General features: G+C 43.8%; 3 protein-coding genes across 14 annotated transcripts; all 3 read right to left on the reverse strand.

Moving 5' to 3' along the window:
• Window positions 1–228: 228 nt before the first annotated feature.
• On the reverse strand, window positions 229–37,491 carry UBAP1L (ubiquitin associated protein 1 like). Of its 3 annotated transcripts, XM_063448794.1 has the most exons (6): window positions 37,368–37,491; window positions 33,771–33,929; window positions 25,578–26,318; window positions 18,730–18,912; window positions 7,983–8,084; window positions 229–2,061 (listed from the first exon to the last, which is right to left on the reverse strand). In XM_063448794.1, exons 2-6 carry the CDS (start codon window positions 33,900–33,902, stop codon window positions 1,927–1,929), a joined length of 1,293 nt encoding a protein of 430 aa, XP_063304864.1. In that variant the 5' UTR covers window positions 33,903–33,929; window positions 37,368–37,491; the 3' UTR covers window positions 229–1,926. The 3 variants fall into 3 exon arrangements, with proteins under 3 accessions (XP_063304864.1, XP_063304865.1, XP_063304866.1); XM_063448795.1 differs by lacking the exon at window positions 33,771–33,929; XM_063448796.1 differs by lacking the exons at window positions 33,771–33,929; window positions 37,368–37,491 and adding an exon at window positions 26,963–27,435.
• Window positions 37,492–41,169: 3,678 nt separating this feature from the next.
• PDCD7 (programmed cell death 7) lies at window positions 41,170–49,567 on the reverse strand. Of its 9 annotated transcripts, none has more exons than XM_063448806.1 (6): window positions 49,223–49,567; window positions 47,270–49,102; window positions 46,925–47,063; window positions 44,787–45,023; window positions 42,720–42,807; window positions 41,170–41,886 (listed from the first exon to the last, which is right to left on the reverse strand). In XM_063448806.1, exons 1-6 carry the CDS (start codon window positions 49,553–49,555, stop codon window positions 41,760–41,762), a joined length of 2,757 nt encoding a protein of 918 aa, XP_063304876.1. In that variant the 5' UTR covers window positions 49,556–49,567; the 3' UTR covers window positions 41,170–41,759. The 9 variants fall into 9 exon arrangements, with proteins under 9 accessions (XP_063304876.1, XP_063304873.1, XP_063304874.1 ...); XM_063448803.1 differs by having other exon boundaries at window positions 47,270–49,042; window positions 49,142–49,567; XM_063448804.1 differs by having other exon boundaries at window positions 47,270–48,922; window positions 49,043–49,567.
• Window positions 49,568–61,919: 12,352 nt separating this feature from the next.
• On the reverse strand, window positions 61,920–106,186 carry CLPX (caseinolytic mitochondrial matrix peptidase chaperone subunit X). Of its 2 annotated transcripts, XM_063448807.1 has the most exons (14): window positions 105,982–106,186; window positions 86,220–86,380; window positions 83,291–83,405; window positions 83,022–83,176; window positions 81,368–81,527; window positions 77,226–77,267; window positions 71,706–71,882; window positions 68,022–68,186; window positions 67,545–67,633; window positions 66,548–66,712; window positions 65,469–65,768; window positions 65,032–65,124; window positions 63,962–64,068; window positions 61,920–63,286 (listed from the first exon to the last, which is right to left on the reverse strand). In XM_063448807.1, the coding sequence occupies exons 1-14, from the start codon at window positions 106,037–106,039 to the stop codon at window positions 63,196–63,198; spliced, it is 1,878 nt and encodes a 625-aa protein (XP_063304877.1). In that variant the 5' UTR covers window positions 106,040–106,186; the 3' UTR covers window positions 61,920–63,195. The 2 variants fall into 2 exon arrangements, with proteins under 2 accessions (XP_063304877.1, XP_063304878.1); XM_063448808.1 differs by lacking the exon at window positions 77,226–77,267.
• Window positions 106,187–144,179: the final 37,993 nt, after the last annotated feature.

The following is a 144,179-nucleotide window of genomic DNA, read 5'->3' on the forward strand; positions in this document are numbered from 1 at the left end:
CTGAAAGATTACCTGGATAGTTTAACATTTAAAACAGTTTGACTACATAAAACAAGGGGCTCCTGCCTTCCTAACCACGACAATAAGCTGTGGTGGTTATGGTGCTTTGAGTGTTTCTTCAATACTGTTTGTGGTAAAGCTCCAATACTCGACCAGAGTATCTCCACCTTTTCTTGCCGAGTGATCCGTGATTCAGCCGCCTACCCAAACATCAGCTGAAACTTGATGAAGGGTGAAAACAGGACTACTTTATTGGTCACAGTACAAACATTTATACACAGACCACCAGCAGGGGGTCATTAAATAAAACAATACAGGTCCCACCCAGGCGCTTCAGTATCTGGTAGATAACTAGATTGAGAACTGGTAATCTAATTAACCTCCAGATATCAGGGCACCTAAACAAAATACCCCAAAACATTCATTTCTCCACCAGTAAACCCCACTTATCGGTTATCCACGGATAGCTCAACCCACCCGCTGTATACAGTTCAAACAGCGCCCTGATTCTATGCATGATGTAGGATCACCAAGCTGTTAAAGGTTTGAACGGCGGTGTCCGAGCCAATGACTAGTTCCATACAGCTGGCCTGAGTTGGTGGGTTCCTCCGGAGGACCTAGGCTAGATAGGTTACCGGGTGGTCGGATTTCAGGCACTACTTCTAGCACTACTGTACTGTGATTTCTTTAATAGGAGTGCTTACATTAAGGAGTCAACCACACATTTAATTATGTTATATTTAAGATGTCTCTTATCATTAAGATTCAACAATAAAATTGTATGGAAAACTGAATCCTGGACCACACACATGTAATCCTCAATATATCTCTAATTCTGAAAAGATGAAATAGCTCTTTCACAGATGAGTAGTACATACTTAGCCTCTAGACGTCAATAGCAGGTACTCTCTTATACAACTCTATCTCTTTATTAGCTTTGTTTACTTTGCTTTCATGTATTCACAAAATTTGAAAATATAGATTGCAAAAAAATAAAACTAATAAGGTAATTTGGAAGTGTGTTGGCTGATCAGTCAAGCAAGCTGTTTAAAAAGTATGAAATAGTTTTTTTCATGATTTCATTTTGTAACTAAGCTGAAGTCTGATGTACATTTCGATAGGAAGCAAAGCAGTGTTAATGCTGCTTTTTTTTTTTTAGAGTGTTTGAAAAGATGTCGCCTTATATTATGTAACACAGATGGCTGTGTTGCATAATAAAAACATGAAATGAATTCCTTTCTGCGTGCACAATAATGAAGTTGATATGAATAGGCAGTATATAACCTGTTGTAACTAACAGTGTGCTCAGACATATCATAATGAGGAGATGAAGGATTGTTTATGAATATGTATTGCCATATCATACTTGTTTGTTTAAGCGCAAGACTTAAAATTTCAAGTCCAGGCCTTAAAAGAAACTCGCCGCTGCAAGCTTGGAGGGTCATTGGCACACTCACAAGGCACAATTGCCTAGAGCAGAGATAGGCAACCTTCAGCACTCCAGATGTTGTGGACTACATCTCCCATGATACTTTGTCAGCATTGTGGGAAATGTAGTCAACAACATCTGGCGTGTTGAAGGTTGCCTGCCCCAGGTAGTGAGCCCATGATGTAATGATCAGGAGTGAATTTTCACTTGCCAGTGGTTACTAAAATGTTTGAGCCCTGCTTAAGCCTATTTTGTTATGTCTCTAGGACCACTATCACAACTTTCCTAACGTTTTAGTCTTTGGTTTCAGTAGGAAATATCAAAATCATGAAGCTTTATTTTTGGTAATATTACCATTAACTTAAAGGTATACAACAGAAGAACACAGTTAAGCCCTGTGCAGTTGTTTGCTATACAGTTATATTCTTTTGACTCCGTAAACTGTTGTATGCTTGTCTGAGTAGTGCCTTCATGCAAAGACTGAGGAGTTATGGTGCTTATTGAGCTCTCATCATGAGCTCCTCCAAAGAGCGGTCTCTGTGATTGTCATAGATCAGAAGAACTTCTTTGATGTCATCTTGCTGGAAGCCCATGTCATTAAACTGAAGTAAGAGACGCAGGAACTCTGCCGCCTGGAAGTAGCAAAAGCATTGTCCAGTTACTAAGCCATTAAAACTATTCTGCAGATGCAAAACACAGTGCACAACAATACTATGACTGTTCCAAAGTCAACAGAACGTAGGAGGTTATAGAAATTAGGGCCAATGGAGATGGTGACAGCAAGAATATGCAAGTAGATACAGTATATCTTTATCAACAACATACTGTACTAATTAACTTATATAACATACCATTACCACTAATAGGTGTTAGTATACCTAGTATAATGGTTAATAAGTGAGCAGAAAAAGGAACTTATCATCTCCAAAACATTACCTGCTTCTCAATTCTAAACAAAAAGCAAGCCCGTTCTAGTTTCAAACTACAAACTGGCATGCTGACCTATTCAAAGTGTTAAATGCAATAAAGATGTGTTCAGTTCAAAGCTTCACGTCTTGCATTTCCTCTCACCACAGAACAGTTCTCTGTACCGTATGATTTCCATCTTCCTCAGAACAATACTCGTTATAGAATTTGGATACAAACCAATTGCTCCCCCCCCCTCCTCCCCCCTTACCCCGCCGTCCCGCTTCTCAGATACTATTTTAAGTTATCCTACAAAAGCTTGGTCTGGAAGGATTTCACTTCAGAGAGATTATCCGCTTTATTGTGTAACTTATTAAATCAAGATGAGGATTCATAGCAGTCCAATTTGGAACTATTGTGACTTTCAGGCTCCTTCTTACTGAAATTAACACATGAGTGACTAAAAGGTCCTGCAGTTCTCTATCTAGTACTGCAGAGGAGATTAGGGCACATGAAAAGGAATGCTAGGTCTTTGAGAAGATCCATCAATACCGCTCTCCCTTCACTTCATTACTGAGTGGGAGCAGGTTCTGCGCTGGCCAAACGCCCTGGAGTCTGGGTCTAATGATTTTCCTGATTGATAGTCTCTTCATAATAAGTTAAGTCCGCTTCTAATAACAGCACTAAGCAAAGGATACTTAAATCGTGAGTCATCGTGCGTGTCTTACTCTTAACCTTCTCACTGCTGGTAGCTGGTAACATACAGGAGCCCTATTGCATCCTTATTTAGTGATGTGAAAAACCGTAGCCAATATTTACATACTTCTTCATGATTAAGGGTGATTTTTATGAGAGATGTACTCATATATAATATATAAAATCGATGCATGTGTATATATATATATATATATATATATATATATATATATATTGACATGTTATATATAACGTATACACAAACACTGAGCCTACAGCATTGTGCTTTGCTTCTTGGAAGTCCAAGCCCACTATGATGTTTGCCACTGTACGACAATGCTGCTTTTCAAATGTTTATGCCAGAACTTGTCCATCTGATCCTCAAATCCTAGATGTAATTATGTTGAGTGGAAGCATAGCCAACACAGTAATGTATTATTAAATTAAGGTCTGACTTTCCAATTGACCAGATGAACACTTTTAGCAAGGCCTTTTCAGGTCTTTATGTTCCCGTTTTTGGAGACATGGTGGCTGTGGCACTGTTTCTATTATTCACATTTTACATAAAAAAACAACAACAAAAAAATCACAAAAAGAGCAGTGCCATTGTACAAAGTGTATATTCACACTGCACGCCACGTACTCTGCTGCCTGGTGTCTCTAGATTTCCTGCCGTGTTTTTTTTCAATTTTTTATTAAAAATCAAAAAGTCATTACAAGTGAAAAAAGTACATCACACTGAAACAATGACACATAATAGGTTCCGGAATAGTAGTGGTTGTACAGCAAAAACATATGTTCATGCGTCGTTACATATGAGAAGGTATACATCCACGTACACAAGGTAAGCATCCATACATAAGCATTATACAAAAAGTATAATTTGGAGTTGGAGTTAAGGTGCTATAACCCCTGATCATTATGAGTTGAGGGTCTGGTGTTGGTATTGGGAGTGGTGGGGTGGAGCGTGGTAATATTCTTCACCCAGCTAAGTTTGGTACAAGGGGTTTACTGGGGGTCCCTTCACCCTGCCTTGGACGGTCCTGGGTTGTGGAGGAAGGGGGACAGCTCCGTACCATTGCCCTAGAGTGGATTACCATATTTTGATCAGCTGCACATCTTACAATCAGTAGTAAATATGAAGACATTTTAAACAATAAGGCGTCATCTGGTATATACCCTAGGATTTAAAAACTTCAGAGAGTAATTATATAAATTTCGGTTAGTGATTGGAAACAGAGGTGATCATCTAGCATCAAAATCCGTTTTACCCCTATACAGGGTCGCCTCTTGTGGGGATGTGTAGGAAGGAGAGCTATGTTTGGGGAAGGAGAAGTTCAAACTGGGATATCCCCGAGGTATTTACACCAGGGGGCCCACGTGAGGGTATTATAGTGGTACTGATTCGAAATGGAGTAGCACGTGTCCTCTAGGATTCTGGTGGTTTCTACTTTCTGAATCCAGTCCCTTAGGGATGGGGGTTTTGGTTTCTTCCAAAACATTGGAATCAGTTGGTTTGCTCTTTCTGCTGTGTTTTATGATAACTGCAAAGCCAATTTCTCTTTATCAACACGCACCTAAAAAACCTTATATGAAAAAATAAGCACACCGCATCCTTCAGTTCTCCAAATTTACAAATGCTTCCCCTAAAATGCCATATTCTCAAACAATGCTTAGAAATCAGAATTTGAGGGATCTGATTTCTATAAAAAAAAAAAATGCTCTCTTTTTTTCGCTTTCTTGCTACTTTAATCATGTGGGATGCATGTTGCATGCTGTCATATCAGACTTAAATATGAGTGTTTGCAGTCCTTAGAATATAGTTTGATAAGCTGTTGAGGGCTCTCTCACAATGTCTACATTTCCAGCCTGGACATGACCTTTCATTTGTGTCTCATGCAAACAGGAAATGAACATTTTTCCCAGACATGTCAGCACATAGAGTCATTATAGAGGACTGGTTCAGCACATGATGGTTACACCAGGGACTGAGAAAGAAAAATAAAACCATTCCTATTCTCACAATGCACCAAACAGAGCATTTGTTTTACATACAATGTATAGAATAGCCTCCTTTATATGCATATGAAGCCAAGTTGAGTTGTTCATTGAAGAAATGTACAGCTCTGGGTGGTAAGGCAGGGTTTATGTTTGTCAGGAATGCGTGGAAACATATATTTGTTGATGGAATTGTGTTGTTCCTTCACTCACGTTACACCTGAATGTGGGTTTTCTGTTGTCTTTTAGGGAAGCATTCACACCCTGCTGTACTATTGTGACATCTGCATCTTTCAGACATTTCTGGAGCTCTGCCCTTGCATCTACTGTCTGTTCCACTGCGAACAGGGAAAGACACAAATACATAGTTTTACTTGGTACACTACCTGGACTTCCACTGTCAAGCACTAAACATAGTGGTTGAACAGAGAGAAAGCATGTGAGGGGTCTGACAATGGCACAACATGTTGTTGAGTGTTTCTTAAACATCAAATAAACCAAAAGCCCCATTGCAGCATCACTGAGCTCAGGGGCATTGCTACGATTAAAAAGTAACAGGGCTTGAGCCCAGAGAAATAAACTGATGATCCCTCCCCAAAGATATCTCAAAACGCATATTCCAATACACACATGGGTAGAATCACACATTCTATCTAGGCAACCCCCTTATCATATTTTCTGGAGTCGCAGAGATGATGTGGACAATAAGAATATAGGTAAGCCTATATAAAGTTTATTTGGGCCCTTATTCAGACTAGTGGTTAAATGGTGTGAACTGTACTTTAATATACATGTGGTATTATCCCATACAAGGGCTCCTCATCCTTCAGTATGTGTCTCATTCAGGCTCCCCTCTTCATCCACAGCCACTCATTTTTATCCACAGTAAGTGACTCTTGCTTATGTGGAAGCCACAGATATCATGTTTTGATTTAAAGGGACACTGTAGGCAGCCAGACCACCTAATTTCAATGAAATGGACAGTGTGCCATCTGCCATGTCCCTCTCGTTTTAACTCTTCAAACTAAAAACAATAATGATTACATTGCAAGGTTTACAGGCCTCAAGTGACTGTAATACAGACAACCATTTGAGGCACTTGCATGGATATAGCCAAGTGAAACTCGACTATTTCAATCAGATGGCTTCATAGAGACCATATTATTGGGCAGTGTTTTGCTGCACATTTGCACTACCCTCCCGATGCTTTCCTATGGGAGAACATTTGATTGACTGAGAACATCAAGATTGATGATCTCAGCCAAGGAGACGGGGCCAGCCGCTGAGGGAGCAGCGTGGCATAGGAGGAAATGTAAATAAAATACCTTTAGAACCCTTGCTTTGGGGATTTTTGTATTCTTAGCTCTAGTGTTCCTTTGGCTGAAAAATGGGGCCACATCTTGGAGCTCTACTAACAACTGCTGCTGTCTGACTGGTATACATTTTTTTATAGAGCTGCCTCCAATTACAACTACACTTGGAAAGCAATTGTGTAATATAGCAGATATATGCCGAGAGATATGGGTACTGTACAGGGCTCCAGCTGCAGTTTTTTATGTTAACTATTGTTTTTATTTAGTTTAGTTTAAGGTCTGTGTAAAGGAAAGAATATATAACATATCAAATAAAGGAACAATTATCTCGGGGGGGCGGGGCTTGACCTGCAAACTGAATGGACGCATGTTGAAGGGGCTCTCGCAGCCCACGCTGATATGCTCGAAATACTCACCAACTCGATGCCTGCACAGATGCTGGGGTACGCTCCTCACGTTCAGGGCACCCTGGCGAATAACCCGATACCTGACACAAGTATTTCCCGCAAACGAAAACCCGAGATGGCAAGCTGCGGCCTACGGCGGATGGGGCTGGGGGGAGGCGGCCGCTCTCCTTGCCCCTATGCCGGGGGTACAGAGCCACTGAATGCCCGCTCCCCCCCCTCAGGACCGGTGGAGGTAATCCTGGTCCAACCCCTCCAAGCAGCCTGGCCACAATGGACACAGACTGTGAAACCACAGGAGCAGTCTCCAGCAACAATGGCGGACACTGCGTGCAACAATACCTGCCTCAAAGAACGGCCCAATATCCTGAACAGGCTTAATGCCATATTCAACGCCTTTTGGGCAAAACTGGAGACAACATGCCTGAAAATCACCCACACAGAGAAAAGCCCGCACGCCCCAGCGGCAGTCCTGCAGGCCTCCATCTGAACAGGGCCTCAAGATGGCGCCGGAGAGGGAGATCTCTCCCCCCAGCCCGCAAACCGACACGAAAGAACAGAGCAGCAGCTCAAAGGAGGCCACAGACACCCTCTAACACCAGCAAGAAGCAGCAATCTGCTAAATACCTGCAGAGAAGCAGACCACACTCACAACATCAGACAAATCCACGGAGATCCCGGGAACCACCAACGACGACACCACCTCCCAAAGCCACAAACATAAGCCACCAAGCCGCTGAGCGGATGGACCTGAAGCTGGGACTCAAGCAGTTGGACTTTGGGATGCTGCAACTATCCATGCCAGATACACCCGAAAACCGGAATCTGCCGCACCTCAGCAAGCGGGCACACAAAAACACCAGACTGGACCAAAGAAGGGACTATCTGTACCTGCACACTAGCGGCATTGGGTGAAGGGTTGCAGCCGCGGGGACTCTATCTGCTGAGGATGGGTTACGGTTCTTACTCAATACAGTTATTTTTCACTCATTAAAAAAAAAAAAAAAAAAAAAAATTATCTCAAATCAGAATGCACCCGTCATGGTTGATTATATATTTCTCACCTGTTCTACATTTTGTATATATTGTGTATTAATATTGTTTTTGTGTTTTATTGTACCCTATTGTATCAATGCAATGTTTTGTGGACCCAGGACATACTTGAAAACGAGAGAAAAAATCTCAATGTATCCTTCCTGGTAAAATATTTTATAAATAAATAAAAGCTACATGTACCTTTATCTCTGAGTTCTGGAACATTTCCATGGCCTCTTCCACTAGTGCCTCCTCGTATCCAAGCTTACAAAGACGGTCCGTGGCTCCTAGGTACCCTAGGACCTGAAAATACAATTAGATGGATATGTAAATTATAATCAGAAGACTTTCTCTAAGTTACAGTTGCACAACCTTATTGCTCACAGGCCAACTACAAGAAGAGTTCCAAGGATATGTTTGTTTTTTTTAGCTCACATGTGTCAGTCATAGGCTCCCATAGTGACAGGTTTAATAGCAACTTGTTGTTAGTTTCCATAGCCAAGGTTTAGCAAGAACAAGGCAGAACAGAAAGCCAGCCATTCATATTCGGTAATGGCGTTTGCAAGAGATACAGGAGCCCTTGATAGAAATTTAAAGACACAAGGAATTTTGATAGCCAGACAAATCTCAACAGTTAGCCATGAACTATTTTAGTTCTAAGGCAAATTGCTGTTTAAATAACTTTCCAGCAATGAAACGGATAATTCAACTCATATTTTACCAGGCCATTAAAAAAAAAAACCAAAAAAACCCTTTAAGAATATAGGACATTTAGAGTTCCTCAAATCAATGTTGTTGGGGAGAACAAACATGTAAGAAAGTGATACCGGAGAAACTGACGGAAGCCAAGCACAGAGAGATGGACACAGGTTTCTTCAGGAAGGAAGAGATTCTTTATTGGATCACCGATCGGGACTCAGAGGGACTAGCGTCACCAAAATACCACAAGTTCTGAGCCCCGGACAATAGTGCAGGCTCCTTATATAGGCATATAACTCCTCCCATATTAAGCTCCACCCGCACATTCTCTTAACCAATCAACACAAATAAGAATTAACTTCCTGTTTGACCGCATGGCTTGTCCAGCACAATGGAGGAGGGGAATACTATATCCTGTATTCTTGCACATGCTCCGTACACTACTGATCGTATCTTGCCTCGTGCAACCAACTGATCGATACGTCAGCATATGCACGTACACATGCCACGTGGTAATCTCGGCCTACTAAATTTATTTTTACCGAGATTCCACCACATTCCCCCCTTTGATGCCTCTTGATATTTTACAATTACTTGAGGCATCACATAACCTTAGTTTTGCTTACACCGCAAGTTACCTTGAACCAGACCAGACTTATCTTATGATGTGAATCTTCAACATTCATCTTCCTGCATTGGTTCTCCTTGATCTAGAGCCTTATACTTATATATCGCCATTATCTGTGCAGCAGCCTTCCTCTCTGCTATATTTTCTATCAGGCTTTGCACAGACCTAACTACTAAGGGTATAAGACACGGTAGGAGTAGACACAACAGTAAAATCAGTAGGACTCCACCTACCACTGCCTTAAGCCCTCCAAACCACTCATACCAGCTACCAAACCAACTACTTGGATTGTACCCTTTCCATACCTGAGTAGGCACATGCGCTAGTTTAACCATATGGCTAGTAAGCTCAGCTATTGCTTGCCCTTCGTCATCTATTTGAAGACAGCAATTGCTTAGGTTAAACTTCCCACATACACCTCCCTCTACTGCCAAAAGGTAATCCAAGGCTAATCTATTCTGATATACTGCTGTCCTCATCCTGGTATTATGTTTCACTAGGAGATTGAGCGCTTGTGATGTTTCGTTAGTGATAATCTCAACCACCGCCTGTAATCTTATAATGCGGTTGAGCATATAAATAGGGGTTCTATAACCAAAGGTACCATCTTCTGCCCACGTGGCTGGCCCATAATAATCTATGATACGCTGGGGAGGCCATTCATTATCTTCCCAGGTGCCTATCTCTAAGGGTCCCCTTTTCTTCCTATGATTCACATCATACACTTTAACACCTAAAGTCTCACCTGTTTCAATCGGTAACAAGAAGAAGGATGGTTTGAGCATACCCAACACACATGCCCCTTCCCAGTCCTGTGGCAGCTCCGAATAGGCTTTCTTACCACAGATCCAGTACAAATTTGCTGGGGCTCTCCAGGTAGATATGATGGATAAATCAAACCACACATCCTTTAAATTGGCGTATCTAGCAAACGGGTTAGATGGTTCTGAGACATTTGAAGCCGACCACCAAGTTGTATTTTTAGTATCATCATCATAAGCTTTTTGCCTTAGACAAGTTAATTCTCCTACAGAAGTATTATACATTATTCCTTTCCTTGCTATGCAAACATAACCTATGATGGAGGTCTTTAATCTCCACTCAGATTTACCTCTAACACTCATATGATAATCGGCTTGTGTAGATATTAGTTGGTCAACTGCCTCAGAACCGGACATTACCTCCTTGGCTTCCCAAGGCCATTGGTCTCCCATGTTAGTACCTCCACACACATAGCAGTTGGTAACATTAAGACTACCGGCAATACTCTCGGCTAAATCTATGAACAGGTTTTTAGCGTTATGGGGGATCTTATTATCTATACTCATCTCTTCATAAAAGGAATGGTATACTTGATGAGTCTGGGAGGATACCGTATCAGTCTCTATTCCTATAAACAATAATGTCCCAGGATCTAAACCCGTCCCGTATATCTGAAACCCAAATAAATTGCCATACTTATCTAAGAACTTGTCGGGGTTATTTATAAGTATATGGATGGGATTACATTCCATAGACTTACAATATGGGCTAGTCGGCAACTTAGTCACTATCATGTCTTTATCTACTGTCTGTCCCCAAGTCGCCCACCCCACACAAGACCAATATGGGCAAAAGTTATAGTCTTTATTTGGGCATCTAGGACTCACATATTTATTTTTACTACTGGGACAAATATATTTATCGTTAGATCCATACGTCCTCTCCCATCTAAGATCCCCACATACATTCCACGGCTTTCTACCACTTGATATCGCCTTACATGCATCAAATAGCAGAACACCCGAAGAATATACGGATTCTAACACCGTCTTATTAATTAGGGTCCCCTGAGGATCTCCATTCCTGAGAGTCAACCAAATTGTACGAGGTTGATACTCTGGACTGAAGCACTTAGGTTCTCCTACTCCTAAATGGCACACACTATAGTCTATATTTAGGTATCTACATCTCGATACATCTCCTTTACACTCGTATTGTGAATGCCAAATTAGGGTTTGGGAAATATGATTACCTGTTCTCGTAGTCTTAATGCATACCTCACAGCTAGGAGTGTCGGTACCTCTACCTTCCTGAATATAAAAACACATATAAATAAACACAATCAAAAGCACATCTTTCGCCGTCATCCTCAGTCTTCGTCCGTGCGAAGGCGCCTCAGCTTCCAGGATGTGAGGGCTGCAGGGAATGGAGTTCTGCTCGTCTTCACAGGTGTCCCTTCGAGACTTTCCTGGCTTATAAACTATGTGTTGGTAAGCGGACAGGCTTTATTATGGCCTTCTCACTCACACACCAAATCCCTGTAACAATAAAATTTGTAATCCACAATAATTCCTCGTTACTCCGACTGAGTAGTGCGTTTCAACCGGATTTTGCAGGGATTCTCTGGATCTGCTGTAACTTGCCAAGAATCGACTGCTGCTGGTTTAACCCTGGAGTGATGTATCCACGGAGTCACTTCGGCTACTTTTATCGCTGTAGGGGTAGACAAAAGAACAACATAAGGACCTCTCCACTTGGGCCCTAACGGTACATTATTCCACTCTTTAATCCACACTTGATCTCCTGGATGATAACTATGAACAGGGGGATAAATATTCACAGGTAATCTATCTTGTACCCATTTCTGTACCTCCTCCATAGTCTTACCCAACTCTACAACCTGCTGCCGGGTAATTCCTTCTCCCAACTGACTCAAATCCCCCCTTAAGTTACCAAGTACGGGAGGTGGTCGCCCATACATGATTTCAAAAGGAGAGAGGCCCATCCTTCTGGTAGGGGTACTGCGGATTCGCAATAGAGCTATGGGTAAGAGAACGTTCCACTTAAGTTGGGTTTCCTGACACATTTTAGCCAACTGGTTCTTAATAGTTCTATTCATTCTCTCTACCTTACCAGAACTCTGGGGTCTATATGCAGTATGAAGCCTCCACTTTATACCAAGCATATGAGTCAGTTGTTGTAGGCACTGATGAACAAAAGCTGGACCATTGTCCGATCCTATAGAACAGGGTAGTCCATATCGGGGTATTATTTCTCGTAGCAGGAATCTCACAACTTCTCCTGCTTTCTCTGTACGAGTAGGACATGCTTCTACCCAGCCTGAATAGGTGCACACAATTACCAACAGGTAACGATGTCCACCTGATTTAGGCATCACTGTAAAGTCTATTTGTAGATCGGACATGGGGAGTCCCCCCATAAACTGGACTCCTGGTGGCTTTACTGGTCCTTGTCTTGCATTATTTTTAGCACACGTTACACATCTTCGTACAATGGCCTGAGTCAAGTTGGACAATCTTGGTATGTAGAAATGTTTTCTGAGAGATTCTTCAGTACTGTCTCTCCCAGAATGTGTCCCGTTATGATAATTTTGGACAATTTCCACTGCTAGTGATGCTGGTATGACTATTCTTCCATCTTCTAGCTGATACCACTTGTTCTCCAAATACTTTCCCGGTTCAGTCTTTAACCACTCCTCTTCTTGAGTTGTATAAACTGGAGTCCATTGAGACAGTGGGGTTGGTATTAGAGCAGCTATATGCCCCACATACTCCTGTCTTCCTGATTCAGCAGCACGCTTAGCTGCACTATCTGCCATCCGATTTCCTTTGGTTACATCACCATCTCCTCTCAGATGCGCTCGACAATGTATAATACCGACTTCTTTCGGCTCCCATACTGCTTCCAATAGTTGTAGGATTTCAGCTGCGTACTTGATTTCTTTGCCTTCTGAATTCAGTAGTCCTCTTTCTTTATACAAAGCTCCGTGGGCATGAGTGGTTAAAAACGCATACTTAGAGTCCGTATAGATATTTACTCTTAAACCTTCAGCCAATTGTAACGCTCGTGTTAGTGCTATCAATTCTGCCTTTTGTGCTGATGTTCCTTTTGCCAGTGGCCGAGCTTCTATCACCTTGTCTATTGTTGTTACTGCATATCCTGCATAGCGGATCCCTTCTTTCACATAACTACTGCCGTCGGTGTAATATTGAACATCGGGGTTCTGGATGGGAAAATCACGAAGATCTGGTCTACTTGAAAATACTTCATCCATTACTTCCAAACAATCATGTTGACTTTCAGTAGGTTGTGGCAAAAGGGTAGCTGGATTTAAGGTGTTTACAGTCTCTAAATGCACTCTTGGGTTTTCACACAACATTGCTTGATACTTGGTCATACGGCTGTTACTAAACCAATGATTTCCTTTGTAATCCAACAACGTCTGTACTGCATGTGGGACTCGTACATAAAGTTCTTGACCCAGAGTGAGTTTATCGGCTTCAGCTACTAGCAGGGCGGCTGCAGCTACGGCTCTTAGACAAGGTGGAAGTCCGCTGGCCACTGCATCCAGTTGCTTAGACATGTAGGCAACAGGTCTTTGCCATGATCCCAAGTACTGTGTCAATACTCCCACAGCCATTCTTCTTTGCTCATGTACATATAGGTAGAATGGTCGTGTGTGATCAGGTAGACCTAATGCTGGGGCACTCATCAAAGCCTTCTTCACATCTTCAAATGCCGTTTGCTGTTCTTGAGTCCATAAGAAGGGGTCGTGCTCTGTACCTTTGATGGCTGCGTACAGAGGTTTTGCCAGTATCGCGTAACTGGGAATCCATATCCTACAGAAGCCTGCTGCCCCCAAGAATTCTCGCACTTGTCTTCTATTCTTGGGTATTGGTATTTGGCAGACAGCTTCTTTTCTCTCTGGCCCCATAATCCTTTGACCTTCAGAGATATGGAATCCCAGATACTTGACAGTTGGCAAACACAACTGAGCCTTCTTCCTGGACACCTTGTATCCTGCCTTCCAGAGAATGTGTAGTAGATCGTGCGTTGCTTGCTGACATTTTTCTTTTGTAACTGCTGCTATCAACAAGTCATCTACATACTGTAACAATACACACTCTCCTGGGATAGACTCGAAATCCAGTAGATCTTGACTTAGAGCTGAACCAAATAGGGTAGGTGAATTTTTAAACCCTTGGGGCAGTCTTGTCCAAGTCATTTGGCGTTTTGAGCCCGTTACAGCGTTCTCCCATTGGAAAGCGAAGATACATTGACTTTCTGCGGCAATTCGGAGGCAAAAGAAGGCATCTTTGAGATCTAAGACTGTGAAATAAGTAGCCCCGCCCGGAATTAAAGCAAGCAGGTTATATGGATTGGGCACGACTGGATGTATACTAACAACCGCATCATTGACTGCTCTCAAGTCCTGCACAGGTCGATACTCATCTGTACCGGGCTTTTGAACAGGCAGCAATGGGGTGTTCCAGGGGGAAGTACAGAATTTTAGGATACCATACCGTATGAACTTATCCAGATAAGATTGAATGTTCTTCTTAGCCTTCTGCGGGATGTGGTATTGTCTTAGGCTCACTGGATAAACCCCAAGTTTTAGTTCAATTTTTATAGGTGGAATATTGCGGGCCAGTCCTGGTGGGTTGTTCTCTGCCCAAACTCCTGGTATGTTGAATAATGTCTCATCACTCCTAGGGTTTTGGCTAGTCAACACTGTATAAAGTCGCCACTCTTCTTCCTTTGGTACAGATAAAGTCATAATACCTGAAGGTCCATTAAACTTTAAGGATGTTGTTCCATTTGGTAGGAACGTAATCTGCGCTTGTAATTTTGATAGCATATCACGTCCCAGCAATTGGACTGGACATTCAGGCATATAAAGGAATTGATGTTTTACTACGTGGCCTCCCAATGTACAGAGTCGACTTTTAAGAACCGGTTTTTCAGCACTTCTTCCAGTTGCTCCTATCACAGTAATAGTCCTTCCAGATGGAGGAGCAACTAGATTAGTCACCACTGAATGTTCAGCACCAGTGTCGATCATGAACGCACTCCTTTTTCCCCCTATTGATACATCGACCATAGGCTCCGCTCGACCAAGGGGGATGGAGCCCGGTCGGTATCAATAGTCCTCCATGACCGTGTCAGCCAATCCTACAAAGTCCCTACCTTCTCTATCGCGGGACCTTTGCGCTGCTGGAATATACCTGTCTTCCCTAACACTTCCTCTGTTCCCATTACTCCCTCTATAACCATTACTCCCTCCGGGGCCTCCTCTACCTCTCGCTCTGCCTCTAAAGTTTCCGTAACCTGACCTAGGTCTGTCTCTCTCAGACTGTTCTCTTCGCGGACACTCATTTCTCCAATGCCCTTCTTCCTTACAGTAAGCGCACTGATTTCTACTTAGAGGTTCCTCATTCCATCTACTATCGCCTCTATCCGGGCCCCGTCTATCTACGCCTGCGATCGCTACCGCTAGCATATCAGCCTTTTTACGCATCTTGCGCTCTTCCTCTTTCTTACTTTCTGTATCCCTGTTCATATAAACCTTATTTGCTACCTCCATTAGTTGGGTGATGGACATACCTGCAAACCCTTCTAACTTTTGTAGCTTGCGCTTAATATCTCCGTAAGCTTGGCTGACAAAGGCGGAGTTAACCATTCGGGAATTATCTGTGTCTTCCGGATTAAAGGGGGTATACAAGCGGTATGCCTCCAATAATCGGTCATAAAAGACACTGGGCGCTTCATCGCTTTTCTGGATCACCTCAACTGTCTTCGACATGTTAATAGCTTTCTTTCCTCCGGCTTTCATGCCAGCAATTATAGCGTCTCTATAGGCTCTGAGTTGAACCATATCAGCACCATTTACGTTCCAATCGGGATCAGTGTTGGGATAATGTGTTGCGGCCCATGCTGCTGGATTAGCTTGGTTCAAAGCACGGGCTTTATCTTCTAATGCTTTAATGGCTGCTTGATTTATTCTTGTCCTTTCCTCATTGTTAAATAAAGTCATTAGTAACTGCTGGCAATCAGCCCATGTCGGATTATGCGTCTGTACTATTGAGGTGAACAGATCAGTCATAGCTTGTGGTTTCTCAGTATACGAGGAATTATGGGTCTTCCAGTTTAAAAGATCGGTTGTGGTGAATGGGACATATACGAAGACTGGGTCAGCGTGTGCCATTTGACCTGCGGCATCGATATAAGCTGACCCGGGATTCAGACGAAGAGGCATCTGATAGTGCTTTAATTGTTGGGCACCAGTCAACTGTCGGGTTTGGATGGGGCTACGTAGAGGGGCGTCAGTCATGGGTTCCGGTCGGGGAGAGATAGGGTATGGGGATGTGGGAGGTTGGCTTTGGGAAAAGGTTGTAAATAAAACACTTCGAGTCGAGCTAGATGAAGCTTGACCGGAAGTCTGAAGTGGCGCCAAATCAGGATATTCGTTTCTAATGGGGGTTGGTTCTGATTCCGGAAGGGGAGATTTAGTACGAGGGGGGGTGGATCCTGTACTGGAGGAGGAAGCGGAAGTGGATGAGGGTAATGAGGGGAGGGGTGCAGGACTTCCTGCGTTTGCGTCACTTCCTCTTAACGGAAAGTAAGGGGGCGGCAAAGGGATCTCGGACTCAGGGGGCGTGTCCAAAATGGGCCTAACACCAGTCCTAGTGGACGAACAAGTCCTAGCTACCATGAGGCGACACTGCTCCTCGTGGCATGTCTGGAGCCATTTTGGCGAGTCATTTACGGCCTGTCTCCAACAGTCAATATAAGGAAACTGGCCGTAAAGTTCAGGCCTACCTGATACAGCCACGTGTAAGCGCTGCACCAGAGTTGGATCCAAACTGCCACGTGGCGGTCATGCCGCAACCAAAGTAGGCCACTCCCTAGTGCACAAAGTAACCAAACGTACAGGAGACATCTTAACCCCAAAATCACAAGTTTTGAATCCCTTTTTAAAATTCTTCACCATACAACCTAAGGGATCCGGAATCGTTGACTGCGACGCACCCATACTTAACAATGGAACGTCGTCGACAACGAATACTATACACGCGTACTATTCAACAGTCACACCCGTTTCCTCTGGCAACAGCACCACGTGGTACAGTTACCAAGTGAAACGTACACAATAACAATAAACACTCAGGGAATTCCCGTACACACACAGCTGTTACACCAGTCACTATATAATCAATATTATGCCCTTTGGCGTAACTATACAGTCACCCACGCTATAATTCTCTATATACGAATTACCCGTCTATAACACACCCCAGTAACATCGTCTTTTACAAATAGCGGTTACAGTACGGTTAGCATAGGTCAAAGCACAAGTTAAGGTCACAATACAATTATTAGTGGTTATGGTGTTAAAACATGCAATTGACGACAATGATTAGTACTTATATACAGTGTCAGTAAATATACAGGGTTATGGTACCGTGCACTATAATACAGCAACACACTATTAACACTCTCGCTAGACGGCTGAGCTCGCGCTATCTAACAAGTTATACACTTTACTAAAACAATCGTTAACACATTTACAATTCCCAACTAAACTATTGGCCAGTACCTTGAATGGACTACCTAAAAACAATCTACATACGTTTTGGTTAGCCACACTGCCCAATCACCACATATATAGCGAGCTAGAGGACCGAATTTACACAGACGCCTCTTAGTCGCACTATCAAAAGTCTAGTGGGTTCCAAATTTACACGCCTTCCCACTTAGCCCAGATAGGATGAGAGCTAGCGAACCGAATTTACACAGACGCCGCTTAGTCTCCCAGTCTCTCCGACCTAGCGAACAAAATGTACACCCTAGAACGCTAGTCTAGACAAGACACCGGTGTCCGGCTAGGGCTATTTACACCAGAGCCCCGCCTGACTAACAGAATCAAACGGTCTGACTAAAGAGCGTTCGATCGAGCGGTGCGCCTTCGCTCCTTCCCTCCGACAGAGGGGGCAGATACACAGATTCAAAACCCCTTTGGGCCTACCGCACAATCGGTATACCCCTAGTGGGTCCTGCCGTCTAAAACAGCAGTTGTCTTACCTCCTCGTTCCTGAACCTGAGTTCACACTCATCGACGGGGACACCCCAGCACTTCTCACGTAGAGGCCGATGATCTCCTGGACAACGGCCCAGTGGCGCCGAGACGAAGGGAGGTCCACGCAGAAGTTCAGGGGTGCAGCCGTAGAGAACGTGGGCAAAGATAGACCGTCTCACGCCTCTGCCTCTCAGCTACCGTTGAACGATGAGCTTCCCGGCCAATGCACCAAATGATACCGGAGAAACTGACGGAAGCCAAGCACAGAGAGATGGACACAGGTTTCTTCAGGAAGGAAGAGATTCTTTATTGGATCACCGATCGGGACTCAGAGGGACTAGCGTCACCAAAATACCACAAGTTCTGAGCCCCGGACAATAGTGCAGGCTCCTTATATAGGCATATAACTCCTCCCATATTAAGCTCCACCCGCACATTCTCTTAACCAATCAACACAAATAAGAATTAACTTCCTGTTTGACCGCATGGCTTGTCCAGCACAATGGAGGAGGGGAATACTATATCCTGTATTCTTGCACATGCTCCGTACACTACTGATCGTATCTTGCCTCGTGCAACCAACTGATCGATACGTCAGCATATGCACGTACACATGCCACGTGGTAATCTCGGCCTACTAAATTTATTTTTACCGAGATTCCACCACAAAAGCATATATTATACTTCTCAAGTCGAGTTGAGAGAACTCTGCACGTGATAGGAACAGGCTATGTGAAGCATAGTCATATCTTATCACTGACCTGCTCCAGGCTCTGGCCTCCCATTTTCTGCAATGCAATCATTGCTCTGCGCAGAGGATATCCCAATGATGTCACAGCCTTGATTACCTCACGTTCTTCTTGGCTTAGAGCTTGCAGAACATCACCAGTAGTGTCTTGACGGCTTTTTCTGGTAGGAGGTAGGCAGGAGTATGGATTTAGAGACTACAAAACATAAATTAGACATTATTAGTTACTACAATTGCCCTGTACTATTATGGAACCACTAAAGAACACGGGGAATGGAAACGTATTTCTGAAAAAGTGATAACACATGTGTACAAATACAATAATTTTGTATTTAATATGACATCCTCATCAGAGGCGGCTCTCTAATTAGGCGGTTTAGGCGGCCGCCTAAGGCCTCGCGCTGGCTGGGGCCTCGCGGCCGCCTAAACTGCCTGTTGGCAGAGTGTGTCAGGTCCTCGGTCAGTGACCGAGGACCTGACACCAGGAGGGGGCCCGGCGGCTTGCCCGTTATGCCGCCGGGTGCGAGGCCCCTCCTTGCTGCCAGGCCGGCCACCGCAGACACTGGTCTGCAGCTCCGCAGTGTGCAGAGCTGCAGACCATGTGACTCGCGAGAATTGGCCAATCAGAGCGTTGCCGCGGGTTACCACGGCAATGCTCTGAATCTCGCGAGATTACACGGTCTGCAGCTCTGTGGAGCTGCAGACCGGGAGCAGGGGCCACCGGACCACCATGGAGCCCACTGGACCACCAGGGAAAGGTAGGCTCTCCCTCCCCATCACCCCCCACCAAACTCAGGCTCACCCCCGACCACCATCACCACCCACCACCACCCTTAGCTTCACCCCCCACCACCATCACCCCCCACCACCCTCAGCCTCACCCCCACCACCATCACCCCCACCACCCTCAGCGTCACCCCCCACCACCATCAACCCCACCACCCTCAGCCTCACCCCCCACCCTCACCATCACCCCCCACCACCCTCAGCTTCACCCCCCATCACCCCCACCACCCTCAGCTTCAACCCCCACCACCATCACCCCCACCACCCTCAGCCTCACCCCCACCACCATCACCCCCACCACCCTCAGCCTCACCCCCACCACCATCACCCCCCACCACCCTCAGCTTCACCCCCCACCACCATCACCCCCCACCACCCTCAGCTTCACCCCCCACCACCCTCACCCCCACCACCCTCAGCCTCACCCCCACCACCATCACCCCCACCACCATCACCCCCACCACCCTCAGCTTCAACCCCCACCACCATCAACCCCACCACCCATCTGCCTCACCCCCCACCCTCACCATCACTCCCCACCACCCTCAGCCTCACCCCCCACCCTCACCATCACCCCCCACCACCCTCAGCCTCACCCCCCACCCTCACCATCACCCCCCACCACCCTCAGCCTCACCCCCACCACCATCACCCCCCACCACCCTCAGTTTCACCACCCACCACCATCACCCCCAGCACCCTCAGCCTCACCCCCACCACCCTCAGCCTCACCCCCCACCACCACCATCACCCCGCACCACCCTCCGCTTCACCCCCCACCACCATCACCCCCACCACCCTCAGCCTCACCCCCACCACCATCACCCCCACCCTCACCCCACCACCATCTCCCCACCCTCGGCCTCACCCCCCACCACCCTCAGCCTCACCCCCACCACCCTCAGCTACACCCACCACCACCATCAGCTTCACCCCCACCACCGTCACCATCACCCCCCACCAACCTCAGCCTCATTCCCCACCACCATCACCCACCATCACCACCCTCAGCCTCACCCCCCACCACCCTCAGCTTAACCCTCAGCTTAACCCCCCACCCCCATCACCCCCACCACCCTCAGCCTCACCCCACCACCATCACCCCACCCTCAGCCTCACCCCCACCACCATCTCCCCACCCTCAGCCTCACCCCCCACCACTCTCAGCCTCACCACCCACCACCCTCAGCCTCACCACCCACCACCATCACCCCCACCACCATCACCCCCACCACCCTCACCATCACCATCACCCCACCACCCTCAGCTACACCCACCACCACCATCAGCCTCACCCCCCACCCTCACCATCACCCCCCACCACCCTCAGCCTCACCCCCCACCCTCACCATCACCCCCCACCACCCTCAGCCTCACCCCCCACCCTCACCATCACCCCCCACCACCCTCAGCCTCACCCCCCACCACCCTCAGTTTCACCACCCACCACCATCACCCCCACCACCCTCAGCCTCACCCCCACCACCCTCAGCCTCACCCCCCACCACCACCATCACCCCGCACCACCCTCCGCTTCACCCCCCACCACCATCACCCCCACCACCCTCAGCCTCACCCCCACCACCATCACCCCCACCCTCACCCCACCACCATCTCCCCACCCTCGGCCTCACCCCCCACCACCCTCAGCCTCACCCCCACCACCCTCAGCTACACCCACCACCACCATCAGCTTCACCCCCCACCACCGTCACCATCACCCCCCACCAACCTCAGCCTCATTCCCCACCACCATCACCACCCTCAGCCTCACCCCCCACCACCACCATCACCCCGCACCACCCTCCGCTTCACCCCCCACCACCATCACCCCCACCACCCTCAGCCTCACCCCCACCACCATCACCCCCACCCTCACCCCACCACCATCTCCCCACCCTCGGCCTCACCCCCCACCACCCTCAGCCTCACCCCCACCACCCTCAGCTACACCCACCACCACCATCAGCTTCACCCCCACCACCGTCACCATCACCCCCCACCAACCTCAGCCTCATTCCCCACCACCATCACCCACCATCACCACCCTCAGCCTCACCCCCCACCACCCTCAGCTTAACCCTCAGCTTAACCCCCCACCCCCATCACCCCCACCACCCTCAGCCTCACCCCACCACCATCACCCCACCCTCAGCCTCACCCCCACCACCATCTCCCCACCCTCAGCCTCACCCCCCACCACTCTCAGCCTCACCACCCACCACCCTCAGCCTCACCACCCACCACCATCACCCCCACCACCATCACCCCCACCACCCTCACCATCACCATCACCCCACCACCCTCAGCTACACCCACCACCACCATCAGCCTCACCCCCCACCCTCACCATCACCCCCCACCACCCTCAGCCTCACCCCCCACCCTCACCATCACCCCCCACCACCCTCAGCCTCACCCCCCACCCTCACCATCACCCCCCACCACCCTCAGCCTCACCCCCCACCACCCTCAGTTTCACCACCCACCACCATCACCCCCACCACCCTCAGCCTCACCCCCACCACCCTCAGCCTCACCCCCCACCACCACCATCACCCCGCACCACCCTCCGCTTCACCCCCCACCACCATCACCCCCACCACCCTCAGCCTCACCCCCACCACCATCACCCCCACCCTCACCCCACCACCATCTCCCCACCCTCGGCCTCACCCCCCACCACCCTCAGCCTCACCCCCACCACCCTCAGCTACACCCACCACCACCATCAGCTTCACCCCCCACCACCGTCACCATCACCCCCCACCAACCTCAGCCTCATTCCCCACCACCATCACCACCCTCAGCCTCACCCCCCACCACCCTCAGCTTAACCCTCAGCTTAACCCCCCACCCCCACCACCCTCAGCCTCACCCCACCACCATCACCCCACCCTCAGCCTCACCCCCACCACCATCTCCCCACCCTCAGCCTCACCCCCCACCACCCTCAGCCTCACCACCCACCACCCTCAGCCTCACCACCCACCACCATCACCCCCACCACCATCACCCCCACCACCCTCACCATCACCCCACCACCCTCAGCTACACCCACCACCACCATCAGCTTCACCCCCCCACCACCGTCACCATCACCCCCCACCAACCTCAGCCTCATTCCCCACCACCATCACCCACCATCACCACCCTCAGCCTCACCCCCCACCACCCTCAGCTTAACCCCCACCACCATCACCCCCCACCACCATCACCCCTCCCCACCATCACCCCCACCACCCTCAGCCTCACCCCCACCACCCTCAGCCTCACCCCCACCACCCTCAGCTACACCCACCACCACCACCATCACCATCACCCCCCACCACCACCACCCCCCACCACCCTCAGCTTCACCCCTGCCCACCCTCAGCTTCACCCCTGCCCACCCTCAGCTTCACCCCTGCCAACCCTCAGCCTCACCCCCACCCCCACCACCCTCAGCCTCACCCCCCACCACCCTCAGCCTCACCCCCCACCACCCTCAGCCTCACCCCCACCACCCTCAGCCTCACCATCCCCCATAACCCCCCACCACCCTCAGCCTCACCCCACCCTCAGCTTCACCACCCCTCAGCATCACCCCCCACCACCCCCCTCAGCATCACCCCCCACCACCCTCAGCATCACCACCCTCAGCATAACCCTCCGTCACCAACCTCAGCTTCCCCCCACTCACCATCACCCCCCTCTCACTCTCACATTAGCCCCCCCACTCTCACATTACCCCCCCACTCTCACATTACCCCCTCTCACTCTCACATTACCCCCTCTCACTCTCACATTACCCCCTCTCACTCTCACATTACCCCCCTCTCACTCTCACATTACCCCCCTCTCACTCTCACATTACCCCCCTCTCACTCTCACATTACCCCCCTCTCACTCTCACATTACCCCCCTCTCACTCTCACATTACCCCCTCTCACTCTCACATTACCCCCCCTCACTCTCACATTACCCCCCCTCACTCTCACATTACCTCACTCTCACATTACCTCACTCTCACATTACCCCCCTCTCACTCTCACATTACCCCCCCTCTCACTCTCACATTACCCCCCTCTCACTCTCACATTACCCCCTCTCACTCACATTACCCCCTCTCACTCTCACATTAACCCCCCTCACTCTCACATTACCCCCTCTCACTCTCACATTAACCCCCTCACTCTCACATTAACCCCCTCACTCTCACATTAACCCCCTCACTCTCACATTACCCCCTCTCACTCTCACATTACCCCCTCTCACTCTCACATTACTATCACCCCCTGCTCCCTCTCACATTACCATCAACCCCCCGCTCCCTCTCACCATCACCGTCCACTCCCTCTCACCATCACACCCCCCGCTCCCTCTCACCATCAGCTACCCCATACACATAGGGTCTCAGACAAAAACATGCTCACAGAGACATACATTCGCACACACAAGGATACTCTCTGTCAGACACACTCTCAGGCACATACACAGGTAGACAGTGCGTCAATGTGTATATGTGACACTTTTTTGTTAGTGGGGCCTCATGTTTGCGTTTCGCCTAAGGCCTCATAAAGTCTAGAGCCGCCTCTGATCCTCATCATATTGTATGCATTACAGTCAGGGAGAACCTATAATATGACCACTGCATTGTCCCTTCTGTTCTGTCTGTTTAATTACTGAACTTTTAACATACCTCCAATCTACAGAAATAAATGTAACGCATGCTAAATATCTTTGAAACTAGAACTATAAAATATCTTTAAAATAAATACATTGACGGTCTATGGAAAGTAGCATTAATTGTTTATGGGAGTAGTTGAGCACCCCAGCAGATGGCAGTAGCATTCAAACACAATATAATAAACCAAAATTAAAAAATGAATAAAGGGTTTTGCTTGTTCATGGGCCCTTAGTAACAGTGGAAAATCCAAAGAATAGTTTCCTCTTTGTTACTCAGTGGAAAGCTAGCAGCAATCACCCTTTTGATTGACTGCTGGCAACACACTCTCTCTGGATCCGATGTGTTTATCAGTAACTGAGCGAGAGTTTGAAAAAATAAATGCAAATCCAAAATAGCTGCGTTCTCGATGAAACACTGACACAAGCTGTGCTAAATAAAGTTTTACCTATTATGGCTTGGTTAGATGAAAGTTAAATTGATCTTTTGAGATTATTATTATTAACTGAATTACGCACATACAAATATAGTAATTGTGCCACTTTCTTAAAAGGTGAGGACGATGTTCTGTTACAAACTAAAAAGCTAATTTTGCAGATTGGATACTGTCCCCTCTGTGCACTGTTTAGCAATTATATCCCTATGTATATTGGTACCACTGTCAATGTTATCCACTGAAACAAATATGACAAGCAGGAATATGAAATAATATGGCTCTCTAATGCATCATCTCAGAGGGTTTAATTGGTTCACACATGACCCTTTTCAAGTCCAAAGTGTAGTATGGAATTTATGCAATACTCTAGCTAAAAGATTGCAGGAGGTTATAACCACTGATGAGTTGGTGGCTTCACGCTGAGGATGCCCACTAAAAGTTGCTGTTTGGCATTCGGGCCCAGAGAGCAAAGCCTGATGGCCCAGCAAAGTACCAATATGGGAGGTGGGCACTCAGCAGGTATAGCTAGCTAAGTGATTTAATGGGACGTGCTCCTTAATTCATGTGTATAGACAGCTTTGTGATCCAATTCGCTTGTACAATATCTCTACTGCCTGGTCAATGCGATAACTAGGCCTATACGGGATTCAAAGGGATTGCTCACATTGCCCTGGTCAGGGCTCCCACCCGAAGACAATGTAGACCTGCACATTGTTTATTGCACTTGTCGGGATCATTTCTGTGTGCAAGTTATGTTTTTCATAGCTTGTGTTGTCGTTATAAAAATGTGAAACTCGTACTACCTCCCTATCTCCTTCGTAAATTAAATATAATTAATATGCTGCTAAATATTATATAATTGCCCAGCCCTGTATAAAGTGTATTGCTTTATTTAATGCGTAAGAGAAAAAAAAATAAAGCCTACTTTATCTACCAGCACGGTTTATGACTTCCAGCTATACTTAAGTCTTACCGTTGTGGTTGTTTTGTGACTGGGTATAGGTGGAATGGAACCTGCACTGTATGGTCGTTTGGAACAGTTGCAATGGGTAGGAGGAGGAGGTGGTGTTGGTTGGAAAGGTAGTACATAACGGTTGCTTCTAATGTGCTGGTTTTGGGCAGGTCCTCTTCCATCTGAGCTACCCTTGTGAGGGTGCACCAGAGCTGCAATTCTCTTGTTAGCTGCTTCAAGCTCACTCCTGGTACTGTTCAGAAGGGTTAATGACTTCCTTTTCTTCACATTGCAAGGTGGTGATCCTATATGTGCGCACTGACATCGGGATGGTGGGCTTGGCACAAAGGGTGAGGTACGTGGTCGTGGAGATCTTTGAGGCTGAGGACTTGACTTACAAGATCGAGCTCTGGCTTCTCTCTGACGAGTTTCCATTTCACTCTCCTCAGATGAAGAATACTCATCATCCTCAGAGTAGCCATCTTCCTCAAAGCATCCACTCTTTTCAAAGTTTGCTTGTGTCCCCGTCCCCCAGCTGTTCCATGTGCGGATGGGATTGATCTCAGCCGTGCTAAGACTCCTGCATTTGCGTGTAGGTAAAGTGACCCTTTGTTGAGAACTGCTGCGTCTGGTTGGTGAGTTATTTCTTCCATCTTGAAGCATCCAGTAAGGGGGAGCAGATGGCCTGACAGCAGTTTGAACATTTCGACCATACATTCCTGCCACCCAGTCCAACACCTTGCTCTCCATTGAGAAATCAGGCTGCAGAGAAGACATAATAGGAAATGTTACAGTAAGGAATGGAAAATAGAATTAAAATATCCAAGATTTACACTCTAAGTATCAAAACCACTCCATCTTAATGAACAAGCTTTGGGGATAGGACCCAGTCCCTTTTTTGAACTATGTAAAATATTGACATTTCTTAGAAATGGCAATGTGTACATTTGTCCAAAAATTCTTCTCCAGCGGCTGTCAAAACGACAGGCACTTTCTTCATCAAGATCTTTCATTTTTGAAGGTTTTCACATTTAGCATCGTCACTCACAGCATAATGACACAGAACACAGCTAATGCTTCTCATAAAGAAGCCATTGGTTTGTATTGCATTGGATTAAATTTGGCTACACAGAGGAGGAGTGCATCTTGACACTTAGATTATAGATTAACAAACAAAGGAATGGGACCGCGCCGGTGGGCAAAGTAAATGGAATTAAAAGTCCTGGTTATGGTAATAATATTGAAATAGAGTCCAGTATAATGGAACTTTGGTCCTATGTTGGTCTCTGAAGTTGTAGGGTATCGCTCCTTGCAGATATATGGAGGAGGGCGATGAATGATGAAGATAATAATGATAAAGGGTGATCCAAAAGGTATCCAAATAAAATAGGAGAGATAATACTCACTTTTTGTAGAGCTTAATCCAGCTCTGGTATGAATAGCTTGCAGCGGTATGATCCCCGCTTATGGGATATGCGGTGAGTATTCTCTTCGGTGTAGTGACAGACAGCCAGGGGGGGAGATAAAACAAAAAACAGTGATGGTGCAGTATATTCCAAAAGTGGATAAAAGTATTTAAATATAGTAGATCCACTCACATTTAAGAGAGCTTATACTAGCTCTAGTGTAGTAGGCATACAGCGGTATAATCCCCGCCTCTGGGATATGTGGTGAGCGATCTTGAAATGGTTCTTAAGATGGTAACAGGATCTCAGGGAGAAGATAATAAAACAGCAATAGTGCTCTCAGTAAAATAATGCAGGTATATAAAATATACTCACAATGTATAGGGCAGGCTAACTGCTCTATGATACAGGTACGGGTGGTATAATCCCCACCTAAGGATTCTTTGGAGTATAGGAGATAATCGGGTAAAAAGCCAGGTAGTTTAAAATAAATAATAAATCAAATAAAAAAGTAAATAAAAGATAATGGTACAAAAGAATAAAATGACCAAAATCTATTTATTAACAGTAATTTAAAAGCAGTACAATATCCAAACGCGTTTCACCAATTTAGGCTTTATCAATGGATTAAAATATCTTTCTGATATATTAGCGCTGACTCTATTCTCTGTTTTTTGTTAGATTATAGATTAGTTTAGTTGCTTTCTGTAACTTTTCTATTTTTTTTTTCTAAATCCATTAATTGCCTTGTTGAAGTCCATTCAAAAATAGTTTTTCATCTAGTCCTTCCCTTTAATGTATGAATTAAATAAAAGGATAACAAAAAATTAAAGAACATGACTGTAAAGTATGAAATTGAAAAGATGTGTACTTGATAGGACAAGTAAAGTCACACAGGCTTCATTTCAATGAAGTGGACCCGGTGCAGTGGTTCTTTAGTTTTAACCGTCTAATGTAAAATATTGCCGTTTTGTAAAAACGCTTACACTTACATTAAAGATTTAAGCGCTCCTCTATTGGCTGTCTTCACGAGATGCTTCCCTCTTGATAACAGAGTAAAATTTGGATAACAGCATTTGATTGGAGAACCAGTGTGACTTTCAATGCTTGCGTTCCCGTCCCCAATGCTTCTCTATGAGTAGCATTGGATTGGACCATAATCACAAGTGATGTCAGCCTCAATGCTGATATTGACAGAGAAAACCTAGGAGGGAACCTATAGTTCCAAAATACAATTGTTATTTTCAGGACTTTAGGTGTAACATTAGTAATAACACAGTTTTATCAGTCATTGCTCCAGATCAATCCTTTTCCAAGGCAACTGGGTGGGAAGGATAAGTTTGTGGAAGGATTAGAGCAATGGTAGATACTTGTGGAACCATTGTCAGGCTGAATATCATAGAAATATTGCTTGCAAGTGCCTAGGAGCCAAAACTGTAACGTTTTTAAATGATCCATGGGTAGCTGAGGCACTCATATACCATAATGTATCTTTCTATTGTATGCATAATAACACAAGAAGCGAGAGATCGAAATGCAAGTAGTTTGAAACAATTCAGAAAATATCCAAATATGGAGGTGTTGGTTTTTGTCCAGTTTATCAGCTAGATTGATCAAAAATGTTACAGTTTTCATGTTGAACTGTGCTTTAAGATAATTGCAATGTGTTTTTTTTTTTTGTGGTCTATATGCCCTGTATTTCATTTGGTCGTATGGTGCCACCTTCAGTTAAAATAGAAGGTTTGCAGCGCAAGCAGCTCTTCTGTTCCCATTGCCCTTCTCATTGGTATACAATGCCAAATTCACATATTTCCTCTATTTATATAGGAAGAACTAATTTAGCATTATACTGGGCCAAACATTAAACTGTGAGTTATGACAAAACATTTGAAATGTAGTTTGAAAATTAGTCTTGCAAGATATATATATATATTTTTTTTAATTCTTTATTTTTGTTATGCATGGATTACACATCTGCTCTTGCTATACCCCAACAGCGTAACAAGGATTCTGGCATACAGGCAAGGCAGAGTATAAGGCATATGACAATCGTGCAAATTTTTTAAATTTATCAATAAGGTAACAGGCTGGTCGTCCATGTCCTGATATAACGTTACGTGTGGCAGGTTGTGTTGCCTAAGTGGGTCGGTTGGACATGTGAGTGGTTCTATACAGGTATTGTTTCAAGCTGGAATTTCAAGTATAAGATCAAAACAGTAAAATTAAACATTAAACAAGAAAAGTCATGAGTAAACCGTTGTTTGTTGGGTTAGTTGGCAGTGCGGTGTGATGTAGGTGGGCTATAAGGCATCTGGATGTATGTCATGTCTACCTGTGTAGTTGTGTGTAGGTCTTCAGGTCATGTGGATGTATATTAGGTGTTGGTCTGCAGTCGGTCTGGGCAGGTCAGGTAGGCATTGAGTCCTGCAAAGTAACTTAGCCCATGCCAACGGTTGTTATAAGAGTGTCCTCCATGGCAGCCCTGCAGTGCGCTGGGTCGGTCGGGTGCTGCAACAGTTTCTGAGTGTTCTCTTGAGTGCTCAATCCCTTGGCCTCCCGAACGCTGCCCTCAGTTACCATTCCCTGTTGTTCCAGTGCGGGTCTCTTGGCAGCCGGCTCAAGATGGCGTTGTTGCTGTCCGCGGCGCCAGGGTCTTCTCCACCGGGTCACCATAGCCTCTGGTCGGGCCTGTGGGTGCGGAGAGATCCATGCAGATGAGTGGCATTTGCCCTTCTTCTGTTTGCCATGGCGTCGAGTGGGGGCCGCCGCGGCAGCCTGTCTTGGGGAGTTGCGGTTCAGTAACCGGCCCTGTTTCCTCTGGGGGCTTGGTTTCTTGTTGCACGTTGGGACCCGACTCGGTTGCAGGGGTGAGTCCCCGGGTGGTTGTGGTGGGCCAGGGTGTGTGAGTGTCAGCAGGTGGTTCGGTGCTACGCTCGAACCTTGTTCCCCCTTTTGCTGTCGCCTGTGGCTCCTCTCACCCGCTCCTACACGGTTTCGCCACCCAGTCGCTGCTCTCCGAGCACGGTTCTGTAGGTTCTCCCAGAATGCTTGGAATAAATCATCGAGGCGCTTCTCAAGGTCATTGCTATTAGCAGTGCTGAGCTTTGGGGTTGTGGCTTGATTCCACTGCCGTGTTTGGCACTCTGCCGCCATTTTGTCTGTGCCTCGTGTGTCGCTGGCCCTGGAGTTTGTAGATAGGTTAGTTCACATTTTGAATGGGTCGCTCTGGGCTCACAGCGAGGACCGGGATATCCCCCACCGGTTCCAAGGGGGGGGGGGGTTCGAAGGCTTGAGGGTCGAGGTGGTCCTGTAGCAGGCAGGAAGAGAGGAGAGCGGCCGTCTCTCCTCTGCACGCCGTCTTGCAGGCCTCTGTTACCGCAGGTTGGGTCCCCGGTTGTTCAAAAATAGTGAATAGTGAGTCCAAAGCTGTGTCCGGGTGTCCCCCGTGCCGTGCGGTTCTAACCCTTCAGAGTGGACCCGTGCGTGCCGATTATTGGGGTGTTCACCCCCAAAAACAAGTAGCTTGAGCGGGAACTTGGTTGCAGCACGTCCACTCAGCTTAGAAGCTAGGCTCCGCCCCCGCAATATATTTTTTTAACTCGGATAATTTGGCGAAAGCATGCAATAATTCGTCATCAGCCAATGTTTAACCCCTTAAGGACCAAACTTCTGGAATAAAAGGGAATCATGACATGTCACACATGTCATGTGTCCTTAAGGGGTTAAAGTGTATCTATCATGGGTGACTTGGTAGACATGGTAGACTTATACTCTATTAAGAACATAAAATAATCTATACATGATTTTCAGAAATTTTATAATAGTATCCCCTCCCTCAACTATCAAAGAACTCTCCTAATAGTCCCCTATGCCAAGTATTAAGTGACCAAATTCTCGTACAGGAAGTGATGTGATAACTTTCTGGATATCGATATTCTGACGGTGAAGCTAGCATGTTGGGGTTATAGAAGAGGATTGTCCTGTTTGGAAATGTCTACAAGCAAAGTCAATCACTTAACACAGGGGTATGAGGAAGGTTGAACTGGAGGCCAGTTGCAACACCTACAGACCTGTGAGCATGGCACTAATGAGCAAAGGATAATATACAATAAGATAATGAAATATATTGCAATAAACAGTATATAAAAATTATATTTACTGCTTAGAACCTTTTATCGCTACAGTTGAAGAATGAAATTTAAAAAAAAATGTTTATAGATCACTGCCCTAGCAACGGGAAACTTCGAGTCCTGGTCAGTCAGACTCACTAGGTGTGTCACTGGGCAAGAGGTGTAATATATATCCATCGACTTCAAATCCTCCTAGATTGTAAGCTTGTGTGAGTAAAGCCTTCTTCACCTCATCTTACTTGTCAAATATCCACTTAGTATAATTGGAAAAGTACTGCAGAATATGTTAGGAGTACATTATATAAATACTAATAAATCAGTTTGTCTTGGCCTGTGCAAAAGGATTTCCAATTTTTTTTTTTTTTATTCTTTATTTTTTTTGTGCATATAGAATACATAGATACGAGCAATGCCACAGCAGCTATTGCCCGCCAAGTGATCGACATGTAGACAGTTGTATGGCATCTAATAACATTGCACATTTTATAATATATTGTATGTCAGACTATGCATAACATGGGTAAACAGTAACTTGAACGTGGTTCACAAACCTGCATAACTTTTGGGTCAACTAAGTGGTAGAGGTCAGGTTAGTACTGTGGGTGCCCTTCTGCTCATGCGGGTTAAGAGAGCAAGCCTGTGCCAAACCCATTGCAGAAAACGTGCCACGCTGGGTCGCCCCAAGAAACTGGCTGTTAGATTCCTATAGCCAATTTTAGTAATAAGCACTACTATGAAAAGCTATGGGTCCCTGTTTCTAATACATGTTAGGCAGGTTATGTGTTAACTTTTATATATGAGTAGGAGTACATAGGCCAGCGCTTACAGTGCATGCTAGACAGATCAAAAGGGCTACCTTTGGGTCTGAACATGCTAAAAACACTAGTGCAGTGCCAGCATGGTAATTTCCTGGGGCGTTATTGCATTATTATTTTATTTAAAAAAAATTAATTTTGCTCTGCTTTTAGAATAACAGACTCGCATGGTGTACCTCAAAGGCAATCCTCGTGCTATTCAAACATTCTCTAGAGAACTATAGCACAGTCAGGTGAGGTCTGTTAGTTTTATCAAAGTGTGCAAGCCACCAAAGCTGCAGCTACAAGTAGGTTGTAATCAGTGTGTTATATGTGTGCATCAGTAGCTTGATGTGTGTGTTGCGAGCCTTTCCTTTAGTGAACATGCAGGCTTGGTGTGGTCTATTATAGTAAGGTTGAAAGCACAGCAGGACAATACATGAAAATACAGTAAATGTATATAGTAGAGGGTGCTTGTCTGTATAAAGGGTCTCCCTCATGGGGCCCCTTGTGATAGGCGTGGGACTCCGGTTGGCATTTGCCTGTGAGTATAACTGGTGCCTCACATGTGGTTAGCCCAGGTGTCCGTCAGCCAATGCCTTTCAGGGGCATGTTAGAGTCACACTCGGCGCAGCCGGTCAGCCTGCCCAGTTTCGTGAGTCCCAGCGATGAAGAACCTGGATGGTATGTCGGCCGTTGGAGAGCTTCCAGCTTGTCGCTCTGTGTTGCCGTCTGACTCTGGGTCCTCCAGCCCGATTCATGGGTGCGTCTCTGCTTGGAACGGTCCAGGCGGGCCCTCAGCCCAGAAGAGTGGTGGGAGGCTGGCAAGGCTGTGCAGGTGTCCGTCGTCTGTTTAGTCGCTTGTTTGGTGGCGCCGTTGAAGGTGAGTGCTTGTTTGGGTGCTGTTGAGCCTGGAGCTGCAGCCTCTCTTCCAGTTTACTCCAGAATGTTGTGAAGGCTCTGTCCAGTCTGACCTCTATGTCCGCCCATATTGCTGTAGTGTCTGGGTTCCTCTTGGCGTCCGCCATGCCGGCTGAGTCGGCAGAGGTGCTCTTAGTTATAGTCCCTCTGTTCCTCGTGGGGTGTGGGTCAGAGTAGTCCCCCAGGGTTGGACCGGGATTACCTCCACCGGTCCAGAGGGGGGGGGGGTTGCAGGGTACCTGCTCTACATGATGTGCATCTGTGCCTCTTGGGGATGGGAGGTCGGCCGTCTCTCCCGCCCTGTGGTCAGCGGGCCGCATGGCTCAGAGTGTGCCGCTCGTTGGCTTTGGTGCAGCTTCTGTCCTCGGTAGTACCTCGTTGCTCCGTGCTAAGGTAGGTGAGGCTTTAGCGGAGTTGTGTCTCGGGTTAATTTGGGCTAAAAGTCGCTTTTTCAGTAATGATAGTGAGGAGCTCATGCAAGATGCGTCTTTGCTGCTTGGCGGTCAGGCCCCCGCCCCCCGTGCAAAAGGATTTCATACCATTAATAAAGTATTAATGCTGCAAAAAGGTTTTCCCAATATAAATATATGTTAATAATAATATACATTTGTATTATGGAACACGTCTTAAAAAGTGTTGCTGGCCCTGTATTAGGATCACTAACCTGGTTTTTAGCTGAATGTGATAATGGCACAATTTTCCAGACAGAAGGTTTTTATTTGACAAATATAACAGAATATTAACAGCATAAGACATGAGTAATTTCACAAACTGGGGAAAATTGCTTGTGTGGCTTATTAGGAATGTGTTGGCCGGATGTCATTGTTAAGGTTCATTGCACAATGTGATCAAGGTGCAAGCTCAGATCAGGCACTTGGGTTCCATTAGAATGTCTTCTTGTGCAAGTAAATGACAGTAATCCTTTAGGGATAGTTTTAAACTTGGGACTTGTTCCTAACTCACCACAGTACTTTCTAGTATCTCGCTGCAGTCTGGAATGTTGACACTAATGGGAGAAAACGGCCGGTCTCCAGCAGGAGGAACATTGTTTAATTCATCATGAAGCTTGAATGGGATATCATCCAGGAAACTCATCACAAAGAGAATTTTCAAGGCTTGTTCCTGAAAAGAAGGCAATAACGGACAAATTCACTTAAAAACACAAAGAAATAGTTTTGTAAAAATGGGACAATAACAATTCCATATTGACCCAGCTGAAATATCTTTAACCCCTTAAGGACCAAACTTCTGGAATAAAAGGGAATCATGACATGTCACACGTCATGTGTCCTTAAGGGGTTAAAAAGCACAGTTACAATCTTTCCATGGTGTTAACATTTGCATTCTTGACGGGACACTGCAAGCACCATAACTCCTGTTGCTTATTACAGGGGATTCTGCAGCACTCCTCAGCATTAGAGATGAGTATGAACCTCGCTTCCTCGTTATCTGTGCAAAGATTTGCAATGAGGATGACTAGGTCACACTGAATTGCAGCAGCCTTATTGGTGAAGCCAAATCCCTACTCATGTGACACAGGAGTCTTTAATAACACATGCATGGAAAACGAGAACGATGTACTAACACATTGTTGGGAATAATACACTTTGCCTATACTGACCCAAGGCTCAAGCTACAGATGGCCGGATGTTCAGTCTGTTTAAAATTGGCTAACTTGGAACATGTCAGCTATTTGAAATAATATACTTTATCTATATCCAATGCTTAGCGAATATACCCCTAGACAAGAGATGTAGAATATTGTGTAACAGGTGTTATATTCTGTATGTTTCTGATGTTGGCCTTATTTCCTGTGTTTCTCCATTTGATCATAACTGCATAGTAATGTGTAATGTAGAACTGCGTAGTAAATATCTTTAAATTCTAAGTGCGTATGCATATTAATTTTAAGTGCGTAGTTATAGTGAAACTTAGCTTTGTACAAGGCCCGAACATGAAGATACACCTGCAAGCTTGCGATAGGTTAAGATGTTAAGATAAGATAGATTATTTTATTAGGATTGGATAATGCTTGTAACGACCACCCCTGTTTCCTGCTGAATATAACCTATTACACAGCCCATTAAATATCAGAAGTCACTTTGAACCTTGCATTGTCTTGCCTCGTTCATTGGGGCTCCCCGGCAGCTGGTTTGGGGACAAGGAGAAATACATAGAGTTGCAAATTGCTTAGAAGTCCATGGCATGACATAAAGGAAATTTCCTAACGCAGGAAATCTTCACGAACACAAATGCATGGAAAATTAGTAAGGCAGGCTTAGGTTGGTCAAAACACTTGAAAACTGTTTGATTAACACCAGGGTGCCTGCATCTATGTCCTAATAGCAGCATGGTATTACCCCTACTACCCCTTTAAGGCTTAGGTTGAGTGACAGATTCAAAGCCTTAACCACCAAGACGTCAACAAATACCCACGGCAAGTCCTTTCCAGCTACAAATGCTGAGGCCTCATGAAATTGACTACAATAAAGCAGGAATGTTACTACAAGAAAACCATCTAATATTATGTTTGTTAATATTGGAGTAGGCTATAGTAGTATTAGAGTACTAAAAGGATAAACTCACTTAATAGGGCAGATCAGTAGAAAATAACTACAATGTATATGAAATACACATTTCCAGAATGCTAGCATTCTCTTAGACAGGGTTTTATAAATACTGTTTCTATGAAACAAAACTGCAAAATAAACTTGTTGATTAAAAGCTAAACCAGGTTTGGGCAAACAGCAGCACTGCCTTCCATGATACTCTGCCTGCTTGTCTAGTATTGTGAGAGTTTGAGATCTGCAAAAACTGGGGATCTACCATTTACCCACCCCTGACAGTTAACCTTTGCACCCCAGATGCTTGAGAACTGCAATTCCTGTGACACCCAGCCATCCTTCCGTAACACCTGCAGCCACTTGGTGATAAAAGCAAAACGAAACACTAACCAATGCATCTTTACATGATCTCTTCTGTTAATATTTCTGCCTATGAATAAAAGGCTAGACAATGGAAGATATGATTACCATATTAACAATGCTCTGTAACACATAGAGGTAGAAAACATTTGGAATCTCAGCTCTATTTGTAAATAATGCCATCTGCTATTGTGAAATGTTTCTTGCTCTTTGGGTGATGTAAAATTATAATGAATTCATTTATTTTGTATAAATACTTTTTAAGTCGTTTTTGGTGTGCAGCACTATTCTTTTATATCAAGTTTGGTTATTTCAGTTGCACCTCCCTAAAGAATATTATAAAATAATTATATTATTATTATTATTGCCATTTATATAGCGCCAACAGTTTCCATAGCGCTTTACAATATTTTGAGGGGGGGGGGGGGAGGATGTAACAATAAATAGGACAATTACAAGAAAACTTACAGGTACAATAGGTTGAAGAGGGCCCTGCTTAAACGAGCTTACAGAGTATAGGAGGTGGGGTATTAGAAACATTAGGCCAACCAAAATATCGCTTGTAACTGGACATTTTAAAATAGCTATTAATTAAAAACAGGGAGTATAGAATGTACACTCACTACTTGGGTGAAGGAGGTTGCACCAACAACAACAAAAAAAAAAATTACATAATTACTCTTGAAAACATCTAACGATGGAAGTCATTGTGCACAGAGTTGTATTTTATCTATATGTTAAAAAAATATTTTAACCGTAATATCGGCATCTTATCAACCCACTGAACAAATATACTAGATCCCAAAGTTTGTTCAGAACTACAACTCCCATGAAGTTAAAAGGGCATAGCCAGTGCTATCAATACATTGATGAAACAGCCCTCCAGTCCATTTGAAAGACTCTAATGTTATTGCTGCTGGGGTGAGCATATCAATCATGCAGATACATTACAAAGCAGGTGTCAAGATACTTAGTCGAATTCAATGAATGATAAGGGTATGTTAGCAAAGCCCCAGTTTTTGGATATGTGGATTTAACATTTCTTCAAAACAAAGCTAAAGCAAGGGAGTTTGACAACAGCCTAATTAGCTCCAATTTGTCATTAGAGCTGATAAAGGAGTTCCAATCTGTGGTCCATTCTGTCCCAACAATTGTCTTGTAAAAGATTTACCCCACAAGATCTTCATTAAGTGGGATAGGGCTGTCACTTGCAAAACTTCAGTCCTAACAATCACGTTCCCATTTTTTAGGAAGGTTATTATGCCTGAAAAAACTTGGCAGAACTTAAAAGTATTGCTGCTAGTATGTGTACTTCATGTGCTCCCAATTCCATAATCCGTTCATGTATTTTACACGGGAATTATATGAATCCAAAATACTGACAGATAGCTCTTTCAATATAGTTTTTGACTACAAGTAGTTTGATTGTTAAAAATCACAGTAATTGAGAAGTAAAATCTCAAGCTTTTTAGTAGCAAGAAATAGCCCACAGCCATTGCTGCAATTTGCAAAACAAAACAAAACAAAACAAAAAACAGTCAAGACAATCTGTGCTGTAAAACTATGGAGAGCATCAAAAATGTACAAACCACGAAGAGTACTTTTACATCGCAGTCTATGTAAGGTGTCTACATACCTTTTGTGATAACTTGCCACGGTTGTGCAGAATGAATGTTTTGGGTGTCTGCAGAAAAGACGGAGGTAAAACTAGCACGGTCTGTTTCCATCCATCCTTTAGTAAATAAGCAGCCTAAAGGATTAGTGAGGCAATCTCAATGCCACATGTAGCACACAGGAGTTCCATCAGATTGCAGAACATATGTTATGCAACTCACTGCCAACCATGTAATCCTATTAATATAACCCTAGCAGCGTGGCAGAGGAATGTGACCATTGACATACTAATTGTTTAACCCCTTAAGGACCAAAGTTCCGGAATAAAAGGGAATCATGACATGTCACACATGTCATGTGTCCTTAAGGGGTTAATACTGTATTCATACATAAATCTATTCAGAATGTGTATATATATATATATAAATGTAAATCAGCTTCGGACACTCGTTTTCCTGGCACTAGAGTGCCCTGAGGGTGCCCCCACCCTCAGGGTCCCCCTCCCGCCCAGCTCTGGATAGGGGAAAAGGGGTAAAACTTACCTTTTTCCAGCGCTGGGCGGGGAGCTCTCCTCCTCCTCTCCGTCGGCTGAATGCGCACGCGCGGCAAGAGCTGCGCGCGCATTCAGCCGATCGCATAGGAAAGCATTTACAATGCTTTCCTATGGACGCTTGCGTGCTCTCACTGTGATTTTCACAGTGAGAATCACGCAAGCGCCTCTAGCGGCTGTCAATGAGACAGCCACTAGAGGATTAGAGGGAAGGCTTAATCAATTTATAAACATAGCAGTTTCTCTGAAACTGCTATGTTTATAAAAAAAAAATGGGGTTAACCCTAGCTGGACCTGGCACCCAGACCACTTCATTAAGCTGAAGTGGTCTGGGTGCCTAGAGTGGTCCTTTAAGAAGATGCGGGGGCGGGGCCAAGCCAGCAAGCTGAGAGGACGCATGAAAGCTGGGCTCCTGCTTTACTTGCTGATTTCTTACAAACACTTGCCAAACTAGAGAAACCAAATAAACCGGGGTGCACTGCCTTTGTCAGGGGTGACCTGGTGATTAGCCCGATACCAGAATCGAGAATGTTGGCGACCGAGAGCCCAAAATCGATAGCTGCGGCCTACTGAAGGCGGAACCTCGCCCAAACACTGGAGGCACAGACCCATTGATGCCCTGCTCCCCCCCTGGACCGGCAGGGGTCATCCCGGTCCAGCCCTGAGGGGCAACCTCCCTGCCCGGGCCTCTGGGGTAGAATCTAATGAGCAGCGAGAGGCGACGCAGCCAGGCAAAATGGCCGCCACCACGAGTGCTCGAGACATAGAGAAAACCGACCTTGAAGCCAGACTAGATGAGCTATTCGCCAGGTTTTGGAGGAAGATAGCAATCCGGGAGCAACAGGCCAAGATACACAGGTTCGCCACCAAGGTGCCAGTAAACCCCCGACGCGAGCGTACACCTCCACTTGTAAAGGAAGCATGCAAACGGAGCCAGGGGCGGCAAAAAGGAAGAACCAGAAAAGCCACCAAAGGTGGCAACCCACCCACGCAAGCACCAGGTGAAACTAAACCTACCTGGGAAACGGCTGCGGCACCTTGAATCAACCCAGGAGTGGACACGGCTGAGGGATCCCGGGCAAACTGCACCACACCTCTTCAGCCAACACTATCAAGCAGCAGACCCTCACCCGGGTATACCCCGAAGGAGACACCACCACCCGCTGAACATCGCCTCACAAGGCCCCCCTCAAGCTAGCAAGCCCGCCCTACCGGAATGGGGCACGGATCCCGCAGTCACAAAAACCTCCTGCAGTGTACAGAGCGTCTGGAAACACCATAGCAGGATAGCGGAGCAGCTGGAACCCGGCAAAAGTCTGCTAAGTGGCATCGGTTGACTGAGCCTGGCATTACCAAGTAGCGCAGAGCCTGGGCTTCTTTTATCATTTTTTTTAATTTTTTCTCTTCAATTCTCAAATTAACATTAGCCCACTGTTGATTGAATCTGAGTTGCATGACTGCGCTGCCTTATTATTATAATTATTGTTTTTATTTGAATTGTCTAGGCCTCATATAAATGTCCAGTGATAGAATGTCATTTGTATTTAAGAAAATGTCACACACAACATGCTGACTAGCGGACACATTCACACTGATAATGCCGGCAACCAACCTTCGCTGTGCTTCATGCTATTTAACCACTCAACTCCCTAGATATTCTCACCTGTCACATATTCGGCCTAAGGCACCTGGCATTATTATTATTAAAACAATGCTCACACACCTACTCAGCCCTAGAGGCACCACGTAGGCCTCAACCACGTTTGATCTCTGAAAGCTTATAAGATAACTCAAACCGTCTATTTTTCCTTCATGTAGTTCCCAGCATGGATGTCACTCATGTTACAGACAGTCCGACCAAACCTGACCTTTTAAAAAATGTGCTGTAAATGCTTGCCATGTTATGGACTATTTTGTGTTACTCTACTGTAATTCTAAGCCCTACAAAAATCAAGAATTTAAAAAAATTAAAAAAAAAGAAGATGCACAATTTTCTAATGGTTTGACCTTTACTTGGGTCCACCATGGATGGGATGTTGTAGTTATAACGCTTAGACTACTCGTGTCCAACAAATTAATTAAATTAAGTCTATGCATAAAATGCATTTTTGGCACTTTTTATCCACCAATTTGACCTCCAAACATTTTTAAAATTGAACTTTAAGTGAGATAACCACTTTAACTCATTGTAGTTATGATGCTGGGAGCCTACTGGGGGGAGAGTTAGAATAATAATAATAAAGCACATTTTTCATTAATTTAGTTACAAACATTAGATGTCTGGTAAAGTAAAGGAAATATAATAAATATACTTAGAAGCATTCCTGAAATGTGCAAACATTTTTTACACATAGTATACATAAATTAAAGGATCACTATAGTGTCAGGAAAACAAATCGGTTTTCCTGACACTATAGTACCCTGAGGGTGCCCCCAACCTCAGGGGTCCCCCTACCGTGGTGCTGAAGGGGTTAAAACCCCCTTCAGTTACTCACCTTCTTCCACCGCCAGACTTCCTAACCTCTCCTCCCCCGCCGTCGTCAGCTGAGCGGAATGCGCGGCATTCAAAGTGTCCATAGGAAAGCATTTTTCAATGCTTTGCAGATGGAAGACAGCCACTAGATAGCAGAAACTAAATAGCAGTTTCTCTGAATACTGCTATGTTTACAGCAGGCAGGGTTAGCCCTAGAGGGACCTGGCACCCAGACCACTTCATTGAGCTGAAGTGGTCTGGGTGACTATAGTGTCCCTTTAATACCGGATCGTTGCAGACTACCCTCCCAGAATAGCATGATATGCACATCTGGGTTTAATACTCATAGGTCTTTCTTTTTTGCAGCCCTATCATGTAATTGTTGAAACAACCAGAAACTCTTATCAGGGCTATTCACCAAATGTTCTTGTTTGCAACATCATAATTTGTCATATACACGGCTGCAGCTGTATCAATATCCTACCTGATACATTAATAATTCAATGGTGCACAGTATCCCACTTACCTCAGTTTTGTATTACCTATTATATCTAAAGTTGAAAGAACAACTGATTGGCAATAGTGTCTGGAGTCCCCTAGTGATGTCCCTCTGTTCAGTGATATACAATTTTTTTTTAACGGTTTAACACTGAATAAGGGTGCTAAGCAGCTCGCCCCATCTGTGCTGCCTGGGCTAATGCTTTCCGTAGATATGAGAAGAAGCATTTGTGTTCAGTTACCAAAAAGAATGTAACTGCACCTTTAGTTCTAGTAGTACATTAGTAATATAGCTACTTTAGCTAGCAAGACAGGTTAGTTTAATATCCCACAAGTACACAATCACTGCCTAAACACAGGGGAAAACATTAATATGTCCAACAAGGCTGAGTTTGTGTTCTTTCATCTAATATGTAACAATTGCACAACACATATAATCAGATTTTGGAAAATCAATTTAGATTTTTGCCTTTGATTTTATTTTACAGACCTCAAAATTATGCGTTCACAAAACTTGCAAAGGAACTATAAGAAGGTGCATTCTCTGTGAACATATATGTCCTTTTCCAGGCTTTTCTTTTTGACTAGGTTTAAAGCCAATTTGACAGCTCCAGCAGGTCGTTCTAGTGTAACAGCATAAAACATTCTTTTTTTTAGCTGTGCAACATATGGCAAAATCTAGGCTTCCAAGCAGTGCATTAATGGCTTAGTAAAAATAAATTAAAAAAACAGTCCGTCTTCAAACCCTTTTTTTGTTTTTGCCCCCCAACAGCTTTCTTGGGCAGGAAAACTGCTTCTGAGACATCTTCAGTGGAAAAAAAATGAGCTTTTTCCAGGTCCAATGAAGTGTTCTGCTGCTTATCACTGCTCACACAAACGCTCTCTGTTTTGCTTCACTCTGCCTTCAGTACTGCTGTGGCCCAAGTGTCACTGGATGGGGATTTGGGGGTTACCCACCCTCGAGGTATACTACTAGAATCAGGGTGGTCAGATGTAACCAGAAACCGATCCCAATCATGTCTGCAAAAAAAAAGAGAAAAAGTGTAGCACTGTTATTTTATTGCATCAGAAGCTGCAGCTACCAATATTCTTATATTGTCACTGACTGCTAGCAGAAAGAGATGCCCAATGTAAAACAAACACACTCTACTTTTTAGGTAATAGAGTTGAAAATGGAACACGATGTATATACAATTATATATCATACAATATTTTATGGGGAAATAATGCTATCAAATACCTCTGTAAACATAATAAACTCAGAGATCTGTTTTATGCACTCTTTCAGACCTGCTTCAAAGATAAATGAAAGATTTGGTTAAGTGGAACGGAGTTGTACCCTTGTTATCACTTACCATTTAATCTACTCATGGTTTTATAAATGAAGAGATATATGACTGGCACATGCCATACAAGTATTTGGACAAGCAGGGGTTAGTATAAGGTGTCACCTGTGACATGAGGGTGTCACCGTATACATACAAATGTAAATATAAAAATGAGAAGTAAAAAAAAAAAAAAAGGGGGGGGGGGGTGAGGGAATCAGGATGGGAGGGGAGGGGGGAAAAAAAAGGAAAGAAAGTTGAGAAAGAGAAGAGGGTACACATGCACCCCTCAGAACCCACACCACATCCCAGTCCAGGGGGAACGCTAGATGCAAGCAGGCCTGCCAACTCAAATGCTCGCCTGAAGTGAACAACTCAAAGGGAGCTCAGCACACAAATTGCAACAATTAAAATAATTTTTAATCCTAGAAAATTTCATTTCAAATATGCGTAAAAAAGTTAAATAAAAAAAAATTATAAACATTAATATGTGATATTGAATTTTATGTTTCTTGTCATTTGACTCACCTTATGTGTACTAAAGAAACAACTGAATTCTCTGCTTGCAGGTAATACTGACGGAAAGGTTGGAGAAAATGATGTGGTGGCAATGGGTCTGGAAAGAAAAAAAGCCAATTGAGATGGAAGTTAATTTGTTATGGTGCGAAATACATTAAAAAAGTGAAAAAAAGCACAGCTATACAGAAACTATGACAATATACACTGATCAGCCACACCATTAAAACCACCTGCCGAATACTGTGTAAGTCCCACTCATGCTGCCAAAAAAGCTTTCATGCATCAAGGCATAGACTCCACAAGACCTCTGAAGGTGTCCTGTGGTATCTGGCACCAAGACATTAGAAGGAGATCCTTTAAGCCCTGCAAGTTGCGAGGTGGGGCCCAAGGATTGGATTTGTTTTTCCAGCACATGTCACAGATGCTCAATCGGATTGAGATCTGGGACAGTTTGAGGCCAAGGCAACATCCTGCACGCTGATGCTCCTCAAACTGTTCCTTAACAATTTTTGCAGTGTGGTAGGTGGTTTTAACCCCTTAAGGACCAAACTTCTGGAATAAAAGGGAATCATGACATGTCATGTGTCCTTAAGGGGTTAATGTTGTGGCTGGTCAGTGTATAGCTCACAATGCAACATGATACTTGCTCCCATATGTGAGAGATGGGACAGCTGATGAGAAAGACTTACTAGTGGAAAAGCTACTCCTTGACACATTTTGCAAAAATCAGGTCCTTTAGGAGACAAACAAGTCCCTACTTTGTCCCATGAGCACCTTTTAACAGTGTGGAAATTTAAGTGAAATAGCATCACAGTCATTGGGAGATGTTCATAAAGAATGTATCTTGATGAAATACTCGCAAGTGAAAGTGCTGCTATTATTGGTTGCAACTTATTTAGAGCCTACCTGACCAATATCTGGTCTCTTTGCAGTCTGTTGGATGTGCAGGCTGATATCAAAACAATACCTACTAATAATGCAAACTACTATATAGGAACACATAAACCATGTAAAACTATACTTAAAGTCAATTGTGTCTGTGAGATTTTTACATAATACATAACTAAACATTAACTCTGGGTTATAGTATTAATTTAAAGAAATAAAGTAAATCTCACTAGATTTATTTTTTTAAATGTACATGCATTGCCAGGTAATTCTGGCAAGGCATGTGAGTTAAATTAACCACTGCAGTACCAAATGCTTGCCCTACAGCATTTCTGAGGGAATGTCTGTAAATGCATTTGCTGGTACAGTATTATTTTCTAGATACCTGAGCACACACGACCCAGCCTGAAGCATCATGCGTCATTGAAGAAGTGCAGTGGAGGTGTGTAAATAGTTACTTTCTCTGCATCATTCACCACAGCAGCATTTACTGTACACATAATAAGGGAATGGAGAACTGTCCCTTGAGAAGGGAGGTGGCAGTCTATACACAATAACCACTACAGCCTGTTGCAGTAGTTATGGTGCTAGCAGAACTGGGGCTTCTTCCCTGGCTCTGTGACAAAGTGTTTGAGCAGTATAAAGAAAAAGGGAAACAAACATATACAGATGGGGGGAGGATGGGTGGAGTCTGCCTAAGCTCAGTGGGTCACTTGCCATATGGCTCATACAGTTCCACATTCACAATATCAATTCTGTACATATATGGAAGCCAATAATTACATGTTCTGCCCATCATTGCTGTCAAAACATGAACAAAGGTTTGACATTGAACCAGGAGATTGCCAATTTATTTCTGTGACACGGCCTCTTAGATTGTTGTTACAGAAAATATACAGCTCACTGTAATAGGAAAATTATGAGGTTTCCCTGTTCAGTCATAAAACAATCACCATTATTCCAACATATATCTTCAAGAAAACACATGTCAATAACAGGAAATCCAGAAATTTTCACGCACATGAAGGATACATGCTTACTGTTGGTAGTTAGAGGCTAGATGTAGATCAGTTGACTTGCCATATGTATGTTTAGTTAACAGGTAACACAGTTGAGGTTAGTAATGTTGTGAATGGGTATAGAAGCAGTTAGGCACAAACGTAACATCAAATCAAATACATTACAAACCTGGGTCTCCGAACAATATAGAATCAACTTCTTGCTGCATATGCAGAAATTTCTCTCTTTCCTTTTTTGTCCTCTTTTCTTTGTCCTTTTTCCTTTCTTCTTCTTGCTCACCTTCTAAAATGACATTCAAAGCTCTTTCCTCTGCATCATACAGAGCAACGCGTTTGTGGACCATTGTTCTAAGCCTCTGGATATGATTTTCAAAAGTCTCATCAGAAGATTGAGGTGGAAATACACCTAAATAAAAGTTAAAAAATATATCATAGAACATTAAAAACTGGTTTGACATGCTTTTTATTCATGATATATTTATTTTCACTTCTAGCGGTCATTAAACATCAGAGGTTCCATTACATTCTAGAATGGGAAAGCTGTGACATGTCACACTAGAGCTGCAGGATCAACCCAGCACGTAAAATGTTTGTGAACGACATTAAACAGCAAACTCTCACTCAGAAGGCACATAGGAGCAGCAAACTAAGTCAGCACTAGTGACACTGCGGATGGTGCAGAAAAAAGACCTACTGAACCCTCTGGACCTCAAAACCATCAGAACAGTCATGTTCGTTTCAACTGAACGCCACATTGTATGTAAGCATGCCACAAAGCGGTGGAGCAGCAGAAACTACAATACCTCCATAGCAAGTGTAACGGATCACCTGGCACCCCGACTGGGTACCTCTGTTGAAGGATGCTCCTATCGCTTCCTGAGGACTCCAAGCACTGCAGCAGACACCATAACCACCGTAGACTCCTCCAGAGAGCAAGGCAGGAACAAGCTCTTACAAGAGCTTAGTAGTGATTTAGCAAGGGAGTATGACAAGTATAGCAATCCCTTGTAGCAGATTCCCCCAATAAGAGACAGCACTCCAGATTGAGGGTGAAGTAGAACTGACTCTACTGGCAGATACAGCCTCTTTTATTCACATTCTACAAACATAGTACTGCCCACAGGGTTTTGCAGAACAAACAATCAATACGTGCAATACACTCAGACACTCCCACACAAAATCCTCCCCTCTGCCTGTGATATAATTACTGAACACAATGGTCTAACTTAATTATCACAGGCAGGAAAATACACAGTTTTACACAATATTCATAACTCTAAAAGTATACATCACATTCACATAAAACTTACATTCAGAATCAGCATACTCCAAAAAAAAAAAAGTGAGTGAAAGTGTGTATGTCTGTAAGTATGTCTGTTAGTGTGAGTGTGTGTGTCTGTTAGCGAGTGTCTGTTAGCAAGTGTCTGTTAGCGAGTGTCTGTTAGCGAGTGTCTGTTAGCGAGTGTCTGTTAGCGAGTGTCTGTTAGCGAGTGTCTGTTAGCGAGTGTCTGTTAGCGAGTGTCTGTTTCTGTTAGCTAGTGTATGCGTATCTGTCAGTGAATGTGTGTGTGTGTATTTAGAAGGCGGGAAGGGTTGGGTGGGGGTGGCGCGGGAAGGGGGGAGGGGATAGGGAAGGGTTGTGTGGGGGTGGCGCGGGCGGGAGGGGGGCGCCTGAGTTTTGTCCTGCCCAGGGCAGCACAAAACCAGGATACACCACTGCTTTCACATAGTCTTTCGTTATACAAATGGGCTCCATGGCAAAGCTATCTGGGGTATCACTGTTCAAATAGGGAAAGTACCGAATGACCCGGCTTTCAGGTCATTGCAGGAGAAAATCAAGCATTTCAACATGGGGCCAGTCACAGGGCAGGAGGCTGGCAATCAGTCTTCTTCAATACCCAGTGGCGAGGCTGGTTCTGCCACAGCAAGCAACGACAGCACAATAAAAATATTGTTATCCAATGATAAATAGCACAGCAAATAAATTTATTAAATTGTTTTCTCACTGGAAAAAATATTGTAACTGACATTTAACAATTAACCAATCTTTGCACTCACTAACACATCAAGTTAGTATAATTCTAAGCAGTGCAGACAGAACGTGGTACCCTGGATATAGAAATTTAGTTCCTGCACCTAGTCAGACTAATGCAGTCTATAGAATATGAACTCTTGCGATGATAAAGTAGGCTAGCAATATGAAGTTCAGCAAGTATCTGGAGCAGCAGACGAGCTATGCGTGCTAGTATAATATGAAGATGCAGTGTAATGTGTAGTGAGCACCACAGCATGTGTAAGACCGCTTACCTTTGCGTCCTGCCGCTTCCTTTCTCAGCTTCCTCAATTTCTCAAGGGATTTTAAAACATCTAACATTTTCTTGGTGTCTGCTTGTTTTTTTCTCACTTCTGATAGCACACGGTCAGCAGCAGCTTTCAGCTCCCGCTCCTACAGGTATAGAAGCTTTTTAATAAGCGTAATCAATTGGCAGATATCTCACAGCAGACTACAGCTTCAACAAGCATACATGGAAAGTAGTAGCCTAAAGGAGCTACAATTGGTTTTAGAGTGTCAATAGTTGAAACATACATATCTATATATAGGTTTGTATGCATATATCTAACTAAATGCTCCCAGTGTAAGACTATACATACCCTTTTCTTCTCTTCCACCTGCTGGACACACTGCATCCTCCAGCGGTCAATCCTAGCTTCCTTCTCTGCTGCATACTCAACTGCCCTCTTATCCTCTTCGGTCTCTTTCTTAGCCCGCTGCTGGCGAAGTCTTTTCTTTCTGACGCCTCCTAGTTTCCTTTTAACATTATGAATAAACCCAGGCTCCTCAAGCTTCTTCATTTTCCTTTGTAGCTCATCACGGATGGTAGCTGCTTTTGGGAAATCCTTGGCCCAAGATTCTTTGGATTCAGCACCGGTCTCCAAAGTCTGGCACAGGGACTTCAGCTGAGACAAAAGACGAAGTGTACCATATATTAACTCGCGTGCCTCTGTAATAGAAGGAGATCTAGTGGATTCTGACCTAGAAGGCTGCTTGTTTCTCCGATGTGCCAGGAAGGACGATAGCCAATTCTTAAACATGTCTTTTTCAGAGGGTACATGATTGCCAAATGTCCACATATCATCATGTTGCCTCTTCAAATTCATATTGAGGCTTTCACTCTGTATGTTACAGTTGCCTTGAGGCATAAAATTGTCACCATGTTGCAAACTGTGCCCATGTTGATATAAGAAGCTCCCATCTCTTTGCATGTTGGGTCGGTCATTCTGCATAAACATATCACCTTGAACATGAACTTGATCCTCTGGAACAAAATGCTCATGAACATGTATAAACATCTCCTCAGAAGGCTTAAAGGTGCTCATTATGTGTGCTGACTCCATCCCTTGTGGATTCTCACCTTGCACATGCAGATTTAAAAGTCTTTCCTCCTTCAGAAAGTGGTCTAAATTTTGAGCATGCGGCTGTGCATCTCGGACTTTAATATTATACTCCTTATCACCCTCAATTGGCATTACGTTCATTTGAGTAGCAGCAAATGGGGGATTAGTGAGGTTTCTGTTACTGTGATATAAGTCTTCATTTGGACTTGGCAAATAGGGAGAACTATGCTGGATGACATGAAGAGGGCCACTGTTGTGGGAGTACCTGGGAGTATCAGACTTCAATATTTGAGGGACAGAAATGCAAGGTGAGGGACCACTATGGTGCGGCATGCCAGACTCAGGACCACGATTTTGGAAAACATCAGTCTCAGGGCACACAAAGTTAGGTGTGGGATCCTGGAAGTTAACATCCCCATGCTGGGATATTTGTGACTGTGAACTCTTGTTCTGGGGCATGTTTGAAAGGGGACCTCTATGTGAGGACATGTTTGACTGGAGACCAGCATGCTGTGGTATGTTTGAATGAAGACTTGGGTAGTGAGACATCTTTGTTTGAGGATCCATGTACTGAAGTGTGTTTGATTGGGAATCCGCATGCTGGGGCATGAATGAGTGGGGACCCCCGTGCTGGGGCAAGTTTGGGTAAGGGCCCGCGTGCTGAGGCATGTTGGGGTGGGGACCCCCGTGCTGGGGAAGGTTAGGGTGGGGACCCCCGTGCTGGGGAAGGATGGGGAGGGCTCCCCCGTTCTGGGGAAGGTTAGGGTGGGGACCCCCGTGCTGGGGAAGGTTAGGGTGGGGACCCCCGTGCTGGGGAAGGTTAGGGTGGGGACCCCCGTGCTGGGGAAGGTTAGGGTGGGGACCCCCGTGCTGGGGAAGGTTAGGGTGGGGACCCCCGTGCTGGGGAAGGTTAGGGTGAGGACCCCCGTGCTGGGGAAGGTTAGGGTGAGGACCCCCGTGCTGGGGAAGGTTAGGGTGTGGACCCCCGTGCTGGGGCAGGTATGGGAGGGGTCCCCCGTGCTGGGGAAGGTTAGGGTGGGGACCCCCGTGCTGGGGCAGGTTGGGGAGGGGACCCCCGTGCTGGGGCAGGTTGGGGAGGGGACCCCCGTGCTGGGGAAGGTTGGGGAGGGGACCCCCGTGCTGGGGAAGGTTGGGGAGGGGACCCCCGTGCTGGGGAAGGTTGGGGTGGGGTCCCCCGTGCTGGGGAAGGTTGGGATATGAATGCATGTGATGGGATCCGTCTGAGTGGTGACTCCCGTACTGGGGCACATGTGCTAAGTTTTCTCTATGCGGGGCCATGCTGGAATGTGGTCTGCCATGCTGAGGGCCAGGCATGGACTCGCCGTACTGGGGGCCCCTGTACTGGGAGGTACCGGCCTCTGGATTCCCATAACGGGACATGCCGGGATGGGCCCCTGCAGGGACAAACTCTCCAGGGGTGCGGGGCCCCCGGTGTACCGACTCATTATACTGTCCATCGATTCCAGGCTCCTCCGCAGCACCGTGAAACGGGAGACCTCCCGGCGGCCGCCTCCTCTCCATGACAACAGTGAAGGAAAGAGCCGGAACTGGTCTTACATGGGGCCAGCGGGCGGACAGCGCCACCTGCTTTGTGGGAGTGAGAACAGAGCGCAGTGAGAGGATCAGTCTAACTAATAGAATGGCACATGGAACCTCACAATAACCCTCTCTCATTGTGTTACCTGCAGTTTCTTCCTGGGTATCTGAAAGGGGTTCAGAAGAGTCCTGTCTGTCGCCCTGCCAGCCTGGGGACTGGGAGAGACCCCTCAATTCATATTTCATATACAGGCCTATTCACTACAATGAGAATTGACTTCATACAGGTTTATTATTATATAATTTATATTTCCCGTCATCGGCTGAATGCGCATGGGGACAGGAGATGAAAACCTACTAACAGTTTAATCGATATGCTTTCCTGAAGAAGTGTGTTTTCAATTATTTTTTTTTTTTAAAGGAGTCGAGACTGGGTGAAAGTCTAACGGAGAAGGGAAGGTAGTTCCACAGAAAAGGTGCAGCCCTGGAGAAGTCTTGAAGGCGAGAATCAGAGGTGGGAGTATAGAAGTAGGTCATCAGCAGAGCACAGGGGCCTTGACGGGACACACTTGTGAATTAGGGAGGGTAGGTAGATTGGAGCAGCATTATGTAGGGACTTGTAAGCAAGCACCAGAATCTTAAATTGAGCCCTATATCTAACTTGAAGCCAATGTAGGGACTGACAGAGCAGGGAGTAGCGAGCAGACAGGAAAATGAGCCTCGCCGCCACATTCATTATAGATTGTAGCGGTGCAAGCTGGGAACATTAAGACCACTGAGAAGGGGATTGCAGTAGGCAAAGCGAGAGCGAACAACGGCATGGACCAGCACCTTAGCCGCATCCAGCGTTAAATAGGGGCGAATGTGCGCTATATTTTTGAGATGGAAATGACAGGATTTGGCGATAGACTGGACATTAGGGGTGAAGAAGAGGTTGGAGTGAAAGAGAGCATCTGGACAGCGAGCCTGCGTGGTGGAGCTGATGGTAGCGCCATTGACTTGGATACAGACAGACATGGGAGTAGTAACACTTGAGGGAGAAAAGACCAGAAGAGTAAAAAATGGGTCGCAAGAGAATACTGAGAACGGACAGCAACTGAAATAGCCTGCCCTTCGGTCGGTCCACGCTCAGTTCTCAAGCTGCTTTTTGCTCATCTTGTGCCATTACCGAGAGAACTTCTCTGAAACATATCAGACTGGTCCCACCCATACAGGCAGTCCAGATCCGAAATGCCAGCAAGTTCCCTCTGCACGAGAGACTTGCTGGCATTTCGGATCTGGACTGCCCGTATGGGTGGGACCAGTCTGATATGTTTCAGAGAAGTTCTCTCTGTAATGGCACAAGATGAGCAAAAAACAGCTTGAGAACTGAGCGGGGACCGACCGAAGGGCAGGCTATTTCAGCTGCTGCCCGTTCTCAGTATTCTCTTGCGACCCATTTTTTACTCTCTAGAAAAGACCAGAAGTTCTGTTTTGGACAGGGTGAATTTAAGGAAGTGAGCAGCCATCCAGTTGGAAATCGCAGAGAGGCAGTCAGAGACACAGGTCAAGATGGGCAGAGAGAGATCAGGAGAGGACAGGTAGATTTGCGTGTCATCCGCATATAAATAATAACAGAAGCCAAAGAAGCTAATGAGTTTACGAAGGGAGGGAGTATAGATAGAGAACAGTAAGTGACCACGGAAAGAACCATGGGTAACGCTGACACAGAGAGGTTGTGGAGAAGAGGCAGAACCAGTGAAAGAAATGCTGAAAGAGCACTGGGAGAGGTAGGAGGAGCACCAGGAGAGAGCAGTATCCTGCAGACCAAAATTACAGAGAATGAGAAGAAGCTGTTGATGATCAAGTAGAATCAGGATCAGGGCCGGACTGGGGATACAAAGCAGCCCTGGAAAAAAAAAATCTATGCTAGCCCCATAAGTCAGTGCGCCATATATTGTAGCATGTAATATGTAGGGCTATGTCTTGTCACCCCAGATGATTTATATATATATATATATATAGCTTTTTCTAATATAAAATATTGGTCCTTTCAGAATAAAACATTTAATTATACAGTAAGCATACTCACATGCAGACACAGACAATCTCACTGACACACACAAGCTCATTGATACACAGCCTCATAGACAAACAATTTCACTAATATACATAAGCTCATTGACATAAAAACACAAGCTCACTCACTAGCAGGCACACACACACATGCAAGCAAGCACACTCACTAGCAGGCGCACACACACATTGCTTAATGTAGTGGTTCTGGTGTCTATAGCCTGTCCCTGCAGGCTTTTGAATGTAAACACTGACTTTTCAAAGAAAAGGCAATGTTTACATTGCTTCCTAGTGACACCTCTAGTGACAGACACTCAGACGGTCACTAGAGGCGCTTCCTGTGTCAGTGCAGATTGGCTGAGATCATCAAGCTTGATGATCTCAGTCATAGAGGCAGAGACCAGCATGACGTTGGAAAAAAAAAAAAAGGTGAGTAAAACACTTTTTAAAAACACACAGACACCACGACTGACACACCATGACACAGACTGACACACACACACCATGACACAGACACACACACACCATGACACACACTCCCACTGACATATTTGTTGGTACCTGTTTGGGGACGTGTGTGGGTACCTGTGTGGGTGGGTGGGCAGATTGATAGGTGTCCTGCGGCCGCATGGAGAGCTTGGATGGCGGCCGCTACTAAATCTTGCGGCAATTACTCTATCCTGATCACGGCCGGACTGGCCCACCGGGATACCGGGAAATTTCCCCGTGGACCGTCGGCACCTGGGGCCGGGGGGACATGTGGGTGTCCTGCGGCCGCATGGAGAGCTTGGATGGCGGCCGCAGGGGAAGCTCTTCTGGCGGCCGCTGGGGGAGCAGGCTGTTCTGTCTCTGCTCCCCCTCCCTCGCGCGCTAGAAAGAGACCGGGGCCGGAATATGACGTCATATTCCGGCCCCGGTGTCATTAAGCTGCACGCGAGGGAGGGGGAGCAGAGACAGAACAGCCTGCTCCCCCAGCGCCCGCCAGAAGAGCTTCCCCTGCGGCCGCCATCCAAGCTCTCCATGCGGCCCCAGGACACCCACATGTCCCCCCGGCCCCAGGTGCCGACGGTCCACTGGGAAATTTCCCGGTATCCCGGTGGGCCAGTCCGCCCTGATCCGGATAGAGTAATTGCCGCAAGATTTAGCAGCAATTAAATCATTGGATACTTTGTTCACAGCCGTTTCGATAGAGTGACGAGCGCGGAATCCTGAGTGAACGGGGTCAAGCAGATAGTTGGATTCGAGAAAGTCTGTCAATCTGGCGTACACAACTCTCTCAAGGATCTTGGAGGCAAATGGCAGTAGCGAGATAGGGCGGTAGGACAGGGAGTCAAGGTTGGGCTTTTTCAGAATCAGTTACGGTTGCATGTTTGAAGGGTGAAGGAAATGTGCCAGAGGAGAGGGAGAGATTGAAGATTTTAGTAAGAGGACAAGCGAGAGAGGGAGTCAGAGCGCAGTTGAGATATGAGGAAATAGGATCAAAGGAACAGGTAGTGGGGCGGGAGGACCAGAGCAGAGCAAAAACCTCTTCCGCTGTAGTAGATGTGAATGAGCATAGAATGGCTGAGGGAGAGGGGTTGGGTGATGTATTTGTAGGGAAAGGCGAGAGATTAGGTTGGAGAAATATGATCAGTGGCAGACAAGGTGGTAGAGCAACAAGGTAAAGAAGAGCATTAAAAGTGTGAAATGACAGGACAGTGTACTTACAAGGGTGTTGAAATAATTTACTTTTGCAGAGGAGAGAGCCAGGCTGTAAGAGCGCAGCATAAATTTATAGTGGAGGAAGTCAGATGCAGAGTGAGACTTTCTCCAGCAGCGTTCAGCAGTTCTGGAACATTTTTGGAGGTAACGGGTAAGCTTGGTGTGCCAGGGTTGTAATTGGGGGCGATTGGTGCGTTTAAGTGTAGGAGGTTCTAAGATATCTAGTTGAGAGGAGAGAGTGGAGTTGTAGAGTGAGGTTGCAGAGTTAGGGAGAGTGAGGTTGCAGAGTTAGGGCAAGTGAGATTTAAGATGGGTAAAAGGAGAGTTTGGAGGTTGGTGGAGAAATGCTGGAGATCAACTAGACAGAGAGATTGGAGCATTGAGGATGGTGAAGTTTGGGTACGGGGTATGCCGACGTTACAGGTTATCAGATGGTGGTCAGACAAAGGAAATGGAACAGTGGAGAGATTGGTGAAGATGAGGTCAAGAGTATTTCTTGCTGTATGAGTTGCTGAAGTAGACCACCGTGTGAAGCCGAAGGAGGCGGTTACAGAGAGCAGACAGGAGGCATCAGAGTAGTTGAGGTTGTTGATTGGGATGTTAAAATCCTCAAGTATGGGGGAAGAAGTGCTAGAGGAGAGAAAGTGGGGTAGCCAGGAAGAAAAGTGTTCAATGAATAGCCTAGGATAACCCTGGGAGGGGGGGGGGGGCGATAGATGGCAAGGAGTGGGCTTAAATAGGCAGACAGTGTGAGCGTCAAAGAAAGGAAAGGGCAGGGAGGATAGGTTGAAAGGTACATTGATCAGAGAGAAGGATGTCTGCACCGCCTCCTTTACAGTCAAGTCTGGGAGTGTTGGAGAATTGTGGTCCACCAAAACATAAAAAAGCAGGAGTAGCGTTTTTTTAGAGGGGGACTGCTCTGGTTTGCAGCAGACACCTTTTAAACTCAGACTGTGTAAGGCAGAAGTGATAGGGTAAAAAAGTAAATTTTAACGGAAAAATAGCCAAAGTGGAAATATATTAAAAAAATTGATAACAAAAACAATAACTTTGCCCTGCCGCAAGTGTAAACATAACAAGTGCCAACAATGACATTAACCCCTTAAGGATGGCATAGCACGCCCGCCTACCTTAAGGACCTGTCTCTAAACACCAGTGGGCAGCATAGCACGTCCACGCCGTCCTATTCACTTACCTGTTTGCCGGCGATCGCGATGGAGTGACTTACCTGACATCCCAAGGAGTTCCCCTGCTGGCAATCCAGGCTACCAAACCCTGCACATAGCAAGTTAATGCCCATTGGCTGCCGAAGGTGTAACTTAATTTACATTTTCAGATCCATACCCGGATTGATATTGCGGGAGTTATACATGTTGCTGCCCACTTTATTTAGAATTTTGGCCACTGTTTCACACTTGTTTATATGATTTTGTAATTCCACCTACAGCAGTGTCATGCGGCGGCTGTTATAAAATGCTCATCCTCTATAACAGTAAAGAAGTCTAAGTTGACAAGGAAACCAACCTATCCAAGTTCATCAAAGCCTGTTGTAATGGTTATGGTGGTTGGAGTACCCTGGCGCCATACCCAGGTATTTGGGCAAATTGTTTTACAAAGGTTTGACCTCTTCCGTGGTCCTGCTGGGTGCCAGATTTCGATGTAGGCAGGTTTACAACATCCTGCTTCAGCAAAGCTGTAAAAGCTACATGCCAATCCTGATGCTCATTCACAAGCACAAATTTGCACAGAAATTACATTAGCCATCATAGAACTCTTGTTCTAGGCTGGATGATGCCCCATGACAATGTCAGAGGTAGAGTTACACTTCTGTCAGCCAAAGGGTTTAACTCTGTATGTGCAACACATGCCACCATTACTGCTTCAAATCACTAAAAGGGTCATGGGTGCTTGGAGTAACCCTTTAAGTAGATAATTACATGATAGGGTGGCGTTCTACCAAAGTAGCATTAAAGGATAACAGTCATTACATTTTAAGTTCTGTTTTTGAAAGATTTACATTTATGAAAATTTATTTTTTGGTACTTACCCGGCCCCAATAACACACAAAATGGTGCGAAGATGCTAAAAAGGAGCTAGCAGGCATGTCTAAAAGTACACTATATCAGTACCACGTTCCAGCGCCCAGATGCTCCTAACATGGAAACCCAATATGCCCATTTCTTTAGTTCCTAGATGAACTCAGAGCACCCAGCTGTAGTGATGCAAACCCCAGTGCTCATACCAACAGTCCTAGCATATTATGATACAAAAACACCAGCCACAAAGCCAGATATCCATAATTTATTACAGGATATTAAAAAGCTTTTTGCAGGGGGGTGGGGCCTGACAGCCAATCAGGGCGGTCGCATGGTGCCGGAGCTCCTCAATAAATTAACCTACTCAGCGCTAAACCCGACAAACTACACTATATAGGGGTAAAATCCTGCAGGTGATCTTGAGGAGTCCCCCTAGAGCCTCTCCGCGACTACTTTACCCATAACCGGCGATTTTGTGCCCATGCTCGACTCGCCTGCGGCCTACAATCACACAAGAGGTGAGGGAGACGGCCGATCCCCAGCCTTGAATTTAAACCGCTTGCTCAGGGTCCTGTTCCCCCCCTTTTGGACCGGTGGGGGTTATCCCGGTCCCCACTGGCGCTGGGATCACGCTACCACACAGCTTGCAGCTGAACCAGAGGGTTGAGACCTATCTCCCAAGATGGCTACCAAGACAAGCCCTATAGCCGGAGACACGCTCCCGCGGTTTACCTTCACCGAGGGACTCTCTTCTCCTAAATTTTGACCGCATCTGTGCTGCCTTCTGGGCTAAACTGGCCGCAAGAGAACTTACCCACAAGCTTACAAGCCGACCTGATGCACATCGGGTCCACTTTGCTGGGCCGCGCCGCCTGAGTAGGCCTCCCCCACGTGCTCAAGGAAGGTTTTCCACGGAGAGGAGGATGCAGAAGACAGCCTCGTTTGAGGTCCGCACTTCGCCTCCGGCCCTACACTCGCACCTCCACGATCCGATGTCGGGCATACAAGCATGCACTCCCACAACGCATCCTGCCTTTCCTATACCCGCTATACCAGCTTCACAAGATCCGCCGAAAGCAAGCTACCGCTTGGTGTCCTGCAGTCGCACAGTGGGTAATGGCACCATACTGCACGCAAGCTTGCACTGACTGGGGGGGCCCCAAAAGAGATAGCTGATGGCAGCGGAAAAACAGAAATTTTTACTTACCGTAAATTCTTTTTTTCTTAATATGGTGGCAGTACCAGTGGGTTTTGCTCCTTCCTGTGGACAAGCATCTAACAAGCTTAATTAAATCAACAAAACCCCTCCCCCTTGCCCTATAAGAAGGGCTATCCGGCAAAACCAACCTCAGTAAGTAGCAAGAAAAAACCCAAATAGAACTCATACTGAATCAAGATAATGTAAAATAGAGGGAGGGAAGCTGTACTGCCACCATATTAAAAAAAAAAGAATTTACGGTAAGTAAAAATTTCTGTTTTTTCTGTCATATGGTGGCAGTACCAGTGGGATATAGCAAGATCCTTAACTAGGGCGGGTTTCAATGTCACCGTAGGTCGCAAGTTATACGCCTAAAAAGCAGTTTCAGAGGATGAGAACATCTCTAACCTGTAGAGCTTTATGAAAATGTGGAATGGAAGCCCAAGATGGTGCCTAACAGAAGGCCACTAGAAAAAACAAGTGTTCTTACTGGCCCAGAGGCAGCCAATACTCCAAGCGTCCTGAGAGAAGCCGGAACTTGAAGACCACCGGGAGAAAATGGCCAACCAACATACTCGCCTGAGTCAAATGAAACAAAAGAGTTGCAGGAATCACTGTATCCTTACACCTTTTATGGGAGGCTAACAAACAGAGGACCAGAATAACTGAGCTCTTCAGTCCTGGGAAAAGAGACATTACAAAGCTCCTTCAAGCTACACTTAGTACCAACCCGTAGGGAAAAAAAAAAAATGTTTAGCGTGAAGAACCACCGTGTCCATGAGCAATACTGAAAAATCATCTGGGGATGAAAAATGACTGAAGCTCTCTGAACATATTAGCCGATAAGATGGCCCCCAAGAAGGTGTCCTGGAGAAACAAAACTTGTAAGGGAAACCCTTTAACAGGATCGAACGGGTGTTACCTAAAAAAAAATTTAACAAAATATATCAAAATTCAAGGACAAAAATACCAGGAAGGGAAAACAGAACTCTAGGAGGATGTCTGGACCTGGCAGATTACAAAAAACCTCAAGCTTAAAATCTGGACGTAAACTCTAAGAACAGCAGGATTCTCAGGCTTGAAGGCCTGGACCTCAAAGCAGAAAACTCCGAAGCCTGCCGAACAAAAAACCAGAAGACATTAAAGCCAGGGTTTTTAGACGAATGAAACACACCAGCAGGGGTGTTCCCAAAATCCCCCCAAAAAATTTCTAACCCTTATCAGAAAGTAGACCTTTAAACAGGATATATAGTTGCCAAGCAACATAGCCAAACAAATCTTCCCGCAGACCTAGATGATGAAGAAGAACCCTAGCCGTAGTCAGGCTATCAACCTGAAACTCTACAGAACCACTAGGGTAGATCCCTATACATCATGAGACCGATAGAGCTTTGAACGTTTGGGAATCAGAATCTTTATGCTCAGCATGGAATAAGAACCAGGATAAGGCTCCGATAGACCTAATTTTCTAAGACAACTAGAAAAAACGTAAGCGGAAGTAAGACACATTACAAAGAGAGTAATCCATCACCGAGGGACCTGTACTGAAACAGGAAGTGACTTGGTCGTTGAAAAGTTTGTCAACAGAGCCCTGGCTGGAACAACAATTTTCCACTCCAGAGAGTCAAATTACACGGACATAAGGACCAAACTTCCTAATTCCAAATACCCTCTCTGAGCTAGACGGTTATGTCAATCCCTCTGAAAGGAACTACCGAAATATCTACTAGATGAATTTGCACCTCAGCAAGACAACCGCATGCAGGAGAGAGAGAGAGCGCCTACACCGGTTCCTCCCTGCCGGTTGATGTACCAACCCTGTAGAAGAGTGCGCATGAAAATTTACAGCCTTCTGCCATATCTACGGAATGAAGAGATGAAGGGTGGCAATACACCTTAAAACCCCTGGAATCTGCGGATTTTCCCTTAATCATTACCACGAAACATGAAGGGGATTAAAAAAGAGCATCTGTAGCGATCCCCAACCAGAAAACATTAGACGGAAGACAGACTTCCTGAAATTAACTCTATCTAATTTGAAAATTGGATCCGCTACTACCAACACCCCTTCTTCTATGATCGGGGAGAGAAAACAGTGGGATTTCTTTTTTAACATGTTACGAGATCTAGGGACTCTTATGAATAGGCAATAGAATATATGGATTGCTGGGGAAACGTCGGTCTCAGAAATTTTTTCCTCTGTACGCTCAGTCTGATCTCCAAAAATTTAAATAATCGCCTTAATATACACAACAGTACTTCTTTAGACAGTACCGAGGTTACACGCTAATCACCTGCTACAAGTAACGGAATTTATTAGACCACTGCAATTTCTGAAACGACTGGGGCAGAGGTTAATCCTGTTCTGCAGTGTGTTGATGAAAAAACACCTACATTGTGTGTGTTCGTTAACCGTCCAAATTGCCAGAGATATCAGTAACCTATACTGAATCTTGTATGAACAGAAAGCATACCTACACAACCTATGCCATATACCAGGGTTACGCAACTCCTGTGGAGATGATATAGATACAGATATAGATATATGAGCTACTGTGAAGATGCCATCTCTATACCGTCTAATGAGCATACATCTCCTGGTAACTCATCCATAGAGAAACTAGTGAAGACATATACTGAGGCCCTGTCTTCCCAGTACCTCATACATAAGGCATATAGAGTATACCTATATCCCATAAACTAGTGAGGCTTTTTTTTTTTTTTTTTATAGAGTATATAAAAGGAAAAGAACCCCCCTAAAATAGCCTATAGTGGTTACTAAAGTTGAGACCACCCATCAACTCGACAGAGTATATAGTAGATGCATATACTAAGGCTGAGTCCTCAAGTAACTCCTAACAGAGCCTGCACGGAGGTTGAGTTCTCATTCTTAACGAATACAGTGCATACAACTAATGAAGCGGAGGCCACACTTCAAACTCGGCATAGAGCATATAGTGGGTGCATCTACTAAGGTCGAGTGGATAACAAAACAATGCGACATAGAGCATCTAGTGGATACATCTAAAGAGGTTCTTGTCCTTATACAAGGACTTTATAGTGTGTACCCTACTGAGGCCGAGTCATCTTAGACACTCACACACAGAGCATATAGTGGGTACATATACTGTGCACAGCAACTCGTCATAGTGCCTATAGTGAGTGCATACACTGCTCACAGAACTTGTCATAGAACATATAGTGGTAACCTATACTGTTCACAGCAACACAACAGTGCATATAGAGAGAATATATACTGATCATAGTAACTCGTCATAGAACATATAGTGATTACATATACTGTTCACAGCAACACGTCATAGTGCATATAGTGAGAATATATACTGCTCATAGTAACTCGTCATAGAACATATACTGTTCACAGCAACACGTCGTAGTGCATATAGTGAGTATATATATATACTGCTCATAGTAACTCGTCATAGAACATATAGTGATTACACATACTGTTCACAGCAACACGTCGTAGTGCATATATTGCATACATCTTCTGCACACAGCAAGTCGTCATGGTGCATATAGTGAGTACATATACTACTCACAGCAATTCGTCATAGTGCATATAGCGAGTACATATACTGCTCACAGCAATTCATCATAGTGCATATAGTGAGTATATATACTGCTCATAGTAACTCGTCATAGAACATATAGTGATTACATATACTGTTCACAGCAACACATCGTAGTGCATATATTGCATACATCTTCTGCACACAGCACTTCGTCATAGTGCATATAGTGAGTACATATACTGCTCACAGCAATTCGTCATAGAGCATATAGAGAGTACCTATACTGCTCACAGCAATTCATCATAGTGCCTAAAGTGGGTACATATACCGTCATCTTCGTCCTCTTCTTACCACGTGGCTTCACACTTTGCAAATGAAGTGTCTAAACTTTTACAGAGATCATTTTGAAGGAAAGATTAATTCACCTCACCTCAAAATGCCTCTGAACCGTGTGGGGGGGGTTGGTGACACGGCGTACCACTTCTGGCAAGCATCCATGCTGTCAGTGGGTACTGCACAGCTTCATCTATGCCGAGCATCAAACTTCGCGCTTTTTTTTTTTTTAATAAAGTTTCGGCATGCGCACCACCGGAAACTTTTGGTGGAACGAATCACCTCCCGGGCGTGCGTTCCACCGCTGTGCGCAGGTCATCAAGACCGCCTCCAGAAAGTATTCGCCGGAACCTTCTCGGCATAAGAGGCAATGTATCCATTTGCTCCGTAACCATAACGGAGGTAGCATGGTCTCTCAGCTAACCGCCCGGGCAGCTCTCGGACCGGAATCCCCCAGACCAGCAGCCTGTGTGTCTCACCCTCCAGATGCTGTGTCCTTCCCTCTCGGGACAAGAAAGGAAACTGAGGTTGGTTTTGCCGGATAGCCCTTCTTATAGGGCAAGGGGGAGGGGTTTTGTTGATTTAATTAAACTTGTTAGATGCTTGTCCACAGGAAGGAGCAAAACCCACTGGTACTGCCACCATATGACAGAAAAAAGTGACTTACCGCCCCTAGGCATAGGCTGACTGCACAGTATAGCTTGCAGTAACATAGCAATGATATACCTGCATGCCTGACAACTTGCATGTTTAAATCTTAAATCTGTTTTCTCTTCTCCTCTCATATATGCATAATCTCTGATGCCCACAGACTAGTTTAAACACTGTTCTAGCCTAATCAACATGTAACACTACTCTCACACACTGAAAGTATAAGCTAACAATATAAAAATGTGCCTTGTAATAAAATGTCCCGCATGTTTTGCGTGAAAAAGCTTGAGGACTGCTCTTGGGGCACCTCATGCCTGATTGTAACGTTTTCTGTGCTCTGCAAAAAAAAAAAAAATAATAACTTTTTGCAGCCGATCTGGAGCTGGTCAAAGTTTATATTCAGGCAGTGACTGCTAGACTAAAGACATCTGAGGAAAACATTATCGACTTGCACCTCACTCTGATAAAAGCCACATCATGAAAGTTCCTGACAGGCAATGCATCTTACGCCTTTAAATCTACACGAGTTACCTTGTTTCGAGACCTGCATAGATCCACTCTATAGTGGAGGAGAGGATTGGGTCCAATCACTTGCAAACTCTGAAGCCAGGGTGCAATACTGGTAGTCCACACCGAGGTTCAACTCCTGAGGCCACAGCCTCCAGGTATTGTGCCTCCCTACTAGACCTCAGGACCATTCACAATGATTTGTTTCATTACCTTGGGGGCCTCCGTCGTAGTTATATTGCCTCTTTAGGTCCTGTTTGTTGTGGAGGAAAAATACATTTTGCATGCATTGGCAACCCAGATGTAAATAGACAGAAAATACACACTAAACATATTTTTCGTATTTGTTTAATTCATTTAAATGAATTACAAAAATGAAAACATAGGTCCTTTAGTGTTTCAAACTTTTGGCTAAAGGAACAAAAACTTTTTATTCAAGGTGTCAAGAGGGATTAACATCATCCGTTTGAGTGAAATTCTAAAATCAAAAGTTAGACAAGCATATATCTATAACTTAAAATCAGTTCATAATATCCATATCTTATTTCACAGCTGGAGGGCCTGCTGCACACTATACACATATAGCTGGGTCTCCCAGCTGGTGTGAGGTGAGTTAATCAAGAAATCAGTCATGTATGATGATTCTATGAAGAATAACCATTTGAAAATCATTTAATCTTGGCAAGGGAAGAATTGTTGAAATTTGAGAGAGTATTTGACAGGATGTAAAGGAGTAGAGCTTCTTCTGTTAACAATTTCCACGTGGTAGAAGATGAATAGTCTGAAAATGTGTAGATTCAATGCGACAACCCAATTTTAAACCAGTCATTAAAAGGAGGTGGGAGGGGAATTAAAAAAAAAAAAAAACACATCCAGTGATAAGGGCCAATGATAAGACTAAGATAAACTCAGCCAGTTGTTGAAATACAACCATTCTCTCAATCCAAGTTTTATGCAGCCAATAGTTACTGGAGGATGTAGTTACGCCATTTTTTGCTGCCACCACATACCTTTGATGGTATAAATGAAAGCCACTTTTAATTCCTCCATTGCATGAACAATTTTATTGAGCTATGTGACGTTAAATTATATTCTGAATCTAGTCATTCATCCAATCCATGATAATATTCACGCACACTCTAGTAAGCTATAATTTCATTGAACGCTCCATTTTCTGAAAGCAAAGGTACTTGGTCAATTACTTTGATGGAGTCGCAGGCATGAGGTTTTATTAGATAATATTAAGGGGGGGGTGCCATTTTCACTAATCAGACACGTAAATAAACAAAATGCATACTACCGACAGCTCTGTCCAGATCCTATAAGCGTTTAATGAACTGGAATCTGACTAGTTTACAGTGTTAACAAAATTACTTTAAAATTAAAAACAAAATGATAGGTTTCTTGTTCTAAAGAAAAGAAGAAAAAAAAAAAACACCTCCACATATAAATGCACAGCATTGTGTCTGGATACCAAATCAATACTGCCCTCAGCTGTAAAAACCTGAAGTGTTTTCTTAAAACGCATCTGCTTGATGTAACCCTCAAAATGAGTGTTGGGCTTCCAGGTAATAAAACATTGTGTTACTGTACTAAACAGTGCAAAGTCTAGTTGTTTGCAGCATCTGCTTGACGGGGCCATCTTTCTTCCTCCACTCCAGAATCATACTCTTCCTCGGTTACCTCTTTGTTTTGTGTTCTGGAAGAGAATTTGTATATTATACATGGAAGCAATATCGTCACAAGCAGATACTTTTGTCATCTGCTCCTTCCTTGGGCACAGTATTAGTGAATAGGAAGATAGTTTAAAATGCATGGTCAAAATACCCAAAACTGAAAGAAAAAAAAAAATGCTGTCAGCTATGATCAGTTCAGCTACTCCAGTCGTATATTTGAAATTCTCTTGAATTTTTTGTAAATTCTCACTTTAATAAAAATAACACCATGTTTTGACCATAGATAATAGATGGACTACATCTCCACTGATGCTTTGCCACATTATAGCTGTAAGAGGATTAAGGAAGATGTGTCCACAACATGTGGAGTGCCCAAGGTTTGCTACCCCCGATCTAGAACATTAAAATACAGGGACAGCATTTTCATCATAATACAAAGTCCTACGTAATTTCGATTAACTCTTGGTTGGTTAGCACAAAGTGAAAGGACTAGACATTACTCATTAAAATATTAGCAGGACTCATTTTTGGACCACCAAATTGCTGGCCTGATGGCAGCTCATAAAAGTCACTTTAAGAACAAGTGTGCATTGTATAAACAAGGTAAGGGAAGAAAAGAGTCCAATAGACTATACAAAAAAAAAAATTAACGAATGGCGTTTATTTGAAAGTTTGATAGAGGTAGGAGACTTTTTTACCTGACATAACTAGGTTCTTTCTTCCCCTCCACTACTTCCTGGTCCAGCTCCACACAGACTATGTCTGAATTCGGGACCTCAAACATGGGTTCCAGGAGGAGCTTTTCCTGAGGGAGAGAAACCAAATTTTTTTTATAGGTCCAGTTATTAAACAAATGGAGCAACTAGTAATTGGTACGTTACCTCACATAAGGATATCAAATATCATGGCACAATTACAATAACTAAACTAATCCATCACTCTGAAAGGCAGAGTTGGGTCAACACTGCACATCTGGCTTTGCCAATGGTGTGTCTAAATGCCAATATTTGTTAGTTGAGATTTCAAAGTAGTTTTAAGAACTGAAGCGGTGTGTGCCGTTCATATAATTGTAGCGCACCACTATTAAAGAACATGTACTCTGGGTTTACTCCTAAATCCTCCTTTTCCATTTTTTTGCAACATGGGAAAGAGGATTTAGTTGCTTGGTCCTTTCAATCATCCAGAAAAAAAAAAAACTGAAATGGAGGTCAGTGACCAGGAAATTCAGAAGAGGATAGACTAATGAACATCAAATGGACATTAGTCATCAAATGGACAAAAACAAATTTAAAAAAAAAATAAAACACAGTTGATCAGATTAATTTTCTACTAAACAATCTGATAAATTACGGTTGAATTATATTACTGTTAACGTGTTTACGTTTACAAAATACTGAATGGAGACATTCTGAATCATACCATTTGTCACACCTGTCTAGTCAAAATGACTTGGCTCTTTTACTGTGCAGTATTTTCATCAAACACATAATGGTTTAATTGTTAGACAATTCTTCAAATAGAATGGTTATAAATGTTAAATTAACTGATTATACAAGCAAATTTAAATAAATACAGTCCATGGTAATTTATAAAGCAATAGCTCACAAGCCAGTCTAGCAGCAAAGCTAAAGTGTTCATCCATCAGCCGTTTTATTCATGTAGGCCAAGATATCAAAACAGTAAATCATACCACAAGCTACATTGTGGTAGGCGGTTTGAACATGCAAAATGCCATTTCAAAATAAAGGCTATAGAGATTATTGCTCACCATGATTGATCTGAGTCCTCTAGCACCGGTTTTTCTTTCAAGGGCAAGCCTTGCAATGGCCTTCAGAGCACCATCTGTGACATTTAATTCACACTGTTTAGGAAAGAAAACAATAAAATAAGGGGACAATACTAACTAATTAAATGCGTTTTGGTCAGCAGCTTAACCTTTTTGTTTTAGAACGGGAAAAAATAAAAATAAATGAAAAACGTTTTTACATCTGGAATCTGGTAATGCATACATACAAACTAGGATATTAAAAACACACTCTAATAAGCTATTAGCTTTCATTGAACATTCTATTTTCTGGAACAAGACAAAGGAAGCTCCAGTGATCCAGTGGAATGCAGCCTCGCTCTGCAATACAAGATATTTAAATCTTCCTAATGCTTCAATATAGTTACGGATCACATACACACGAACAGCTGAATCCCCACCTTATCCATACTGAACAATGCCTGGTATTGTGGTACCACTGCATTGCGTGGTTCAGTAAGGATGCGCACAAGTGTTTCCTCATCCAGGCTGTGTAGTGGAACAACAACAGGAAGGCGCCCAACAAACTCTGGTATCATGCCAAATTCAATAAGATCCCTGGCTTCCACATGTCTAAGTAGACGATCCTTTTCTTCGATGTCCTGCACGGCGTTTGATTCTGTGCTTGTGTTTGCGAGGTCAGCTGCTGCCGCCGCTCTGCGACCTTTGCCCAAATTCGAGATGATGCCAAATCCTAGATACTGAAAAATGGGTGGGAAAAAGTGAACTACATTTCAAAATGTATAAGGACATTGCAGATTTAAGAATTTTTTTTAAATAAAAGCAAGCAGTGAAAGACCCAAACTTAAGTTGCTGAACTTTGAGAAGAATAGTGCCCATAACAGTTAGTCATGTCAACTGCTGTCCAATGGTCTTGGCAGAAAGGCAAGTTAAATGTCTTGTAGCCATATAGATTGTATGAAACAAATCTAGACCTCGAAGACTGCCTTCAAAGTTTACATTTCGGGTACAGAGTGTAGCTTCTGCGGAACTTGGTACAAGCATTTAGAAAAGATAAGCTATATCAGACAAACCATCTACCTTCTAAAATAAGCACAATTAAAAAGCGACACGCCAAGCACTCTAGGTTTGACAGTTTATAGTAGTGGATATGGTGCTAGGAATGCCGACTCAGGTTTGTTCATTTTCAAGAGTTTGATAAATAAAGAAGATCTCAATGGTAACCAAATACCATTCCTCCTGCCATCAACGTGACACAGAGTTCATCTCCTCATAAAAGCCAATATGTTTATATGTGTTCAAGACCGTACTCCTAATCACAAAGGTGCAGTGGTTTTAAAAAAAAAAAAGAAAAGAAAAGTTTAGAACAGCCCTGTACACAAGAATATTTGTACTAAGATCTCCGCAGAAGCAGTAGTAACACGAATAATGGAAACATTTGCCGTAAGACCTAACAGTACTTTGCTAATCCACAGGAAGAAAGCAATGCAATAAAATAAAACTAGGATACAAAACAAACCTTCTCATTTTTCCTCCTGCTGATGATCCGGTCGAGGCCATTGAATGCTCCTGATGCCACAAAGAGGATGTTTGTTGTGTCTACTTGAACAGTTTCGCCACGTAGTTTTCTTGAATTTTTTTCTGGGACATTGACAATTGTGCCCTCTAGAAGCTTCAACAAACCCTGAAAAATAAACATACCATAATTTGTTTAAATAAGTGCAGCTAGGCATGTATTCTATTGTGTATTCACATCAAATGAAAGTTTTTGAATATGGTTGTCAAATCATAGCAATAAGTGTTCTTTTTATACACTACTTATTTCAAGCTCTTTAAGTATACCTTTTCCATTATTCTTCCTGCTAATGAACATCAGACGCTTGGGAAAGACTTTCAAGGAGTGTGTTTAAGAAGGTAGTTTGGACAGAGCAAAGAAAACTACCATTAAAAATGTCTGTTACCAAGACCTAGACACCAAGTTTCCCTAAAATGTCCCACATAAACACCAAGTTTCCACAGTAAATTGCACACATACTTCATTCCTTGGATGGTGAGAGTCCACAAGTCATGACACATGGTATTAAGGCCCTCTCAAATCAGAGGAGATAGCAAATCATCAACACACCCACACCTTCTCTTCATTGAGTGCGTGTGCTTCAACTGGCCTGCTCGATTTGTTTTTTCCTTCCTGCTGTTCCTCCTCCACATGGCTGTATCCAAACTGAAGATTACAGGGTAGGGGCTAAATGAAGGAATGTGTTGAAGCATAGCACCATGATCCTTTCTACCTCCTCCAGTGGTGAGGGACTCTCATACGTCATGACTTGTGGGCTCTCAAGTAAATGTGTCTTGCATGACAAAAAGTATTAGTTTTCTCTCCAGAATTCTGGACTTGGACACTCCTAAGAGTGGAAATGTATAGAACTAGGTTTAAAACAAATAAAAATGTAAACACACTGGTCTCATTTTATAAACATACTAACAAGTCAGCTTTAAGAAAAGTTATTCATACATACTTGCTGAACTCCTTCACCGCCAACATCTCTCAGCTGATGGATGCCTGGGACGCTGCCTATCTTGTCAACCTCATCCAGAAATACGATTCCTGCAAGCACAAAACATTGACAATAGCGACAGCTAGACTTTGGAAAGTTTCCTTTGAATAAAACTTTCATCATGGACGACAGCACAAAAGCAGCTGGAAGCCAGATATTAAATAAGATAAAGCTCATTCACAAAACTGCAAATTCCAATCTTTCAACGTCTAGCACAATTGCAAAAGTATCTGGTTCTATTTGTATGTGCCACAAACACTATAAATTGCCAATATGTCAAATTCAGGAATGAACAAGAGGATTGTATATCTTGACCTAAAGGATAAAAAGGACCGATAACTAGCATAATGGGACTCTTAAATCCTACTTGATATCTAAAAGCCGCACATTTGTGGTTTTAAACAATAACCGCAAACTAAACCAGAAAACACCACATACCTTGTTGTGCCTTATCCACATTATAGTTCGCATCCTGAAGCAATTTGGCAACCACAGACTCAATATCCTCTCCAACATACCCAGCCTGGGTCAGTGTGGTACAGTCACATATAGCAAAGGGAACATCCAAGCATTTTGCAAGAGTCTGTGCCAGTAGAGTTTTACCTGGGAGTCAGAGCAAAATAGGTCAACAATACGCAAGACACCAAACGTAAAGGTTTCACCCAAGGATCAGTTATAATTGTAAAGAAATAAGCTCCCTGATCAAACAGGGTCTTATTGTGTGTCCATAGAATCTTATGTAGGGGTTAACCCTTAATATCGAAATGAATGTAGGAACTGCTGGTGGACCCAAGCCCAATGCGAAAAAAAGGGGGCTCAGGGGCACCAAGGAAGATTCTATGAGTTTACTTATGTTTGAAAATAAAAACACCTTTATTATAGGGTACACATTCCCCAAACGAAATAAAGGAAACTTATAAATGAAGCTAACACATCTAAAAAAATAAATATATATAAATCGAGGGAGGTAGTAATATATATCAATGAGACAGGAGAGAGTGATCAAGTACCTAAGACCCTTAAACCAGGGGTAACTTATGTATCTAAGAGGTCTGTGCAAAATATAGACACAGCTTGTTGGGGGCTAGAGAAAAAGCCCTTAGAAGAAATAGTATATACAACTATAACGTTATCAACACTCGATACATTTAGGTAATAGGACTAAGAACATTGTATCAATTGTGTCCAGGACTAGAAAAGTCTTGTTGGATTAATTGCTCAATGTTTTAGTTGTTGGTATCTAGCTCGACTAGCGTGTAACACCACTGTAGTGCCCATTAGAGATCATCAGTCTTATACTGGTGCCAAAAATACACCATAAAGACACACTATTGCTCTTGACTACAGAGTTATTCAATCTGTATCTGCAGATTTGTGTAGAATTATCTACAGACGGGGTAAAAAACCAAGTTGCTTAATACAAGGTTGTCTATCCGCTAGAAATCTTATGCAGGTATCATTAGTTCTTATGCAGGCATAATTAAACTATTGTCTTTCCAGCTTGACTAGCGTGTAACCCCACTGTCGTTCTGATTAGAGATAATAAGTCTTACATTAGTACCAGACACACTATTATTCTTAACCAAAGGGCTATTGAACCTATATCTGCAAATCTGTGTAGAATTATCTACAGACGGGGTCAAAAAACCCCAAGTTGCTTAATAAAAGGTTGTCTGTCCGCTGGAAATCTTATGCCGGTATCAATAGAACTAATGCAGGCATTATTGAACTATTAACTCTCCAGGGGATTGCAGCACACCCTAGGAATAGTTGCGCTCACACTGGTACTTATGAAGCCAAAGTGCTAAATAGTAGTGCTGAACCTGAAAGAACACGGCCACGAAAATCGAAGACCAGAATCACTCTTAAACTGATATAATCGTCAGACTCCTACATACTCATCTACCTCCCCCCACCTGGTGAACACACACAAAAGTGCTCGGTGATAATTAAAAAAGCATTAACCTAACGCACGTTTCGGCGCTATGCAAGCGCCTTTCTCAAAGGTAAAGGAGACACTGCCGTCGGCTCGTTTTTATAACACATTACTTTCGTCAGGTAGCCAATCGGTGGGCGCCCCTATTGGGATACTCTCGCGCCAGAATTCTGATGGGCGGTCTATGTGTTGTAGCTCCGCCTATCCACGTCTTTGTGGGCGTGTGTGAGACTATCGCCCATGTGATCCGAAATTAGCATAACCTAAAAAGGTACATGGGGACGAAATATTTGTGTAGTACATTGTCTCGATCCTAGAGATCGATCTTAATCTGTTGGGGTAGTAATTAGCGGCTAAGATCGATCTCTAGGATCGAGACAATGTACTACACAAATATTTCGTCCCCATGTACCTTTTTAGGTTATGCTAATTTCGGATCACATGGGCGATAGTCTCACACACGCCCACAAAGACGTGGATAGGCGGAGCTACAACACATAGACCGCCCATCAGAATTCTGGCGCGAGAGTATCCCAATAGGGGCGCCCACCGATTGGCTACCTGACGAAAGTAATGTGTTATAAAAACGAGCCGACGGCAGTGTCTCCTTTACCTTTGAGAAAGGCGCTTGCATAGCGCCGAAACGTGCGTTAGGTTAATGCTTTTTTAATTATCACCGAGCACTTGTGTGTTCACCAGGTGGGGGGAGGTAGATGAGTATGTAGGAGTCTGACGATTATATCAGTTTAAGAGTGATTCTGGTCTTCGATTTTCGTGGCCGTGTTCTTTCAGGTTCAGCACTACTATTTAGCACTTTGGCTTCATAAGTACCAGTGTGAGCGCAACTATTCCTAGGGTGTGCTGCAATCCCCTGGAGAGTTAATAGTTCAATAATGCCTGCATTAGTTCTATTGATACCGGCATAAGATTTCCAGCGGACAGACAACCTTTTATTAAGCAACTTGGGGTTTTTTGACCCCGTCTGTAGATAATTCTACACAGATTTGCAGATATAGGTTCAATAGCCCTTTGGTTAAGAATAATAGTGTGTCTGGTACTAATGTAAGACTTATTATCTCTAATCAGAACGACAGTGGGGTTACACGCTAGTCAAGCTGGAAAGACAATAGTTTAATTATGCCTGCATAAGAACTAATGATACCTGCATAAGATTTCTAGCGGATAGACAACCTTGTATTAAGCAACTTGGTTTTTTACCCCGTCTGTAGATAATTCTACACAAATCTGCAGATACAGATTGAATAACTCTGTAGTCAAGAGCAATAGTGTGTCTTTATGGTGTATTTTTGGCACCAGTATAAGACTGATGATCTCTAATGGGCACTACAGTGGTGTTACACGCTAGTCGAGCTAGATACCAACAACTAAAACATTGAGCAATTAATCCAACAAGACTTTTCTAGTCCTGGACACAATTGATACAATGTTCTTAGTCCTATTACCTAAATGTATCGAGTGTTGATAACGTTATAGTTGTATATACTATTTCTTCTAAGGGCTTTTTCTCTAGCCCCCAACAAGCTGTGTCTATATTTTGCACAGACCTCTTAGATACATAAGTTACCCCTGGTTTAAGGGTCTTAGGTACTTGATCACTCTCTCCTGTCTCATTGATATATATTACTACCTCCCTCGATTTATATATATTTATTTTTTTAGATGTGTTAGCTTCATTTATAAGTTTCCTTTATTTCGTTTGGGGAATGTGTACCCTATAATAAAGGTGTTTTTATTTTCAAACATAAGTAAACTCATAGAATCTTCCTTGGTGCCCCTGAGCCCCCTTTTTTTCGCATTGGGCTTGGGTCCACCAGCAGTTCCTACATTCATTTCACCCAAGGATCAACTAGATCAGAGTTCAGATGTACTGCACAAGCATTTGACCAAATAACTACAATTTAGTTGATTTTAGCAGAATGTAAATTATGATTTTCTGTTTTACACTGAACCATTTAAAAGAACTTGCTATCACTTTATGACTTGAAATAAATGCAGGAAGGACAAGATAGACTTGCAGATTATATTGGCTCTCGTGTCTGTAATTCCATACAAGTAGGAACATTTTTGTACAGTATGTTAGATCAAAGTATTATTAACCAAAGTGTCCTTCTGAAAATGCAATAGTTGGTATTACTGTTTGGAAGAATTAGCATATTACATCATACCAGAGCCTGTAGGACCCAGCAGAAGGATGTTGCTTTTCTCCAGCTTAATGTCATCATTGTTTGAATCCAACACTTCACCCCCTCTCCTCTCCTGTGGCATCTGCTGGTTTACTTGCTGTTGCATGGATGCTCCCAAGGCATTTCCATGTGGATTGATTCCAGCAATCTGCAGCAGTTCTGATTAGAAAGAAGACAGAACGATGAAAAAAAAAAACCCACAACACCCACACACAAACCACAACTCGGGTTCTCAGACCAAATCCGTACCAAACAAATTTCAAGAGTTATAACAATGTAGCAAAGACAGTAATGACAGATGAGCAGGCTGGAGCAAATTAATCCCAATGAAGTCATAAATCAATATGATTTCAGAAATTCCCTGACCTGGGAGGCATGACTTTAGACTACACTAATGCACATTCAATAGACACGAAAGAACATTTGTTGCTGAACATATGCATTGAAACATTTTTAACCAAACAGCCAGCACCAGGAGACGTACAGATCATTTGGATGTAAAACCCAAGCCTGAAGTTTATGTAACCATGTTGTGTCACAGTGAGGCACTTTAAAACTAGATGAAAAAGAGAAAAAATAAAAAAATACCCCCCTTTTCCTACATGCATAGTGATAAGGGAATCTTTTAAGCAAACAAAGAAGTTTGAATGACTATCTGTTCCTGTCCAAATTAGAGATGTTTAAATTGCGTATACGCAGAAGTAAATTCACACTGACACACGGAGTTCAGGTTAAAAGCACTTCAGGAAATTTATTAGCATCTGAACAAAGCAGGCTTTGCAAGTCCTTTTTAAAGATAAAATTACATCATTGTAAAATCAAGATAAAAAGTGAGGAAACATTGTCAATTGGCTAAGAGAAGAAGTGGTTAGTTAAATGCCCTCCCTGTTGGGTGTTACGTCTTACATCATAACTGACGTCATAAAGTTCTCCTCCAGATTTCAGCGCCATCTTGCTAGCACGAGGAGTTCTTTCGATGGGAGGGGGCATTTTGGCAGCTATCCATAAAGAGTAGCTGGTACCTTTAGTCTTTCAAGGTTAGTATCCTCAGTATTCTCAAGGCCTCTTTGGCAATTATACACTCTATCAATACTATCTGCTACAGTGTGTTCTTTGAATCAGAAGATTCTAGCATTTTCTGCTGACATGCTGTTTCTACGAACAAAGGAATCTTGTAAAGTTTAAACTACGAGGCATGAGAGCTGAATATGAGAATATAGTATTAAAGGGGCCCAGTAAGGATTATATAGTTTATAAGGGGCCTAATAATGGATATAAGTTATAAGGGGTTAATAATTCTACAACACATAGTAAACGGACAGAAGAGAGAAAGTTTGTGAGACCTGTACACATCTGTATTCCTGTGTTACTTTGACCTAAAATGTTATGTGGCATTCAGTCAAGTCCAAATTGATTATAGGGACCACAAACAAACTGATTAAAACAGACCCGTTTTTTGTTACAGATAACTTACTTACCCTCCCAAATCACAAAAAAAAAAAAAAAAAAACACATACTCGAGTATAAGTCGACCAGAATATAAGTCGAGACCCCTAATTTTACAACAAAAAAGAAAAAAAGGGGGAAACCTATTGACTCGAGTATAAGACATTGGGGGGAGGGGATGCAGCAGCTACTGGTAAATTTCTAAATAAAATTAGATCCCCCCCCAAAATTATATTAATTGAATATTTATTTACAGTGTGTGTATATAATGAATGCAGTGTGCGTGTGTGAATGCAGTGTGTGATGCAGAGCCATGGTGGGGGTAGGCATTTATTTTTTTATATTTTTATTTTGATATTTAAATTTTTTTTTATTTTTGTCCCCCCCTGCCTGTTAGCTGGCCAGGAAGGTGGGCTCTCATTCCCTGGTGGTCCAGTGGATGGGCTGTGTAGGAGGGGGGCTGGCTGCATTCCGGTCAGCTCCACTGTAAGTCTCGCGGTCTGACTGCTGCACGGAGCGTTGCCACGCTCTGACCCCCCGGCTCTGGAGAGACGGAGAGAAACATGTATTCCTGACCTTATAGTGCTATAAAAAGTTAGTGGTGTCAATGTAATTTTACACAATTGTGGAAGAGCCACCGAGTGCCTACATATTATATTTAAAGAACACTATAGGGTCATACAAGCCATGTATTTCTGACCCTAGTGTTAAAACTACCATCTAGCCCCTTCTTGCCCCCCTAAATATGGTAAAATCTTACCTGTATTCAAGTCTGCAGCTTCTGCCTCTGATCTGCCTGCTTGGCTGACAATCAGAAGTGATTCTCTGAACTAATCACAATGCTTTCCAATAGTGATATCAAGGTAGCAGAGCAAGCACAAGCCAAACACAGCCCTGGCCAATCAGCATCTCCTCATAGAGATCCATTGAATCAATGCATCTCTATGAGGAAAGTTCAGTGTCTCCATGCAGAGGGTGGAGACATTGAATGGCAGTGCTGCACCTCTAGTAGCCATCTGAGGAGTGGCCAGTGGAGTTACCCCTAGGCTATAATGTAAATACTGCATTTTTACTGAAAAAACAAAAAAACAAAAACAGTGTTGACAGCAAAAAGCCTGAGGGCAATGATTATACTCACCAGAATACAATAAGGTTTTGTTTTTTTGTAATATTAATTGTGCATTATTATCTAAAAGTGCTTCCCGTATTGGTTTAAAGACATCAACTTACAAGGGATTTTGCTAGATAACTTACTTACATATTACAATATTTAAAGTGAATGTGAAAATTGTTTTTTTTTTTTTTTTAATATATTTATTTTTACGTGAGAATGCATATAGCCAATATCGCTTTAAATATTGTAGACATAATATGGCTGCTTCTATGAGGTCATACCTCGATCACATGATTGATTTGCACTGTAATTTAATTGCACCATGTTTGATATCACTTTAGGACTTGATAAACACCTTACCGCTGTGTCGAAACGTTTCTGCTGTGAGTGCTGGTATGTCGATCAACAAATAAACATGGCTATATTTTGTTACCATGCATGACTCAGCACACAACAAATGTGGCTATAGGTCTTCTGCTGCATCCATTAAGTTGCATATTTACTTATGTTGTGGAGCAATCTCATGCTGCACAAACCAGACACATTCTCCTGTCATATTTAGTTGCACAATCCCTTAATGACTTGCAAATCAGCCAGAAGAGGTATTTTGTTTAAATAGAGTCCTCCATCCATTAATATTTGGATACAGATCAGGACACAAGTTTGTTGAATGCAGAAATAGCAAATCTAGAACATTTGACAATAAACAAGTAGCAAGAGAGGTGAGAACAGACAACAGCTCAATTACTGCCCTTCGGTGGGTCCCCTCTCAGACCTCAAGCTGGTTTTAGCTCATCTTGTGCCATTACAGAGAGAACATATCTGAAGCATATCAGACTGGTCCCAACCGTAATGGCACAAGATGAGCTAAAACCAGCTTGAGAACTGAGAGGGGACCCACCGAAGGGCAGGCCAATTGAGCGGTTGTCCGTTCTCACGTCTCTTGCTACTTTTTTTTTCCCCATTTCCCTATCTGTTCAAGCCTGCAATTTAAAACCGTGCCATTCTGCAGGAACAGAATTAGGTTGCAGGTTTTAGTTGCTTCTAGTGGCTGTCATACAGATAGCCACTAGAGGCACTTCTGCAGAAATAGTCAAGTGAAACTCAGTCGTGTCTATCAGGCTGACTCAGACATCTGATTGAAGCAGGGCAGCATGCATGCACACTAGCCTCCCAATGCTTTCCTATGGGAAATCATTGGGTTGGCTGAGAGCTCTCTGGATCTTAGCCAAGGAGGTGGGATAGCAGCGCAGAGACTACCACTGCGATGGAGAAAAGGCATTTTTATACCTTACAAGGGGGAGACTATGACCTAAACATTTAAGAGGGCACTATAACGTTAGGAATACACATTTGTATTTCCAACGTTATAGCGTACCTTTAGTGCTTCTCTAGCTAAAAACATACAAAAATAAATACAACTACTACTAAATATCAATTTTTACTAAGGAACGTATAAAAGTGCAGTAGTCACTACCCAGGATTTTATATAGGATTAGGTATACCCTGTATTTAGCAAACAAATGTAGAAAGTCAAAAAGTGGTATTTACATCTATCTTGTAATGGGCTCCTCCACTATGGCTCATTGTCAATCATGGTTAGAAACGGTTATTCTTTTCTGGCATCACACAGATTGCGGAAGAGATTAAATAGAAACAATGTCTACAGAGGTTATGGGGTATTTTCAAAAGGATTTAAATTTTTGGGGGGGAATATCCAAAGTAAGTTCCCTATTAAACCTTCACAGAGCATGTCCATGTTAGTAGCAGCATGCAGCAAGCAAGAGGGTGATTGATGTGTGCTCCTGACAAAGGATTGGTGTAAATAGATTTGTAGAGTTAGTCTGTACGGTTTGCAATAAAGTTAGAAGTTAATGGCATTTCTGGGGCTAAATTCAAAAGCATAGAAAAAAAAAAAAATAGAATAAAAAAAAATGTAACCGAGTAGATCCCGAAAAGGTTTCCGGTGTTACTACACAGACATGGAGTTGTGTAGAGCTGCAGTCACATGATTTAAAACCAGCTTGGTTATGACCCTTCATTGTAAAACTGACAGTTTTACTTTTCCATTGCTTACTGTCATAATACAGGTTTTCAATGGGACAGAAAACCCACTTAGTAGCCCAGTAGTCATGTCTGACTGAAGATATTTCAAGGATAAAACTGCATGAACACCATCTAAAAATTACAATAACCCTGCCAGAAAATTTTAGAACACCTTTTAGTTCCCCCAGTATTACTGATGCAGTCTTCAAGTGTGTCCAAAAAAAAAAAACAAGAAACACAAACTCCCTTCATTACCTTGAAGGCTATACAATATATACACTACTTCACAAGTCAAAACTCCAGGGCACATGCATGATATGTACCAAATTTAAGACAGTATTTCAGGATTAATGGAATATCCACTGTCCTATTTTATAAGGGTGACCATTTTAACAGAATTTGGTAAAAGTTACACGCTGTCAGATAGCCTGGAATGTTTCCTACACACTCGCTCTGTGAAGCATTTAAAGTTATAGTGAGTATTGATTTTATTGCTACTCTATGAGAAGCATTCTATTGGCAGAGAGATCATCAGTATTGATAATCTGCAGGGGCAGAGAGGAGCTGCAGCATGGAGATACCAGAGGATCGATTACAGGAGAGCTGACTTACAAAAACAAGGGGTGCTTAGATCTAAAATAAAAGAAACCCTCTAGAGCTATGTTAATGGACCAATGAATAAACAGACTCCCTTGTATTGCTAATGCTCTAAGATTATATGCCAGAACAAGGGTTAAGTCCACATACAGTAAATATGGCCTGCACCTGTAAAACTAACTTAGCTGGTATGCAGTTCCAATTAGTTGTATTCTAGAGGGACTGATATATCAAGTCATAGAACAATTTCCCCTAATACGTATGGCATGTTCAAGGATGCTAGATGAGAGACCACTTACTTGTAAATCTGTACTCATCCTCCCGTCTTCTCATCTCTAACTCTACAAAGAGGGATTGAAACAATAACATTAAGAGATGAGCCACCTGCTTATTAAGTATTTTTAAAAATAAATAAAATTCTATATATATTTGTTTGTGTGCCTGCATGTGTCAGGACCATTGAAAAAGCGTTCTGGTTAAAGCTAAGTGTATGCATTAACAAATGTTAAAGTGTTGATCCAGCATTAGTATACATCCATGGTGCCAGTCTGACAGAGCTTGTTAAGCAATTTAAATACTGCCAGGAACTAGAGATCTTCATGGCTGTTTGAATAGCCAAGTTTAGAGCAAAGCAAAAGAAAAAAAGAAAAAATGCAGTACCTATACTTGCTTCAGTTTAAGACCAGCTTTCTATGATATCTTAACTTTTACAAATCTGATTAATTGGGCAAAAGGGTTAAATTTTTTTACTAGTTTATTTAGAAAGACTGAAGAACACGTCAATGTTGCCATACCATTATTTATTTTTTTAATCTGAACAGTATAACAGTTTTAAAGGGACACCCCACACACCTGAATAACTTTAGCGTTTTATGTGTGAGAAGTGTGTGCCTCACCCCCATTTAAATAAAATTGCAGATTTCAATAGAAAGCACCACTCACAAATATGCCTTTATGCACCCATCTGGCTGTCAGACAAGTAGCCTTGTTCCATCCGGATTTGTTCAGCTCAGTGGAGCTAAACTCAAGCAACAGCACTTGTTCAAACCTCAGACTTTGCAAAGACTTCTCAATGAGCTGCAAAAAGTCTGGGCTGGGGAAGATTGGTTGGGCTTGCAAAGACTGCAGATTTTGAATGCTGTATTTAGATATACCCCAATGAAATCAAAATGCATAATTAAATTAATGCTTTCATTGGGGTACATCTACTAGATTGCTGGGGAAAACAAATACACAATTTTTTTTTTATCTCTCTAATGAGAGCTTCCATTTCACCCCACATAATGAGCCTTATACATTGCTTGTTGTAGTTGTGACCATTATTGATCATACAACACAGTTTTAAAAAGCAACCCGAGAGGATGCCGGTCACTCACTGTTTGATGTTCTATCCCTTTCTAAAAAAGGTCATATGTGGAAACATACAATGTTTATTGCTCCTTGTCCAATTCAATGCGTGACCTACCTGTGCCTGTCAATTGCTAAATCTTTAATAGAAAAACCGATCACCACATGAAAATGGTTTACAAGTCAGATGTGGTTTTAAACATCTTATACGATGGTGTAAATTCCAGGAAACTGATGGTTTCCCCTTTAAGCAATTCCATCCCGCATACACTGGAATGTTTAAGTACATGTAAAGCCACACAAACCCCCCACACAAACAAAAACATACTTAAGTTTCAACATGAAAATGGTATGGGTATATCATTTCAACAGTTCCAAATCAATAGATAAAATTTATCTTTCATAGTGTTCTTTAGGAGCTTTAAAAAAAAAAAAAAATTGATTTGGAACTGCTGAAGTGTTACTTACCTGGTGCTCCTTTCTTCAAGGTCACCATTCCCAGAGGGACTATGGGTATTACACTGCTGCCGCAGCATGTGAGAAGCACAATAAAAGCAGAGAACTGCGTGGGGAAAGGATCTCTTGCTGTTCCTGATCACTCAGTTCTCAGCTTAGACCCTCTTGGTACACTGGTGTATTGCCATGGAATGATTGGTGGTGTAGGGTCCACAAAATTAAAATGTATAGATTTGCTAGCATTGCAGCTTTAACTTAAGCTGCATTTGTCTTGAGGAGGACAGGTCTACTTTAAAAGTATACAATAAAATATAGGAAAAGAGCAAAGTGGGAACACAGCAGTGTTTTTCTCCTTATTTATGGATAAAAAAAAAATACAATAAAACAGTAGATTTAAATCAGAATCTGGGGGAGGAGAAAGGATCCTACAAAGAAAGAACCACATCCCCCACTAAAAAAGGAGAAACGAAACCACAATTCACAGCTGGAAGAAAGGGAGGATTGGTTAAGTGGTTGATAATCAGGTTTCATTACAAATCTTGATGAAGTAAAACAGTGAGCTGAGAAAGGTGGTTATTATCCTATAACCTTTTAAAAGGCTGGGCTATTAGTAGAAGTCATACAACTCACTGTAATTATTCAAAGTAGGGTGGAGAGAAGAAGATTTGAACATGGTATATGTAGCAATGACATTAAACTTAAAGGGAAACATCAGTCACCAGGCAGTAGTAACGTATATACAAATTCAATTTGACATGCCAAGTTAAAGGTTGCCCAGAGGGAGAGAAATATGAAAAAGCGGACCAGAAACATTAGGGAAAATGTATAAAAAGTGCCACCATGTGAAAGGTTCAACAGATAGCACAAGATGGGAATAATCAAGGAAGGTTCTCTCTTTTATTAAAAAGTTGCAATATAAATACTTTATATTTAAATGTGTTAAACATACAGGGGTTCAGCACCAGCTTGAAGTGTCCCTTTAAACGCTGTGTCAGAGTTACTGTTCTCAGATTTCCTTTATTTCTGCTATGTTGCTCCCTTCCTGATTTCAACATACAGCAACAACACTATGCTGCCAATCCTATTATAAGGTCATCGTAAGCAAGAACAAATGTTAATTTGTTACAAAAGAGAAGTGACCAGTGCACAGAAAGTTTATACTGGTATGACGTGGATTCTACAACTGAAGTTCCATTCGAGGAAATCTTGGGCTCACATTATCCAAGGACCATTAATGAGAAAGGGGGTTTAACGCTCTTAAAGGACCACTATAGTGCCAGGAAACCAAACTCTTTTTCCTGGCACTATAGTGCCCACACCCTCAGGGTCCCACTCCCGCCGGGCTGAGGGGGGAGGAAGGGGGTTAATCTCTTAACTTTTTTTCCCAGCACCAGGCTCCCTCTGCGCTAGGACTCTCCTCCCTCTTCTGAGGTCATCAGCTGAAAGCGCAGGTGCGGCAAGAGCCTCGCACGCATTCAGCCAGTCCATAGGAAAGCATTATCAATGCTTTCCTATGGACGCTGGCGTCTTCTCACTGTGAAAATCAGTGAGAAGCGCGGAAGCACCTCTAGCGGCTGTCAATGAGACAGCCACACTAGAGGCTGGAATAACCCATTTGTAAACATAGCAGTTTCTCTGAAACTGCTATGTTTACAGCAGAAAGGGTTAATCCTAGATGGACCTGGCACCCAGACCACTTCATTAAGCTGAAGTGGTCTGGGTGCCTATAGTGGTCCTTTAACACTTTCCTCCATATCCCATTTCAATAGAATAAGGGCATCAATAGTGTATCACCATCTGTGAGGACTACTTACAGAAATATATTCATGACCAAAACGTTCCCACCTTCCATGTTTTATAAAATATAGACACATACACACTTCACAATTATGAGAAAATATATATATAAAAAAAAAAAAAACAAAAAAAAAAAACACATTGCTCCAAGACATATCCATGACTTCTATGCATTTTTGTTTTGAAATAGTCAGTGTCAGGTTGAAATGCAGCAAAGTTTTGTCTTTATTTTAATGTAAATAAAGTTATATTATATATATTTTTAAAAAGCAGTCTAAGCACCATGACCTCCGCAACTCACTGGAGAGGTTATGGTGCCAATAAGCCAAAATATAGCAACGGAGATATTAAGCCACATGTGCCGGTAGAAAGCCTGTTTTTTTTGTACAACCTCTTTAAAAAAAAGAAAAGTTGGGTACAGTGGTTATGGTGCCGAGATTGCCCCTTTAGGTACACTGACTTGTGTGCAAACTGCACACATTTCTCAAAATGTCAGACTTAAATACAGAACAAGAATAATAAATAGTAGAAGCAAATGGATACTGAATTACATGATTTCAGTGATACATCAGCTGATATAGTGGGATTGAACACATACTGGCACCAGTTTGAAAAAGAAACATACAAGACTGAATCTTGAATTTAAGGATGCAAGAAATGGCCACATAACAGACTGACTGCAGGTCATTAATCTTCTACTTTATATATAGAGAAGCTACATTTTATACATCTGTACAACTAACATTTAATAGAGGAGGGCACCAGTCAGCAGCATGTGTTTTTTTCCCCACATTGCTTGTTAAAGATAATGGTACCATGGAAATCAAACCATCAGACTTACCTCTTGGGGTTAAGGATGCTTGTTTTTCCACCTCTGCTTGCTGCCGGATGTTTGCTGGGATGTTATTGTATATCCGCTTATAATGATTGTAAACGGCAACAGCTAGCACCTTTTTTGCAAAAGACTGACCCACCACATATTTATCGAGGTAGTTGTAGATCTGAAAGAAATATAAACACAATGGAGGAGATTCAACAGTTATGACAGACTTTTAAAATGCACACACTTTTTTTTGTTAACGTGAGACTGCATATAGTCAGTCATTACAAGTGTGTGGTAACGAGGGACTTGATAACATTTATAAGAAAAAAACATTACAATTGTGAGGTACAAGATACCATTCTAAACTCTGTTACAATACAATTGATGCTTATTAACTCCTGAAACAAAATGTATACCGTATATACACTCGAGTATAAGCGGACCCGATTATAAGCGGACCCTAATTTTACCACAAAAAACTGGGAAAACGTATTGACTCGAGTATAAGACTAGGGTGGGAAATGCAGCAGCTACTGGTAAATTTCTAAATAAAATTAGATCCTAAAAAAAACTATATTAATTGAATATTTATTTACAGTGTGACTGTGCGCGTGCGAGTGCATTTTTATTATAATTTTAATTTTTTTATATTAATATTTTTTTATTTTATTATAATTAATATTTTTATTTTATTTTTTCATCCCCCCTCCCTGCTTGATACATGGCAGGGAGGGTGGGCTCTCACTCCCTGGTGGTCCAGTGGCATTGGCAGTTCAATGGAGGGGGCTGGCAGATAGCGCTTACCTCTCCTGCCGCTCCCTTCTCCTCCGTGCCGGTCCGGTCAGCTCCCCTGCCAGCTCACAGTGTAAGTCTCGCGAGAGCCGCAATATGACCCCGCGGCTCTCACGAGACTTAAACTGGGACTTGCAGAGGGAGCTGACCGGACCGGCGCGGAGGAGGAGGGAGCTGAAGGGAGCTGCAGGAGAGGTAAGTAAACGCTCTCTGCCAGCCCCCCTCCTACACAGCCCCTTGTCTGTATTATGGCAATGTAAATGTGCTTAAAAACTCGACTTATACGGTACATAGATTTAAAACTAAATGTAAAAATATATATATATATATATATATATATATATATATATATATATATATATATATATATATATATATATATATATATATATATATATATATATATATATATATATATATATATATATATATATATATATATATTTTTTTTTTTTTTCCCTTTATTCTTATCCTTCTACACGCCACCACCCTCGTCTATACAGTATACCCTTTTCCAAGTACTAGCAATGTATCTGAAATTATGTTAAAAAATAAAAACTCTAACTGTATGCCATTGTTTTAAGACAATACATGGACTGATCCCAAAGAGTGCTAGTTGAGATACACCTATGGAGTTAATATAGAAAGAATTTTCCATATTTAATGCCAAAACAAAATATTGCTTAAGGGAGCAGCAACACAATCTCAAACAGAATTGTAATTCTTGTTTCTGCATTTATGACCACTTTCTACAAAGAACACCTAACTAGACATCTTAATTGGAGATCCAAAATGCATTAATGGGCGTCAAATGAAATAAAATACACTTTGCATTCTATTCATACAAGAGTGAGATAATTAGTTATCTGGATATATAAACCTTCTTTGGAGGAGGTGGTGGTTTCTGCTGAAATGCCAGTTTCACAGCTTCAGCAGCAGTCTCCGGTTCCTTGTTCATTGTCTTCTTGGAATCAGATTCCGAAAGCACAACAAAGAAGTGATGGCATTTTTCACATTTCACAAAACGTGTTGATGCTGCAAGAGATCAAATGGAGAAATCAGATCAAAATGTTCAGCCACACGCTTGCCTGAGCATAGGCATGTCTTTGGCAAGCTTCCAAATTAAAGAAAAGTGATCATGACACTTACAGACAAAAGTCTCCACATGGGTGCATAAGTCTCCACATTTTGGACAACGCAGTTGATTCCCACCTTTACCAGAACCCCCTGAGGATTTCTTACTTCCACCCTCTGACACAGATTTCTGCAAAAACAATGTTATAAATGGTTTAAACAATAAAAACATGTTTAATAGGTCTCATACCACAAGATATTTTAAATATTATAAAGTCTAAAGTATATTCTATGCAGAGGTTTGGTTTCTAATCAATTTGTGTCCAATGTAACCAAGAGTGAACAGCGCATTATAAATTTAAACATGCAAAAAACCTGGACTGGTTTGTGCCATGGCCGGTGACCTTATTAAAAGTTTATTTATTTACATGTTGATAAAGGTCTGTATTAAAGGAACACTATAGTCACCAGAACAACTACAGCTTATTGAATTTGTTCAGGTGAGACGAATCATTACCTTCAGGCTTTTTGCTGTAAACACTGTCTTTTCAGAGAAAATGCAGTGTTTACATTACAGCCTAGTGATAACTTCACTGGCCACTCCTCAAATAGCTGTTAGAGATCCTTCCTGGGTCATGGCTGCCTAAAATGCATCCAAACATTCAGTGTCTCCTCCCTCTGCATGCAGACACTGAACTTCCTCAGAGATGCATTGATTCAATTCAGCTCTATGAGGAGATGCTGATTGGCCAGGGCTGTGTTTGAATTGTGCTGGCTCTGCCCCTGATCTGCCTCTGTCAGTCTCAGCCAATCCTATGGGGAAGCATTGTGATTGGATCAGGCTACCACTTCTGCTGGTCAGCAGACAGGTCTAAATGAAACAGGGACAAAGCCGGGAGCTGCAGACTTTAATACATTTGTGTTCCTGACCCTATAATGCTCCTTTAAGGTGAATTTTTGTATCCTGAATATACGGTGGTCAAATGTGTGCTTTGAAACAAACACACACACAGAGAAGACTTGAAACGCACAGAACTAAAATTCTTCTTCTATAAAGAGAATACATATGTAGGGTGTATCATGGTTATTTTTGCCAGAATGCACATTTAAACATAGTATATTCAGACGCAAAAGGGTTATAATCTTTCTCACTAAGTGACCAAATTATACACCATGCAAATCATATTCATATTTAAAACCGTAGATAAAATAAATGCATATAAAAGCTAAAGAACTGTGATTCAAATAAATATCAATAATTTCTTTGTAGACAAATTTAAAGAAAAATTAAATATAAGTATGCTCACTCCTTAGGTCTCTACCAATCACACTTGCTCACTTCCTGTGTCTCCTCCAACCACTTCCCGTACAGAGATGTGGAATTTATAACATGTGAAATCCAGGACATGCAGTTCAAGGCACTGGAATTTATAAAATTTTAGCCCTGCCGCAGGCAAATGGCAGGGCTGCCTTGGGGAGAACTGGTGTGCGGCAGGAAGTGCATATCTAGCAGGTGGAGAGCCAGGCTGGCCCACCTGCAAATGCCATAGAAGGCTGCAGCTTACAGACAGGTGTGAGAAGCATCTTGTCACAATTTCTATATGACCCAATACGCGGAATTATATAACACACAATGAACAAGGAAAACGTATACCGGGCCTTACAATGGCCAGACTTAACGTAACAAAGAATGGTCAAAATACTAGCCGAGGTCAGGGACACAGAAAGAGACACAACGAGGAAGCAAGTCAAATGTCAAGGATACCAGAAATAAGGGAAAGTCAAAATACAAGCCAGAGTCAAATGCCAAAAAGAACTATAACAAGAACACGCTGACAACCAACTAGTGGAAACCCCGACAGGACACTGACCAAATGCTATTTTGAGTTTAAATAACCCTCCTAAGGTTCTGATTGGTTGTACATAGCCTCTGTCCCCAAAACGTGCGCGAGTCGTTTGTGTGACATCACACGTACATCGGCGCCTTCTTGGACGATGTAGGCAGGTCTATATTGTTTTGTGGGACCGCAGCGGCCGGCATTCATTATAACGCCACACCGGTCAGGGGGATCACTCCACGAGGGTGCTGAATGACAAGCTTACTTGCCTCAGTTAAGTTATTGTAAAGAGCGCGACCGCAGCAATTGGATGCGGTCACGCTGTATGAAGGCGAGGGGGACGCGACATCAGCAGCTCCTCATAACAGATGACTGCTGGGATACAGCGTGAAGTCATATCCTAGCGTTCGAAAAGCTGTTAAATTAGCAGAGACCACGTGGTAGTGGCTGCACACGACCATATCAAGGCAGCTGCTGGTAATCTGTGCTGTGGGTGTCAGAGCATGTGTAATTTATGTATTCCCACACATTACATATAGCCAGCACACCCCACCCACAACATACAGCTAACCTTCACTTGCTAACCTTCACTTGCACCAAGCACAATCCGTACTCTTTATGCAACTCACATATTAACAGCAAGCACACACACACTACAAAGATAGGGGGAGCATAGGTGATGCCAGAGGAGAAGACACAAGACTCCAGATTTAAATCCAAATGGCAAAATGAAGGCAAAAAGTCATGTTGTGACTATAGAATAATTATAGATTTTATTTCCTAGATTAGCTATTTTTGCCTTAATGTTCCTTTCAGATTTTAAGTAAATTTCAGTTCAGCAAATAACCCTGTCAATGTCCAGAACTCTTGACCGTGGCTCAAGCTACCACTACCAGAGTTACCACTTTGATCCTTTGGACACTTTTAAAAAAAAAATTAATTCCATACCCTTGCCACTCAAGTCACCATCTACGTTACTCAAATACCAAAGGCAGCCATGGTTGTTAGTCATCACTATCTAGGCCAGTTCACCAGCACTCAATATCAACTTGTCCCTGATTAAAGGGCAAGAAGACATTTGTGTGTCCCTATTTATCTTTCTGTACGAAGGCTTCATTTCTGCTATTACTTTTCATATTTTGAGTCTTTACCCTTCTACACCTTACCTTATTTCCATCTCCAGAGCCATCTTTACTGGCACCATCTTTAGATGTGAAACACACAGGCGTTGCAGAAAAGTTTCTAAGTGGGATCTTTCTTAGAACGTATGTTTCAAAATTCCCTGGTTTTCTATAAACAGACAAATGGCCCCGGCCACATACAAAACCTGTAAGAAAAGAAAAACAAGTAAATGCAATTTAGAAATGCCCAACCTTTGTCCTCAGCCTAACAAATAGGACATAGGCATAGTGTCCAAGTTTTGCTACATTGCAACAGCTGCAAAGGGTTTTGGCAACAGACACTAGAACGGTGTGAGTGATGCCATTTAAAAAGTCAGTGTGAAGAATAGATCCAATATGTTTGAAAACAGAAGTCCTGAAATACAGTTTTGATTAAAAGAAATATATAAAAAAAAATTTGAATGTTAGAATAAAATGATTTTCTACAGTTTCCCACAAGGGGACCAAAAAAAAAAGCATAAGCAATTATGCAGTACTGACAAATATTTTATATCAGCAGGCAAAAATGGTACTCAAATCGGCTTCCGTAGGTAGATCACCTGAAACCCACATCATGTACTAAAGCTGGTGCTTTAACAAGCTATGGAAACAGGAAGACAAAGTGGACTATATTATGTGTGTACATAGAGTGAGAGAAAGCGGATCTGCAGGAGGAAATAGAAAGGACAGCTATTGAGAAGAGTACTATCAGATGTAAATAGTGATGTCATGAAAGTAAGTAGTGGGAATTCCCTGTCAAATACCAATATTAGAAAAAAAAAAAAAAAGAAAGAAAGAAACACACCACCAGCTCCAGAAAAGTGAGTGTGCACGTCTTTTATTTTAACCATACTACACCATTATTTCTTCTCTGGTTATCGCAACATATACCTTGTTAAGGATTACTGAAGCGCTGCACCTACCCCCGTTTTTATTGCCCATCACTTGTCTACATTTTACAATAATATAGAAGTCCCTTGGCATGCCAGTCCTATATTTTTACATTGTATTCGTGTATATGTAGACTGTTGTATATGTTCATGAGTAGTTTGTGGCATTGTGCAAGATAACTATGAATATGTCGATGATATGTCACATGTATTTGTGGAGCTTCTTGTGGTATTGCATGTATGTGGATTGTCAGTGCTGTTGGGATTGTGTGGCCTGATTGTGTTATTTGCATGAGGTGTAGGTGCGTAGTCTGTAGCTCTGTATAGATCTAGCTATGTGAGCTTCCTCAGGGCCCAGGATAGCCAGGTACAGGTCAAGGGCAGGAGCTGCCATAGCAGTTGCAGGCTACCCTACTTCAGTGCCGATTCCTATTCATAAGTACTGGGAGGAAGTTGAGATAACGTCCTCTAAGTGCTGCCATGTGTAACTTGAGGATTGTCCCCAACCACTTGAAATCACTGCTCAGTTTGAACTACTTGAACTCCTGACAGGCCAGAGCCTGTGGGGGGGGGGGGGGGGGGGGGGGGGGAGAATAAAAAATAAGTCAGTACTTTTCAATCACTTAAGTGGAAAGTTCAGGGGGTTTTGATACAAAGCAAGATTATAGCCACAACTGCCACGTGTAGCTTCTGGAGAAATACAAGCTGCTCAAAAAAAAAAAAAAAAAAAAAAAAAAAAAAAATTTTACTTACCGTAAATTTCTTTCCTGAAGATTAGAGGCAGTGCTTATACCAAAGGGATATAAAAAAGCAAATCCTGAGGGCGGGTTTCATTTCACTACTGCTTGAAGCACCTTACGCCCAAAAGCTGCATCCTCCGAGGCCAGTATGTCTAACTTGTAGTGTCTTGAGAACGTATGGAGAGAGGACCAAGTAGCCGCTGAACAAATCTGAGAAGGTGAAGCAGCTGCTCGCAGAGCCCATGATGTAGAAACAGCTCTAGTAGAATGGGCCTTTATAGGGCCTGCAATTTCTGCGCCACTTGTGGAATATGCCAAAAGAATACAATCCTTCAGCCATCTAGCCAGTGAACTCTTTGAAACCTTCATACCCTTTTTCTTGTGCCATTGAACAAGACAAAAAGACTTATCCTTCCGAAAGGATTCCGTAGCTTTTAGATATTGCAAAAGACATCTCTTTACGTCTAGGCAGTGAAACTTACTTTCCAAGGCATTAGACGGATTCTGACAAAAAGTAGTCAACACAACTTCTTGGCTGACATTAGCAACAGACAAAACTTTAGGGATGAATGAAGGGTCGAGCTTTAAAACCACCTTGTCCTGATGAAAAACCAAAAAAGGAAAATTCGCCCGAAGAGCTTGGATCTCACTCACTCTCTTAGCTGATGTGATAGCCACCAAAAAAACGTTTTTTAATGAAATAATCTTCAGGGACGCTTCCTCCAATGGTTCAAAGGGTGGCTCACAAAGTGCGGAAAGGACTAAGTTTAGATCCCAGGGAGGACAGGTTTCCCTAACATAGGGCACCAAACAGGTCAGAGCTCTGAAGAACCTTGAAATCAGAATATTTGAGGCTAAGCATCTGAGGGAAAAGAAACTGATCGCAGAAACTTGTAATTTCAACGAAGCAGGTTTAAGACCTTTTGCAAATCCCATCTGAAGGAAACTTCGAATCTTCTGGATGGACGTGGAAACAGGGTTGACTTTAAACCTACAACACCACTGACAAAATATCTTCCAAATCCTAGCGTAGATTCTAGAAGTAGATTCCTTGTTAGTTGCCAACAAAATTTTTATAACTTCAGGATCTAGACCTTTACTCTCTGGAGTTCAGATACCAGGCCGTCAACTGGAATCTCGGAAGGGTCGGAAGAGGAACCATGGCGTCCTCTAAAATTTCTTCTGATAGAGGAAGTTTCCAAAAAGTGGCCCCTGGAACGTTTAGAAGAACCGAGAATAAGTAGGATAATCCTTACTTTTTCCAACTTTATTTTTTGAAGTATTCTGGGAATAAGAACTACTGGCGGGAAGATATATGCCAGGTTGAACTTCCATGGTACTGACAGAGCATCTATGATCTCTGGCTTGTCTGCTGGATTTAGAGATGCAAAACGTTTTGTCTTCTTGTTTATCCTGGAGGCCATCAGGTCTATATCCGGAACACCGAAGCGGTCTGTAATGAGCTTGAAAATTCTGCATGACAGGGACCAATCTGCTTCAAATGATGACGGCTCAGGGCGTCTGCCAACACATTGAATTTTCCTAAGATGTGAACTGCTGAGATCGATAGAAGGTGAACTTCTGACCACAGCATGATCTTTGAACATAGACTTTCCAACTTTGTTGATCTTGTACCTCCCTGTTTGTTCAAAAACGCCACTGTCGTTCGATTGTCTGAACGAATCTGAATATGTTGATCTTTGATGAGGAGCTGAAATGCCAAGAGTGCCATCCATACGGCCTTTAATTCCCTGAAGTTTGAGGAATTTCTCGTATCCTTCTCTTGCCAACACCCATGCTTCTTTATGTCTCCCAAATGGGCCCCCCAGCCCAGTGCAGAAGCGTCTGTTATTATACTGAAGGACTTCATCTGGAATGAAAGACCTGCGTGCAGGAATCGAGAAGAGGTCCACCAATGCAGACTTCTCAGAGTTAGATTGTTGAACTTCATAAGCCCTTCCAGGCCGTGTGCCTGTCGATTCCAGACTTGCAGAATGTTCCTCTGAAGAGGCCTCATTCTGGCTTTTGCCCAACCGACTGCCGGGATTGAAGCTGTAAACAGACCCAGTAAGCCCATGGCTTCTCTGACCGAAAAAACACCTTTTTCTCTGAGGTTCTGGATCAATCGCTTGATCTTTAGCTTCTTCTCTTCTGGCAGGAACAACTTCATAGCGATTGAATCCAAAATTAGACCCAAGAACTGAATCCTTCAAACTGGCACTAATTCCGACTTGTTGAAATTTATCAGCCAGCCATGATTTTGAAGAGTTTTTATAGCTGTCCCAAGGTCTAACTTTAGCTGATCTTGTGACTCTGCAATCAACAGCCAGTTGTCCAAATAAGGAATGACAGATGCCCATCCCTCTTAGAAATGCTGAGACGACTACCAGAAGCTTTGTGAATACCCTGGGTGCAGATGACAGGCCAAAAGGCAGTGCCCTGAATTGGTAATGTCTGGTTACCGATTGGATGCACACTGCAAACCTTAGAAGACTTTTGCTGGATTCTGCTATGGGCACATGAAGATAGGCATCTTTTAAATCCAGGGACGCAAACCAATTTCTTGGATAAATAAGAAGAGTAGCTGATTTTACTGTTTCCATGAGGAACTTCCTTTTGATAATAAACCTGTTTACGGCTTTTAGGTCTAAAATGGGTCTGAACGAGCCATCTGGTTTTGGCACCAAAAAAAAGCCTTGAATAGGTGCCTTGATGTCTTTCCCTTAGAGGAACTTCTTCCACAACTCTTTTCTGTAGGAGACTTGACACTTCTTGCATCAGAGAGAATTCCATTTCTAGAGAATGAACCGTGGAACATAAAAACATTTTCTTTGGGGTATTTGATAATTCCAGAGCGTACCCGTCCTTTATCACTGCGAGGACCCAGCGATCTGATGTCTTTTTCCAGTGATTTAGGAAGTGCCTCAACCTTCCTCCCACTGGCAGGGCGTCACAATTTTTTATTTCTCTTGTCTGTAAATCTTTCCTTCTTCCTATAATCGAAAACCATTTTTTGTTGACCCCTGAAGTAGTTCCTGCAAAAGGAATTTCTAAATGAGGGATGAGTCTCCGATTTCCGGTTCCACAACTGCTTCCTATGTGATTCCGGTAAAGCCTTCCTTCCTTCCTTCATTCATTTGTTTTAACAGATCATCCAATTTCGAGCCGAACAGTCTTCCTGGTTCAAAAGCCAATTCACATAATGAATTTTTAGATGCTGCATCTGCTGACCAATTTCTAAGTGCTCTTCTGGTAACTGTTGAAAGACCCATATTCTTGGCAGATAATTTCAGGCTTTCCGAAGAGGCATCTACTTAAAAAAATCAGCTGCCATCTTGACATTTTTTAACAGCTTTACCGGATCTTCCTTTGATTCTCCTGTATAGATCTTCTCTAGCTCTTCCAACCACAGTTGTTGGGCCTTGGCAACGGATGTTCCTGCAATCAAAGCTCTTGCTTGGGCCGCTGAAGAGATAAACATCTTTAAGGATGAGTCCATGTGTTTTTCCATGACATCTTTCAGGCCGCTTGAGTCCCCAATCGGTAATGTAGTCTTCTTTCCTATTTGTGCAATAGGAACGTCCACTACAGGGACTGTATCCAGCTTACAGTCTTGGTCCGCTTCTATGGAAAAAAGTGTTTTAAAATGTTTAGAAATAAAAGGTTTGTGGCTTGGGAATTTCCATTCTTTTAAAACCAACTCCTTAATCTGTGGGTGTAAAGGGAACACTTTAGACTTTTTTCCTGCTTCTTCATTCTCAAAAATGCACTGCACTTCTTTTATCAGCTTCCCAATGGCTTCTTCTGGGAATGCAAATTCCTCATCCGATGAGTCACTACCGGAATTTTCGCCAGAATCAGAACCACTAGTTCCTGAACTTGTATCGGAGACTTCCCAAGATCTCAGTCTTTTCTTAGAATGTTTCACAATCTGTGAATCCTGGACAACCGAAGCCTGGACTGACTGCAACGCTGCCGACTGCATCTCCACAAACGTTTGCTGCATACTCTGTTGTAACCAGCTGAGAAACGTGGACATTTCTGCTCTTTTCGCTTCCTCCGAAGCTTGTTTTGAACATAGTGAGCAAAGTTTCTTTTTAGAACCATCTGGCATAGGTTGGCCACACACAGAGCAACTTAAATGCTTGGCTTTTGATGTACATTTCCCCTTTTCAGAAACTTTATCCAGAGTCTCAGGATTAGACATACTGAGGAAAGACAAGAAAGAAAGGGAAAAATAAATAAAAAAGTTCTCCTTTAAGATTCAGGCTAAAACCATTTAAAATAAAACTTAGCAGTCTTACCTTAAATGGCCTGACAGTGTGTTGGAGGGCAGGTGAGAAACACACTTTGCAACCGATCTGAGAGCTCCTGGCAAACAGAGGTTGCTGCTGGAAAATTGCTCCTTTTTAAGTCCTGTAAACCAAACCAAATGCAGAGTTCAAATTTGGCGCCTGAATCCAGCTTCGCATTGCGCATGTGCATAGCGCTCTGCGAATCCCTGGTGGAACGCAACGCAACCTGTGCGTGCGTTCCACCGACAGGACCTCCCAGCCGACGCACGCCTGCGTCCTTCGTCAGACCGGCACCTGGCACGGCACGAGGCGGCATAAAACAAAAAGGCAGAAACCACGCCGTCCGGCGTGTGAAACGCTACTTACCTGAAAACAAAGAAAGCAGAGCCTCCCGAGCCTCAGCCCTTCTCACCTGCTTCCTTGGAGAACCTCCTGTCTAACCTCCCCTGCCGAAGGCAGCCAAAGAACTGGGTATGTTCAGGAGGAGCTGCTACTTATCGGAAAGGATTTAATTAGGGGAGGGGTTTAAAATTTTTTGGAGATTTGCCTGCCTGTATTTTCCCTCCAGATTAGAAATCCCTTTGGTATAAGCACTGCCTCTAATCTGAAGGGGGGAAAAAGGGTGATTGTTTCAAGGAGCACAAGACAATACTTTAACAAAAGTGTGCTGCATGGTCAAGTTGCCAGTAAGAAGCCTTTATTGCGCCCAGGTCACAAAAGCGCAGTTACAATATACCTGATGACACCTTGACAAGCCTCACAGCACACTGTAATTTGGAGTGACAAGACCAAAATAGAGAGATTTATGGTCAACCATAAGCGCTATGTTTGGAGAGAGGTCAAGAAGGCCTATTGTTAAGAGAATACCATCCCCACTGTGAAGCATGGTGGTGGCTCACTAAGGTTTGGGGGGGGGAGGGTTGCAAGCTCTAAAGGCATGGGGAATCTTGTGAAAAATTATTGCAAACTGTCGGACACTCTTTGTCTTTACAGCATGACAATGACCATAAGCACAAGCTAACCCTCCAGTAGTTACAGCAGAAAAAGGTGAAAGTTAATATCATTGAGCCACTCGGGAGAGATTTCAAAACGTGCGGTTCGTTGAAGAAGACCAAAGACTTTGCATGACTTGGTGGAATTTTGCCAAGACGAATGGGCAGCTTTTCCAGAGTTGCTGCGGGCAGGTAAAAAAAAAAAAAAAAATTTAAAAGAAATTGTGGAGAGTGGTCTCGATCCTAGGGCCACCAATCAGAGTGCCATGTGTAGGGGTGACAGAGGAGCTGGCAAGGCATCGATTAACACCAAGGACTCAAGAGAGCTCCACGTACCAACAGATAGCGAGGCGGAACTCTGTGCCGGATCAGAGGACTATTACAGCCCAGTGAAAGCTTCACCTCCAGCTAACTTGGGTTAGCTACCTCCAGTTCGAGCACCTTGTGCACAGAGTGGGCGCTCTAAAGACAGCTTTGCGGGGATGCAGTCACGGGAACCCGTTTTTTTTAATGTATTAATGTTAACAGGCGTCTGGCCGCTATTTAAATTATCTGTCCAAGTAAAAACAGCAAGGCGCCAAGTTTGTCGCAATGTCCTTGTTCTCCTGGGGACCTCCTGTTTAGGACCCAGGTATAGAAGTGTGACAAGTATTCCAATAAATAATTTCTTCTTCACCAAGTCTCAGCTAGTGTTTGGGTATGACAGCAATACTGGATATCTTCACTGGGCTAGAATCACTAGGCTATAAACACACAAGGGAAAGGGGACCTTGGCAGCACGATTCCAGTCTAGGTGGACATCATGCAATTCTCTTATCAGTTCTCAAAGATTCTGGCTTATGTAGAGAACACTGTGCCAAAATCCCTTATAACACCGGTAAATATTACCCCCAACAGTTAAGACATTTCTGCATATACATTTGTTTACTCACAAAGTAAACAAGAATGTCTGTATAGAAGTACGTAATACAAGGTTAGCTCATCTCAGATAACATTTATGTATTGGCTTACAAGGCTTTGCAGACAGACTAATTGAGTAGCAGTTCCAATGTGAACAAAGCTTCTCACCAAAAGGACAAACACCGTGAACACTATGGAATTGAAGTAAATTGGTATACAATACCTTTACCGGACTTCTTGACATTGTTTGTAATGGCCTTAGAAGGACACTAAATGAACAGGGCAAAGTATTGTCCACCCTAAAAATAAAGCTATAAAGGCAAGTGTCTATAGTTGATGAAAAAAAAGATAGCATAGCAATTTAGAAAGTTATGGAGGTAATAAATATCAATTTAAATGAAGACACGTTTCCCCCTTGAACTTCTGCACAGCATTAGTGTATTACCTATAGTGTGGCTGTGGTGGACAACCTGGCACCCTGACCGGGTACCTCTGCCAATTGCTGCTTACCGAGTACCACAAGCACTGCATCAGAGCACTGTAGTCCCCACTTTCAGCGTTACAGCTTGGTTGGGGTCTTGCTGTCCTTCACCCACCCTGGATTCAAGACCAGGATCCAGCGGGTAGACCTCTCCTAGTCCAGAGAGCAAAGCAGGCTGCTCTAACAAGAGATTATAATCCCAGGGGATTATAGTGATACAGCAATCCCCAGAGGAGATACAGCCGTTTCCCCCCACACATGAGATGAGGGTAAGCAGGAACTCATTTATTGGTAGCCACAACTGGCCTTTTATGTAAGTCCCCATGCAACGGGCACTACCCCGGACCTGAGAGTAAACCAAATTCAGAAACAAATACAGGATCACATTGGCTCTCAGATCCAGGACACTCCCACACATAACTAGGTCAATCCCTCCTCTGTAAATAAAATAGGAGAGAGACAACACTTAGAACAATAAGATACTACCATTACAGGATCTTGGGAAGTAAATTTAAGCCACTAGATATCTAATAAAGCATACAATACAGATCATGCAATATGTTGATAAACAATTGTATTCAAATGTAGTCCCGGGTTCAGAAGGTCAGCAGATATTTTAAGAGATTTATTGAAATGGATTAAACTATGTCTGCACAGTTCCGATTTACATAATGACTATGATGGTTTTGAGTCCATGAGAATATGGGTTACGTCTCAAGTGTTGGAAAAAGATAAAACTCTGCCCTCAAGTACACAATAATAGCCTTTAAGGGAAAAGGAGTCTATAAATACCAATAAGAAAGAAGTATAGTCATTATGTAAATCGGAACAGTGCAGACATAGCTTAATCAATTTCAATAAATCTCTTAAAATATCCGCTGAGCGTCATAATATGGACAACGGAAATTAGGTCATGTGACCTTCTGAACCAGGAAATATAATTGAATACATGCAGGAAAAGGACACAGTCTGTATATAAAATGAAGACTGAAAGAAGTAGAGTTTATGCACTTGAAAGACTTCCTGAACAGTCGAAACGTGTTATGCTGTCTGTATACTGCTTTGCTAGCAGTATACTCTTCGTTTTGATACCTCCTGTATTATTTACCCAATAAATTGCATTTATCCAAGTCTGGAATCAAGATCTTTGAAGGGAAGCAGAACCTGGGAACAGTAATCAGGAAGTTATATTTATTGAAGAGTCCTAAAAGTCTGATCCTGCTATTAATAGGCTCAGCACCATGTGAGTTTAACTAACAATTTGATCTGTATGTTATGCTTTATTACCGATATCTAGTGGCTTATATTTACTACCAAAGATCCTGCAGTGGTTGTATTTTATTGTTCCAAGTGTTAGCTCCCACCTATTTTTATTTATTTTTTTTATTTTCTTTGGTTATTTAGTGTTGTTTGGTGACATAACACTTTTTTTTATTCCAGCACGGTATTTTACATATTATCAATCCCTCCTCTGTACACAGGAGATAATGGAGTCAAGTATTGTATTAACTCAATCTCCTGACACAGACACATTTTTATAAAACCCCAAAAATACCTTTAAAACATACAAAACCCCCACAAAAGTTATATCCCCTGATAGCCCCGAACTGGGTGAACAATATTTCCAGGAAATTCCTCTACCGATCTGGGTGATTCTTGGATGTCTTAATTATGACCGATATCACACATGGTCCTATGCCCAAAACAGTTCCAGAAAATCAGGGCTAGCAGACGGTCTAGTTCGGTAGTTTAAAAACAAACAAACTACTGAACATAGTCCGTGGAGCTTGTTCACCTCATTCAGACGAACGATTTCACCGAACAGCGCTCTTCGAGGATGTAAAGTATTGAACGTAGGCTATGATGGAAGTCCAGCAGTGTTCGGGAATTTAAGTGTCCGAAAACAGTTCCATGAACTCGACGACCAAACACCGCTGCCTGTGTTAGTGGTAACAAGACGACTGCCACCTTGTGGTCGACCATGTAAACTGCGCCCACCCACATGAACAATTAGAACGCTGCGGTTAGAATCGTTAAGAGGTGATGATAAGACAAAACAAGCTCCCGGGTGGTACCTGGTTTGCACGTCTGTTAGGTTCCCGAACAGGATAGCAAAAAGGCACAAACAAAGTCGTTTATGAGCCTTTTTGCATGGCCCATAGTCCTGAGGTAGGCAAACAGGCCCCTCCAAGAACCAGTGGCGAGGTTATTTTCACCACAGTAGGTACGATCAGTTTACCCATAGCCAGGTTCATATTGGCAAGCAACGATCTACGCATACATGTTCAATTCAGCTCTCTTGGTTAGAAAAAGATTTACAACTGTGTGGCAAAATTATCTGTGTTCTACATATTTCCCATATTCAGTTTTTAAGATGAATTTTTTTCTACTTACAATATTGACTACTTTTTCTTATGTAGAAAAAAAAAAAAGACAATACTTCTCCAAAAATAACTATTTCTTCTAAAGACACCAGCATGCTGGCTTCACTGCCTGTCAAAACATCCTACACTCCCCAGTGGACTCCAAGCACAACTACTGGAAAAACCAAAATAGCTCCTTGTGCCAGGAGCACACATATTCTAAACACCATACTGGGATTGTCTCTAAAACAAGTCGTTGAGGAACCAACTCGTAAAGAGGCCATACTAGCTTTAGTGTTAAAAATGGAGATTTGGTATCAGATATTACTGTGGGTGAAAGTTTAGGATCCAGTGATCATCAGTGTGGTTTAATACAAGAACAGTGACTGAGTCACACCACACAAAAAAAAAAAACAAAACAAAAAACACACCCCAACAAAACCAGACTTTTTGAAACTTAGAGTATGTGTAAAGGGGTCATCAGACTGGAGTTCAAGAGAAATTGGATTATTTAAAAGTTGCACTGCTGAAGGCAACAACAAAAAATTGCATCAAGCTTGTTGAAAAAAAAAAAAAGAAATAGCACAGTAAGTAAAAACAGAGGACAAAACATTTTTAGATACATAAATGAGAAAAGGAAAGTAAAACAAGGATTAGTTAGATTAAAACACAAAAGAATGAAGGTATGTAGAAGAGGATAAAGGTCTACCTGACTGCCTCAATACATTTTTTGTTCAGTATTTACAGATAAAAATGAAGGAAAGGGGCCTCAGTTATGAAAAAAGGACAAATTGGTTATTTGTTACATGTGAGTTCACAGAGGAAGAGGTTCTATTTTAACTGTCAAAAGTACAGAGAAATAAGTCAATGGGGCCTGATAGAATACACCCAAAGTTATTAACCCCTTAAGGACCAAACTTCTGGAATAAAAGGGAATCATGACATGTTACGTGTCCTTAAGGGGGTTAAAAGAGCTTAGTGGTGTACTAGCAAAACCATTAACAGATTTATTTAACCAATCATTGTTAACATTAGTAGTCTCAGAAGATTGGAAGTTAGCGAATGTTGTGCCCATTCACAAGAAAGGTAGTAGGAAGGAGTCAAGCAACTATGGGCCAGTAGGCCTTACTTCAGTAGTAGTGAAAGTAATGGAAACCATGTTAAATGATAGGATTGTTGAACATCTAAAAACACATGGATTTCAAGATCAGACAACATGGGTTTACTTCAGAGAGATCATGCCAAACTAATTCAATTGATTTTTTGAATGGGTAACTAAAATAACATCAAGGTGGTGCGCAGTAGACATTGCTTATCTAGATTTCAGTTAGGCTTTTGACGCTGTTGCACACAGAAGGCTCATCAATAAACTGCAATCTTTAAGTTTGGATTCCAAAATTGTTGAATAGGTAAGGCAGTGGCTGAGTGACAGGCAACAGAGGGTTGTATTTAATGGAGTATATTCGAAGCATGGGCTTGTCACCAGTGGGGTACCTCAGGGATCTGTACTTGGACCCATTCTCTTTAATATTTTTATTAGTGATATTGCAGAAGGTCTTAAACATAGAAACATAGAATGTGACGGCAGATAAGAACCATTCGGCCCATCTAGTCTGCCCAGTTTTCTAAATACTTTCATTAGTCCCTGGCATTATCTTATAGTTAGGATAGCCTTATGCCTATCCCACGCATGCTTAAACTCCTTTACTGTGTTAACCTCTACCACTTCAGCTGGAAGGCTATTCCATGCATCCACTACCCTCTCAGTAAAGTAATACTTCCTGATATTATTTTTAAACCTTTGTCCTTCTAATTTTAGACTATGTCCTCTGGTTGTGGTAGTTTTTCTTCTTTTAAATATAGTCTCCACCTTTACTGTGTTGATTCCCTTTATGTATTTAAATGTTTCTATCATATCCCCCCTGTCTCGTCTTTCCACCAAGCTATACATGTTAAGATCCTTTAACCTTTCCTGGTAAGTTTTATCCTGCAATCCATGAACCAGTTTAGTAGCCCTTCTTTGAACTCTCTCTAAGGTATCAATATCCTTCTGAAGATATGGTCTCCAGTACTGTGTACAGTACTCCAAGTGAGGTCTCACCAGTGTTCTGTACAATGGCATGAGCACTTCCCTCTTTCTACTGCTAATACCTCTCCCTATACAACCAAGCATTCTGCTAGCATTTCCTGCTGCTCTATTACATTGTCTGCCTACCTTTAAGTCCTCAGAAATAATCACCCCTAAATCCCTTTCCTCAGATGTTGAGGTTAGGACTCTATCAAATATTCTGTACTCTGCCCTTGGGTTTTTACGTCCAAGATGCATTATCTTGCACTTATCCACATTAAATGTCAGTTGCCACAACTCTGACCATTTTTCTAGTTTACCTAAATCATTTTCCATTTGGCTTATTCCTCCTGGAACATCAACCCTCTTATATATCTTAGTATCATCAGCAAAAAGACACACCTTACCATCAAGACTGCCTGTGCATAACACTCAGAATGACAGGCGGATGCGTATTAGGGACTTTAACTTATGGCTTGGTGAATGGTGTCGGGAGCAAGGATTTGGCTTTATTGCTCATGGTAGCTCTGTTTGGAATGGAAATAAACTGTACAAAAAAGATGGTTTGCATCTTTCTCAAAAGGGAACAAATGTTCTCAGTGAGCAGTTCAGAGGTTTTGCCAAGATGTATTTAAACTAGGATGGGGGGGCAAAAGGGTGATAAAACATCAATCCAATTGTCCCCCAAAACAAGGACAGAAGGTGCCTGTAGCAAGTGTGTTAAAAAATGATAAGCTTAGAGTCATGTCTACAAATGCTCGCAGTTTAGGGAATAAGATCCATGAACTTGTGGCAATAAGGGCAACTGATAGTGTAGATTTAGTCGCTGTTACTGAGACATGGTATAATGAAAAAAATGACTGGGACATAGCAATACCAGGGTACTCTTTATATAGAAAAGACAGGGAAGGCAAGAAAGGGGGAGGGGTGGCCCTGTATGTGAAGGATAGCATAAAATCTAGCCTAATAAAGGTTAGTGAGACGAACATAGAGTCCATTTGGGTTACGTTAGAATTTGGTAATCACACAGTAGTTCGTGTAGGTGTGATTTATAGGCCCCCAGGACAAATTGAAGAGTTAGATAATCTACTAGTTGAGGAAATAGCTAAAATGACAATGAAGGGGGAAGTTATCACCATGGGTGACTTTAATCTTCCTGATGTGAATTGGAAAACAAAAATAGCTACTTGTGCCAGAAGCACACATATTCTAAACTCCCTACTGGGATTGTCTCTAAAACAAGTCGTTGAGGAGCCAACTCGTAAAGAGGCCATACTAGATTTAGTGTTAACAAATGGAGATTTGGTATCAGATATTACTGTAGGTGAAAGTTTAGGATCCATTGATCATCAGTCAGTGTGGTTTAATATAAGAACAGTGACTGAGTCACACCACACAAAAACTAAAGTTTTAGACTTTAGAAAAACAGACTTTTCTAAAATTAGAATATGTGTAAAGGAGTCATTATCAGACTGGAGCAATTTAAATGGAGTCCAAAATAAATGGGATTATTTAAAAGCTGCACTACTGAAGGCAACAGAAAATTGCATTAGGCTTGTCAGTAAAAGCAAAAAATTCAAGAAAACACTGTGGTACTCCGCAGATGTGGCCAAAATAGTAAAAAACAAAAAGTTAGCATTTAGTAATTATAAAAAAAACCAGAGTGAGGAAGACAGAACGACCTATAAGATTAGGCAGAAAGAGGCTAAGCAAGTTATAAGAGCTTCCAAATCACACACAGAAGAGAAAATAGCACAGTCAGTAAAAAAGGGGGACAAAACTTTTTTTAGATACATAAATGAGAAAAGAAAAGTAAAACAAGGATTAGTTAGATTAAAAACAAAAGAAGGAAGGTATGTAGATGAGGATAAAGGTCTAGCTGACTGCCTCAATGAATATTTTTGTTCGGTATTTACAGCTGAAAATGAAGGAAATGGACCTCTTACACGTGAGTTTACAGAGGAAGAGGTTCTATTTCAACTGTCAAAAGTAAAGACAAATAAGTCAATGGGACCTGATGGAATACACCCAAAGCTATTAAAAGAGCTTAGTGGTGTACTAGCAAAACCATTAACAGATTTATTTAACCAATCATTGTTAACAGGAGTAGTCCCAGAAGATTGGAAGTTAGCGAATGTTGTGCCCATTCACAAGAAAGGTAATAGGGAGGAGTCGGGCAACTATAGGCCAGTAAGCCTTACTTCAGTAGTGGGGAAAGTGATGGAAACCATGTTAAAGGATAGGATTGTTGAACATCTAAAAACACATGGATTTCAAGATCAGAGACAACATGGGTTTACTTCAGGGAGATCATGCCAAACTAATCTTATTGATTTTTTTGATTGACTCATTCAGTTGACTCAATGGGACACTATAGCCACCAGAACAACTACAGCTTCTTGAATTTGTTCTGGTAAGTCGAATCATTACCTTCAGGTTGTTTTTCTGTAAACGCTGTCTTTTCAGAGAAAATGCAGTGTTTACATTACAGCCAAGTGATCGCTTCACTAGCCACTCCTCAGATGTCTGTTAGAGAGCGTTCCTGGGTCATGGCTGCCTAAAATGCATCTAAACATTCAGTATCTCCTCCCTCTGCATGCAGACAATGAACTTTCCTCATAGAGATTCATTGATTCAATTCATCTCTATGAGGAGATGCTGATTGGCCAGGGCTGTGTTTGAATTTAGCTGGCTCTGCCCCTGATCTGCCTCCTTGTCAGTCTCAGCCAATCCTATGGGGAAGCATTGTGATTGGATCAGGCTACCACTCCTGCTGGTCAGCAGACAGGTCTAAAGGAAACAGGAACAAAGATAGGAGCTACAGACTTGAATACAGGTAAGATTATATTTAGGGAGGCATGAGGGGGTATGGGGGGCTAGATGGTGGTTTTAACCCTATAGGGTCAGGAATAAGTTTGTGTTCCTGACCCTATAGTGCTCCTTTAAAAGGTAGGCAAACAATGTAATAGAACAGCATGAAATGCTAGCAGAATGCTTGGTTGTATAGGGAGAGGTATTCGCATTAGAACGAGGGAAGTGCTCATGCCATTGTACAGAACACTGGTGAGACCTCGCTTGGAGTATTGTACGCAGTACTGGGGACCGTATCTTCAGAAGGATATTGATACCTTAGAGAGAGTTCAAAGAAGGGATACTAAACTGGTTCATGGATTGCAGGATAAAACTTACCAGGAAAGGTTAAAGGATCTTAACATGTATAGCTTGGTGGAAAGACGAGACAGGGGCCCCTATAAGGACCACTATAGTGCCAGGAAAAACTCATTTTTCTGGCACTATATAGTGTTAATAGGTCCCCCAACCCTCATGGCCCCCTCCTGCCGGGCTCAAGAGGGGTTAAACGCTTACTTTTCTCCAGCGCCGGGGACTCTCCTCCCTCTTCCAACATCCGCCGAATGTGCATGTTCAGCAAGAGCTGCGCATATTTAATCAGTCCATAGGAAAGCATTTCTCAATGCTTTCCTATGGACTACAGCGTCTGCTCACTGTGAAAAGGCAGCCACTAGAGGCTGGATGAACCCCAGTGTCTCTGAAACTGCTATGTTTACAGCTGCAGGGTTAACCCTAGATAGACGGAGGCGGAGCCTGGACGCCAAGCCGTGCGGACGCGTCTGCCACGAGCTCCTGCAGGACGGGCCATAAAAACGGGGAAGAGTGGCAGCTATATGGCACAACGACCCTTAAGGGTGCACCACCCATGCCGGGGGTGCACCGTCAAACACCACCCCGGGGCCTGCCGGTGCCGGGATCACAGAGATACGGCCGCGGCCTACTGGGGCTGGAGCCAGGGGGAGACGCCCGTTCCCCTCGGCGACAGAGCCCACAAGCGACACGGCTACAACCTACCCCCCCCCCTCCCCCCTATGGACCGGTGGGGGATATCCCGGTCCCTGCTGGAAGACTCGACCTAAGCAGAAAGCTGACAAGCTAGCTCCACGGTAGCAGACTACCCAGGGGCAACAGACTACCAAGGCCCTATCAAAATTGCCACCCAGCACAGGCCCCAACAGCGGATCGCCCAATCCAAGCTATCTACTCCTCAACGAGAAAACCTTGACTGGCTCTGCACAAGGCTTTGGGACGTGCTACACAGCAGAGGAATAACCTACCACAAGGCAGAAACAATAGTAGCCTCTTGGATCCGACCGGCGGCACGGCGCAGTCACTACAGGCGCATACCCCGAGCCTCCAGAGCGGCTGTCCGGCTACACAGGTTCCAGCAAGCCTTAAAGAGGGACAAAGCACCAGGTCTCTTGCACGCACGCTCCCACTTAATGATACACAAACCCGGGACAACCACACAAGCTACTCAAACAGGGTACTCACCAGACCGGACTATTGATGGCCAGCGCAACACGAGCCAGCTCCCGACCGCCATCACTACAACACAAGGGTACGTGCGGCTGCACACCCCCAAAGGTACCACCGGAGCTAAAACCCGTCATAGAGACACCACGTCCAGGGGCTCTGAAACTGTAAGCCCGTATCTCACACCCATTATATCTGGGGCAACCCAACACCAGCAACAAGGTACGACCAACCAACCCCATCAACCCACTTACCGACCCCGAACGGGGACCCAGAGACACTCTAAAGGGGCATCAGGACTTTGCCTGACTGGCATGGGCTGAACAAAGAATGCCTTACAAACTGTCTGCCTTGAGGACTATAACCATTTGTGCCGATTAACCCACTATCACCCAGCGGAATTACCCTTACTTTAAATGACTCTTGTTTGTTTTCTCCGGCGTATAGCCTCAATAGACTATTCGTTATTAAAATGTATTATGTTACTTAGGTTTATTGAGTACAGGCGTAACTTTACCTAAACACTCCGGGTAGATTGATGAGCGAAGGATCTAAATCCACACAGACACCCAAGTGAGGACTGTTACCCAATACCCACTGCCTACAGGCACAGTTTACTTTGTGGTTTCTTTCAGGCCGTTAGCTACCTTTATTTTTCCTTTAACAGGCATAGTGAGGCATTAAGCCAAGGCACTTACCGCCACCCTAACCTGAGAGGATACTAGATTGCCCTTTTTGATCTGGCGGCCGCCTATAAGGCAACTGCAATTTATTCAACTGTAATACTTTAAGTTTTTATTGTTCGATTTGTTAATCAATTTTATGCTCCCAGACAGCTGATTTACGCGAGCCCATACACTAACAGAACCCAGCACCAAGCCACCTCATCAGGTCTGGACTTTAAGGGGCATAGGCTGAATGTCCTGAGCAGAACTATATCAACCTAGTGTAGCCAGGGGACCAGCCAGTTATACCATACTAGCATGTTATACCTATGATTGTATTCACTTTTACTTCTTATGTTTATGCAGCACTCAATAAGCATACGCTTTAACAGACAACGACAGATGTGTTGCACGTTTTAATTAAACTAGCAGTCATATCATAAGACCTCTAAGTAAGATTAAGAATAAATAACGTTATCATCCTGAGTACCCTGGGGGAATGTACTACTACACTTCATGGGTCTGGGTGCCTATAGTGGTCCTGTAAAAGAAGAAAAACTACCACAACAAGAGGACATGGTCTAGAGGGGCAAAGGTTTAAAAATATCAGGCAGTATAACTTTACTGAGAGGGTAGTGGATGCATGGAATAGCCATCCTGCTGACACGGTAAAGGTTAACACAGTAAAGGAGTTTAAGCATGCGTGGGATAGGCATAAGGCTCTCCTTATTATAAGATAAGGCCAGGGACTAATGAAAGCATTTAGAAAATTATACAGACTAGATGGGCTGAAAATCAGAGACATGAAATGGTTATAGAGCCTACAGTCTCCCTATAAACACACTTTTATTCCAGTGTTGAGACAGACTCCTCACAACAAACCTCATCTCTGATGAAGTAATCAAGACGTTTGACCTTTGAACAATGACAAGCTTCTCATAGAGAAGCACCGAGGAGAAGTGGTGCAATTGCCACTATTAGACAATACAGTGGTTCTCTCTGAGAAACATGGATGCCGGTGCGTATTATGTAAACACTGGATACAGTAATTATCCAGCTTAGCAGACTTTGCATACCGTTGACAGGCATCAAATAAAAGCAATAACTGCATCTATTTGTGTTACAAGCAATTAGTGGCTGTCTGCCTGATATGCAGCAGTAGTTTTGGAAACTACAAAATGTAAGCAGAGCTCTTCAACAGATATGTAGAAAAGTTCATTTTTAAAAAAAAAAGCTTTTCCTAAATGTTATAAAAATTTAATAAAGAGTTCCCTATTTAACTTTACAATTTAGAAGTTTATCTCTAAACCAATGCTGGGATATAATGTGGGTCCCCAGGTGTAACAACCCGGGGGTCGGGTCCCCAGGTGTAACAACCCGGGGGTCGGGTCCCCAGGTGTAACAACCCGGGGGTCGGGTCCCCAGGTGTAACAACCCGGGGGTCGGGTCCCCAGGTGTAACAACCCGGGGGTCGGGTCCCCAGGTGTAACAACCCGGGGGTCGGGTCCCCAGGTGTAACAACCCGGGGGTCGGGTCCCCAGGTGTAATAACCCGGGGGTCAGGATCTCAGTGTAATAACCCGGGGGTCAGGATCTCAGTGTAATAACCCGGGGGTCAGGATCTCAGTGTAATAACCCGGGGGTCAGGATCTCAGTGTAATAACCCGGGGGTCAGGATCTCAGTGTAATAACCCGGGGGTCAGGATCTCAGTGTAATAACCCGGGGGTCAGGATCTCAGTGTAATAACCCGGGGGTCAGGATCTCAGTGTAATAACCCGGGGTCAGGATCTCTGGTTTCAGTTAGAGCTAGCTGATGAGCTCAGTAGTTACCTGCCCCCCGGGGGGTTACCCCATTACTCCAGCCAGCAGGGTTGGCAGAGCTGGCTGTACAGGTTAGTCAGGTAGTAGTTACCTGGCATGGGGTGCATTGTCCTGTCTGGCTGACAGTGAATGTCCTGTCTGGCTGACAGTGATTGGAGTGATGCCGTATGAAGCAGAGGTGCGTCACTCACTGTCTCAGCAGGTGTCAGACCCCCACTCACACTCACCTCTGTGCAGCGAGCAGGTGATTAGCCGGGCGGCCCGGGAACAGCTGGGGCCAGGCATGGTCCCGCCGGCAGTAAGAGTGCTGACACGGCTCTGGGAGTCACTCGGGACGGACTAGGAGCCACCAGCAGCGACAGCTCGAGCCGAGTAAATAACAGGCCCAACTCAAAGCCCACAGTGTCGTCAGCCAGGCTGAAGAATGAGAAGCAGCCAATCACCGAGCCAGCACGAAAAGGTGACGAATTACGTGCAACGGGCGACGCCTCCATTCAGGTTTCAGACGTGCTTACGTGCGTTCCACGCCACACTCAGCGTGCGTTCCACGTGCCTTTTACTTCCCCAAACAGTTTCCCGCGGCCATATTTACTACTGGCAAAAGTATTACGACACAAAATGTCATGCATCAAACTTAAGACACATCGCTTGACTTGTTAATACTATACCACTGCTAACAGCAGGTGTGGGTTCGTGTGAGTTTTGTTCATTGTAATGTCTAGTTGTGTAATCTCTGACTAGACCTTCACCAAATCAGATATGTATCTCGAGACCTAACTGGAATTTACGTAACCCCGCCCACCCTTCTCGACGTCGCAGGCCAGGAGCACGTGCTTGGAGTTGTGACAGCTGCAGTGCATGCTGGGTGCAGTGCTGATTGTTAGTTATTGTTTGCCAACATTTGATAAGGAAGTTACAGGGACACTCTGCTGGAGAGTTATTAACCCCTTAAGGACCAAACTTCTGGAATAAAAGGGAATCATGACATGTCACACATGTCATGTGTCCTTAATGGGTTAACTCATCGCCAACACCTTTACATATAATTCTAAGTGAATATTTGACGCAGTTTATTATATAAGTTATTTCATATTTTGTTGCTCCTTGTAATTTGTAGCGATGCATGGAAAATATCTTCTATCATGGATATCCTTCCATAATAAACCCAGGACAGAATTAGTCCATCATGATGAAATAATTATATCATGCGGTCAGTGCCGTCTTTAATATTGCTTAAAATCCTGGGCAACCATTTGCATGGGGCTTTAGACCCTGTCCCCTCCCAGGCATGTAGTCACGCCATCCACCCCAAAGCAGTGGCAGAACTAAAGTAGAAAGGGTCTGGTGCGAGAATTTTTCTGGGCCCCCCTGTCGCAAGGGTGGTCAAAAGGTAGATCACTGTCTGTTGTGCAACTACAACAATGCTCTGACAGCTTCTACCGTTTTCCATTTATTGCCGGGTTGTGTTTTGTACTGAGCAGTGTTTGTCTATTTGAATGTAAGCGTGTTTTTGTATGGAGTATGTTTGTTTGAATGTTGGGGTGTGTTTGTATGTGGTGTTCGCGTTTCAAGGCAAGCATACGTGTATGTGTAGCATTGGTTTTCAACTGCAGGAGTGTGTTTATATTTATATTTTTGTGCTTAACTTAGAGGTGTGTTAACGCTTTAATGTAAGAGTGTGTTTATATGTAGTGTTGAAGTTTGAATTCTGGGGTGTATTTGTGTGAAATGTTGGCATTTGAATTTTGAGATGTATGCACACATACACACACCCACATACACACTGTTGTACACATACACACACCGAAACACATGCATATACACAGATATTCACACTGACACACATGGAGATATACAGACACATATATACACATTGACACACGTGCAGACACAGACTTGCAGATTTAGACACACCAATACACATAGAGACAAACAGATACACAACCTGAACACATGCAGATATACAGACACACAGATATACACACTGACTGACAAGCAGATATACATACAGACAACTTACAGATATACAGATACACACAATGACAACATACAGACACACAGACACATCACTGACAGACATACTGACACACAGCAAACACACTGACAGACATGCTGATACATACACTGGCACACACACAGAGACACATTCACTGACAGATATACTGACAGACACATACACTGACAGACATGCTGACCCATACACTGACAGACATGCTGATACACACACAGGCACATACACTGATATACATGCTGACACATACACAGACAGTCATACTGACAGACACACACCGACAGACATACAGACAAACACATACACTGACAGACATGCTGACAGACAGACATACTGACATATACACTGACAGACATACTGACACATACACAGAAAGACATACAGACACATACACAGAAAGACATACAGACACTTACATACATACTGACACACACACAGACACTTGCATCCATACTGACAAATGCAATATTTACATTTGCTTAACCCACCCTCCAGTTTCCTAACTTTTTCTGGAGGGTGGGTTCCCTGCAGTCCAGTTTGGTGCCTGAGGATGAAGGGAGTTGGGGTCTGGCTTTCCAGCCCCCTCCTCACTCCCTGGCCCTCCCTCCCGCACGGCTCTGTTTTCTCTGGGAGGAAGTGACTCACGGCGGTCACTTCCTCCCATTCTGCCACAATGCAAGGGACCCGTTGCGCTGTTAAAGGGCCACAGCGCACACTGGCGGCCCCATGGGAAAAAGAATTGCGGGCAGCGGGGGCCCACTGGGCAGCTGCTTTGGGGCCCCCAGGAGTAACTGAACCCGGGCAGCTGCCCCGATTGCCCCAAGTTAAAGACGGCCCTGCATGCAATATTTTTAGGGTAAAGGGAACGTATACCTGCTAAGGTATTTAGGAGGGACAGTCCCTTATATTGGGCACAAATCTTTTCTATCCTAATGTCCCTATTTTCTAGGAGCTCCATATTGTTGGTGTGTCTGAATCTATAACAGAACTCCACAGCAATAATACTCACGGTATTATTAGTAAACTAGAAAAGTTACAATTTCTGGGGAAATTGTGTGAAGTGTTCTTGCCTCCACCAGTAGTCTACAACTGGAGTGGGCGAAGTAACTGTTATTATTTATATAGCACATTTAATTGCAACGTTGTTGCCCAAAGTGCTTCACAGTTACATTAAAACATACATTTATAAAACCATTAGCAGGTGTACAAAAGGCCCTGTCTATGACATCACTTGCTGCTGCAGCCTGGCACAGGTCAGAGTATTTTGGCGGTTGCCATCTTCAAACGGTCATATTTTAAAAACATACAAAAAAATATACATCCTACATCGAAGAGCTTTATATTGTGAGAATCACAAGACCCAGACCTACATTTTGATGTATAGTATGTCTCTGAAGTATTAAAAATGAAGGCACAGTCGCAGTGTAGAAATTGCACTTCAAATGTGAGCTTTGTAGAGTGGAGTTTCAATGAATGTCAATGGATGGCGTGAGTTGCAAACAAATGGTCATATTGTGAAAACTATCAGGACTATGGCTTAGCCGTGGACAATTCTAGTGGCAGCAGGGATAGCTGAACATTTTGATATCAGATTTGTGTAGGTGGGCTTGAAAATGAGGGAGTGGTGGCAGTTTAGAAATCATGTCCTGATTTTTCAGCTTTTGCCAGCTCCCACTCTAGCTTTGAACATTTTGCCATTCATTCCTATGGGACCAATTTTGCCTCGAGAACGACGATATTCCGAGAACCATTCGGCGAAACGTTCCACAAAGTAATAGCACACCAATCGGGAACAATCCACACGTTTTGGTATATTTTTGTCTATGTAGTGTAAAAACTGTGGGAGGAGTTAGGGTGGCAAATTTGGCTATAATAATAATAATAATAATATATATGTGAGATAACATTAAGTGGTCTTGCTATGCAAGAACACTTAACTACAAGAAATGTGTTTAAAAATCAGGCTGTGTAAATAAGATAACCAAACAAAAAAAAAAAATCTACAAGAATAAACAATGGGACATATGGTGGTATTGTATCACACACTAAGAGGTGGAGTAATATATCACACCCACAAACAAATGTTGCTAGGAGGCAAATCACACTCAATGTGTTTACATTTCTTCACTCTTTTTAGGATGTAGATAGTACAGCTTCTAAAATAAGAATATACATAGAGTAGTATTGCCTTATATATAAAAAAAATAAATTAAATTGCATTTAAAAAATCCAAATGTCAAGGAGCATGTAGAAAATATCTGTTGACCAGCAGAACCTTCAAGACTTTGTTGCAAAGGTGAAGACACCAAAATGACTAACTAGCTCAATCAATGGACATAACAAAATGTAAGAACATAAATCGAAAGCCCACAAATATGATACAGTCCTACGCGTTTCATCTGGTTCCTTCAAACTTCTGCAGGGGAAAAAATCTTTCCTATAAGCAGGAAGTTGCAATCTGTTTGTGGTTAATCAGGCGCCATTTATAAATGCCTTACACGAGCTGACAACTGGGAGAGTGTAATATGCTTTCTAGCAACATTGTATAGCAATCAATCATGGTAAAATACCAATGCAGGATTTTTGCAAAATCTCCCTGTCATGCTGAAAATAGCCAGTAGATGGAGGCAACATACCGCTTTCTACTGATTTAGTTTAGACTTCCCTTTGCTAGTATCAATACTCAGGGCCTGTGCAATGATTTTTAGCTAAGCAGGTGAAGTTCCATTTTGCTACTCTCCACTCAAAAAAAAAATACCTTTAAATCTGTATGTCTCTTAACCTCCCCTTTTGAATTTTTTTCTTGTCTTACCTCCTTTAGTGTATCTTGCCCCCCTTTTGTGTCTTACACCACCTTGTGTGTCTCTTATAACCCCTTGTGTTTCTTACTCCCCACTTTGTGTGTTTTACTTTGCCTTCGACTCTGAGTGTCTCTTTTTCCCCTTCCCCAGCCCCTCTGAGTGTTTGTGTGTCCCCAATTCTGTGTGCCATTGTTCCCTACCTCAGGTCCTTTTTCTCTACTCTCCTCTCTCCAAGTGCGTGCCAGCTCACCTTCCATCATGTAGTGTGGCCGAGCGGACCAAGTAAGGTTAGGATTAGGGGGAGATGGATGGAGGTCCTGTACTTCGAGTGAGTACCTCCGCCAGGTCAGCTTCCTTGCGGCTACCAGGGGACTCTGGAGCGTTTCAGACCCAGTCGCCAAAGCTTAACTCAAGTCTCAAGGTTACCTCTTTCAGACTCCAGCAGTTATTACTCTCTTTCCTCAGGAGAACTTGTTTCCTGTAAAGCAGCGATTATAGCCATTCGCCCACACATTAGTTGAGACTGAATGAAGGGGGTAGAATGATCTTTATTGCACATAACACAGCTTATTATACAGAACAGTGCTGACTCTCTTAATAAGGGGTCCTCCATACAATGCAATGCACAGTACAATTGTCCCATCTCAGCACCACTCTGTCTGGGGACTTTACATGATTACCAGCCAACACAATAGGCTCCCTGCTGTACCCTCACAGACCCAGAGGCAAAGCACACAAAATGTTAGCTAGAACCCCATTTGCCTTGACCGTACCCGCACACAATACATATCCCTGAAATGATCATCACTGAGTGCCCTCACTGTCCAAATAGCACCCTGGTCGGAGATCCCACACCTGAGTTACAGCCTGTAACATTTTTACAACTATTTTGCAACTATTCTCTGATTTGGCAAGAAGCTCCCGGCATGCAGCAGTTTAGTCCTGGTCACAAAAAAGGGGTTCTGGGACCTCTGGGGAGGGAAGTGCTCGCAAGTCCCAGGAATCTTCCAATGCTTCTTCACCTCCCCGACCTCCCCTCCTAATAGTGATACCAGCTGAAAGATTTAGGGAGGAACAGTTCCAGAGTGTTACAGGTACAGGACACCTCCCAAATTTACTAATACTAAGAAAAAATTACTTAGTATTAGTAAATTTTGCCTGTGGCAGCTCACTGTTAAAAAAAATAGGGTCCCCTCTCCTGAGCCCCCACCCGCGACGCGTGAGTGGGGGCTTTTAAACTAAAGGGGAGACCTATTGCCCCCCCCGGCCCCCACCCCTGAGTGGCGGGTGGGGGCCCTAAAGTAAAATGATAGGGGGGACCTATTGTCCTCCCCCTGGCCCCCACCCCTGAGCGGTGGGTGGAGGCCCTAAATATTAATTGGGGGGGGACCTAATGTCCTCCCCCTGGCCCCCACCCATGAGCGGCGGGTGGGGGCCCTAGAGTAAAATAAGGGGGGGACCTAATGTCCTCCCTCTGGCCCCCACCCCTGAGCGGTGGGTGGGGGCCCTAAATACTAATAAGGGCGGGACCTAATGTCCTCCCCCCTGGCCGCCACCCCTGAGCGGTGGGTGAGGGCCCTAAATACTAATAAGGGGGGGAACCTAATGTCCTCCCCCCTGGCCCCCACCCCTGAGCGGTGGGTGGGCGCCATAAATAACAATGGGGGGGACCTATTGTCCTCCCCCCGGCCCCCACCCCTGAGCGGCATGGGGGCCCTAAAAAAATGTTACCCCCCAGGTGACTAGGGGTACCCAAACTCATGAAGGACAACTCCCATCATGCTTATTCACTATGAACTGTTTCTTGCTTTGCAAATACATTCAGTGCTTCAATCTACTAATCTCATGGAGGACAACTCCCATCATGCTTATTCACTATGAACTGTTCTTACTTTGCAAATACATTCAGTGCTTCAATCTACTTATCTCATGGAGGACAACTCCCATCATGCTTATTCACTATGAACTGTTCTTGCTTTGCAAATATTCTTAGCTACTTGATTATTGTTCCTATTGAAGATTATTCTCATGAACTTAAAGAATGTTACTTAATGGATCTCTGGGAAAATTTAAGTGAGTGGGGGTGGGAGGGAGGGAGGGAGAAAATTTAAGTGAGTGGGGTGGGAGGGAGAAAATTTAAGTGAGTGGGGGTGGGAGGGAGGGAGAAAATTTAAGTGAGTGGGGGTGGGAGGGAGAAAATTTAAGTGAGTGGGGGTGGGAGGGAGGGAGAAAATGTAAGTGAGTGGGGGTGGGGATGGGGGGGAGGGAGAAAATTTAAGTGAGTGAGGGTGGGGGGGAGGGAGAAAATTTAAGTGAGTGGGGGTGGGGGGGAGGGAGAAAATTTGAGTGAGTGGGGGGGGAGGGAGGACATTTGAGTGGGAGGGGGGAGAGGGAGGAAATTTGAGTGGGTGGGGGGGAGAGGGAGGAAATTTGAGTGGGTGGGGGGAGAGGGAGGAAATTTGAGTGGGTGGGGGGAGAGGGAGGGAGGAAATTTGAGAAGTGGGGGGGGAGAGGGCGGAAATTTGAGGGAGTGGGGGGGAGAGGGAGGGAGGAAATTTGAAGGGGGGAGAGGGAGGAAATTTGAAGGGGGGAGAGGAAGGAAATTTGGGGGGGGAGGAAGGGAGGGAATTTGAAGGGGGAGAGGAAGGAAATTTGGGGGGAGAGGAAGGGAGGAAATTTGAAGGGGGGAGAGGAAGGAAATTTGAGGGAGGGGAGGGAGAGGTAGGAATTTGAGGGGGGAGAGGAAGGGAGGAAATTTGAGGGAGGGGGGAGAGGAAGGGAGGACATTTGAGGGAGGGGGAGAGGAAGGGGGGAAATTTGAGGGGGGAGAGGAAGGAAATTGGAGGGGGGGAGAAGGAAGGAAATGAGAGGGAGGGGGAGAAGAAGGAAATTGGAGGGGGGAGAAGGCAATGAGAGGGAGGGGGAGAAGAAGGAAATTGGAGAGGGGGGGAGAAGAAGGAAATTGATGGGGGTAGGGGGAGAGATTGACATCCATCACACACACACAATGCACCCCTTGCACACAGAAAAACACACAATGCATTACACACAGACACACATACACAAGCAATGCATCCCTTACACACAGCAACACACAATGCACCCCTTCCACACACTCAGTGCATCCCTTACAGCAGTGTTTCCCAACCCAGTCCTCAAGGCACACCTACCAGTCCAGGATTTAGGGGTGACCCAGTTGTGTCTAAGGTGTTTGTTTCTTTTTTTTCTAAAAAACCTTAGACAAAACTGTGTAATCCTTAAATCCTGGACTGGTAGGTGTGCTTTGAGGACTGGGTTGGGAAACGCTGCCTTACAGACATACACACTGCATCCCATACATACACAAACTCACCTTGCAGCCCTTACACATACAAACACAGATTCACACAATGCATTCCTTACACACATCAGGACATCCCCCCCACACACACACACACCCCTGTGAACAAACTCATTGGTGGAACATGAAGGTGGACCCTGGGACCCAGACCTTGAGCTGTGTAAATGGCCCTCAAAAAATGGAGCTGCTTCCCGTTCTCCCAGAACATTGATTTTTGTGACCACAGTTACAAACCGCCTCCAGAGAGCCTGTTCTACACCAGACCAGTGGAGCCAGACGGCAGCTGAAGCCCATCATCATCCTCATCTGGTTGTAAGTAGGCAATCTAGTATATTATTCGTGGCACTAATCTCTAATTTTTTTTTAAACATTTTTTTTCAATTTGAATTTTATTGAAATTTGTTTGCATTAAACATCTGTTTCCATCATGTATAGAATATGTCAAATAGGTGAACAATATGTCAGATATGTCAAACCTTGGTACAATGGCACAGTTAACCTAGATGAACGATAGTACAATAGACATTTTATGATTCATTATGGGGTGGGTATACCATATAGATAAGATACAGTGCCTGTGGGGTATAGGGTTTTGGAACGCACGGGTGGGATATGGATAGGGTCTCTGGTGGCAAGATTAAAGGGTTGTAGTCTCTAGTATATTTACGGTCTGTCGGATATCCTGCGGATCTGTTTAATATACAGTCCCCTGCTGGGTTGCGTGTGCTCTCCTGTAGTCTGGTGCGCCGTGTGCTCCCCTGTGGTCTGGTGCGCTGTCTTCGGTGGCACTTTGGTGTTTATGTGATCCTGTTGATCCTCTGACAACTTCAGGGCTCTCAGCAGTTTCTGTGGGTCGTCTGTGGAGGATAGGGTCAGAGTGTCTCTCCCACAAGGTACCACCAATGAGCCTCCCATGTCCCAGCGGTACTTGATGTTGTTGTCTCGCAGCCGTTTGGCCACTGGGCCTAGTTTCCTCTTTTCCGCGAGGACCTGGAATGGGAGGTCACTGTAGATTGAGACTGGGTGTCCCTCCAGCTTTACCGTGCCCAATTCCCTGGAGTGCTTCATTATTGCACTGCGTGCGGTGATGTCTCTGGTCACGGCGATGACATCCCTGGGTGCCGTTTCCGGGGCCGTCGCTGCCTTCCTGACTCTGAAGGTTGCTGATATGGATGGGGTATCTGGGCTATCCGTGATGCCCATAGAGGCTATCATTTTCCTCACAGTTGGGAGCAGGGCTCCATCGCTTACCCCTTCTGGCACTCCTCTTAGGCGGACATTTCGCCGGCGGTGTCTGGAGTCTAGGCTGATCACTGTTTTCTGCAGTGATTGGACCTGCTTGGTGAGTTCCAGCATTTGTTCTTTAGTCTGGCTGTTTTGCAGGTCTCGCAAGGTCTCTCTCTCCTCTACCTCCTGTATTCTCTTGCGGATGCTGCAGACCTCAGTTGAGTCTGCTGTATGTCAGCCTTCCAGATCTTCCTCATGGCCGTGAGTAGCCGTTTGATATCTCCCTTTGTGGAGGGAGAGGAGTCCTCTTCCGACTCTGTGGCTGAGGATGTGCCGCCCGGGTCCAGTGAGGCAGGGGATTCCCTCTCTGCTTCGGAGTCATCTGAGACCTCCGGGCTGAAATGAGGTTCGGGCGCCATTTTAGGTTGGGACGTTGGCGCGGGTCTCTGGAAGGACTGCCTGATATCTGGCTGACCTGCCGCCTCTGGCTTCTGGTGTTTTCGATTTTTTCGCCCCATGTGTGTCTCTTGTGGGGGGTTGTTAGTGGGTTCTCGTCCGGTAGCTTTTTCCGGCACAATTTGGTCTATTTTGGTGGGGCCTTCACGGAGCTCCACCGATATGCGTCTGGTTAGCTGCTTGGTCGGCCACGCCCCCACTAATCTCTAATTTACCTCACATTAAAGGGACACTATAGTCCCCAGAACCACTGCAGCTTAATGTAGTGGTTCTGGTGTCTATAGCCTGTCCCTGCAGGCCTTTTATTGTAAACACGGCGGCACTGCAGCACTGTGTTAGTTAACATGGCAGGTCATATGGGTGGGGCACTGTGATGTCACATGGGGGGCGGCAAACTTTACTTTTGCCTAGGGCGGCAAAATCCTTGCACCGGCCCTGCAGACACTGCATCCCTGTGGGCGGACTCGGGGGGGGGGGGGACCCGGGTGCAGGCGCCGGGGGGGGCCAGACCTTGAGCGTGCATGTGGGGGGTGGGGTTGGAGTTTGGGGGGGCCTCCATGTCTGTTTTGCTTGGGGCCCCCAAATTCCTTCAAACGGCCCTGTCTTCACCATTGTAATTAGGGAGTTTATAAGCTGCAGTTGAGTTCCAATCCAAATCACCCCTAATAGCGTAACGAAACCACAATGACATTAATTTGAAATTGACTTATGAAATGGGTGGCAGGGCCATAAACTTCTTGGATATCTCGATTATGATTAATGAGCAGGGTAATGTGACCACTACCCTTTTTAAGAAACCAACCCCGACTAACAACCTCTTGAACTGGGAGAGTTACCATCCACTTCCCCTCAAAAGAGGGATACCAGTGGGTCAATACCTGCGTTTACGTCGCAACTGCTCTACGATAGAAGATTTTAAGAACAAAGCAAAGATTCTAAAAGAGCAGTTCAAAAGGAAAGGATATCCTAATAGATGCCTGAAAAATGCATACCAACGAGCCCTGATGACAGACAGAGAAACACTCTTGCTAGATAAACAAAGAAGTCAAAATACACAAAAAAAAAGTAGTGATGCACCGAACTGGTCGCCGGCGAATAGTTCCTGGCGAACATAGCGCGTTCGCGTTCGCCACGCCGGGCGAAGACATGCGCGGTTCGATCCGCCCCCTATTCGTCATCATTGACTAAACTTTGACCCTGTGCCTCAGTCAGCAGACACATTCCAGCCAATCAGCAGCAGACCCTCACTTCCAGACCCTCCCACCTCCTGTACAGCATCCATTTTAGATTCATTCTGAAGCTGCATTCTTAGATAGAGGAGGGAAAGTGTAGCTGCTGCTCATTTGATAGGGCAGGCATAGGCAACCTTCGGCACTCCAGATGTTTTGGACTACACCTCCCATGATGCTTTGCCAGCATTATCGGTGTAAGAGCATTATGGGGGATGTTGTCCAAAACATCTGGAGTGCCGAAGGTTGCCTTACCTGTGATAGGGAAATGTATAGCTAGGCTAGTGTATTCAGTGTCCACTACAGTCCTGAAGGACTCATCTGATCTCTGCTGTAAGGACAGCACCCCAAAAAGCCCTTTTTAGGGCTAGAACATCAGTCTGCTTTTTTTTTTTTTTTTTTGTGTGTGTGATCTAATTGCAGTTGCCTGCCTGCCTGCCAGCTTCTGTGTCAGGCTCACAGTGCACTGTGCCCACTTGCCCAGTGCCACCACTCATATCTGGTGTCACAATAGCGTGCATTTAAAAACAAAACACTTTTTTCACTGTAATAGATTGAATAGCAGTTAGTTGTCTGCAAGCGTCTGTGTGTCAGGCCAACAGCATGTACTCTGCCAGTGCACAGTGCCACTCATATCTGGTCTCACAGTAGCTTGCACGTATAGTACCACTAATCCAAAAAAAAATGACAGGCAGAGGCAGGCCACCTCGCAGGGGCCATCGTGGTCGTGGTGCTGTGATTCCCTTTTGCCCTAGAATAATGCCCAGTTTTCAGAGGCCACATACCCTGAACTTGAAAGGTTCTGAGGACATAGTTGACTGGCTAACACAGGACACCCAATCTTCTACAGCTTCCGCTCGGAACCTTGACGCACCATCCTCCTCCAGCTTAGCTTCGGGCACCTCTCAAGATACCACTCACCCGCCTGCCGCCACCACCAACACTAGCACCTCAGCCGCTTCTCTTGGTATGTCAGAGGAGTTATTTACACATCCGTTTGAAGAAAAAAGTGATGCGCAACCATTATTGCCAGCGGATGTAGATAACAGGGATATGTCTCAGGCAGGCAGCATTACACACATGGATGTACAGTGTGATGACAATGTTGTACCCGCTGCTGCTTCCTTTGCTGAGTTGTCAGATACAAGTGAAGCGGTTGATGTTGACGATGCGTCTGTGGATGTCACGTGGGTGCCCGTTCGGCAAGAAGAAGAACAGGACGAAAGTTCAGATGGGGAGACAGAGAGGAGGAGGAGACGAGTTGGAAGCAGGGGGAGGTGGTCGCAAGGAGCTAGTGGCACAGTCAGACAGCATGCATCGGCACCCGGGGTCAGCCCAACAGCTCGCCAATCAACGCATGCTGTGTCCACCACCAGAATGCCGTCATTGCAGAGCTCAGCAGTGTGGCATTTTTTTTGTCTGCCTCTGACAACAGCGATGCCATTTGCAACCTGTGCCAAAAGAAACTGAGTCGTGGGAAGTCCAACACCCACCTAGGTACAACTGCTTTGCGTAGGCACATGATCGCACATCACAAACGCCTATGGGATCAACACATGAGTACAAGCAGCACACAAACTCAAAGCCGCCATCCTCCTCCTGGTCCAGCATCTTCAGCCACGTCAACCACTGCTGTCCTCCTTGCCCCCTCTCAACCATCCGCCACTCCGTCTCTCGCCTTGAGCAGTTCCCGCTCATCTGCCCACAGTCAGGTGTCTGTCAAGGACATGTTTGAGCGTAAGAAGCCAATGTCACAAAGTCACCCCCTTGCCCAGCGTCTGACAGCTGGCTTGTCTGAACTATTAGCCCGCCAGCTTTTACCATACAAGCTGGTGGAGTCTGAGGTGTTCAAAAAATTTGTGGCTATTGGGATACCGCAGTGGAAGGTACCCGGACGAAATTTCTTTGCACAAAAGGCAATCCCAACCTGTACTCGATTGTGCAAAAGGAAGTAATGGCATGTCTGGCACACAGTGTTGGGGCAAGGGTCCATCTGACCACTGATATCTGGTCTGCAAAGCATGGTCAGGGCAGGTATATCACCTACACTGCGCATTGGGTAAACCTGCTGAAGAGGAGTTGGTGACACCGCCACGACCTCTACTCCTCCTACTCCATCCTCTTCCATAACCTCCTCGGCTGAGTCCTCTTCTGCTGCTGCGTCTTGCTCCACATCAACGGCACCCCCCCAGCTCCCCAGGTACTATTCCACATCCCGGATACGGCAGTGTCACGCCGTCTTGGGTTTGACTTGCTTGAAAGCAGAGAGTCACACCGGACAAGCACTCCTGTCCGCCCTGAACGCACAGGTGGAAAAGTGGCTGACTCCGCAGCAACTGGATATTGGCAAAGTGGTTTGTGACAACGGAACAAATTTGTTGACGGCATTGAAGTTGGGCAAGTTGACACATGTGTCGTGCATGGCACATGTGTGTGTAATCTGATCGTACAACGCTTTGTGTATAAGTACACAGGCTTACAGGACGTCTTGAAGCAGGCCAGGAAGGTGTGTGGCCATTTCAGGCGTTCCTACACGGCCATGGCGCACTTTGCAGAAATCCAGCGGCGAAACAACATGCCAGTGAGGCGCTTGATTTGCGACAGCCCGACACAGTGGAATTCAACACTCCGCCTGCTCCAACAACAAAAAGCCGTTAATGAATATTTGTATGACCGGGGTGCTAGGACAGCCTCTGGGGAGCTGGGAATATTTTGCCACGTTACTGGACGCTCATGCGCAATGCCTGTAGGCTCATGCGTCCTTTTGAGGAGGTGACAACCTAGTCAGTCGCACCGAAGGCACCATCAGCGACATCATATCATTTGTTTTCTTCCTGGAGCGTGCCCTGCAAAGAGTGCTGGATCAGGCCGTAGATGAGCGTGAAGAGTAAGAGTTGTGGTCACCATCACCACCAGAAACAGCCTTATCAGCATCGCTTGCTGGACCTGCGGCAACGCTGGAAGAGGATTGTGAGGAAGAGGAGTCAGAATGTGGCTTTGAGGAGGAGGAGGAGGAGGAAGACCAACCACAACAGGCATCCCAGGGTGCTCGTTGTCACCTATCTGGTACCCGTGGTGTTGTACGTGGCTGGGGGGAAGAACATACCTTCATTGAGATCACTGAGGAGGAGGAACGGAAATGAGTAGCTCGGCCTCCAACCTTGTGCAAATGGGGTCTTTCATGCTGTCGTGCCTGTTGAGGGACCCTCGTATAAAAAGGCTGAAGGAGAACAACCTGTACTGGGTGTCCACGCTACTAGACCCCCGGTATAAGCAGAAAGTGGCGGAAATGTTACCAAATTACAACAAGTCGGAAAGGATGCAGCATTTGCAAAATAAATTAAAAAGTATGCTTTACACAGCGTATAAGGGTGATGTCACAGCACAACGGGAATCTAACAGGGGAAGAGGTGCAAGTAATCCTCCTCCTCCCACGACCACGCCGGCAAGGACAGTACGCTTTAAAGACGTGTTGTTGATGGAGGACATGCAGAGCTTTTTAAGTCCTACGCATCGCCACAGCCCTTCGGGATCCACCCTCAGAGAGCGACTCGACCGACAGGTAGTAGACTACCTCACCTTAACTGCAGATATCGACACTCTGAGGAGCGATAAACCCCTTGACTACTGGGTGTGCAGGCTTGACCTGTGGCCTGAGCCAGGGGTCAAGTCCTGGGGAATAAAGTGTGGGAACTCTCCCAAGATTCCCTCTCCCCACCCCCCAAAAAAATAATAAAATACACTCGTGTATTCGTGTATATACACACGCGTGCACACACAGACACACATATACGCCTGCACACACACACTCAGACACACGCACAGACACACAGACACATACATTCACAGACACATACATACACAGACACACACACTCACAGACACATGCACATACACTCACAGACACTCACACTCAGACACACACACTCAGACACACACATATTCACAGATGCACACTCATTCACAGACACACACTCATTCACAGACACACACTCATTCACAGACACACACACATTCACAGATGCACACACATTCACAGATGCACACACATTCACAGACGCACACACATTCACAGATGCACACACATTCACAGATGCACACACATTCACAGATGCACACACATTCACAGACACATTCACAGACACATTCACAGACAAACACACGTTCACAGGCACACATACATTCACACACACACACACACATACATTCACACACACATTCAGACACACACACACTTACATTCACACACACTTACATTCACACACACATACATTCACAGACGCATACATTCACAGACACATACACACAGACACATACACTCACAGACTCACAGAACACATACATACACTCAGACACACACACACTTACAGACACATTCACAGACACATGCACATACATATTCACAGACGCACACACATTCACAGACGCACACACATTCACATTCACACACACACGCATTCACAGACACACACACACATTCACAGACACACACGCATTCACAGACACACACGCATTCACAGACACACACACATACATTCACAGAGACACACATTCACAGACACACACACATACATTCACAGAAAAACACACATACATTCCCAGACACATACATTCAGACACACACATATTCAGACACACACACATATTCAGACACACACACATATTCAGTCACAGACACATACATTCACAGACACACTCACAGACACATGCACATACACTCAGACACACACCCACACTCAGACACACACATATTCACACACACATGCATTCACAGACACACACACATTCAGTCACACACACATTCAGTCACGCACACACACACATTCAGTCACACACACACACACATTCAGTCACACACACACATACATTCAGACACACACACACACACACTTACATTCAGACACACACACACTTACATTCAGTCACAGACACACACACATTCACAGACACACATACATTCACAGACACACATACATTCACAGACACACACACACATTCAGTCACACACACACACACACATTCAGTCACACACACACATACATTCAGTCACACACACACACTTACATTCAGTCACAGACACACACATATATTCAGTCACAGACACACATATATATTCAGTCACAGACACACACATATATTCAGTCACATACACACATATATTCAGTCACAGACACACACATATATTCAGTCACAGACACACACATATATTCAGACACACACACTTACATTCAGTCACAGACACACACTTACATTCAGTCACAGACACACACTTACATTCAGTCACAGACACACACTTATATTCAGTCACAGACACACACATATATTCAGTCACAGACACACACATATATTCAGTCACAGTCACACACACACACACACATACATTCACAGACACTCACACACAGACAGAAATTGTTTGTTTGTTGTTTAACTAAAAAATGTCCACCCAGCCTCCCTACCTGGAGAGCTGGCGTGGACGTGTTCCTGGGGTCCAGTGGGGGCAGGCTTCTGTCTCCATATCACACGCCGCGAGGGAGCTGTGTCCTCTCTGCTCCCTCTCGCCGCGCAGGCTGTCTGCTGATGCTGGGAGCCGGAATATGACGTCATATTCCGGCTCCCAGTATCAGCAAACGGCGCGCGGCGAGAGGGAGCAGAGAGGACACATCTTCCTCGCTGCGTGTGACGGAGAGAGAGACGCCCGCCAGGGGGGGTCCAGCAGGTGGCCATTAGGCCACCTCTTGGGCCCCCCCATGACAGGGGGAACACGGGGGGCATTTGGGAGCGGCATGAGTCCTGCAGCAACAGCGGGAACGGCGTTCCTGCTCAAAAGAAAGTGCAGGAACGCCGTTCCCACGCGTTCCTGCAGCACTCGAGCCCTGGCCTGAGCTATCCCAATTTGCGATAGAATTTCTGGCCAGCCCCGCTTCAAGTGTCCTGTCAGAAAGGACCTTCAGTGCAGCAGGAGGTATTGTCACTGAGAAGAGAAGTCGCCTAGGTCAAAAAAGTCTAGATTACCTCACCTTTATTAAGATGAATGAGGGATGGATCCCGAAGGGACTGTCAGTGGGCGATACATTCGACTAAAAAAGGCCTGATGAGATGAGCTGCCTTGGGTTAAAAATGGTGACCCTATGTAGGAGGAACAGTCCCTATTTTGCTCTGTCAGTGTGTATCTGGGTCTCTGAGGACAGGTGTCAATCCATATGTCAAGGTGTCAATATGTCATATGTCAGGTGTCAATCCATATCCATTGTGATTTAGGAATGTTAGGTGATTTATGCCCTTTATGGATTAAAACTAGACTCTGCATCAACTGTGTAATTTTCCATGGGAGTTTTGCCATGGATCCCCCTCCGGCATGCCACAGTCCAGGTGTTAGTCCCCTTGAAACAACTTTTCCATCACTATTGTGGCCAGAAAGAGTCCCTGTGGGTTTTAAAATTCGCCTGCCCTTTGAAGTCAATGGCGGTTCGCCAACGTTTGAGGAAGTTTGCGTTCGCCGTTCGCGAACCGAAAATGTTATGTTCGCGACATCACTATTGATAAGATGCATAGGTAATTTTGATGCCGGCTGGCATCCAACGCTCAAAATTCTTAATAGATTTTGGCCACTTCTGTTACAAGACCACCATTTACAGAAAGTTATTACACCATATGCATCAGTTACTGCAAGACTGGGAAGAAACATTAAAGACATGTTCGTCCCAAGCCATCTACAATCCACATCTACTAAATCCACATGGTTGAAATCCTCACTATCTGGAACGTACCAATGTGGCAGATGCAAAGCATGCAAATTTATACTTTGCCCATCTAAGATGATCTCGGACTCCACAAATACACATGAGTTTGACATGAAAACCTTTTTAAATTTTCAAACCACTGGATTAATTTATCTATGGACCTGTTCGTGTAAAAAAATGTACGTGGGGAAGACCATACGTGCATTTAAATATAGAATCCGAGAACACGTTAAATCAGTCAACCCAAGGAGATTAGTTGACACTCCAATCTCGAAACATCTTAAACTTCATGGAGGCTCCGCACAAAACATACGTTTTTGTGGAATTGAAAGGGTTACACTTGGCCCAAGGGGAGGTGACCTTGATAAAAAACTTTTACAAAGGGAGAGCCTTTGGATATATAAGTTAAAAACTCCTAATGAGGGTTTTTCATTTACACCATTTATCTCTGATTAATATCTCTGCATTCCATGATTCAATTATATTTACTATACACAAGTATCTTTACACATTGTTTGATGTATATAATTCGTTTCATGTATGCTTTTTTATTCCTCTTTGAATCTGCTCATTTACAATATATGTAGTCCATTCCCTTATGTATATTAGTTTTTCCTGCCTTACTCCATATGTAGCTCTCAATATTGAGGATTTCTTGCTGAACCTATCTAACTATCAGTTATTTATAGCAGACTATATATATATATATATATATATATATATATATATATAAATTCCACTGTACTAACTCTATATTGAATAGATATGCCTTTATTATTTTTTTATTGTACACTTACAAGCAATTAGGATTTATAGTGTTTTAATAAGCACCTTGCAATAATATCTTTATACATTGTTTAAAAATTGTAACCATAGAGCATATAACGATAAAAGATAGCAACATAATATCATTCTGCACGGAGAAAAGTGGGAGGAGCCCAATTCAATGTTTACACGTTGTCCGTCCCATTTCATCTGACATCCTCAAGCTAATTATACCGGATAGGTTTATCCGGCGCGGGAAATGCCGGCCACGCCCCCTATTAAGGTAGGACACCTATTGGCTGACGGACTTACAACATAGGGTATATAAAGGACTTTCCGAGTGTAGCGTTACTTACCTTATCCGGGGGCCGGCCGCGGTCCTCTCTTCAAGCCGCGCGCGGTCCTGCGGCTGCACGAGCCGCGCGCGGCTCATCCGACTCTCCTAACAGGAAGACGGGCAGTGACCGCGAGATGCGGTCACGTGTCCCGCCTACAGCTAAGAGCGTGCCGCGAGTCTCGGGCGCGCTCTTAAAGAGACAGTGGGAGCCTAAATTGCAAAAAGGCTCCCATTGGCTCCTGTCATGCCAATCACCCCATACACTTACCTGTTGGGGGTGTGGAAGTGACAGGAGCCAATCACATTAGTTTGAAGGCTACTTATACTCACCCTTTTCCCTTAGTTCCTTGCCCTATCGTGGTTTCTGCTACAGTTCCCTTTAGTGCTTGTTGTGTTCAGTTGTGTTTCTCCGTATTTGACCTTGGCTTTGTATTCTGACTTCGTTTTCGCTTAATCCTTGTCTGTACTGTTTGCCGGCTTGCTGATTCCTGTGTACCAGACCCCGGCTAGTTCTCGTTTACGCTGTCTCTTTGTGCCCTTGACCTCGGATCGTTCCTGACTCTGTACTTCTCCTATTACGTCGAGTCCGGCCACTCTAAGGTCTGGTAGAAGTATCTCTCCTCTGTGCTGTCTTCTGTTAGGCTGGATCCTGCGTGTAGGGGTATATACTCGTTACATTACGATAGGGCCATGGACCCCGCAGATTTAGCTCAACAGATGGCGTCACATGAGGCTAGATTTGTAGAGCAGGATCACCGTATGGATCAGATAGCTCAGGCTCTCCAGACGCTCTTAGCTAGAACCATTCCAGCAACCGCACCTAACCCTCCTACACCCCTGCTTCCTGAAGTATCGACTGTGCCTAATGCTACGGCCCATTTAACGCCTCCTCCTAGGTATGGAGGGGATTCTAAGACATGCAGAGGGTTCATTAACCAAATAGAGTTTCATTTTGAGATGTATCCACGTTCATTTCCCACAGAGAGGTCTAAAGTTGGGTTCTTTATGCACCAACTTACCGACAAAGCACTTGAATGGGCAAACCCTATTTGGGAAGCTAATGGACCTATGGTGCATGACTTTCACAGTTTCCTTACAGCTTTTCGCTGAACTTTTGACACTATGAAAAGGTCTAAGAATGCCGCGAGAGCATTAATGAGGGTTAAACAGGGTTCTAGGTCTGTAGCTGATTACGCTATACAGTTTCGTACCCTTGCCACATAGGTAGATTGGACCAACAATGGGTTAACTACTGCCTTCATGGAAGGCTTATCAGACTCTATATTGGATGAGGTAGCAGCTAAGGAGCTTCCTGTTGCCTTAGAGGACCTTATTGACTACCTCATCGATATAGATAATAGGATTTGTGACAGGCTCTATACCAAGAACAGGAATAGACGTTTTGTTACACCTATTCACCCCAGAGTTAATACACCGGAGAGTGTAAAAGTATCTGAAGAGGAACCCATGCAATTAGGGGTTGCCAAACTCTCTGATAATGAAAAATTACATAGGAGAAGGGAGAGACTCTGCCTATATTGTGGTAGGAGAGACCATATGGTAAAGGAGTGTCCTTTGCTCCCGGAAAACTCTCGCACCTAAGACCTTATAGGGGACTGGCCTTGGGTGTGATTTCTAAGTCTCCTACATTGCCTCCTAACCGACTGCGTCTCCCTGTTTCTTTACATATGGGAGAGAGTTGTATAGTTGAAAATATATACGCCCTGGTTGACTCTGGGGCAGCTGAGAATTTTATAGACTCTGGTTTTGTAAAGAAAAACAATATTCCCATCAGGGAGAAGGAGATACCCTTGGCCGTTGAGGCCATAGATGGTAGACCATTGATATCTCCAGTTGTTACTTACGAGACTGCACCGCTACACATGTACACAGGGGTTCTACACTATGAAACCATTCGGTTCCAGGTCATCACCTCTCCCTCTTCACAGTTGGTGTTAGGGTATCCATGGTTACGTGCCCACAATCCCATTTTTGACTGGGAGACAGGGCAGATAAAATCATGGAGTGAAGCCTGCCATGAGTCATGTACTATTGAAGTCACGCCTGTGAATTCTATTAATGTTCCTACCATTCCTCCTTTGTCTACGGCTATACCCTCTCAGTATTTATCTTTAAAGACTGTCTTTGATAAAAGAGAGGCTGACAAATTACCGCCTCACAGACCCTACGATTGTGCTATTGACTTGTTGCCTGGCACTATACCTCCCAAGGGCAGGGTGTACCCTCTATCGGTTCAAGAAAACCGTGTCATGGAGGAGTACATTAAAGAATCATTAGACAAGGGATTTATTAGGAGATCCTCTTCTCCGGCTGGAGCGGGGTTCTTCTTTGTATCAAAGAAAGAAGGTGATTTAAGACCTTGCATTGATTATAGAGGTCTTAATAAAATCACCATCAAAAATGCTTACCCTATACCATTAATAACAGAATTGTTTGACAGGCTCAAACATGCTACGGTATTCACCAAATTAGATCTTAGAGGAGCATACAATTTGATACGTATAAAAAAGGACCACGAATGGAAGACAGCCTTTAACACTAGGTCAGGTCATTATGAGTATACCGTCATGCCATTTGGGCTTTGCAATGCCCCAGCAGTATTCCAAGAATTTATTAATGATGTCTTAAGGGACTTTATTCACTCATTTGTTATTGTGTACTTGGATGACATTTTAATATATTCTACAGACTTACACACTCATCACAGACATGTTACGACAGTTCTGAAGACCCTTCTTGCTAATGGTCTTTATTGCAAACTAGAAAAATGTCTATTCGACCAATCCGAGGTCCAGTTTTTAGGGTATTTGATTTCCGCTAAGGGTTTTCGGATGGATCCCCAGAAGCTCGCTGCGGTCATAGAATGGCCTCTGCCGCAAGGTCTGAAAGCCATCCAGCGTTTTCTGGGTTTCTCTAATTATTATAGACGTTTTATCAAAGGTTTTTCGTCTATCGTAGCACCTATTACTCGTATGACTAAAAAGGATGGCAATACACGTGCCTGGTCTACCGAGGCACTTCAGGCTTTTGACTTTTCTTAAGACTACGTTCGCCTCTGCACCTATTTTACAGCATCCTGTCCCCTCATTGCCATATATACTTGAGGTTGATGCTTCCGATAGAGTCTCCTGACAAGCCATTGCATCCTTGTGGCTTCTTTTCTAAACAAATGTCCAAAGCAGAAAGGAATTATGATGTGGGTAATCGCGAACTCCTTGCTATCATTTTAGCACTCAAAGAATGGAGACATTTGTTAGAGGGCACTAAGGATCCTATCCTCATATTTACGGATCATAAGAACCTATCCTACCTTAGCGAAGCTAAAAGATTGTCTTCAAGGCAGGCTAGGTGGTCACTGTTCTTGTCTCATTTTAATTATATAGTCACCTATAGGCCAGGTGATCGGAACACTAAAGCGGACGCTCTGTCCAGACAGTTCGAGACTATTGACAAACAGGAGATTGATGTCACTCCTGTCATTCCCCCAGACAGGATAATAGCAACTACTATATTGTCTATTTCCTCGTCCCTCTTGCAGGCCATACAAGCGAAACAAAGCATGGCACCTAGCGAGAGGCCTAATGATAAATTGTTCGTTGACGTTCCCGAGAGACGGGATATTCTATCACTGTATCATGATACTAAGACTGCTGGACATCCTGGTATTTCCAAAACGGTGTCAGCCATTTCTCGGTATTTCTGGTGGGATACCTTACGTAAGGACGTTACTGACTATATAAGTGCTTGTACTACTCGTGCATGTATGAAATCCTCTCGTAGAGTTCCTTGTGGGCTGTTGCATCCGTTACCCGTTCCCGAGAGACCTTGGTCTAATCTATCAATGGATTTTATTGTTGAATTGCCCCCTTCGAATGGTAACACAGTCATCCTAATGATAGTAGATCAGTTTTCCAAAATGGCTCACTTTGTGTCTCTTCGCAAGTTGCCCACTTCCAAGGAACTGGCTCTTATCTTTGCTAGAGAAGTGTTTCGATTACATGGTATTCCCTTATCTATTGTATCCGATAGGGGTAGCCAATTTATTACCAGGTTCTGGAAAGCTTTTTGTTCGGAGATGGGTATTTCTCTCTCATTTTCTTCCGCTTACCATCCCCAGTCTAATGGAGCTGCTGAACGTGCCAACCAGTCTCTGGAGCAGTACCTCCGTTGTTTTGTGTCTCACCATCAGGACAATTGGTCTGACCTGCTTCCTTGGGCTGATTTTGCTCGGAATAACGCCACTCATGATTCTTCCGGCAATAGCCCTTTTTACGTTGTCTATGGCCAGCATCCCGTGGTTCTTCCGGCTGCATTCTCCTCACAGGGCATGCCAGTTCTGGATGAGCATTTGGCTGGTTTGCGTAATACTTGGGAGCAGGTTCAGCGTTCTTTGGTGGACTCTGCTGCCCGCCAGAAGGCTCAGGCTGACAAGCATCGCAGAGCGGCTCCTTCCTATGTTGTGGGGGACAGGGTTTTGCTTTCCACACGGAATATTCGCCTCCGGGTGCCTTCTATGAAATTGGCTCCCCGCTTCATTGGTCCTTATCGCATTATACATAAGGTTAATCCCGTTTCTTATGCCTTGGGTCTGCCTAAGAATCTGCGTATACCTAATGTATTTCACACCTCGTTGTTGAAGCCTTATGTACACAACCGCTATACCCGGCATATTCCCCCTCCCCCTCCTGTCTCTGTGGAGGGTCATGAGGAGTTCGAAGTGTCTACTGTTATTGACTCTCGTTTCCTTAGGGGTCGGCTTCAGTACTTGGTACATTGGAAGGGTTATGGGCCTGAGGAGCGCAGTTGGATTTCTGCGGATGCTGTTCATGCTCCCCGCCTTGTACGTTCTTTCCATTCGCGTTTTCCTGCCAGGCCTGGTCCTGCCCGCCCGGAGGGCGTGTCCTCGGGGGGGTACTGTAGCGTTACTTACCTTATCCGGGGGCCGGCTGCGGTCCTCTCTTCAAGCCGCGCGCGGTCCTGCGGCTGCACGAGCCGCGCGCGGCTCATCCGACTCTCCTAACAGGAAGACGAGCAGTGACCGCGAGATGCGGTCACGTGTCCCGCCTACAGCTAAGAGCGCACCGCGAGTCTCGGGCGCGCTCTTAAAGAGACAGTGGGAGCCTAAATTGCAAAAAGGCTCCCATTGGCTCCTGTCATGCCAATCACCCCATACACTTACCTGTTGGGGGTGTGGAAGTGACAGGAGCCAATCACATTAGTTTGAAGGCTACTTATACTCACCCTTTTCCCTTAGTTCCTTGCCCTATCGTGGTTTCTGCTACAGTTCCCTTTAGTGCTTGTTGTGTTCAGTTGTGTTTCTCCGTATTTGACCTTGGCTTTGTATTCTGACTTCGTTTTCGCTTAATCCTTGTCTGTACTGTTTGCCGGCTTGCTGATTCCTGTGTACCAGACCCCGGCTAGTTCTCGTTTACGCTGTCTCTTTGTGCCCTTGACCTTGGATCGTTCCTGACTCTGTACTTCTCCTATTACGTCGAGTCCGGCCACTCTAAGGTCCGGTAGACGTATCTCTCCTCTGTGCTGTCTTCTGTTAGGCTGGATCCTGCGTGTAGAGGTATATACTCGTTACACCGAGCAGTATATTGTTTTCCTCTGACGAAGGTGCTTTGAATAGCACCGAAACGCGCGTCAGGCGTTTTTTTTGTCTCTCTTAAACTTTACATCTATTCACAGTATGGCACTGTAACTACTTCACTTGTCTTTGTTCAATGTTCTAATAGTCATTTATTTCTACCATAGCAAGAGGTTGAGCATATTTAGCCAAGCAGATAACATAGTATCTTGACAATCAGACACACTGTTGCTTTCTAGGCTGCTACAAGCTTAAGCAGATTTAGTTACATCTCTTCTGTCTATCTGTTCTGGCTATCACTCTGTCTATAGATATGCCGTGAGCATCCTAAGCTTCACGATATCTATATTTTCCACCTCTCTATATAATATACTATATGTATTTATTGCAATTTTTTCATTCTCCATTGTATTTGTATGTGGAATACTGTATATATTGATACTCTGAGGCCACTATACTAGCCCATATATTGGAGATATTCAATATTTCTACACTTTGGAGATATTTTTAAAGTGGTAGAGACTGAATTTTTCTGTCTGCCCCTTTTCCTTTTTCTTGTATTGGTTACACCAATCTAATATAGCAGTGACAACATAGAGCCTGACACATTAAAGCTCAATTTGTTGTCTTAACACTGCTTATATAGACCAGGATATAGTACTACTATTAGGGGGCATATATTTCTATTTATTTTTTTATTGGGATATTTAGCATTTATGTTCTATGGTATTATTTGGTGTTAGACTACTTGATAACTTCAAGTCATACGCAGTTCTATACATCTGTTTTTTTGCAGCTGTATGTCCTGTGTGTGTTTTTCTCTTTTTTTCTAAGTCTATTAGTACTTAGGCACTTCAGCACTTCGGAAATTCGGAACTTCGGGACCTCGGCAATTCAGAAGTACCGGATTGTCCGAATTTCCCAAAATTCGTCCGAATTCATATTCAGACTGAAACGAATTGCACATGTCTATCTTTTTTCTGAGTACTCGGATCCATATACAGATAGAGGTTTTGTATTGCCTTAACATACCCCTGGGAATGTCATCTGAGCCTATCCACCCAAGGTGAGGTGGCATGTGAGTGAGTTATATACAGATCTTTAACCACTCCGATCATCCTTATATAATACACCATATTTTGTCATTTTATTTAGTTTGAGCTATTTTTCCCGATTACATAATTAGCCCTGTAGAGCAGTGTAGCAAAATGGACCCTGCTATCCTATTTATACCAGCTCTGGGCTGTCCGTACCCCCTCTCCTTGACCCACTGTGTGAGAAAGTAATCCTAACTGTCCGAGACTTACTCCCCTGGCTTTGTTACCTACGTTTTTCTGGCCGTTCGTCAAAAGCCATTCCCTTAAGTGGTTCCCATGGTTTTATACAACAACCGAACAAACTACCGAACGGCAGACCACCCAGCTATGGAGTGTGCTGCTCAATAACTCAGTTCACACCTCCACAAACCGCAACCACACAAACGTTCTAAGTGGTTGGCTGGGTGGTCATCGTTTGTATAGACGAACACGTGGTGGCGGCCATCTTGGGGCATGAACAAAGGCAGCGGTGTTTGGTCATTGAGTGCATGGAACTAAAATCGGACACTCGGCGGTGCGAACACCGCTGGGACTTCCACCTCCACCGAAGTTCACCTAAAATTTCACGAACGGAGCGCTATTCGGTAGAAACAATATACCGAACTAGATACATACAATAAAGGTATGCACGAACGGATCGGACTAAGAAGATAGGCCGGCCGCATAGCCTAATTCTCTGGAACTCTTTTGGGCATGAAATCAAGCGTGCGGTCGGTCAAATGTGACTTCCACAGAATTTGTGAACCCCTGCTCTGATCTGGGTGATTCTTGGATATGTTGTTCACCTAGATCAGAGCTATCCAGTGGTGTGCCATTTATGGGGATATGTAATGTTTTTGGGGTACTTCTAAAAAATGTGAAAAATGTGTCTTTTCCTGCCTGGAGATAATTGAGTTATTACATTATCTACCTCAACTATCTACCAGGCAGAGGGGGAGGCTTGTACATACTCTATGGGACTGTCTCTGTGTATAACCCTGTTTTATTGGTCTGTTAACTTTGCATCTCGGTGCAACCTGGGTGGTAACCTTGTGGGGAAAATCACATAAAAGGCAGTGTGCCAACATTAAACCTTCAATTATTCTCCCTACAAGTAGTGGTTCCCAACCCAGTCCTCAAATACTTCCCCTACCAGTCCAGGATTTAGGGATTACCCTGTTGTGTCTAAGGTGATTTTAGAAAAAAAACAGGGTAATCCCTAAATCATGGACTGGAAGGGGGTACTTGAGGACTGGGTTGAGAACCCCTGCTGTAGAGGGCAAGTGTTTTTATGCGATTTTAGAGCTCAACTGGGTTTACTTAAAGGGACTCTCCAGTGCCAGGAAAACAAACCGTTTTCCTGGCACTGCAGGTCCCCTCTACCTCCCACCCCCATCCCATGTTGCTGAAGGGGTTAAAACCCCTTAATTGACTTACCTGTATCCAGCACCGATGTCCTGTGGTGCTGGTTCATTGCCCGTCCAAGCTCCTCCCCCACGATGTCATCCGGCGGGGGAGACCTATTGTCCATGCGCAGCTGCCAGCGGTGGGAGACCTAATGCGCATGTGCAGCAATGCAGCGCACGCGTATTAGACCTCCCCATAGGAAAGCATTGAAAAATGCTTTCAATGCTTTCCTATGGGGATTTCAGCGACGCGTGAGGACGACCAGCGACGCTATAGCACACGAAATTTGTGCTATAAGCCCGAAAGTGCCCTCTGATGGCTGTGTAGTAGACAGCCACTAGAGGAGGAGTTAACCCTGCAAGGTAAATATTGCAGTTTATGAAAATAAGTGGTTTATATTTCCACTCAGTACACTCCACATTTTTATGTATATCAGTGTACATGTATCAGAGTGTGTATACGTGTGTGTGTGTGTATGTGTGCATGCATTTATTTGCGTGTCTCCAAAGATGCAACATGGCTGCAATGTTAGGGTGATATGCTGTGGAAAATGTCATGATTATGTGGCAACATGTGTGATATATGTGGGGATATATACATTGAACTAAATTATAAACGCAACACTTTTGGTTTTACCTCCATTTTTCTTGAGCTGAACTCAAAGATACAAAAGGCCTATTTCTCTCGAATATTGTTCACAAATCTGTCTAAATCTGTGTTAGTGAGCACTTCTTTGCCAAGATAATCCATCCACCTCACAGGTGTGGCATAGCAAGGTGCTGATTAGACAGCATGGTTATTGCACAGTTGTGCCTTAGGCTGGCCACAATAAAAGGCCACTCTGAAGAGCCCTCTGCCTATTCCTCTGCAGCTTTTCATACCTGCCTGTGAGGAAAGCTGCAGAGGAATAGGCAGAGGGAACGAACCCTGCCTAGAACAAGGGCTGCAGCTGAAAAGGCAAAGGGTATGATCCCTGCCTGGAAGAAGGGCTGCAGCAGAATAGGGAGAGGGAACAATACCTGCATGAAAGAGTTGCAGCCTGGTCAGGTGGAAAAGCACCAGAGAGACCCCAGTCAAGCCTCGGCGACTTGGGTTGAAGCATTCCAGGTTACCCCCCAACGGCTAGGAAGTGAATTGTGCGCAGGTACTCGGTCGGAACAATGTATCTTATTACTACTTGTTACTGCAACATTTCAACACACGTACATTGTTTTTATCAAGCCTAGAAACATTGCTGAGTCCACTAAGTGGTGGAATAAATATCCATCTGGATACTTTGCAGTACTGCGGCTTATTTAGTTTTATTTTGTGCATTTTTAAAAAACAGTTCTTTATTTATAACCAGCATCCAGTAAAGACAATGCTAATAGCAGTATAAGAGTATATACACTGTATCACAGCACATTATGCATATAGTAACAATTTACGAAAGCCAGTACATCTAAATTACAGGCAGTGATCTCTTAGTACCAGAATGAGATGTGCTGGCTCGAGGGTCAAGATGTTGGGAGGGGGAATGACGACATAGATCCCACCCTGGATTCTACTGAAATGGTCTTTCAGTTTTAAAGCGGTTGTTTGTGGGAGGTGCCTGTCTCTCGTAATGTATCAAAATGGTAGGTGTGTGTGTATGTGGCACATAAGTGGATCGGGATGGGACCTTTCGTCTATAGGTGGCAATCCCCCTGGCCTCAAAAGTTTGACCCCCCGGGCACCAACGCGCCAAGGCTGCTTAATGGGCTAAATGCCGTGGCCCTGGACCCATGGCCACCCAGAGTGAGGGCAGCACCAGCGGAACTGCCATGAAGGAACTCTAGATAGGCGGCTTGCAGGGGATAAGGAGCCAGTGGGCCCCAGCTATTTTGGGCCAAACCCTCACTCCATCTTTTCTATCCTAATGTTCCACTTTTCAAGAAGCTCCATATTGTGTCTGAGAGTATAACAGAGCTTCACAGTAATGCGTCTTTAACCCCTTAAGGATGGCGGGCGTTCTATGCTGATCTTTAGGGGGCGGCAATAAACGATGTAGGGCGGCATGGAACGCCCCTGCTGTCCAGGGGACTTACCTGGACCCGCTGATTCCACGCAGGCAGTCCTCCTTCGGAAGATCCGGCCCTCCCAGGCCATGTAATTGCAGGGTCCTTGCGATCACATGGCCTGAATAGCCGGCTTGTGCAGTGCCTGAAGGGGGACAGCCTGCAAAAAAGTTTTAAAAAGTTAGTAAAAGTTTAATAAGTGACAGCCAGTCACTGCGATCAGTGTGGCTGACACATGTGACCGCCGCCATTCCCCCTTTGTCATTCCTCCTTTGCAGATCGTGGTTGGGGGGCATGCCTGGTAACAGCCAGTCACTGCGATCACTGTTACAATGTGTCAGCCAATGATTTTAAATCACTGGCTGACACATTGTCTTTGCCCCTTTCCTCACCTCACTCCGATCAGAGAGATCATTGCTGATCCTGTGGAAAAAAGTTTTAAAACTTTTTAAAAGTTAAAAAAAGTGATTTATTTATTTTAACCATTTCAGTGCTGATCATAGCATTACCACTGTGATCAGCCTGATTAGGGCTTTTAGAACTTTTGTACTATATACATTTTTTGGAGGGGGTCAAACAAATATATTTTTAATTTCTTTTGTCCCTTTGTGTCAGTTGCAGCAACCCAAATTTCCCTTAACCCCCTCCCTGCTGCCATGATCACTGTACTGGACAGTAAATCTGCTGTACAGTACTGCATCAGTCCCATCACTCCTGGGCTGCAACAACAACTACAGTACACATCAGCTAATACATATATATATATATATATATATATTTTTTTTTTTTATTTTTTTTTTTTCTATTGTTCTGTATCTGGGGAAATGAGTGTTAGCAAGATTGCTGGTTTAACTCAATGCACATCTTGTTGCATGTATGGATGCCTGGATGTACCCGTCCAGGGTCCATACCTCTGTGATGGTTGTGTGCGAGTGGCTTCTCTGGAAGCTCAGATTGGAGATCTCGAGAAGAAAATCGCAACTTTGAGGGAGATTGACAATCTTGAGAGGAGTCTGCTGCTCACTGAGCAGAGTTTAGTGGGGACAAGTAGTGGAGAGGGAGGAGATAAGACAGATGGGGAACAGGCATGTAGCTGGGTGACAGTGGGGCAAAGAAGCAGGGGGGAGGGAAGAGGAAAGGGCTAGCTAGTCCTGATTTGGTGCAACCTAGCAGATTTGCCCATTTGAGGGAAGATGTTGGGAGCATCAGCTCAGGAGTAGCTGTATTAGAGGAAGCTGTTACTTCTAACAGCCCCCCTAGTATGGGTGGGGATCAAAATGTAAGGACGGCAAGACAGGTTGTGGTGGTAGGGGGACTCTATCATTAGGAGAGCAGATAGGGCAATCTGCCGCTCTGATTGGCTCAACTGGACAGTTTGCTGTCTCCCGGGTGCTCGGGTCCGGCATTTTGCTGACAGAGTGGATGGATTATTGGGAGGGGCTGGGGATGACCCAGCGGTCATGGTCCATGTTGGTACCAATGACAAAGTAAGAGGAAGATGGAAGGTCCTAAAGAATGATTGAAAGGCAGCGGGAGATTAGAGAGGTTAATGCGTGGCTGAAGTCTTGGTGTAGGAAGGAGGGTTTGGGGTTTTTAGAGCACTGGGCCAACTTTGCGATTGGGTACAACCTTTATAGTAGTGATGGATTGCACTTAAACGGGAGAGGGTCTGCAGTGCTGGGGGATAGGATGGCTAGAAGGTTGGAGGAGATTTTAAACTAGTAGTAGGGGGGAGGGTCATAGCAATCTACAAAATGGAGATAGGACAGAAAGGAGATGGGCTTTAGCACAGTATAAGGGGGGTGGAGACGGGGGAAGGGGCAAGCTCAGAACAGAGAAGCTATGTAATGTTGATAATTCACAAAATATACAAGTGACGCATGATATTAAATGTATGCTTACTAATGCAAGGAGCCTAAATAACAAAATGGGGGAACTAGAGGCATTAGCATACACTAAACAATATGATATAGTAGGCATAACTGAAACATGGTGGGATGAGACACATGACTGGGCAGTTAGCTTAAACGGGTACATGTTATTTAGGAAGGATAGGAAAAACAAGAAGGGTGGTGGGGTATGTTTGTACGTCAACCATGATTTAAAGCCAAATCTTATGCAAATGGAATGCGATGAGGAAAATGTGGAAGCTTTAGGGGTAAATCTCTGCTTGGGGGAAAAGAAGGGAAACCACCTAATGTTAATATTGACGAGGAACAACAGCTGTTTGAACAAATTGAGAAAGCTGCAAATCTGGGTAACACTAATTATTGGAGATTTTAATTACCCGGACATAAATTGGGACAGAGGGACTAGTAGCTCATCAAAAGGAATTAGGTTTTTAAACTTGTTAAATGACACCTTCATGTCACAACTTGCACAAGCACCAACTAGAATGGACGCTTGTCTGGACCTGGTTTTAACAAACAACGTTGATCTTTTGACCAACATTCAAGTAGGTGAGCACTTGGGAAATAGTGATCACAATATAGTGTCCTTTGAAATAAACTCAAAAAAACAAAAGCACATGAGGTATACTAAAACATATAATTTTAAAAAGGCCAATTTATATAAGTTAAGGGAAGCTTTACAATATATTGACTGGCATAAACTCTTTAGTGAAAAGAACACTGAGGATAAATGGAACATCTTCCAACAAATATTAGAAAGGTACATTTCTCAGTATGTACCATTGGGAAATAAATATAAAAGAAACAAATTAAAACCAACGTGGCTTAGTAGAGAAGTAAAACAAGAGATTAAAAATAAGAAAAGGGCATTTAAAGCATTTAAAGATGCATCTTATAAAAGATATAAGGAAACAAATAATGTGTGCAATAAGTCAATTAGACTTGCTAAACTTCAAAATGAAAAAATGATCTTCAGAAAGACATAGATAATATAAAAGATCTAGACAGGCCACAGCTATTAAACTATAAAAAGAGAAATCAAAATATACAAGCGGATCAAATCTCATTGATTTTTAACTATTGTAGTAATATTGGGGCATTAAAAATAATTATAAACAAAAATTGGAATATTTTAAAACAAGATCATGATATCCATAATTTTATTGGTGATAACCCTAAATTCATTTTTAGAGGGGCAAAAAAAATGTTAAAAAAAAATTTAAACAGATTTTAACGTCCAACTATGTAGAAAAACAAAAAGAGAGTTGCAATTTTCTAACAAATTGGACGAAAACAGTGAAGGGATTCCATCATTGTGGTAATTGTTACGCTTGCAAAAATACAAATGTAAGCACTAAAAAGAAAGATGATTTTGTATCTAACATAAAAAAAAGGTTCAACATCACTAGTTTTATACATGTGACTCTAGTAATGTCATATATTTGCTACAATGTACATGTGGATTGCAGTACATAGGGAAAACGTCTAGACCCCTGAAAACTAGAATATATGAACATGTTAGAAACAAAAAGAATGGTTTTTATAAATCACAGTGTGTCCAATCACTTTTTAGTTAAACATAATTCTAATCCTAGAGATTTAGAATTTATAGCAATCCAACAAGTCCAAACCAATTGGAGAGGGGGGAATACAGCACTTAATCTGAGTAAAAAAGAATCTAGTTGGATTTTTGAGCTGCAAACATTATGCCCCAAAGGGATGAACATTGATTTCGACATAGGTCCCATATTATAATATGTCTTTTTATTAGATTAAAATTATTTAGTGTGTTTTAACCTAATATCATGTTTTTTTTTTATGTATAATGAATACATCTGTTACCTTTTATTGACATATAGTATTTTAACATTTGAACCTTTTTAGTCTAGATTATAAGTGATTTTCTATCTTTTATTGTGTTATTTCTTACTGTCCTTATGTTTCCCCCTTTCCAATATGGCTCCCACATGGACTTAATACTATCATGGAGCTGCTCGGACTTGCCCCCTCCTTCCCTGATGAATTGCAGACATGAAAAAACACGCCCCTGTTCGGCTGCCGAAAATGGCGCCTAAATGACGAAACCGGAAATGACGATTTTCGGCAATGACGAAAAACCGGAAATTACGTATCGGAATTAGCCGGAACGCACGACCATGTTGAAAAGGTCAAGATGAATACACAGCAATGAAGGACAACAACGGACATATTGGAGGAGGCAGAAAAAAGCCGGAAACAATCCATATAAGGAGAATAAGGAGGGATTATTGTCGCACACCTGTAATTGTTTGTTAAATTGTTTGCCATATATAAATGCCCACTGATCCAGTTGTAACTATACATGCACCTGAGGAAGACCCATTGCATTGGGTCGAAACGCGTTGTGCTACTTAGTATTTTGTTAGCTTTTTATTTTCAATAAAAGTCTTTTACTTTAATTTTATCTGGTTACCTGGTTCCTGATTTACTCTACAGAGGACTGCAAACACCTCCTGAGGGGACCAAGTACAGATACCTGCACATCTGATTGATATATCCTGCCTTCATAGTTTAGAGCAAACTCAGAAATGCTCTAAAGATTGTGAGTTTTTCTAAGTCTCTCACTTACATTACTTAGTGTTAAAACGTATTACCCTATGTTGGTTTTCTGTACAAAATCTGGGTAAAATTGCGCAATCACCTTTCCTTCTATTTTCTTGTATATGTAAGTGCTACAAAGTGACTGTACACTTAGGTGTTTTTGCTGCATGCTACAATATTTCTGTTAATTAGCGCCACTCTTTTCCTTTTTCTTTTTTAATGGATGTACTTGGCTGTTTAATCCACCACATTCTTCACATATGGGAGGATCCTAGGAGCGAATGATTGGAATCGCTCGAAGAATTCTCAATTCCATGTTACAGGACTGAAAGTCTTCACTATTGACTCATGAGACTTTGAGTACCTTTCTCTCGGAAGTATCCGCCACCATTAATGCAAGGCCTCTAGTACCAGTATCTTCTGATCCTGATTCTCCAGTGATTCTTACCCCAGCCACACTCCTTACTCAGAAGGTTGGGACTACTGTGATATCTCCTGCTGAGATCGACCTGAAGGATATCTACAGGCATCAATGGAAACAGTTGCAACACCTAGCCAACGTGTTTTGGCACCGCTGGAGAAAGGAGTACCTGCATATCCTTCAAAGCCGTTCCAAATGGCAAACACCCAAGCACAACCTCAAAGTAGGCGACCTTGTTCTTCTAAAAGATAGAGAAGTCTGTCGCAATGAGTGGCCTATGGGTCTCGTAACAAGCGTAATGCCCAGCGATGATGGAAAGGTTCGGAAGGTTGAGATTAAGATAACCAAAGGAGGTTCCACACGGACTTTCTCATGATCAATCACAGAATTGGTACTTCTTCTCCCAAGCGAGTGACTTATGCAAGAGTACCAGACCGTACGGTACTATGGCGGGGAGAACGCAACTATAACTGTTAACTATACCACTGTTGAAGCTCCACGGCTATAAACTGTAGACTACAGGACTTTAGTCATCCGTTATTGGACTTCACGTTTGGTTGTTCATTTACTACATACCTTCTCTGTTTTGCAGGTATCTTGTATTTATAGTTTACACACCAGTATTATTTTCCAATGTTTTCTTTGCTTACAGGTTCAAGTTGGACTTTTAGACATTTGGACATATATATATAGGCTTTGAAATCTAAAGATTTCAGGCGGGGAGTGTCATGTTACATGATATTGTTTTATTATAATGTACTGTTTCTTTAATGTTTATCTTAAGTTTGTCTCTTGGGCCATTCCATAATTTGCATGCTGCTTCAGGTACTCCCCTCCCCCTCTCCTGTTCTAGTGTTTTCTAGGCTGTACATTCATATGTGACTTGTTTTCTCCTACCTGTATGGAAGAATCGTTCTTTTACCTGTTGTAACTGCACATTATACAGATCATACGACGAATAAACATCGCCAGATCTTCTTTCATGTGAGTTGTGACTGAGTAAACTATCTGGGAAGGTGATTTGGTATGGATAATCTCATCAGAGGAATGAGCGCCATGTGCTCCTGAAAAACACATTCATAGCCTTTGCAGCCGTTCCAGAATCTCTCTCTATATATATATATATATACATTGCTATCAAAATACATTTAGAATTATTTTTTATATGTATAGCTATATATAAATAAAAATATTTTTTAAAAATTATACATATATATATATATATATATATATGTGTGTGTTTAAAATTCTATGTATATATTTATGTAATCAACAGACAGAGATAAGTATACATAGCGGTACATAGGTATGGCATGTGGAGACTTTGCACAAATTTTACCACATGACAGGAGGCTTCATATTTGCATATCTTTCTTTACTGAAAACTCCAGCAGCATAGAAACAGTAACAACCAATCAGAGAAAAGATATGGTGCCCATAAAAGGCCCTGTCTATGACATCACTTCCTCTTTCTTTGCTGCTCCAGCCATCAACAGGTCAGAGTAATCATTACTTCTCTATCTATATACCTGTCTTATCAATTATTCCATAATACTATTGTACTTTATTCTCACCCTGACTACCTATAACCTGTCCCTTTCCTTTCCTATATCCAGTCCCCTGTTTTCATCGAATTTGTCAGATTTATTGTTTAAGTGTATTTATATTTTGTCTCCGTTTGGCGGTCCGCGGGCGTCACGGCTGTCCGTGCCGCACTCGCCGCGCGGACCTGCTCTCTCTACATACAGGGGGCCGGGTGGGGACGGGTGGGGGGTAGCCGGGGTTAATTTTGCTGTTTGCCGCGTTTCTTCTTCCAGCCCGCTCGCAGCCGCGAGCGGGCAGTTCTTACACACGCGGCCGGGGGCCATCTTGGATCTCGCGGCTCGCGAGATCCGCGACGGCCGCCCTACCTCACACACGGCAGTTCGGAAATCACCCGACCGCCGCAACGCACATAAAGGATTGCTCTTAAGGCATACTTTTCTGCCCCAATTACTCACTCACTTGCAGTTGTATACCAATATCCAATATATAAATATATACCAATATATAAATATCCTTCCACAAGCCATCTAAGGACCCTTTTTCCTATACGGAATCTATGTGAAGGATGTAAAGCATGCACTATTTATGATTTATGAAGGCTGTGGAGTGTATTGTTGTACACATACTATTTAAAGGATCCCTGCAGGGACATGTAACACATTACACCTCCCCTCAGGGGATCTGGTATTACTATACCCTTCTGCACTGTGATTTTTTTCCTCAATGAGTTCAACTCCCCTGTACAGCAAGAGTTCAATCTGCTGTGTAAGTACACACTGGCTAGAGGATCATGTGCTGATATTCTTTAACGTTTCCCTGTTGCGATTTTTTGCCATTAAAGGAGACACAATGTTTTTCCTATACCTCAGGATCTTTATGTCTTTGTACCTTACTCAGGGTCATTCTATATTACTACACCCTGCACAGGGTTCTACTATATTTCTATACCCTACAGGAATTACCCGATCACCGCGCCCTGCATCTGGATTAACCCCTTCAGGGTTTCCCCCTCTCTGGGCACTTTCATTTATGGATACAGTTATAATTATTTACTCTCATGGATATATCTCTCAGGATGACTATATGTTGAGCACACAATCTATGTATTATTGTGAAGCCATACAATATCGCAGTTGTTATACAAAACATATACTGTACCTATAACAAGATCTACTATATCTCTGTACCCCACAAAGGGCATTTTGTATTACTGTACCCTACAAAGGGCATATTATATTATATTATTGTACCCTACAAAGGGTCATATTATATTACTGTACCTGACGGTGCAAATCTATGTGGGTGTCCTCTGAGTATTTTTTCATGGCACACCACCTGGGGTGACCCCCCAGATATGCATGCAAGGTCATTCATAGACCATTACATTGATGTGGGTGTCCTCTGGGTATTTTTCATGGCACACCACCTGGGGTGACCCCCCAGATATGCATGCAAGGTCATTCATAGACCATTACGTTGATGTGGGTGTCCTCTGAGTATTTTGTTCATGGCACACCACCTGGGGTGACCCCCCCCCCCAGATATGCATGCAAGGTCATTCATAGACCATTACATTGATGTGGGTGTCCTCTGGGTATTTTTCATGGCACACCACCTGGGGTGACCCCCCAGATATGCATGCAAGGTCATTCATAGACCATTACATTGATGTGGGTGTCCTCTGGGTATTTTTCATAGCACACCACCTGGGGTGACCCCCCAGATATGCATGCAAGGTCACTCATAGACCTTTACGTTTATGTGGGTGTCCTCTGGATTACCACGGCACGCCACCCGGGGTGAACCCCGATAGAGTGCACAAAGTCCTACGCCTCAACTTTATCACTGATTACTGCATACATATAGGGATGCTCAAACACTGCCTGGCAGTTTTACATTAAAGCATCGGTACCACCTTGCTGGATACGATTTGCAGGCAGGATCATGAGTGTACTGAGTGTATTGCGGAGTACCCTTCACAGGGATACATATCCGTACATTTACTGTACCTGGCGTAAATATTGAACGTGGGTGTCTTCTGAGCAAATTTTCATGGCACACCACCTGGGTGTGACCCCCAGACATGCATGCAATACTTGCAAGGTGCCAACAACAACTATAATGTGGGTGTCCTCTGGGTTACCATGGCACACCACCTGGGATGACCCCAGTCGTATACACGTGGACCCTGCGACTGCAGACCTTATGGGGACAGGTCCCACGCGCTTCTATAATAAGCCAGTATAGTTACATCCGTGCTTACAGCTCTGGCGTGCATTTATGGTGCACCCAGCTAACCGGACCAGCACTACCAGTCAATCGCGCCTACGCCACAGCTCCCAATAGCCGGATTAAACTAATGGAGGTGACCCCTCTACACTTGACACGAGTATTTCATACGTTCAGACAACCTGATGCAGGCAATTCAAGCCGCTTTACCTGGGTGACCCCCAGTGCTACCAGGAGTCTAACACCCCTACGGGCTGACCCTCAAACACTACTCCCACTGACTACTATCTCCCAACAGGAAGAGAACGGGTCATGGAGAACACTCTCAACCCCCTAGGACTTCTAGCCTACTCAATGGAGTAGGTTTTTTCTTGTTAGGAGCTCTGCCCCAAACTGCTTGCTGGAGACCTTCATGTCCAAGTAGACGGAGCACCGGGAATCCGCGATCCTGTCCACCACAATCTTCCGACAAAGAAGACTACTATCCACCACGCGCGTTGGACATAATAGATCACTCACACGAAGACAACTCACCATCTGAGGAAGTGGAACGTAAGATCGACTAGTATTCGGCCCAGAAGCACGAGACCTACTATTTGACGGTGGGAACTCACCCACCACACTAACTTTAGCCCACACCTCCCTGAAGCAAATCCTCCACACCCCTTCGGGGAAAGGTGTCTTTTTTGGGAGGACTGGTCGGT

The sequence above is a fragment of the Pelobates fuscus genome, chromosome 3, assembly GCF_036172605.1.
Source record: "Pelobates fuscus isolate aPelFus1 chromosome 3, aPelFus1.pri, whole genome shotgun sequence".
NCBI classification, from domain to species: domain Eukaryota; kingdom Metazoa; phylum Chordata; class Amphibia; order Anura; family Pelobatidae; genus Pelobates; species Pelobates fuscus.

Coding starts and splice junctions, on each gene's coding strand:
- UBAP1L (XM_063448794.1), bottom strand. CDS start 33,902: ATGAGTTTCCTGGATGATATCCCATTCAAGCTTCATGATGAATTAAAC. Junction 26,319..33,770: donor AGATACTAGAAAGTACTGTG/GTGAGTTAGGAA, acceptor TCTTCTCTGCAG/CCTGATTTCTCAATGGAGAG. Junction 18,913..25,577: donor GTCACAAAACAACCACAACG/GTAAGACTTAAG, acceptor TATGTTTTGTAG/TCTCTAAATCCATACTCCTG.
- PDCD7 (XM_063448797.1), bottom strand. CDS start 49,555: ATGGAGAGGAGGCGGCCGCCGGGAGGTCTCCCGTTTCACGGTGCTGCG. Junction 45,024..46,924: donor GGAAGCGGCAGGACGCAAAG/GTAAGCGGTCTT, acceptor ACTTTTATTTAG/GTGTATTTCCACCTCAATCT. Junction 41,887..42,719: donor GTTTCTTTAGTACACATAAG/GTGAGTCAAATG, acceptor TTTTTTTTGCAG/ACATGATTGGGATCGGTTTC.
- CLPX (XM_063448807.1), bottom strand. CDS start 106,039: ATGCCTGGCCCCAGCTGTTCCCGGGCCGCCCGGCTAATCACCTGCTCG. Junction 83,406..86,219: donor GCTCTGGAGATGGAAATAAG/GTAAGGTGTAGA, acceptor TTGTTTTTGCAG/AAATCTGTGTCAGAGGGTGG. Junction 81,528..83,021: donor CACCACCTCCTCCAAAGAAG/GTTTATATATCC, acceptor TATTTCTTTCAG/ATCTACAACTACCTCGATAA.